The sequence below is a fragment of the Phaethon aethereus genome (assembly GCF_964289735.1).
Source record: "Phaethon aethereus genome assembly, chromosome: 3".
NCBI classification, from domain to species: domain Eukaryota; kingdom Metazoa; phylum Chordata; class Aves; order Phaethontiformes; family Phaethontidae; genus Phaethon; species Phaethon aethereus.
The window spans coordinates 27,915,107-28,037,002 of NC_138576.1; the positions used below are offsets into that span (position 1 = coordinate 27,915,107).

The 121,896-nt window shown below is 39.4% G+C and overlaps 2 protein-coding genes across 2 annotated transcripts; both read left to right on the forward strand.

Annotated features, from left to right (window-relative positions):
* Positions 1-49,681: 49,681 nt before the first annotated feature.
* Positions 49,682-86,327, forward strand: HCRTR2 (hypocretin receptor 2; the record flags this gene model as incomplete). The annotated part of the gene is made up of 8 exons (XM_081997413.1): positions 49,682-50,187; positions 66,941-67,119; positions 68,592-68,835; positions 76,087-76,202; positions 81,422-81,642; positions 83,027-83,148; positions 84,244-84,444; positions 86,134-86,327. The coding sequence occupies exons 1-8, from the start codon at positions 49,959-49,961 to the stop codon at positions 86,325-86,327; spliced, it is 1,506 nt and encodes a 501-aa protein (XP_081853539.1). The 5' UTR covers positions 49,682-49,958.
* Positions 86,328-91,541: 5,214 nt separating this feature from the next.
* Positions 91,542-120,683, forward strand: GFRAL (GDNF family receptor alpha like; the record flags this gene model as incomplete). Its single annotated transcript, XM_081997414.1, has 10 exons — positions 91,542-91,563; positions 94,531-94,665; positions 101,736-101,894; positions 105,140-105,580; positions 106,269-106,325; positions 107,036-107,363; positions 109,640-109,899; positions 112,921-113,019; positions 119,422-119,503; positions 120,478-120,683. 10 exons carry the CDS (start codon positions 91,542-91,544, stop codon positions 120,563-120,565), a joined length of 1,671 nt encoding a protein of 556 aa, XP_081853540.1. The 3' UTR covers positions 120,566-120,683.
* Between the last annotated feature and the right edge of the window lie 1,213 nt (positions 120,684-121,896).

The following is a 121,896-nucleotide window of genomic DNA, read 5'->3' on the forward strand; positions in this document are numbered from 1 at the left end:
GGCTGAATCCTTTACCCTTTCTCTGCTCATTTAGGCATGCAATTACGTGGACATCCCAGATCTCCAGTATCCCAGCAATTATTTTATTTATAAAGCAACTGAACTGAAATCATATTTCACTTCTTGGTTTTGATATGACATCATGGGCTCTATTCTTATGAAATGGCTGCTCAGCCTTCTGCTTCTTTTTCTTGTTTCTGGGCTTCATCTACTATCAAATATTGGTGTATTGGCATATTCTTTTACCAATCAGGCTCTTAAGCTATTTCTCACATATTTTATCATGTTATACAAGTATCCAAGACTAAAGCAAAAGGGACAGCTGGGTTGACACTGTAATACTTCCCTCCTAATAAGCTTGGTGTCCAGAATAACATTTTCAGTTTGTGCTGTCTGCTTTTGACCAGAGAAGGCAAGTCCAGAACCACAAGATTTTTTTTTGCAGAACTGTAATTTAGTAGAGCTGTGTTGATGCTGTTAGTGTTGTGCTGCTGAGATACTCTGCCTACCTCTATATGTGCATTTAGTTCTTTAAACAGGCTAGTGTGCAGACACAAGCACCCAGGCACTATTTTCCTCACCATTAATTTCTTAGCACTGACCCTGGCATGGCTGAGCATAATAGCAGTGTCCCAGGCCCAGCTCAGGAGTTAACATGTGCTGTAGATCAATCCCAGTGTAGTTCAGATGTGTCCACCTCTTGGTTTTGTGGAGATGAGAACTGAACTGTGTATGTCAGCTGGCCTTCAGTTTATGCAATCCCAGTCAAACCATGTTATTTATTATGACAGGCAAAACCTCTGGGTTTGCCAAAAACCCTTCCCTAGGAACCTTGACTAACAGATTGCTAATGGTGTTAATGATGTCCTAGCACAGCCACCATGTACTGGTGGGCTGGTGGGAGGCTTAGGCATGGACAACCAGAAAACATTTATTAGTTCAGAAGAGAGGAGAGAGAACTGGATTTGGGAATTGTATTTTGTAAGAACAGTCTACTCTTTAAATTATTGCTAATTATCTCCTTCTATTTTTGTCAGATCTTCTTAGCAATCATTAAAGTGTTAATTCTAATTCCACAGTAGGGGTATTTTCAGTTGCCTGCCAACAGTCAGTCATGAAAAACTCTGCAAAAGCATTCAGTGGGTGTGGATGAGGAGGGGTTCCCTGTTTTTAACATACAACCTGAGCAGTTATCTTTTGGACATGCATGCAGTGAGAGATAAGTTGAAGCTTCTCAAGCTGAGAAGTCATTTTGTCCAAAGACTAATGCAAATGACAGTGATAGGAGAAATTCAAAACAAGCCTATAATGCCCCAAAACCAAGAGTGTTTGAAACAGCTAGAATTAGCCCTCTCTGGGGCTAGCACTAGCTGTCTCTGTAGCTCCAAGCTGGGACTTGTCTTGCTCTGGTAGCTCCAGAGATACTAGCACATATTGGGCTCCTGGCCAAGATATGGGTATAGCGCATGACAGGACATGCACTGAGGACTCTGACCCGGTCTGATGTGGCACATCATTATACTGGGGCAGCTCAGCACAGAGAAGCTCAAGTGTTGCCATGGGACTACACAGTGATCTGCAAAAGCTCACTCAGAACACTGACTACAGGATTGCTCCCAGGAGATGGATCAATGGCTGGCTTTTAAAATGAAATTCAATATCTCTGCAAGAGCTTAACGTTCCTCCACCTCTTCTGATGAACAGTTCTAATGTTTAATTTTCATCCTCAGGGAAGTGGCCTGGCTTCAACTTCTAGCAGCTGTGCTATCTCATGCTCTTGTCTGTAGGGCTGAAAAACTTCTCTATTTCCCACACTGGGTAAGTACCCACTGCTTGTTATGGACAAGTGACCTCCATAGCTTCTCTCTGACTAGATGGATAGTGTGCTTTTCAAGCTTTACGTCATAAGGCTCCTTTTTTCTCCTGAATCTTCCCTCTTTTAAAGCTGTTCTTTGAACCTCTTGCAAGGGTTGAAGTGTGACTATATAGTCAGTAACTCTATGCTAGTCAGATACGTGCTAAGTCTTTGTTGCTGGCCCTGCATTAGCTATTATGTTGTTTAGAAGTGATGCTGTTTCACCCTTTTTACCATATCTAAATATCAGAAATATGTGAGCAGACATCTTCCGGATTTTTTTGCCATTTTCAAAGATTAATTCCTAATATATCATTCATTACACTATGACGTTCACAGAGCTTTCTGGCTCCTTTCTTTAAGACCATTAGGTGTAATTTTTCTGAGTCACATGATGTCATGGCCTGAAACTGTTTCATCCTGCCAGATAACTTTTACTGCTCATAGAACATAAATAAATAAATAAATATGTCTTTTCTACATGTAAAGGTAAAATCTTTTATACTTCAGATGTAGCACTGGGCTACGGACTTTCTTTTTCCAATTTTTTTTTTTAAATTTCCTTTTGCCATGTTGCTTACTGGGACTTCTTATCTTTACTGGGCCTTCTCAGCCCCTTTTGCTATCTCTATATTAGTAATTTAAGTAGCATGGTAACAGGAGCAGGCATGGCAGCTCAACTGTCTAAACTGTTCAATTTTTATAACCACACCTGGCAGCCTCGAACAACCAATACTGCCCCAAGCTCTTCATGAGCACAGTTTGGGATTTAGTCTAGTCCAGACCTCCTCTTCAGAGGTCTAAGGCTTTTAATAAATAGCGTGCATGTGTTGACCTTTGAATCTCAAAACTGTTTAGTTTGCTAGTTTAGAGGTATGTTTCAATATGTAAATTAAAATAATTTTTAATGTGGATATTAAATGCAAAGCTAGGTGTGGTGACTATTTTGGTAAGAACTTTTTAAAGTTCATAGAAACATTATTGACCAGTCCAATGACATTAAAATTCACAGGAAATGAAAAAAAAATGCAAGATATCAAGTAAGTGTCTTTCACACTGAGATCACCAAAGCCATGATCAGTTCTATTCTAATACTTCATGAAAAGAGATGGAAGACTCATTTTAATCTTAGGGTATATGTAGTATGACTGTAACACCACCCACATCTGCTTGTCCTCCAAGGAGGACATCCTGCAAGTCCTTTTCAGTAGGCTGCTGAACTTCCAGCTACTTCCCAGAAGTACACCTAGGGACTTTTTGTGGCGCTTCTTATACACATTCTTATCTATAGTCACTACCTTAACTCAGCCCCCTCTCACACTGATTGGTCAGTTAATTTACATACGGTTACACAATCATAAATTAGAAATACTCAGGGGTGGGAGTCTTACCTGGGCTGATGTCTTCTTGACCTATGGGTAGGATTTTTAGTATTATAATGAGGCTAGTTCACTTAAGGAAACAGTTTAATCACATTTTTGGCTGACTATTCTAAACATACTGATTAACCACACAAATAGTTCACTCATGCTTTGGGACATTCCTGTCCTGAAGGACAAATCTGAGGCAAAATCGAGATTAGAAATTCCTTCATTATCCAGTCCTGACTGACTCAAGGACATCCAGCTTGTTCCCAGGCAAAGAACATACCTCAGCTGCATCCACATTTACGCATTAACTTATGATTAACTCTTGGTTGCCTTATAACAGTGAGGCTGATCAGCCTATTGTTCCAAGGTTCTTCCTACTTCTCATGAAGATAAGCATAACATTAGACTTTTTCCAGCTGTCAGGGAATTCCTCCAGTTGTCATCTACTTTCTGCAGATGATAGTCAACCTCCTCATGATAGCACGCTATTTCAACACCCTTGAATGAATCTTATATAGCCCTATGGATCTCACTACTACCAGCTACTCTAAGTAGCTCCTAATTGTTGCTGCCCCCCTGCTAGTTGCTTCTCTCTATCTCAGCAAGTTTGCAGATGACACCAAGCAGAGTGGTGCGGTTGACACACCTGAGGGACAGGATGCCATGCAGAGGGACCTGGGCAAGCTCAAGGAATGGGCCTCTGTGAACCTCAGGAGGTTCAACAAGACCAAGTGCAGGGTCCTTCGCCTGGGTTGGGCCACACCCCAGTATCAATCCAGGCTGGAGGATGAAGGGATTGAGAGCAGCCCTGCTGAGAAGGACTTGGAGGTACTGATGGACGAAAAGCTGGACATGAGCCGGCAATGTGCACTGGCAACCCAGAAGGGCAACTGTATCCTGGGCTGCATCCAAAGAAGTGTGGCCAGCAGGTCAAGGGAGGTGATTCTGCCCCTCTACTGCACTCTGGTGAGTCCCCACCTGGAGTCCTGCATCCAGCTCTGGAACCCTCAGCACGGGAAAGACATGGACCTGTTGGAGCGGGTCCAGATGAGGGCCACCGAAATTATGTGAGGGATGGAACACCTCTGCTGTGAGGACAGGCTGAGAGAGCTGGGGCTGTTCAGCCTGGAGATGAGAAGGCTCCAGGGAAACCTTATTGCAGCATTTCAGTACTTCAGGGGGCTTATAAGAAAGATGGGGGCAAATATTTTAGCAAGGCCTGTCGCAATAGGACAAGGGGTAATAGTTTTACACTAGAAGAGGGCAGATCTAGACTAGATATAAGGAAGAAATTATTGACAATGAGGGTAGTGAAACACTGGCACAGGTTTCCCAGAGACATGGCAGATGCCCCATCCCCGGAAAACATTCAAGGTCAAGCTGGACAGGGCTCTGAGCCACCTGATCTAGTTGAAGATGTCCCTGCTCCTTGTAGGGGGGTTGGACTAGATGAGCTTTAAAGTTCCCTTCCAACCCGAACTATTCTATGATTCTATGAATCTATGGTCTCAGACTGTACACGGGAAGGGCTGGAATCAAATTTTGACTGTGAAGACTGAGGGGGGAAAAAAAAAAAAGAGTACTTTAGCCTTTTCTGTGTAGAGACTGGTTCAATAATCTGAGAGGAATGTGATTAAATGCTAATGCATTTTTTTGGCATGGTAAAAGTAATAGAAAAATTACGACTAGATTTCCAATATCCTTCTGCATGTAGCAGTGGTATTTGTGATATGAAATACAACCCTCTCCACCTAATAATCTAATTTTGTCTATGGTTATAACAAGTGCTTTTATCACTCCATCTGTGTGACCTACTTGCCAAATATCAGCAACTCCAGCCATGATGTTTCTTTTCTTTGTCACTGAAGGTCCACATACAGTTAAAACATGTTCTGTTGTCATATATTTTCTGTCTTTGTATTCACTGTAAGATTTTCATGGTTATCTAAGTGTATTTCATAAATGATATTTTTAGTGGCAGCTAATAGAAAATCAGGTTCTCTGTGTTTGTGAGCAAATGCCTTCAGATGGAAAGAGAAAAAGAAGAGCAAGAAGTTCGTAATGTTCTGTTATTAGTATCTCTCTAAATTGGTTTGGTGAAGGAAGAAAGTACAGTAATTTCTGCACTGATTAATTTCTAGTCAATGGAAGTGGAATTGCCATCCGTGCTTCCTCACAAGGCCAACACCATTTTAAGTGCTATGGCAGTCGTATGTTGTAACATTGTTCATAAAAGGAAAATAGCATTTCAGTTGACCACAGAACTCAACAAACCTTGAATGAAAATCATAGGTCTGTGGTTTGTTGGTTTGGGGTTTTTTTTAATTTTTCCATTATCTGTGAATTCAACCCAGTTTATAGAGTAAGAGCCTCAGGTTATAGTTACCTTCACAGCTGACTCTTTGACTCAGCACTCAAGTATATATAAATAAGTTTAAAATATGGTTATCGAACTTGTTTTCATCCTCTTTTTACCAAACAATACCTCCCTCCTTGCCAAGGACAATACAAGTGGTCCAGTCCCTGACCTGCTTTCAAGTGGCCCAGTTCCCCGCAGGCATCTTCCAGAAAACAAACAAGAGGAAAGTTCAATCCACAATGAATGTGATAATATAAGCAGTCTCCCTTTGAACAACCACCTAGTGATCACAGAACATGTCCAATATGTGTGGCATCTGGATTTTACTCCTTCCCTGTGAGGATAAACTAAACTTGCATTCTGAGCTCCCACCAGAATATGCTACCAGGACAAGTATAGAGTTTGTTATCCCCATTCTTCCTTTGTGGCCACTTATTTGTGGAAAAATACCTCTTCAGAAGGGGAAATGAAACTCATTTGTGGAACTCCTTTCTTATGACTATGCTAATGACTGCCTGAGGAAGTCATTTCAATAATGTTTACTGTTCCTGCACAACCTGAAAATGAAAGATTTCCAGCAAAAGAGAGTGTCAATGATACATCCGAGAATCAAGCTTAAGGCAAATTTCACAGGAATTCCTTGAGGAGTAGGTTATCATAGGTTCAAACAGACTTAAGCAGAGGAGGAAACTGAACAGACGTCTTTCACCTCATGGAAGTGTTGCAAACACTGAGCTGCTGCATTAAAGATGACCTTTCTACCTCATCCTCTGATGATTTTGTTTTCTCTGTCTAGAAACAAGAACCATATATAGTACATTCAACTCAAATTTGTAAACACTTTCAGAATGTCTGAAACAGCCTTTTTAATAACTTTAACTGTAGAATCAGAGAATTACAGAATCACTGAGCTGGGATGAAACCTTTGGAGATCATCTAGTCCAGCTCAAAGGAGGGTCACCTACAGCAAGTCATCAGGACTGTGTCCAATCAGGTTTTGAGTTACCTCTCTGGGCAACCTGTTCCAGTGTTTCACCACCCTTACAGTAAAAAGTTTTTTTTCTATGTTTAAGTGGAATTTCTTGTATTTTGATTTGTGCTCATTGCTTCTTGTCCTTTCACTGAATACCACTTAAAAGAGTCTGGCTCTCCCTTCTTTACACCCTCACATCAGTTTTTTATATATCCCATCACACTGATGAGATTCCTCTTCTCCACCAACCTTCTCTTGTCCAGGCTAAACGATCCCAGGTCTCTCATCCTCTCCTTGTATGTCAGATATTCCTGTCCCTTAACTATCCTCATGGTCCTGAACTGGACCTGTTCCAATATGTCCATGTCTCTCATGTACTAGACTGGACACAGTACTTCAGTTGTGGCCTCTCCAGAGCTGAGCAGAGGGGAAGGATACTTCCACAACCTGCTGGCAATGCTTTTCCCGATGCAGTCTGGAATGCCATTGGCCTTCTTTGCCACGAGGGGTCGTTGTCGGCTTGTGGTCAATTTGTTGTCCCGCAGGACCTCCAGGACCTTCTCTACAAAGCTGCTTTACAAACTGTTGGACTCTAGCCCTGGTGTTTCTCCAGCTTGCAGGTCTCTCCTGACTCTGCTCCTGTGTCTTCCTTTGGTGTCTCTCCTGCTCTGGCGTCCCTTCTGCCCTGCATTTCTCTTGTGTCTCCTAGTGGTTAATGCCCTTTCTTAAATATGTTTTTGCCGAGGCGCCATAAACTCATCTGATTGGTTCTAGTTTTGGCATACAGTGGGTCTGCTTTTGCTGTTTCTGAGCTGGCTGGAACCAACTGAGCAGCCCAGGGCAGTCCTTGACCTCCTATGCAGGTCACTCCTGGATCCCCTCCCCCTGTACCAAACCCCTGCCAATTATGTTCACTGTACACAGAGCAGGACTCAGCATTTCCCCTTATTGAACTTCATGAGGTTCCCATCAGCCCATTTCTCCAGCCTGCCCCCAGGGTACACAACTGGTGATTGGCCTTCAGCTGGATGTTATGCTGCTGATCACAACGCTTTGAGCCCAACAGTTTGGGCCTCACTTATGTAGCCCAAACTTCACCAGTTTGCTGAGGAACATGTTATGGGAGGCAGCGTCAAAAATCTTAAAAACAAGATAAATATCCATTGCTCTTCCCTCTGCTACTGAGCTGTAGAAGGCTATCAGGTTTGTAATTTGTGATCTCTTTTGTAAATCCATGCTGACTAGACTTAACCAGCTTCTTGTCCATCATGTGTTTGAAAATGCCTGCTCTGACACCTTCCCAAAGACTCGAGGTGAGTCTGCCCAGCCTGTAGTTCCCCAGATGTTCCTTCTTGTCCTTCTTGAAGATAGGAGTGATGTTTTCTTCCTTCCAGTTCTCAGGATCTTCTCTTGATTGGCCTTTCAAAGGCAGTTGGGAGTGGTCTTATAATAACGTTGGCCAGTTTCCAAGCACTCATGGGTGCATCACATCAGGTTCCATAGACTTGTGTATGTCCAGTTTGTTTAAATGTTCCCTAAGCTGGTCCTCCTCCTCCAAGGGTAAGTCTTCCTTGCTCCAGATTTTCCCACTGGTCTTAAGTGCCTGGGATACTTGAAGGCTGGTCTTACTAGTAGAGATTGATACATTCAGTAGTCCTGCTGAGATTCATCTCCCCAATTTCATAGGCCTCAATCCTGATTTTCTAGAGTGCTAAGAACTGGCAGGTCCAGGAATTTTAAACTGAAGTTTGGCTACTTATCCATTTTCTCACTCTGCAGGTAGGCATCCAAAATTCAGTTATCATTCCCAAAAGTGTTAACATTCCTGCCTACTGTTCTCAATTAAACAATGTCTCATATGCTTCAAGGACCCTGGTGCTTTGCACCCGACCCTGAAGTGCTAAAGAGATGTGCTGTTGAACACCAACCATCAGAGAACATCTTTATAAACACACATCCCTTCTTTACTTTTCATGTAACAGCCATTGCATATCAAAAAGGTGAAAAGGTGTAGCCTGCACCTGTGCATCTGTAATTACTGATAAATTACTGAATTTTATAAAGAAAAACGTAACAAAAAAACATACAAGCTTAATATGTTTATTCCAAGATCAACTCTTGAAGGCTTGGTCCACCAGTTCATCCCACATCAGTAGGCTGCAGTCACAAAAGAATACATATTGGACGTGATTGCTGTATTTCGTACATCTCCTCTCACTTGGATTTTAATTGAGGATTAGATAGCTATAGAGAAAATCTAGTATGTGTTCCTGAATGAGATGCTCAAGGTTTGGTAGAGTGAACATGGGACTTTCTTTTCCATTTTTAAGTGCTATAGCATTATGTGGCCCAGAACACTAAGAAAGGTAGCTATTCCAACACCTGGATTTTTTTTTCTGGTGTGTTGTGTCTGGGCAACTGGAAAATAGTTCTCTGAAATTAAAATAGAAGCAAATAAGAAAGATATAAAAAAGTATATTTCTCTGTGATCATTTAATCTATGTAATAATTCCTTACAGCAAAAGAGCTAGAAACAACAATGAATGAATCTTATAAAATGTAGGAACTTTCCTTTTCCTATCCTGTTCTAGTGATAATTTCTTACTATAACTCCTCAGTATACATTGCACTGAGGGAATATTTATTTTTTATTCAAGAGGCATTTTGGCATTTGAGTCCAACATGATCTTAATTAAAGATTTCCATGTCCATTTTCCATAAAAACCTTTTTTTCATTGGATCTATTGTAGAGATAATTACATTTTCTTTTTACTTACATATATGAAACTGTATAATTATTTCTAAATATAGAAGTTATGTGTACTAATTTTTCTCGGAAAGGTTAAGGGCTTTATTCCAAAAGTAATTTTGAATACACATAATTTATAGAGTACTTTAATATCGATACTTATTTCTCAAACTACTTCCAAAAGGAGCGTAATTACTTCTCATAGAATAACAGAAGACTTAATGATCATAACTTTGTCTAACAATATTAACTGTGGTTATTGTTAAGGGTTGTTAGTAGCAGCCACCACCTCCGGCAGCTCTGGCCCAGGACTTCCTCCTGCCTGACTGCTGGAGCCCAGCCCGGTGCCCCAGAGAGCTGGGGTCTCTGCCCAGGCTGAGGGACGTGGCTGCCCCTTTTCCCTTTTGCAGGACCATCCAGGAGGAAAGGTGCACAGGACACACACAGGACAGGGACATGGCTGGCCGTGCAGAGAGGGCTCTGCCTTCAACAGCACCTACATATAGGACTCACATCAGAGATAAGCAGAGCTCCCCGTCCCCACCTCCCCTTGGGTTGGCAGAGACCGAGGTCACTAGTGTGGGCACACACACATCACCCTCCAGGCTCACAGCGCATGCACAGCTATAGATCCATCAAGTACCAGCATGGTCCCTCTGTCCATTTGACACCCCTGCCAGGACCCCAGACCCTCTTACGCAACCCACAGGTCCCCAATTTGCCATATGGTCTAGCTCAGTGCTTGCTGCAAAACACATACACACTGACATGCTCGTTGCACAGGCATCCCACACCCGCCTGTCCCCACGGACCCTCTACCCACCTGATATTCTTGCTCTGACCCAGGGCCTCCTACATGCTGGTGTGTCCAGCTTGGAGTTTGCTGTTGAATGCACACCCCACGCATACCCCGTCTGGGGGCAACAGAACCACTTGCCTCCCACCCCCAACCAGCACGAGGTGGTCCTACTCCAGCTGCCAGTCCTGAGACCCTCACTCGGCTCACTCACACCAGCCCCCAGTAGCTGGCACTCAGTCCTTGCAGCATTCACCCACATGGGACAGAGGGTGATATCATGTGGAGAGCTAGTTAAAAAAGGATATAATAAGACAGGACAGACTGTGGTGATCAGGTGCAGGGCTCCATCGGACAAATGTGTTGACAAGCCCCATTTCATACGCAATCAGACCCTTTTATACCCCTTTCTGTCAGTTCCCTCCTTTGTTCGTCCCTGCTTCCCCTTCCCCTGCACACTCCCTCATCAGTGTGCATAGCTCCACCGACCACCTTCCATCATCCTCCACCCTCAGGTTTGCAAAGTCCGGGTTTGCTTGCAACTTCTTGATAGCCCACTAACTACTGTGACTGAACAGGTTTGTTTCTGGTCTTTGTCTCCATTGCATTTGTCTCTTAGGCTTGTTTCTCTGTATGTTTTTATTTATGGTGTTTTTCTTTTCTTATTACCCCCTTTTTACATTGCAAAGGTCCTTGACCATACACTCTTAAAGGAGCAGATGCTCTCTCCTTCCACCCACTCTTGGAGTTTATTCAATGGGTTGGCTGGACCAGGTGTCTATTCTTTGCAGGCTTCAAAAAGAGTTTAACTCTGCCACAAGGTATGATATTAGTTATAAAAGTTAAATATGTATTTAATCTACTACTCCTAAGTATTTTTGGTGCTTACGGACATGAAAGGAAACCTGTGACTTGAAGAGCTTACCATATTTAAATAGAAGGTAATTGGAAAAAAGGAGCATTTCATTTAAATGTGGTTAATCTTCCTAGAGACGTTCTATCTTCAGTGAATGAAGAAGTGCCTCCAGAAGGCTATCCAGACTTACTCCTAACTCCCCTAGAGGAAATTCTCTCTCTTTCTGGAGAAGGAGCTTTGTAAGCTTAACCTTGTAAGAGAAATTTTTAACACTACCAGGCCAGTGTCAGCCAACCTTGGCAAAAAAATGCGCTGTGTATTCTTCCTCCACGCTCTCCATTTGTATGCCATCTCACATTTGAGATGTGAGATGGTATGGGTATGGGTCTGGGTATGAAGGGGCAAACAATGCACTACAAAGAAAGTGAGAAAAAGAAAAATTATGGGAAAAGTAATTAAAGGGAAGTGAGACAGACTGTGCCCACTATTAAACGTATCAAAAACCAGAACTAAACAGTACCAGGGACCTAATCTGGGTGCTGAAAGGGCCTGTGTAGACTGATCTTGGAGCGTACATCATCACATAACCCTAGCTAGAGTCTTCAGCAGCAGATACTTGCACATCTGTCAGTCTCCATGGCCTGCTTGCTCTCCTGAGGGAGGCAGGATTAGAGCACACTGGTGCATGCTTCAGTTCTGATCAGCAGTGACACAACTTGAAAGTAATCTCAGGCTTCCCCATTTACACATACCCTGACTTAATCTCAGAAGAAACCTCCCTCTTCACAAGGTGGGAAATTAATGTTTCCTAAACTACAGTCAGAAAGCATGAAAGTTGCCCTTCATTGCCTAATTAAAAATACATTTTCCATTTGCTACTTTTTGAAGCAGATGATGTTGTGATTATGTGTTCATACTCAACATACTGATGATTCTGCAATATTTGCTCTCAGTCAGTCTTGAGGTCTTGAAATAATTCACACCTATTTCTTGTATTAAACCACAGATTAAGGTGAACTGCTGGTTGAGCTACAGAAGTTATGCTTGAGTACATCTGTTGCTATTATGAAATTTTAATGGAAAAGTCAATTGTACCTTCCTGCTATATTTGGCAATAGAAGTTCTAATATCAAGAGAATAAATATGCTTGTTATAAATTAATGCTTCATTTTTCATACTAGTTATTCATTCTCACAAGGGATAACTGTTACACATTTAAACTACACACCTTTTTTACAAGCAGCATTTAAATACATGTGTGCACAGTCAAAATCAGAGTCCAAAGCATTGCTCAGAGTACCTAAACCTGATAGTGCATGAACTTACTGGGAGCCTCTGTCACTTTGGCTATGAAATTTTCAGTTTCTAGTTTGTTTGATTTGGGGCATGTTGTAAATTTTTTCAATCTTACACACTCAGTACCATCTGTCCAGGAGGATCCATCCCAAAAAATGGTGAAGAAAGCTTATATCCAGTGAGGGATCCCATATGGCAGGCAATTAAAGAACACTTCTTAACAGCCACAAGATTTGGCTCTTCAATAATAAATTTCCTGACATTTTCTCTTAAGTTGAGACTGAGGAATTGTTTTTACTCACCAAAGAATGGGGAGATCTTGCCCTTTTTACCATGAAAGTTTTTCACTCCGAGCTTTCTTTGCCAGGATATTGTCTTAGAAAAAGATTTTGCTCTCCCCCAATAAAGCTGGGTCACTGCAGTAAAATAACCCATATCTCAGTGTATCAGAGAGCAGATGAGAGGATGAGATGAGCAGAGGAGCATGATAATGTAGCCTACTGCTTCAGGTCATCTAAGAAGTAGAAACTGTGCCCTTTACTCTGATAACAGGCACCATCACCACCATCCGTGCCTCTCTTTTTAAGAATTAATATAGACAACTTGTCTGAAGAGTCTAGACTCTGTGGCTCCTCAGTAGATGAAGGATGAATCTACATTGGTGGTGTGGTTTAACCCGGCGGGTAGCTAAAACAACCACACAGCCATTTGCTCGCCCCCCTGCCCCCAGCGGCATGGGGGAGAGAATAGGGAAAAAAAGTTAGAACTCATGGGTTGAGATAAAGACAGTTGAATGGTGGTGGGGGGGGAATATTATTATAATAATAATGATAAAACAATATACAGAACAAGTGATGTACTGCTGACCGATGCCCAGTTAGTTCCCAAGCCGTGGCACCTCCCCAGCCAACTGCCCCAGTCCTGGCCGTGCCCCCTCCCAGCTCCCTGTGCACCCCCAGGCAGGCCAGAGCATGGGAAGCTGAACAATCCTTGACTGCTCAGCAACAACTGAAAACATCAGCACACTATCAACATAATTTTCATCACAAAACACAGCACCCTACCAGCTATCAGGAAGAAAATTAACTCTATCCCAGCTGAAACCAGGAGAACTGGTGTTTTCCCTTCTACTGATAATGCACTTTGCAAAAGAATCTCTGAAGCTTCGTCGTTGACTGTGCTTTGGTTCACAACATGCACACACAAACTGCATTTATTTTTGGTGGAACTGAACTGGAAGGTGTGCTTCTGATACGCTCCAGGTACTAGTCAGCATTCAGTCACAGGGACCAAGCCACGCTCCTCCTAGGAAAAGCTCTCTGAAACATTCATAGTGTGGATGTCAGGTCCTCAGCAGCAACTATTTTCCTTAATGAATTTGGGTCTCAGTGGACTTCCCCACTTGCTAATGTAGACATATCCAAAATAATTTCAGGCTTGATAGTCAAAATACCAAAAGGGGTAGGTTTTAAGACTCCTTCATTTCCACGAGTTTCTTCTCGGGTAACTTTAGGCACCTTCTCAGTTTGAGTGTAGTTTTTTATCAGCTGTCCTGCAGTACCTGTACAAGGGTCCAAGAGATGGAGTGTCGAATTTTAGGTTTCATGTGATGGGTTGACAAGGGAGTCTTGGACAAATAATAGGTCTAAGATCTCAATTCATAACTCCTTAAAATGTATTTCTCCATTTTCTAAAGAAATTCGGATCTCTAGTCTTTTCTGATTAAACTCAGTAGCATTGGAGGACTGACTTAAATAATATTTTAAATGATTACTAAATATGATGCATACATACAAAAAACCTTAGTAAATTGTAATCTGTGAATAAATATGCTAATAAGTAACACACTGACCAGAGATATTAACAACTCCCACATAAAATTCAATCTGTTACTTTGGATTTTTTTCTAATTACCACATTTTGAAGAAAAGTTCACACAAACAATAAAAGATTGCGGTTTTGACTGAATGTCAGAGTGAGGTCAGTGTATTTTTATCAGACCCTCTGCAATGATTCATCCATTTGCTGGCTCATTGCTTTCTTGTTCATATAAGCTATCAGACGTGTTGCTTCTCCTTTGTATTTATTTTTATATTAAACCAAAAGCTATCAGATCATTCTTGCTGATCTTGCAAAGTCTACCTGTAAATAGTAAGTGGATCCTCAGCCCTTAGAAACTAACTCTTTCAAGATTTCTTTGGCTAGAAATACCTCAAGTCTGTATTACTTAACTTTTCTAACTTATAGATTACTTAAGTTTTAAAAAATATAAATACTCTTTTAAGTTTTCCTGAAATTTGTGATTTTTTATATTGATTTTTTTCCTTATATATGTTGCAGGAGTGTATCTAATACAATATATTTGAAGAGTACTATATGTTTTTCATTTTTTTTTATATTAAAACAGAGTTATGCAGTTGCTAAGTTTGTTAACATGTAAGGTTGTGGTAATTGTTTTCTACCATGCAAAATTATATCATAATTTTTGTTATATAATCATGACACATATATGTCATTTGTATCTATGCACATCTACATGTATTAAACTGAGATCTGAGCTTCAGTCTCTGAATTCGTTCATCTACCTAGTAATCTGAGCAATCTGAATAATCCAGTATTTTAAATGGCAAATATGTTCTTTGATTACTGAGCATTAAAATCTGAACAGAGACATTTCTCTAATATAGATACAAAACGGGAAAAGCACTTTATGTTGCTGATGGAATTTCCACAAATTAACGCAACTTTCCTAAAGCTTGTACAAAAGCAACAATTATTTTTTGTAGAAAAACTGTGTATCACCTATTCATCAGTATGCAACAGCTTCTCTATACATTATTAGCCTATAGTGGTAACATAAGAAAAGCTCTATGAGGAAAGAAAAAGACACAGAGTATTAGCCCACAGCAATGGAAGAAAACTATTCAAACACCATAATGATAGATGTTCCTAAGAACATAAATTTTAAAAATATTATACTATTAAGCTATTTAAAGTGGTGCGTGAAAAAGTACAATTGTTAAAGAAGGAAAGAAGACAAATATCTTGCAGTTAAACTAAATTTTGAGATGAGAAACTTTTTAAAGGTCTGATAAAATCTGTCTGATAACACTGGTTGAAAGACATGAGCAAAACCTAAACTATACAATCTGATATTGCCTGTAAGCTTCTACAGTTAAGTACGGTTTTGAAGTCTGACAGCAAACCTGTTCCAAATTAATTTACTGAAATTTAGGAACCACATGGATAGAGGCTCAGCAAATCACTAATTCACCTAAGACTCCCTGCCTGCAGGATTTAGAACAAATATCAACAATAATTGTGCCTCCTGTAATTTGCTTTTGGCAAGGACAGACTGCAGAAGTGATTCCACTGGTCCAGAACTAAATCATGTCAGCTCAGCTACTTCATGTTTATCGTACCCGCTGCTCAAGGATAAGAGCTAAAATAAAAGAAAATACTACACAAAGGAAAATGTGCGGGGTCACATTCTCCCAGTTTAATAGCCATCCATACTCAAACAAAACACTTAAAAATCAGAATGTCTTGGGTGGAAGTCACCCATGAATACAGGACAAGATCAGCCGCTGATGCCTTGCAGTCATGAGAACTGAATTATGTCTTTCACAGATTTTAAACTCCATATAAAAACAACCCTTGATTTTCTGTTTTTTCACTGAAGAATCATCAGATTTTAAATTGTGTAGTCAAAGAAATAGAGGAAAATTTGTACTGGCAGCTTGCCACATAGGCATAACTACAAGGAAAATTCTGGACAATGAAGACCTAAGATCACAGAATCACAGAATCACTAGGTTGGAAAGGACCTTCAAGATCATCAAGTCCAACCATTAATCCAGCGCCACCATGTCCCCTAAACCATGTCCTGAATTGCCACATCCACACGTTTTTTGAACACTTCCAGAGATGGCGACTCCACCACCTCCCTGGGCAGACTGTTCCAATGCCTGACCACTCTCTCAGTGAAGAAATTTTTCCTAATATCCAATCTAAACCTCCTCTGGTGCAACTTGAGGCCATTTCCTCTTGTCCAATCGCTAGTTACCTGGGAGAAGAGGCCAAAACCCTCATCGTCAAAAGCCCCTTTCAGGTAGCTATTACCCTTGGGGCAGGGAGTACAATCACAGAAGCACAGAATCACACTATTCCTGAGGTTGGAAGGGACTTCTGGAAATCACCGAGTCCCACCCTCTGCCCAGAGCAGGGTCAGCTACAGCAGGTGACCCAGGACTGTGTCCAGTAAGTTTTGAAAGTCTCCAAGGATAGAGACTCCAAAACCTCTCTGGGTAACCTGTTCCATTGTTTCACAACTCTCACAGTAAGAAAGTATTTTTTCTATTTTTAAGTGGAATTTCCTATATTTGAATTTATGTTCATTGCCTCTTGTTCTTTCCCTTGATACCACTGAGAAGTATCTGGCTCCATCTTCTTTATTACCCTTGACCTACACTTTGAAATATGTGTATAAATCTCCAGGCTTAGAAATCCCAGCTCTCTCAGCCTTTCTTTGGATAACAGGTGCTCCAGTCCCTTAGACATCTCTGTGGCTCTCACTGGACCTGCAGCAGTATACCCATGTCCCTCCTGTGCAGGGGAGACCAGGACTGGACACAGCACTCCGTGAGCTGAGCAGAGGGGAAGGATCATCTCCCTAGACCTAACGGCAGCACTCTTCCTGATTTATCTGAGGATGCCTTTGGCTTTCTTTGCCACAAGAAAGCCTCGTGATCAGCTGCCTCATGGTCACTTTGCAGCCTGCCAGGAACCACAAGGCATTTTTCTGACAAACTGCTTTCCACCTGGTCAGCTACAAGCCTGTCCATAGGATTATTTCTTTTCAAGTGCATTTGACTTTTTGACACCCTTTTCCAACAGCCACCATTTCTACTGGGATCTTCCCTCTTTGGACACTTCTTTCAGAGGAGGAGGTGTCTTGGCCACCCTTAGTTGGGAAAAAGTGGAGCCTCCTTTTCCTAACATCAAGGAAAAATCATGCAGATTTAATAAGCTAAGTGCATATGCAATGTATAAATATGCTAAATTTAAGGTTTTAATTCAAGTAGAATTTGCACTTTCTTCAGCATGAAAGTCATTTTGAAGTCTGTACAGAGGTGGTAGCTTGACACAGCTTATACCTTCTTGTCCACTATTGTACCATTAACTTCAATGCACCATTTCTGTCTTTCTTAGACTTGGTGTAAACTCATTTTACCCTAGATTTCCCTTCTTTGGCTACTGTCAGTGCAGAAGTGAGGATATGCCACTATCGAGCCCCAGTCTAAAAGACCCTGAAGTCCACAAAGTACCTACCCTTCAACCCACAAGGAAACACTTCCTGTAGAGTCCTAAGTCTGATTGCTTTCCCAGTTCCCTGCCACGACATTTATAGTCCTAGTAAAACAATCAATACGAGGGCACCTCAATATTTTTTCAGGAGTTTTTAAAAAACTGCAGTATCTTTTGTGGAGGAAGGAGATCCCTTCCCAGGATACTTTTTAATGGGGATATAGGCAGTATCATTAAAATTCCCTAGACTCATATGGGCAAAGTGGTTTAAATGCTGATGTATGCAACAAGAGAGGCACTTTATACTGCTTGTGAATGTAGTAATCTAATCTAATTTGAAAATATAATTCTAATCCTTAATTAATTTGGAGAAAAGGTTTTGACAAAGTATTTTACCAGTCCTATCTCTGAAAGACAGAGTTGTTCCACAACAACCTAAGAATACAGAGGTATACTAATTGACCAATATTGTGGGATCGCTATTTTGGTCAATAAAACACAGCTATCGTGCGGTTTATAAAACTTCCCTGTGCCAATGATGAGCTTGAGGAGTGGGGGGTGGGAAGTGGAGGACTTTCTGAAAGCTAAGAAGGAATCTAAACGCTTCCCAAATACAGCATCCACAAACACCCTGTCTGTACTATAGAGTATTAGGCAATGTTGCCAATGTTCAGGGTGTCTATCACAAGGATATATATTTACTCTTCCACCCTATCACAAGGATGCATGTTCACTCCTCCACAACATATATTTTCTTCAGTCTATTTTCACATTAGTCTATCAAACTGTCTGCTTACCTACCAACAGACAATATGGTTAGCATGTCAAGCAGTAATATGAGTCTTTATTATTCTAGGCAAGTCCTGAATAAGTACAGTACCTAGAAAATATAAATATGAACATGTCTTTGTTAAAATATCTGATCTAAAGCTGTTCTTAAAAAAAAGATAACCTTGTCACAAGATGAAGGAAAGAGAAAGGTACAGCGAAGAAAGTCATGTACTTTCTTTGCAGTTTTGTCAGTTATGTTACATTGGATTTTTGAACTTAACTTCATGCAATGGAAATTAAGATCTTATGGTTTGTCAGCCAAAAAGTAGTGAAAATACCACATTGCACTTATTTTTATTCCCTTATATTTTTTATTATATCACTGGATGACAGGGAATTGATTTTTGTCCAGTCAAATTAAACAAGGTCTCCCAGAATGGCATTTACATGGACTGTGATCCCAAGTGTGACCTGAATTGCTGTGCATTTAAAATTGCAGTACATAAGTGGGAGCACAAGCAAGTGTCCGTCTATTTAATAAGTGTTGTTAATAGATTAGATGCATTTTATTGTTCGGGTTTTAATTACATACTTCTAATTAATAAATTTTTGTGTGCAGAGAAGAACATAAAATAGGACTTTAAGGGATCTTAAGAGATTGTCTAGTCCAATACCACCCATGATCAGTTATCCCTTGCCTTGCTCAGAAAAGTTTATTAATCTAATCTGTTTTTATAAGCATTCAGAGATGGAGATTTCATACCCTATTGAAAAAAACCCAAACATTCCAATGCTTCTCTAGCTTTACTGTAAGAACATTTCCCTAAAATGAATCTTCCTTGCTATAGCATAAAGCCATTGTTTCTTCTTCTAGCCTGAGTAAGAAAGAGTAGGAAGAGTAGATCATAGAATCATTTAGGTTGGAAAAGACCTTTAAGATCATCAAGTCCAACCATAAACCTAACACTGCCAGCTCCCACTAAACCATGTCCCTAAATGCCACATCTACACGTCTTTTAAATATCTCCAGAGACGGCTCAACCACTTCCTTGAGCAGCCTGTTCCAATGCTTGATAACACTTCCACTGAAGAAATTTTTCTCTTCTTTGCAGTAGCTTTTTGTGTACTTGAATTCCATTATAAAGTCTTCTCTACTCTGCTTTTCTTCAGCCAAACCCACTTATTCAATCCTCCTTCAGATGCCACATTTTCTAGACACTTTATTTACTTTGTGGTTCATCTTTGACTCTTCCCAAATTGATCCATGTTTTCTTAAACTGTGATGCTCAAGGACCGTGTGCGCTTCTCCAACTGGCATCTTGCCAATAATGAGTGGACCAAGTAGACTATTTTGCACATTGCTTGTATTGTAAACCTAGGTTAATTATGTCTTTTCTCACAGTATGTGAGAAAATGTCCCACAGGTGGGACAGCCTTTTATTTGTTTTTCTGTAAATTCTAGGCCCTTTTCTGAAGAACTGAGGCCTAGTCACTGTGCTGTTTATTATTCCTTTTTAAGTCATTTAGTTTCAGTGAATTGCATTCTGTTTATTTTTTATTATTTCTTTATTTTCTTGAGATTATTTTGAATTATCATCCTTATTGCCAAAGCACCTGAATCTATTACAGCTTCACATGACCTACAACACTAACTTCCACAGGTTTGTAGGGACTCACAGTTTACTCCCAAATAATTCACGGGAGCAACATTTATAGGCTAAAATTGTCTATGCTGAACAATCTCCATCTTCCTGGAAAAGTTCTGGAAGCTCACCAATTTATTGAAAACTCTTTGAATAAACATGGCTTGTAGATGCATCACATGAATCAGCCTAATATAGTATTTTCACTAGCCGACATTGAAATCAACAAACAAATAGACCTTATCTATTAAATTATATATTTAGAAAACCTTTCTGTTCCAAGAACTGACAGTGCTAGCTATCCTAGAGAATGGCTATAATATTAAGATTAAATATATAATCAAAAAGGGATGTATATTTGTAGATTTTTCATCTGTGTTCAAATGGAAGATTTTACAATTCACCTACATGACCATGAGCTGTACTGTGCATATAAGCCAGCCACAGATCACAAAAATGTTGTTTTCTAAAGGCAATCTGTAACTATATATGCCAAACTTTCAAATAATATAATAGATGTTGATAGTTTTTTTTAAATCATATCTATCTCACATAGATATTTAAGAGGTTCCATTGTACTTGTTTTCTATATTTGGGCTATTTATGTTGGAAAAGAGGGGGTTTTGAGCAGACATAAATTTGAAGTATTTATCCAGGTCTGATGACAACTGACAATAGTGGCAATGAGGGTCCAACCAGATGTGGTATGAGTAATTTCCTGTACTGCTGGAATGTCAAAGCAGGGCTTGAAGGCAAGATGGTAGCCTGACAGACTCATGGCTAAATATTGTACATGAGAATATCCTGCTACAACAAACACTTGCTCAAACAGACACATAAGCTGTCTGAGGAATACACATGTGAGAATAAATATGAATGTTTTCATGAGATTCGAATTTAATTATTTTCTGCCCATCCTTACAGCTTGTCCAGAGTTTTTAGAACTGGGATTAGTTTAGTTGGTTCAGTAATCTGCAGTTTGAAAAATAGATTGCACCTGCATGTGAAAAGTGAACATTTGGGAGAGTACAGTTATTGTTCAGGCTGTGGAAAATGCTTAAACAAGAAGCAAGTTCTCTACTGGAGGCAAATGTGCCATTTGTATGTATCTATGGACTATAAATGATAGTCAGAAACTGTTAAACTAAGTTTTCCTAATTATTCTTTTACAGCTTTTTTAAAAGGAATGCAAGTCTGTATTCTTGATATTATCAATGAACTATTATTGAGGAAAATCAAGGATGATCAATTGAATTAACAAATAAGTCTTTTAAAAAGACTACATTTTTGTCAGGTGTGATGCAAAACTATTTTTCCAGTGTTTTTCATACAATATTTGATGCTTTATCCCTTTAAATCCATTTTAAAGTATGCAAAATACATTTAATTGTGCTCCTAGAACAACACATTGTAGCTCTTAGAACAACACAGTGCAAAGAAAGGGCTTAGGACCATGTTCACAATATCTTTTTCAGATTCCTCAGCTGGATGATTCAGAGCTGCTAAATTTATCATTTTGGATGCCCATAGAGGCAATGGAAAGAGATAAAAGAGGATCAGAACACTCTCTAGCTGAAGGTGATTGCCCACTGAGCAGTACTCACTTTTTTGTAAGTTAGCAGAAGACCAGAGGTAGATCCCAATGATCCAATTACATTTCATGACTGAAATACCTTTGAAGTGAGAAACTTGTTTCCAGTTTCTGTGTGTCCCAAGAAAGTTCAAATCTACATATTTGAACACAAATCCACTCACAGGGAATTCCTAAATAATCTGCTGGCTACACCTTATTGAAATTGGGTTAACAAGCAGCCAAGAGCATTGGCAGTAGAATGAGTACCAAAAAGAAGGAACCTGAGCATGTAAGCCAGCAGTTAGCTAGCAGGTATGTAGGAATCTGAGGTCTAGTCCTGTTACTGTAATTTTTCTAGAGATTCTTCAATATAAAATGCAGGAGTTATCCTGACAGCAAGGACTGGAATGACAGATTTATCCTTTGTTTTCTCCATCTGAAGGATCTTTCTTTCTCCCTTTAGCCCTATGGGATAGCATCAACAAGGATGGTGTCCTAATCTGTCAAGTTTTTAGCTTCCTGGGAATTGAGAAATACTGATGGAAACCTCTTCAGAGTTTACCATTAAATAATGGTCTCAACCATCAGGTTGAGTAGGTTCACTCTACTCTCACCTCCTTTCCAAAGAATGAGTTTTTCTTTCCTTAAAGGCACCTGGAACCAGAAGAAGCTTGTTCTGTAAATGTCTGTTTCACTTAAAACATGTGTCTCAGAGCTCCAGGTAGGTAATTAACTCCAAAGGGAAAGAAATTTTAGAAGCACATCTCAACGTTTTTTATTGTGTAGCTTATGCTTTACCTGTGCTCAGCTTGTGTTCTCTTGTGAATGTGACTGTCAGACACATAACACTTCATGCCCCTTTTCAAGTAATGTACAGGAGCTGTAGGTCTGTGAACCTGTCCTGGGGATACCACCTCAGGAATTAAGGAAGGACAAAGTGCCTTGTGGATCTGCACATTCATGCATGATAATTCATTGTACATCATCACCAAACAAAATTCAGCTATATATTATACTTTTTCAAATAAAAAGTAATTTAAAAAATTTAAGTTGGTAAAGTGACTCAGCAGAAATAAAGCAGTATTAACCACCAAGATATCTGAATCGGAGCAAGCTTACATAATGATGAAAGTCACAGAGCTTGATGTTAAGTTACCCCTCAAAACCTCAATGTCCAGCCTTAGTCTTGCTTCATTATTTCCTGCAACTATTGCTGGTGCCTTTCCCCTAAATCAAAGATGGAGTAATGGAAGCCAAACTCCTAACCAGCTGGAAACCTCCTTTGCTCTTTGCAGTTTGTCGCAGAGAAATGCTGCAGGGATTAAAATGCTAGCAAGGACTGTAAATACATGTTAAGATTACCCTGGAGCAATCCAACCCTACAGCAGTAGCGATTTGTGTCACCAGATGCACACATCGACGAAAGTGTTCCAAAATACCATTTTGTAAAATGAGAAATAAAAGCAAAGAAGATAGTATAAAACTGTGCATTAGTAATGTGATAAACTGTAAAGGAATAAAAATAATGAAATGTAGAAGGTGTAATCTGTTTAGATCAAAATCAGTCTGGAAAAGAAAAGCACATTTTACAAGGAAATGCTTGGAGTCTATTATATGATCAGCTTCAAGAGAAAATAAAAACCTCCACAATCTTGCTAAAGGATAATTCCTGTAGTATTTGTACTCTTTGTGGGACTTTCTACTTTGAAGTATACGGAGAACATCAGTTATTCATGATATGACAATGTACTCATGAGAACTGATCCTCTTTCACACTTAGTTCTAAAAAATAGCTTCAGTGAAGATTTGATGATAGACAATAAAAATTGAGTAATCACAAGCTGATTCAATTGAATGGAACATAAACAAACAGAATGCTAAAGCTTTTTTTTACACAAAGGAATCCGTAGCTAAGGGTTGAGTCCATGTTATGAAGCTTCAAGAAATGACAGAGTGCTTTAAGTTCCATCCTTCTTTTACCTAGCATCAGTCACAGATTCCTATCCTTTGCCTCTTCACCTCTTCATAGAAGCTGTAGATATCATCAGTTGTGCCTTTTAAGCTGATGATTTACTTTGCTCTAAACTGTATCCGTAAAATTACATGATTAGGAAAAAAATTCATTTTCTTGTTGCTAGAAGACTTACTGAAGTCAGCTGGGGTCAGGTTGCTCAGAGGCTTAGCTGTAACATGGCATATGGAACTTCTTTTAAGCTGAATACTAAAGTTTGTGATGCTTGCAGCTCACATCAAGAGGAAAACACATTGAGGCTCCATGTCTCCACAAATGAAAATCCATTTCATACAGAATATTAGAAATAAATAAGAGCCTAAAAGAACTTAGGAGAGAAAACGGTGTAATGGAGAAAGCTGAGCTGCATCTTGCAAACTGCAATGAACCACTAAACGTTCATTCAAAAACCATAAAAAGCAAATGAAACAGGAAAGAAGTAGAACTGGTCCTACACCAAGAATGAGAAAGATAATCTATGTATGATGCCCAAACGAAGGAATATTATATCTTGGTTTTCAGTAACACTGTTTTTTTAAAGTATTGGACTGTTACTGGGAATAAGGCTACAGAAGTAGCGATACTGAATTTAAGGAACAAACACAAGAGCATTGCATTCCGTAAGCTCTCAATCCTGAAAGAAGTAGCAAGTGAAATTAGTATTCTGATAGTTACGATTTTTAGTTTCCTTCCCACCAAAAAGGACTGTTGTGGTTTAATCCCAGCTGGCAACTAAGCAGCACACAGCCACCCACTCACTCCTCCCCGGTGGGATGGGGGAGAGAATTGGAAGGGTAAAAGTGAGAAAACTTGTGGGTTGAGATAAAAGACAGTTTAACAGGTAAAGCAAAAGCCACACACAAAAGCAAAGCAAAAAATGGAATTTATTTACCACTCCCCACGGGCAGGCAGGTGTTCAGCCATCTCCAGGAAAGAAGGGCTCCATCACATGTAACAGTTACTTGGGAAGACGAACACTGTAACTCCAAACATCACCCCCTTCCTTCTTTTTCCCCCAGCTTTATATGCTGAGCAGGATGTCATATGGAATGGTATGGAATACCCCTTTGGACAGTTTGGGTCAGCTATCCCAGCTGTGTCCCCGCTCAACTTCTTGTGCACCCCCAGCCTGCTCGCTGTGGGGTGGTGTGAGAAGCAGAAAAGGCCTTGACTCTGTGTGAGCACTGCTCAGCAGTAATGAAAACATTTCTGTATTATCAACACTGTTTTCAGCACAAGTCCAAAACATAGCCCCATACTAGCTCCTGTGAAGAAAATTAACTCTATCCCAGCCAAAACTAGCACATTCTCACAACCCAAAAATTGCTCAGCAGAGAAAGGAGGCAGTGTGACTACAGTGAAGATAGAAGCAATCTTAGGAACAGAGAAGTAAAAGAGAATCTTTTCAATGGGCATGGCTAAACAATATTTCAAACCTTAAAAACATATTGGTTATGATTAGTGTCTTCCAGGAAAATGGTTTAGTATCTTGTATTTGCCTGAAGTCATAAAACATTTTCTAAAATGTTCTGAGTTTTTTATTTGTGCCTGCTGGTTAGTTTTTCAATATTTTAGGGTTTATGGAAGCTTCCTAGAGCTATTAAGCTGTTTTCTGAACACTCTTCAACTAGGTCACAGAAGAGGTTAAAGATGAAAATAATAACTAGCTCTCCATACTCAGCACTACTCAGCATGCACAGTAGCTGATTTGGATCCTGTAGGAAACTCTCTGACTGACCTGGAATGTGCCTAGTGAAGCTGGGAAGCTCTGAAGGGCAAGATTTCTAGGTTGCTTTTTTGGATATAAACATCTACGTTCTACACTGAAGTTACACACAAGGATACACAATGTCATTTGTAGTGTTAAACATAGAGTTTGGTTTTAAAATGGCAAGCATCAAATGCTCACTGTGAGGTGATCAGGATATGTAACAAAAAACTCAGAACTAGTAGATATATTGAGATAAGCAAAACAATGAGCAATATCAATGTTTTTAGATATTGAATACATTTCTGTCTCTTTGTTCAAAACTTAAACTCCCCTGGAACTCCTATAGTCCCTTAGACCATTCGTTTCAGCCTAGTTTGGATACTCTTAGATGTCTGAAAGGGACTTTGAGGCAGTTACTATATCAAATTGTTTTTATCTAATCAGAGCTGACCATATTATGTGTTTCCCAGAATAATTCAAAGCAGGTCCCTAGCAATAATGATGGTTTAAGGATGTGCTAAACTCTAATGATTTGTGTCAAATATTGTGCCAGCATTGAGTAGTCAAAGTTCAATGGACCCCTAACTGCTCTTTCTCTCTAGCCATGTTTTCTTGTTAAGGTAGGAAAAAAAGGCTGCTACAAAGCAGTCTAGTTTAAACAAAGTTAAGAGTTGTTCTATGAAATTATCTGCTCATCAAATATCCATTTTTATCTCCTGCATATGCCAGTTATGCTGATCTTCCATTCCTTTACTTTCTAAAATATCAGAGTCTTTTTAAAACTAAAGGCTAGTGTACTCCATACCAGAAGTGGCAGCTTTTCCATTCCTTTAGGAAAAAGCATTATTTACAAACATCCTATTTTTATACATTGCAGATCACTGTTTAGTGTATGGACAATTTCTTTGCTGTTTCTCATTCCTGATTTTATGATGTTAACTCCAGTAATTTATTCCATTAAGGAGATACGAGACAAGTATTAAAGAAATGAGTTTAAAATAATCAGATAATACTTTTCCACATGTTCTGAAGGTTTATCACCCTTTAGTAATAGCTATTACTGACAGAGAGATTATAATATCTTTGGCAACCATACTATATTTCTTCTATAAGGAAGTACTGACAGCCTTTCTGTAAGGAAATACTGACAAGAACTTTTATAGACACAGCTTCTCTGTTCCCACCTACAGCTCTGTACACACATGTGGACATCTGATAGACATAAATGGGGCATAAATAAGGCATTTACACACAATCATTCTCAGAGTAGCTTAAAAATTTTTGTAGTTATGTGGAAGGATATCATTCTACCATTCCCCTCAGAGGTGAAGCAGGATCTGCCCGTCAAAGGTATTGCTCTCTTTTTACACTGTTAAGTTTGTATGGTTTGGGTGTATGTCTCATTAAATCAAGATGGTCTTTTAGCTAGAATACTCATTCTTCCTAGTTCTATAATTCAAGTTCATTTGAACTTTTTAGTGACTAAGGAATGCCACTAAATATAATCTGTTTTGCAGGTCTGGAAGCACTCCTCCGGTTAGAAATGTATTGCCTTTTTTTATACTAAAAACAGCAACTCCTGAAATCAACTTAATTTATTTTTATAAGTATTAATAAGTCACACAAACACAGTCATGCCATGATGTCATTACTCAGTGAGCCACAAAGCATAAATTCTGTCTTTCAGGTTATTATCATGGCCAAGTGGCAATTGCTGAGTTAAAGATAGTGTTTTGTTCATTAACTGTCCTCATGACAAACCTAGAAGAAACAAAAGACAGTATAATTTCACAAAATAGGTAGTCAAATTTTGGAAATCCTTCTCAAAGCAGGCAGTGCATGCTGAAAATATACATAGAATTAAACGATAAAATTATGGAACGAAACCCAGTGTGCTATTGAATACAAATACTCTAGTTCAAGAATCACTAGAAGATGGGAGATTATTTGTGGGATGTATCATGAGATGCTTGTTGTATTCTTATGTTCTTCCTGGGTATCTGGAAGCTGAGCAGCTGAGGAAGAATAGCACACCTGATCGACCTTCAGCTCACCTCAGCATTGTTGTTTTGCTTCTACTGTACTGTATAGACCCTAGGTGTGGCATTTAGCCACACATATGTAATGTAATGATAGGGAATGTAGGCAACTGATTCTTGAAATTGCTGTCCGAAGCCAGAACGCTTACTAATGGTAGCCATACATAAAGCTGTGCTCGTGTGAGAGTGGACACATAACAATGCTTGTGGGCATTGTTAGCAAATTGTGGACAAATGAACATGCTAGCTATGTTCATGTTGTAGAAGAAAGCCTGTAGTATGTTGCACGTAAGTCTAGTCACGTACAGATAGAGCTGAACCTCCTTCCTAGAGACTGGGGTGTGTGCATCTTGCTGTGGTAATGGGCTGTAACTTATACAGTGACATATATTGCCATTCCTGTCTTCCCACTTTATTACAGGCAACAGGAGTATGCTAGCTGCAGGGATCAGCTCTGGGACATCACCAAATACATAAGCTTCTGTTGACCAAGTTAGATGATCCGTCAGTGCTAGCTGTATCTGAGGAGGAATCAGCTGTAATCCAGTGAGGACAGAATGCTACCCTAAAACAATTTGCTACTGATAAAATTTTCTTTCACTCATTTAATTCATTCTGTTGGCTTTCCTGGGATGTCTGGATGTAAAAGAAAACAATTTAATTCTTGATTTCATTTTGTGAGTCAGGTTCCATGTCTGTGCTCTTTAAGACATTATACTATAAAAGATGAGGACAAGGTCCAAGTTCTATCATCAGAGAGATATTACAAGTCACAGAAATAGATTTTACCCTAAGGAGGACTGATGCATTACTAGCATGGACAAGACTTGCCAAGCTGCAGATGAATAAAATACAAGTGTTTGCATAAAAATACATGTTAAATATGGAAAAAAAAAAAAAGCCAGGAAAATGGAAAGAAATAGAATGCTAACTTTTCCTTTTGGTGTAGTTAAACCTACACTTAGCCACTTTGCCAATTTAAAAGACTCAAATAGCATAATACATGTCGGAAAACATTGGTTAGTTCTCCGTAAAGGTCAGGCCATTACTAACTTTACATTATATACCATGTTTCTGAAAACGTCAAAAGAGGCAACTATATATACACATATATAGTTGATATTGGTTGTTTGGTTTTTTTGGTTGGGTTTGTTGGGTTTTTTTTTTTACATAATGAGCATAATTTCCTGCCAGCTACCTCTCGGTGTCACCTTTAACTCACTGTGCTAATGACACACTTTTGGGAAGTGCACTCAAAATAAACACTGCAGTTGGCACAGAACAGGTTACCTTTCTTCCAGTACTTCATCTGACCAGCAGCTGTTTCTTGATATTAAAATTTGCGTGGTTAAGCACAAAGCATTGCCTCTGCTGATAAACCAAGCAGGAATCTAAAGAATAAAAATAATCACAGGTTTGCAGGCATATTGGACATTTTTAAAATATTTTCTCAAATGTTCATTTTCTACATACTTTTTTTTTCTTCCTTGCACTTCATGTTTTTCTTAAGAAAGAATTTTTCATTGTAGGTAGTGTTTTACCTTCAGGGAACTGGCAGATCACAGATCCTTTCAAATGCATTATCAGCCATGGATATGTTTAAATTTGTGGAAAGCACTAAAATTATTGACTATTTTCTCTACCTGTTTATGGCAAAAATTATTTCATGATTCAGGAGTAGTGCAAGTTGACTACAGCCAACAAAAAAAATGACAAAAACCTCTGACGAGGATACACACTTCTGTTCTCTTATGTATTTATTCTGATAATATTCTAATACTGCACTTATTTTTGTTCAGTTCCTATTTCTTTTCTAGCAATTAAACTTGTCAGAAATATTTGCTAAATAAAACCTAGACAAAATATTGAGAAGAACAGATTGCAAATTCTTATTTTTATAATAAAAAATAACAGTAAACCAATCAGGAAGTAAGAACATGCAACATCTTAAAGTCTATCAAAACAGCTTTTAGCCTCTGTGTATTAGCAACATAAAGTTGAGGAACAAGTTACAGGCTAAGAGTATGCCTTATACATTATTTTACATTTTAAAGAATTAATACACATAAAATAATCACAATCTATTAAGTTGGTTTATTAATGATGACATACATTTATCTTGTATTTTGCCCTGTAAATTATAATTGTCTGAAATAGTAGACTTCATCCACATTTAAAAAACAGAATATGCTTTCAATAAACAAATATGTCTAATACAATATTGTCAGCTGTAACTGGCCAATTTCAGAATGTGAGTAGCAGTAGAATTAAAAAGTTAGGCAAAAAAGATATTTGCCGGTAGTAGTTTAGAATCTTGGTTTAAAAACATAAAAGTAATGGGACATTCGGAGTGATGGCATTTGTCTTCCCAAGAAACCATTACACATGATACAGCCCTGCTTCCCTGGAGATGGCTGAACACCTGCCTGCCCATGGGGAGTGGGGAATGGATTCCTTGTTTTGCTTTGCTTGTGTGCACAGCTTTTGCTTTACCTATTAAACTGTCTTTATCTCAAACCATGAATTTCCCCACCTTTACTCTTCCAATTCTCTCCTCCGTCCCACTGTGGGGGAGTGAACGAGCAGCTGCGTGGGGCTTAGTTGTCGGCTGGGGCTAAACCACAACAACGGATTACAGTTCACACAGTTAAATATACCAAACACACAACAACCCTTTATGTTTATTGGGCACCCCTTCAAGCCTCATGCTAGGGTAAAACCTTCTTTATGCCCACCTTGAAGCAATTAACGAAGACACTGAAGTTGAAAAGACAGGTTCTTCAAGTTCCTTCTGTGGTCAGAGAAGGCTTCCAGACAAGCCTGTCAAAGATTTCAGTTCTCTGGAGACTTTTCTGCCTTGTTCTTTCTCTCTACTCTGACCCTAGGAGGATGACCATCCTGGGTTGCATGTCTCAGTTCAGCATGTAAATTATTTGGATAAATGTGACCATTATTCCATAGATAATAAAGCATATACCAAGAGTAGTCCAACTATTAAATAGGTTGTAGCATCTGTGTTCTATCTTTAGAGGCATATAGGTTAAATAAGTCTGCCACACATCCAACATCATTCTGCAGGTATCTGGCATTTGGTGTTGAACCAAAGGACTTGTTGACTTAGCAGCCCAGAGGATCTCTTGCTAATCCTTACAAAGCTGGGACCATGTAAGCAGTGAGCCAGTCTTTGTATTGCATTCAATTTCTGATTACTAGGAATGCTAGTATTATTAACTTTTAATACAGGCACAAATCAAGAGAGTTTCATGATAGTGAACTTTTCCTAGTTCCCATGCTCCAGACATCATTCTTATTCTTGCTCTCCAACTGGCAGATGCCTACACAGCCTTCAGGGTCAGACAGTTTTCGCAGGGCTTGTCTGCTGACAGCTTGTGAGGCTAGTTGGTAGCTAATGTGTCTACCATGTGAATGACACAACTAGACCTACTCCTCATGGCTTAGGCTCCCAGGGAGAAGTCCAATTTAGCAGATGATTTTCTAGTTGACATCACTTGTGGGTTAAACTCTTGTTGAGTTACTGAGGGTACAATTCAAGCTGTCTAGAGTTGGGTCATCATCAGGTCCTTTAAAAGTGCTAATTGCTGATCTACCAGAAAATCATCACTCCTCAGAAGAATTTCTAATAATCAGAAAGTGAAAAACTGATGGAATTTAACTATTGTCAAACTTGCATCATGACTAATCATAGGAAATAATGAGAGGTACATAGATATTTCTTTTACTAGAAGGTGTTATTGGTTGCTGTGAATGGGTCTTTAATCAACAGCAAAACAATGTCTAGTTCATCCTTCTATATTAAATACATGCAACAAGTAAAACTCACAGATTGACAACTACAAAAATTAAGAAGACAACTCCTAAAGAATTTAGCCAAACATCAGAGCCAGTGCAGAGATGAGCTACACTTTGTGAGAGGTTTCCCTTTGACTGTTTTTAACTGAAAAGACATGCAGACTTTTTGGAAGAATGTATATCGATGAGGAGAAAAAGATGGGATGAAAAGCAGTCACGCACCTGGTTCTAAGAAGGGAGCTCTGTGGGTGCAAAACTGGCTGAGAAGATGACTGAAGAAAACGAAAAGCAAGATCCTGTTCCTCTTGTGCTCAGGGAAAACAGGCTTTGTGTGTAAGATGAAGAAAAATCTCATTTTTATCATTCATTTCTTCTCAAAATGGAGACAGTCATGAGAGTTCCTGTCTACTGACTAACAACTCAAAAAAATAATGAATAATGGAAATCACAGAACTCTCACTAGGCTGTCTAGGAAATCAGTTCTGTAAAAATATGTGATTCTTGGTCAGTGGAAACAGAAAGTTATTTAGTGCACAATACTGTGCTACTGCCTGATTCTTCTCTTTGAAATACAATTCTGCTGCAGGTGTGAGAATTACATCATACTTAATTTTTATCATACTTAAATGACATTAGCTTAATGATGAAGTTAGGTCTCCTGAGATCTGTAGATCTTTTTTCGTCCAACATGAGCATCTTAACTATCAGCTACCTTAACTACTATTCTCAGATGCTGTTTATATATTCATAGGGATCTGAAACCTAATTTTTCTGTACGTCAGTACAAATGGAAGATAAGTCCAGTTCCTAGACACAATACTTAAAAATAAACCTACATTGGTGATATATTCAAAATGTTGTCACATTATATCTGTGTTAGCAAAGTAATAATGTCCAGGTTCATTTTCTAGTCCTGAGGAGAACTGGCAAAGTTTGGCTACGTCTGTATTAATAAACTGTCTCCAAGACAGGAGGTTTCATTAATTGGAGACACTGTTGGGAATATTCCTTGTTTATGCCACCTCCTGAACTATTCCCAGGAATTGTTTAGCAGAAGAACTATTTAGTGTGGTTGAAAACCAGGTTAAGAACAATTTTAACAGCTTTGTACTGTGGACACTTAAGTGCCTGGGCTCATGCATTGGCACTGAAGACAGTTTGAATAGTTTTTGCCATGGAGACTTTAGGTGACATCTTTTATTTTTAACCGAGTTTGTTGTTTTGAGTCTGTATCCTAATGTATAGAATAGTTGTGGTGTTTTTTTCCAAATGAAATGAAGTAGTGTTGTGTCTGCCATCAGCATGTTGGAAACCTTTCAAATTCTTCTCAAACAGAAACACTTCGTAAGCTTCCCATGAGTTGATGATACTTTCTTAAATCTTTGTCTGTACTCTACCCAAGCATCTACAATCTGAGGAGAAATGTTATTGCCTAACAGAGAAACACTGTGGGTTGTGAATTTTTCCTGTCAGACTAACGTATAATGACTTTAAGTGTCTTTCCTGTTTTTTTTTAACTCATGTTGTCTCTTTTATAAATAATCATTCATAAAATAGAAAGAAAAATAGAGGGTTTATTTTCTTATTCATTACACATAATACAAGCCTGTCACTTGTACCCATGAAAGTATGCTCATTTTTCAGGTTCTGTAGGGAAGAACAACCTTCTGTTGCTCTAGAGAAGGTGAAGTGAGGGGGAGTAAATCTCAGTGTGCTAAATGTAGCACGTATACCCTTCTAGCAGCTAGAGCTATCTGTTTTTTGTTGAAGATGGGACTGTTAACACAGCTCTGGTCTCTTTCTGGAAATGAAGAATTGGGGGTAAAAAAAATCTTTTTTTAACAGTTTAAATAACTTTAAAATTGAGATTTTTTTTCCTTTGCTGATGCTTTCTTTTTTTTTCTTTTTTTTCTTAAGATATTCCCTAGCAATTTTATCACCTAAAGTTTTATAGCCCAGAAGTAAGCACATGACTGGAATCAGCACCATCTACATCTGTGCCAGTGCTTGATAAGGTGAGACCTCTCACAACTTTGTAAGAGGTAAACTAGAATCCTTCAATTAATTTGACAACAGTCCTTCATTTCCTGGTAGCAATTTAAATGCAAGAAATACGTGGATTATAGCACAGATTATAGTTCTTCCTTATAGTTGAAACTATTGCCAAATGAATTTTTTCAAATGGCTTCCTAGAAACTTCATGCCTTCACTTGTGTCACCTAAGAAAAATTTCTGGAATGCTTGGGTAGAATCCAAATCCAAGTGGTTTTAAGTCAAGACATTTGGAAGATTTCCTGATTTTTTAAGAAGCATTTCATGGGCACTGCTGGGAGAAAAAAGCAATTCCTTGTACTTAACTAGACCCACTGGCACATTTCTGCAATTCTAGCTTCTGGCTTTGAACAGGCCTTGAGGCTGTAAGCAAGTGGAATAATTTAGAATGGCCCTAAGCTATCTCTTGCTCTAAGAACATCACCGGACTACTCTATAACCGAAATCCATGAGTTACAATAGTCGATCTGTCTAGTCATGCACATGCATGCAAGGAAATATTCATGTGATGCTGTGCCACATGCCTTTCTTCAAACACAAATAATTCTTTGGGTTTCATTGAGAATGACATCAAACTTCCAGGGGCCACTAACTGACGGGAGTTGTACACATTCAGACTGTGCCTAGGTTTATACTAGTGAATCGAAATACAGCTTGGACATGGGTGCCCTGGTTTGAAGAGTAAAAGAGTTAAGTAATATCAATGCAATTGCTAGAGAATTGTGTCTGGAATACTAATGCATTAGTATGGTCATAGCCTCACTTCCGTGATAAATACCACTTATTTACTCAGATGGAAGCTCCCACGAGGGACTGTGAGCTGTTGGCAATGGTAGTTGGCTGCCTGCCTTGAAGCACAGTGGGTTTCTGTACCAGCTCTTATGATGTGTTACATTTAAACATCACCCTTTGTGAGCACCTGACTTAGACATAGCTAAATGGCTCTCCCATGTTTCAAGGAGCCAAGCTGAGCTTGGGAGAAGCCTTAATAGGTGCTGATTAAGAGCAGCATCTGTTCAAACCTTTCCAGCACCTCCCTTGTGTGTAACCCTCAATCGGTATCCAGTACAGGGAACGGAAGCTTTGATTAACAGCTGAAATAACAGGACACACAGTCATAGCTCTGCTGTGATCCACTGCTTCAAGGGAATATATTCTTTCAGTTGTAAAGAATATATTAAAATGCTCAAGTTTGTGGGTGCCTCTTTTCTTAATGGGCCACGTTGCCACACTGGTCACAGTCCTGTAGTTCTGAGGTGCAAAGGTCTGGTGTGTAAGATACAAGGTTTGGAATCAGAAGACATGAGTTTGGTTTCCAGCAGCATGAATTATTTTCTTTGGGTCATTGGAAAGGTCTGCACATCTCTATTTTCCTGTTTGCCCTCCCACATTTTTCTTTCTTGTCTGTTCCCACAATAAGCTCTTCAAAGTTGGCTATTTTTTTAACTCTATATTTTCTAGTCTACTGTGGTTGTCTTTTAAATGCCACATTTTGGAATAAGAACAAGCAGTTTGTTCTAACTTTCACAGGCTTTTATTGATTTATAACTGCTATGATTTATTACCTGCATTGCCTGATTTCATTTAACTAAAAACGCAGTCCAAACATAATGTGTATAGCACTTGTCACAGAAAGTATCCAACGCACTTCTCTTCTTCCTAGGAAAATTCATCCTAACTAAGCAAACAAAGTGGGTGCCAACAGGAAATAAATATTGAACACAGCAACCTGTGGTATGGGTGGCAGGACCTGCAGCTGGAATCCACGGGAGGTAACTGACAGCTCCCTGCGTACTTTTCAGCTCCTTCAGCAAGATGTAGACCACAGTTCAACCATCATCAACCCAAGAACTGGGCACTGCTGGGTCATCTGGTAGATCCACCTGCACCCAGATGAAAAATAAGGACATGAACGTAGTTCTGATGATTCAACGAGAACATATAATGGGATATTTATTGAAGTTTTATGCTAGCTGTGAAGAACTGATGCTTCCTGACCTAGCTTAAAAACTTTTCAAAAAATTATGAACACGTTTGTACTAACGGTATTCATACTGGTTAAGCCTTTCACATCAGGTGTCTATGATCATTTTGTCCAGTCCTGAAAGCAGTTTTGCCATCGTGTTAGGCCAAATAAGAAGGAAATACAGGGAAGATAGAAATGTGGATGGGGTAGTTGGGGGAATGTAGAGATATTGTCTAAGCATGTATTCATGGACTTAGGAAAGCCAGAGGTTAGCTGGAGCTGAAACTAGTGAATGAAAACAAATTTCTTAATGTGCAGCAGCAGCAGCAGCAGGAAAACTAAGGAAAATGTGGGTTTACTGCTCAATGTGCCCACCTAGTGGCAAAGGGCACAGAAAAGGCAAAAGTATTCAATAACATTTTTCTCTCAGTCTTTACTGGTAAGGTCTGCTCTCAGGCCTGTTCTAGTAGCAGAGGGTTTGAGAATGAACACTACTCATAGTAGAGGAATATACAATTAAGGAACTGTTAAGCATATTCAGCTCTGTGGGATGGGATGAATCCAGTGGTGCAGAAGGAACTGGCTAATTTCATTGATAGGCCTTTCTCTGTCATCTTTAAAAAGCCATGACAACCAGGGAAGATTTCTGCTTGAATGCAAAAATGAAAATGTTGCATCCATCTTCAAGAAGTGCAACAAGGAGGATCCAGGGACAAACAAACAAGCCAGGAACCTTCCTCTGATGACATCACCTGACATGGCATCGCTCATGTCAGCACAAATAAACTCTTTTCTCAGAAAATGTGTGGTGTCCTGAAAATTGTGTGTTGGAAATGGTCCCTGCACTATTTTAACCTCCAAACCATACTCAGGCATTGGTTAGGTTTTGTTTAGTTTACTGTATAGATATAGCCAGTATCAGTAGAGATGTAGTCAAGGAGACCCAAAGTTGAGTGCAGAGCAGTGTTGATGTAGCTGGCCTGTGACACATTAACTCAACACCAGAGAACCGATACTGGCCCTGTTTAATAAATTCAGATGTATTCATTACTTCACTTATCAGTTAAATACATGCATAGGCACTCCAGGGGCAAGCACGAAGACAAGCAGGTTGCAAATGCTTTACTCCTCTGAAGTCAGCTTCCACTCTAAGCAGCAGAAGTTTTCTGAAACTGGTCAAAGACTATTTAACAGAACACATGGAGCGGAGGTGAACAACTGAAAGGGTGCTACCCATTGCTCTGTGGTACATCCCTATACGTATGATATATTTTCTAGAAGCTTGTTCAGACAGCAATTTCTTCTAAAAATAAAATTATTTTGAATACTTCGGTTTTGAGTACTTTGTTAATCTTTCATAACTCATATTTGATTTGTTTACATATTTATTTTATTTATTACTGCTGAATAAATGTTCATCTTACAATAAAAATACAAACAGAAGTCAGCAGAGCTAGGTGAAACTTCCTCAGCATTCAAGTTCGGTATTGTTGCTTAAATGCGAACAATTTTTTTTTTTTTTAACTGCTTATGAATGAATGTCTAGCAAAACATTCACAGAGCAAATCTAAAATTTAAGTTCAAAAATAGGTCACTAGGAGAGTCATAGAATAATAATTTAATATATAATAAAAGAAAATGCTACAGCTTATAAATAACAGCAAAGAAGCTGCGTTTCTTTGGGTGTGCGGAATGGTAATATTTGAAGCAAAGTGATCAACAAATCGTTTATGTAGGAAACACACATCTTGCACTACAGGCTGAAAGAAGAAGTATTGAAAGTTATAAGGTCACACAGTACAGTATTACAGCAACACAGTACAAAACAATACAGGGCATTGTCAACACTGCAAGGTAATGCTGCTTGCAATGGTATTAATAGCAAAAGGAGGCATTTGGCTGCGAGGTAAACTGTATTACCTGTTAACTGTAATCCTCCTCACAGAGTGGAAAAATGTGATCTGACTAACCTGTCTCTAGTAAAGTGAGGGAATAGTTTTTAGATAATGAATCGAATGCTCGTTTCCTAGGAGATGGAGTGAGGCACAGGAGGCAGTGTCAGTCCTCTTCTCGGGAGCATTGCTTGCTGCCCAGTGTGCTCTCAGCCTGCAATATTAAGCTCTGTTAATGGATCTCGGAATAGGCAACCCGCTTCTGTGCAAGTGTCTTGAATTGCTGAAGAGTAATTTAGGACAGTGTCCGGGTTACTTATGCTAGCCTTTCATATTGTCTGTAGAAGGAGAGTCGAGGAAGACTCAGGTACAGGCTTCAAGACTGTGTGTGTTACTAGAAGTCTGTGAGGTCGCTTTGCCTGCATACACCACACAGGAGCAATTTTGGGGGGCTTAATGTGCATATCTGAATTGGAATTTCTATGTTCTGAGGTGTATGTTTGTGCAGCATTTGCACTAATGTCTCAACACAAGGTGAGACCTGTTTTCTTAATCATCCACAGAGGTTACAATATTATAATCAAGAAAGAATAAGCTTTTCTTAATTTGTTTTCTTTTAAACTTTTTTTGGTTGTAACTGATAATGTAACTTGGAAAACATTCTGTTCAACTGTAATCATCCATCTTTGCCATTAATTTGTGACAACAGTAGATGTATAGTTTATCTGGGGACAACCTGTTTACTTACAGTAAGCTGGATTTGCAAAGAAAAAAAATGTAGCTGTTTTTAAGGTGCAGCTTATCACACTTATTGAACGGATTTCGTAGTGTGTTGACCTACGAGCAATAGGACACCAGGTAGTTTAATTTTCCATGAGAAACTTCAGAAATGTCACCTAATTTCTAATACAGAAAGCTAAGCTAAACCTTTCATTATAATTAACACTGACAGGCCTGGATATTTTTGTTATCTGTAAGAATTATGAGACTTTCTAAAAGGTAAATAAATTTTCTACTTTAGTGAGTTTTACAGTCTATTTTTACCTTGTTGGAAGAAAAGCTGCTGGATCTATTCTGTATTTCCCACTACTAATTTCATTCAATGAGTCCTTCTTATGTCGTGAGTTAGAGAGAACAGAAATATGTAGTTTGCTTTCCTCTTGCTATTAATTTTTTGGCACACTGTTACTAATATTCTTTCTGATTTGTTTCCTGTGGTAAAATATCCCCATTTTCCAACTTCTTTTCAAAGACTTTCTCATTGACTTTATCATTCTCATCACCCTTTTACAAAGATCTTCAAAACCTGCAGTGTGCTCTTTGAACAATGATTGACTAGCACTTCCAACAGTATTACTGAGACGACACCACTGATCTATTGAATGAGACTATATTCTTGTACAATTCTGCAAACTGTCCTTTCTCCCTGCACATACATATTAGAGATCTTCAGTGAACTTTAACAACAACGTAACTAATAATTTGGGGTCCACTTACAACAGCTCCTTATTCAGCATAGATTCTCCATCTCACGGTCCAGCTTGCTCATTCTCTGGCAAGGAGAATGGAAAATGAAGCAGCAAATGTCCTACAACAAAATACAGGTTATAAACCAACTCTATTTAGGTACTTGTAGATCTGAGCAGATATTCTGAAACAGAATAATTTTTGGTTATTTTTACACAAAATTAATGATTAAGCAGATTTGCAGAAAGAAGACAAAACAGCTAAAGGGACGGACAGATTTTTCAAGTTCTGACGTTTAGTTTGGGGTTAGTGAACTTAGTCTGGACTTCAGTCAGTGCGCCAGTGCCAAGATTTATGTAACTCATATAAATTTAGGTGCTCAGCTTGCTGTCCTCCACCTTCTTCACTTATAGCACCCTAAATCTATGTTTTTACAGACGTTCATACCAAGGAAGTTCTGTGAACTCAGTTTGCAGATGGGTAACTAGAAGCTGGGGTTAAGTGATGATGAAGTGGTTGCAAACAACTTACTATGATGTGCATAAATATACAGAATCCTCATGAAGTTCATTAAATATAATCGTGCTTTCAGTGAGAATGCCAAGAGCTCAGCTGTGCTTCACAAGAAACGGCTTTTACACCTAGAGTTTCAAAATCCAGAAGGAAAAAGCCACTGAAGAAACAGTGAGGAACATCTGAGGAGGCTTAAGCATTTAAAGAGGCAGGAAACCTGGAAGGAAAAAAGTGAATAATGCTTTGTCAAATAATAATTTCCCAAGGTCTGCTCATGCTTTACCATGAGAGCTTTAGATCTTTAGTTGAAGATCTTGGCTAATCATGATCCAGCTGAACTTAAACTGAGACAAGGCTGCCTTGTTTGCAAGCTGTTCTATAACAGTAAATGAAAAATGTCCAGCCAATTATAATAAGAGGAAAGAATTAACAGTATTAGAGAGTGAAAGTCTTGTCAGTCTAACATCCTGAAAAAAAAGGATTATTTATCTTTACAAATCACTGGAAGAATTGCACAGACTTAGGCATCCCCCCCAAAAGTGTTACTGAAGGAGTCCTAAGGTTGCAGGTCTGCTATGGTCTCCAGGTTCATACTCATCACTCAATGCATATTAAGCACTGCCTCACACTTTCAACTTCAAAGAAGAGTAAGTGTTTGTCCTTTTCAGTGCTGATGCCCCAAAATGTAGCAGTAATGTGAGAGATTATAATAATTTGTTTACACATACAACTCTCACAGCTTGCAGCTTGCTTACAAACACAGGGAAAGGCAAGGAAGGTTCCTGTGCTGATGAGCATCCTATACATTGGTCCAAAAAATCAGCTGTGTCTGCACTGGCACAGGTCCTGCCAACCCCAGTAGGGTGTTGCACAATAAGTGGGTAAGTTTGCATATGCCTTACCACAAGTCTGATCCTTCCACAATTGCCTTTACGGGTAACAGAGATGGTCCTTCAACGACTTCTTCCTCCTCCCCTCCATAGATAACAGGCTTACCCTGCAAAGTACACATGCATCTTTATTTTAAATCATAGATACAAAAAGATTTTAATAGTAGACAGAAATAGAATTATCCAAGGCTCAAAAGCTGTCAAGTGGCAAAGGTAAGAGAAAAATCTGTCCTTAATCATAAGGACTGGTATTCCCAGGCATGAGAACTGAAGCTAGATTTGACTCATAAAATGCAAGGTGACTTGGCTGAGATATAAAAAATATGGGTTTAATTCACTAAAACACTGATCTGATATTCAGGCTAGGCTAATTTCTGCAGTACAAGGTTTAACTGTGTCTAGGTGTTCTAACATTTCCTTTCCTTTCTGGCATTTTTTATGTTATTTTATTTTATTTTATTGTCTTTTTTTCTTTTTGCAGGTTGTATTATTGGTTTACAGTGTTTAACAGAGTAAATATCTGAGCCAGCTGCTGTCTAATAAGACATTGAATAATGAATATTACTGACAGTATTCTTTAATGTAGAACCAGGTAAGGTAAGATATATTGAAATATGTAACTGGCAGTAAGAGATGAACACAGAACACAATATTCAATACTTGGGGAGCTGGAGAAGCCTACTAAGGGTTCTAGCTTTAGTGATTCTGTAACAGAGACAACTTCTGTTATTTATTTATTTTTGGCCCAGCATCATCTTAGAGCCAGAACAATCAAGCTCTTCATTGATTTGATGTTCAGTTTCAGATTTCTCACTAACAATCTTCTTAGTAAATATATATTTTATAGATACAGTAGCAAACTGCAGAATAAAAACAAATCAGTGCCGTTTATGCTGGCACAGAAGTTTACTTTCACCCCATAGACTGAAAGATTAGAATCCTGGCCAAGAGGGGCACATCAAAATATATAGGAAATTCTTTGTTTTCTTCAGAAATTATATGCCATTACATCTTCAATTTCTGATGCAGAAAGCATATTTTTCTATCACAAGAAACCTTAGAACAATTAGGGAAAATACTGCAAAGTTCTGCATGTTGCCGTACAAACTACTGTATAACCACTTAAAAGCTCTTGTTAACATTTCATTGAATAATTGAGAAAAATATTCATACAGCAGTTCATTATAAACAGGAGGAAAGTAAGATCTTCCCTGTTACCCAACTGAAATATTTTATTAAGCTAGAAAAAATATAAAGTAGGTATGGAATAAACTAACTAGGCAGCAGTAAAGTCTTTAAGTGCCATGTGAAAATACGAGTGCATAATCAGAATATGAAATCGCACCTTAAGAAACAAAATAGCAAAGAGTAGACAAAGACATGGATACAAAATATTTTCATGTTTTGTGAACTATTCTCATGACAAAATACTTTTGTCTTGTTTTCTGATGACTTAACGTTAAAATGGAAATGTCAAGAGGTCATATTATAGAAGAGTAGCAACAGATGATATAAGATCTTTGCATAAAGATATCCTCAGAAATGTTCTCAGTACCATACACAGGGCTATACAGAATGCAGAGTGTCAATATGTGTCTGAGAAGTGACATAACAAAGAGCAGTCAGTAAATTAGGAATGGGGGACCATCAAGAAAAAATGTAACTAACACAACGGAGGTAGTCTATCCAAGGAAAATGAAATCTATTGATCAGTGGACAAGGGAAGAGCTACAGAAGTCTATCTGGACTTCTGTAAGGCCTTTGACATGGTCCACCACAACATCCTTCTCCCTAAATTGGAGAAGTACTGATTTGATGGATGGACTGCATGCAAAGAAGTGTGGCCAGCAGATCAAGAGAGGGGATTCTGCCTCGCTACTCCACTCTGGTGAGACCCCACCTGGAGTCCTGCATCCAGCTCTGGAGCCCTCAGCACAAGAAAGACATGGACCTGTTGGAGCGGGTCCAGAGGAGGCCACAACAATGATGAGAGGGATGGAACACCTCTGCTGTGAGGACAGACTGGGAGAGTTGGGGTTGTTCAGCCTGGAGAAGAGAAGGCTCCAGGGAGAACTTATTGCAGCCTTCCAGTCCTTAAAGGGGGCTTATAAGAAGGATGGGGACAGACTTTTTAGCAGGGCCTGTTGCAACAGGACTAGGGGTAATGGTTTTAAACTAAAAGAAGGTAGATTTAAAGTAGATACGAGGAAGACAGTTTTGACAATGCAGGTGGTGAAACACTGGCACAGGTTGCCCAGAGAGGTGGTAGATGCCCCATCCCTGGAAACATTCCAGGCCAGGTTGGACGGGGCTCTGAGCAACCTGAACTAGTTGAAGATTTCCCTGCTCACTGCGAGGGTGTTGGGCTAGATGACCTTTAAAAGTCCCTTCCAACCCAAAGACTCTATGATTTTAAAATAAAATTAGCTATAGGGAAGTTTTTAAACTAATGATCTGAAAGCCAATGTGCTGAAAAGTACACCATTTGAGATGATTCACCTTGTAGTGAAGTTACAGAATCCTGTAGGGCAAACCAAACAAAATTCAAACAAGTGACAGCAAAAACAAAGACTGAATGAATAGGTTCTCATTTAAACAGGTCACCTAAAACAAGATCATATGTATGAATACTTCTGTTCAAAGTCTTGAAACCTGAAATAGAAGACAGATAACCTGGAATGGTTATTTTAAATGAGGATGTTGGCAGGCAGGCTTTTGAAGGGAAGGAAGTTACTCAGTAGGATGTAGAAGTTATGCCTACATTATACTGGACACTGGCACAGCCTGTAACTCTAACTCTCTTTCGGACAGTTCTCTGGAAGAATTCAGGGGCTTGCAAAAGTTGGAGATCACTTTAGCAACCAGCACATGACCATGATATTCTGGAGAATGGAAGAAAATGGGTTAAAACCAGGGATGTAAACCAGGGCATACGTACCTTATCTCATACCAAGTAATTCCTAAGTACAAATGATACAGGAATATACTCATACCAGTATTTGTCATTTAGAGAAAACAGTCCCAAAAGTTTTCCAAGACCAGGTGATACAACATGTAGTAAAGGAATTCAAATACTAAATTACCCTATTAACTAAAATATATAACCTCCAGATGAAAACAATCCAGGAGGCATGAAAGGTGTCAAATATGTAGCCAGACCTTTATAGGGCCTACAGAGGGTTTTGAAACACTGGACTGGTAAGTCCACTTTCTATACTTTGCAATTTGATGTAATAGAGGTAGTAGACATTTGAATGCACATAATAGAAATGAATCATTATGTTTTTTGAAGGGGGAAGGTACACATCACATATCTATTATATTTCCCTTAAATTTTATGAAGTATAATTATATTTTCAAAACATTTTCTATTTTCAAGGTCCTTGAAATACTCTTTATGAAGCTAAATTATCATCTTGTAGGTCTTCTTGTGGTTAATAAAAAGTTCAAGCAGAGAAGAAAAACAGTAGAAATAAGTAATTATTTATGAAAATGGAAAAAGTTGCCAGTAGAAATCTATTACTAGATTCAGAGACCTACACTGGACCATAGTTAGTCACCATATTCATGGATGACTTAGGAAAGGGCATGAATACAAAAAGTAACAAAGTTTTCTGATGATGTTGAGTAACAAAAATGATTGCTGAAATGGAGATCCTTTCAAGGAGGACTTGACTGAGGAAAAGAACATCACAGGTGATATGGAAAAAGTGTTATGGAAAGCTATGGAAGGGGAAATATTCTAATTTTTACAATCTGTGAGCAACAAACCAAATAAAATTATCCAGCAGCAGTTTTAATGGTAGCAAAGGAGGAACACTGTAACAAACTGGAGAATCATTGCTTCTAGTTACAGGTGAAGCCAGAGGATCAGATGGATTCAGAAAACAATTAAGCAAAATTGTTGGGGAAAAAACATAAAGACCTAATTTATTAACCAGACATAATGGTTTGCCTCAGAAAGCTGCTAACTTGCAGATCGCTCCAATCTAGGAATTTGTAATCCTGGAAAATATCGTTGCAAACTTACCTGACCGTTATGTTCTCTTCTACTACTTCCTGGCCACTGTCAAAGATGTAACACTGGTTAGAGGGGTCTTTGGCCTCATGCAATATGACTTGCCTTTCTGAGGAATTAGAGAGGAAAGTAAGAACCAGTCTGGTGAAAGCCATAGGACAATATAGTACTTTTGGTCTGATCTTACGTCAGTAGGCCAGTGAACCTGAATACAGGAAATACAGGTCATAGGCTGCAATACAGGTGGGTGTCACTTAGCTTTCATAATACCAAAAGTCATATGTTACTTAAAATCATCTTTGTCACTGCTTTGCTTCCCCTTTTTAATCTATCTTGTCTACTTAAAATGTACATTTTGCAGAACAGAGATTGCTCCTTGCTGTATGTTGCAGATGCAGAGCTCTAATGGTCATGAAACTCTTTACTATAAATAATATGATGTTTTGTGCTAAATTAATTTGAAAGGCCTTTATTTCCTTTAAAATAACCAAATTCTTTATAAAATAAACTTTGTGCCTCTTCCTTCTTATTCCTCAAATTACTTAATATAAAAGCATCCATCTTGTTTCAGACCACACCAAAGATCCTGTGGTGTTTCCAAATGGGTCAGGAGCAGATGCTAGGGAAATTAATTTTAAGAAACAGTTTCTATTTGGAGTTGTATTTTCTTCTGCTTCAGAGCTCTTGAGTGCAATGTTGCATCCAAACTGCTTCATTTAACAGCTTTGATGGACTTGTAATAAATTTGCCTTGGCTTCTACAACAATGAGTTCTAATATTCACATGAACATGAAGTTAAGAAGAGCTTTTTCTTTTTTATTTATTTAAACTTGCTGATTGAAATGATCATGGGGTGTGCCTTGTCTTACAAAAAAAGAGTAAACAAACATCCGTCTTTCAGCTTCCGTATACAGTTCAGAGATCTCTTCAGGAAAGTTATATTGTAATTTGTTCTATTGAGGTTGGATCTGTGCCCTGATCATTAAATGTGTTTGCTTTTAAATATTTGTAGACTTGGTGGAGGAGTGAATACTGCAGATGGAACATATTCATCTTCATATATCAAACACAGGTTTTCTTCTGAGCTCCATTTAGTACTTGGTTGTTAACAAGCAAATGGCCCAAGAAAAGCATGGAGGAGCAGTGTACTTTTTTTTTTTTAATATATATTGTACCGCCTTGGAAAATTATACCTGTAACATACAGGAATGACGCTAGGCAATTCTGTTGCAGGTTGCACAATAACATTTTCACCGAGACTCAGATTCTCATATTGCTTTCAGTTCATCTGAATTTGCACAAATATGCAGTGTATTATTTTAATTTGTATTACAGCAGCGTAACTCCACTGACATGAATGAAGCTACTTCTAATTTACAGTAGTGTGAATTAGACTAGAATCAGACTTTTGCACTTCAAATATGTTCTGCATTGGTGGGTATTAATAATGAAGATGGCATGATCTAACCAACTGCACATCGTTCTTATCTGATCACTGCTAGAAACAGAGCAAGTTCTCTTAGCCTAGCCTCATTTTAATGGTGCTAGAGCATGGCTGATATTCCTGCTATGTTTGGGAAAAGGTACCTTAGCAAGCTCTTGCATTGTTTAAAATAGGATCCTGCTTTCTACACCCAAAGAGGAAAATGCCTGAGGTTAGCTAAACAAGGTAAATTGCTGGATGCTTCTTACACCTCCAGTGGTTCCAAAAATTCAGCAGCAGGTTTGAATAATATCTCTCCTGTTAAAACTAGTTTTGCCTTTTTAACCTACAATTCATTACTGAATGAATGCTAAGACAAGTAGGGACCCAAAGGAAATGTGGTGCTGCAAATGCATTGTGTGATGGAGCATCATTATGTTCATTTATAAGATTTGCTGATTAATTCCTTCTTTTCACCCAAAATACAGTATCCATTTTTCTTTTGTGGCTCTTTACACCTTACTGCCTGGCAGTTATTACCCTTACGACCTCACTGAATTTTGTGTCTGTATAGATTTCCGAGCCTGGCTTTCTCTATCAGTCTTCCTCTCTTGCTTTTAGCTTCTCTCCACTTGCTCATTTACCATCTTCCTTTCTTCACTATTTAGTTGATGATAGCCCGTCTACTCCTCAGGAGCTGCTTAGTGCTGCTGCCAGGGAAGCAGCACTTCCACCTTGAAATACCATTATAGGAGGAAAGATACCAGAGGGGCTTCATGGACGAAACCTGGAAGGTGAGTGACCAGGATTGCTCAAGTAAATAAACAGTAAAGCTGGTGGTTTTCCCTTGAACTGTCATGTGACATATTCCATAAAAGAGAGAAAGGGGACAGAGAAAAGCTGTTAAAAGACAACAGTGAGAGGAAGGTGGGAAAGAAGGACATATTCACACAATCCATCTCTACTGCCAGTACAGCAGTCTATTTCTCTTCAGCAGCCGTGCTTCTGTGGTTGGCTTCCCAAGAATGAAAGCACCTGTTAAAAAGTTCAGCAAAAGCTGAGCAGAAACCCTCCTGCTCAGCTGCCTCTTAACCCCAGTTTGCAAAAACTTCAAAATGTAGTCTGCTTTGATAAAAAGCTCCTCGTTTAATATGTTATTAGACTAGTATGCAACTAATCCTCTGAATCAAATAGATTTTAAAATGAAGAGGTTAGTCTCTAAGATATGAAAAAAATGCTGCCTATTTGTGTGATTAATAAAAATGTAAGTCTACAACAGAATTATTATTATGGAGGGGGGGAAATATGTTTGACAAAGCAATAAACTTGGATGCTGAAGTAGGGTTGGTTTGTTCTTTATGAATGTCAGTTCCTGTGAGCTATTAGATGCAATGAAGCATAAAATTGTGTTTGATTTGTATTCACATGGTCTAATATCATATAATAGGTGGCATTGAGAGCCACAAGGCATATCTTGTAGGCCTGGTAATTTCATTTCAGTATTTTTGGATTAGTGATGGAAAGTTATGGATTAGAAGAACTATCAATGTATGCAAACCTTTTAGCTAAATAAAGTACCAGACAGTAGTCTCCTGAGATAAGAGGTTAATAGATATAACCTTGAATTTATGATTCTTTTAAGTGCTGGGTAGCCTGTATATTCTTTGTTTGTAGAAGTTTGTAAAACCATGTTAAACATGTTTTGAACTGAAAAAATAAGAATTACATACTTTTGAGCATTTGCTGTTCACATGCATACAAAAGGAACAGATCTAAACTCTTGCACTAGTCTTGATGCAAATAGTACAATTAAAAGAAAAGATAAATCAGCACTAAAATTCATCAGATGAATCTATTTTGCTAATGCACTTCCACAAATTAGAAAGCCAGAGCAGAATACCATAATCATCTAGTCTGACCTCTTGCATACTACAGGTCATGTGACTTTCATGAATTAATTCCCATTTCAGCTAGCACTTATCTTTTAGAAAGGCATTTGATCTTGATTTTAAAAAGTACAGTGAAAATGACTCAAATTGAAAAGTACTTCCTCAGTAGCAGAGTTTTGTACATGGTGAGCATTTTCGCTTAGTCAAGTTTCACTCATGCTTCTGTATACCTTAATCTGCTTTCACAGGTATACTTATTTATAGCAGCAAGAATCACACGAAGCTTTCTGGCTACACATTCTTGATGAGAGTGTGTGTTTAGCTGATTAGTCCTGACCTTTGGATCACCTGCCATCTTCTTCAAGTTCATTGAACAATGAGGGTAACAGAACCAAGAACTGACAGTAGAAATGCACAGGCTCACTGATGATTCTTCATCTACCATTTCATTCTGAGATCTCTTAGTTAGCCCATTTTTAATCTTTATAACATGTGCCATATTGATTTTTTACTGTCCTGTCTTCCTAATCAGAATGTGCTATATCAATCAAAGCAAATGCCTTCCTGTACTCTAGGAATGCCAAATTTATGCAATTTATCAATCTGCATAATCAATAACTTATGTCCTTATCAGTCAGACTTACAACCTTGTTGAAAAAATAATGAGCCCTAAGATGTATTTTTCATAAAATCATGTTGCTTCTTAATGCTTATACATTTTTAATTCAACTCCTTACCATCGGTGAGGAAGGAACTAAAAAGCAGTCTACGTCCAAAAAAGCATTACCTGTTTCAGACTTCGTGGCAACTTGGAAGCAAATATTGGAATTATGGGCCAACATTTTAACATATAAAACAAGCTGGAGCATGAGTGTTGTTGTCTGTTACTGATCACAAAATGGTCATGCTCTAAGTCTTTTCACCACTAGCGAAGACCACAACAAGCTCCTTAAATACGTCTCTTCTTCTGTGCCAAGAGACCTGCATTCCCACAGTCTCAGGAGAGTTTAAATCATTTCTCAAAACCTGTACCTCAATTAATATAACCTTAGATGTTTTCACTGGCTGCAGAGTGTCTAATCTTTATCTATGATGCCTGCAAAGTCTATCTTTCTAATTTATGTAAGATAGGTGCTCATCCTACCTGTATACCCAATTATATCTCACTCTTTAACACATTTAGCCTAAAAAGTCCACTCAGCTTTGCTGTGGAATAGGACAGGGGTTTTTTTTTTCTTTGTTTTACAAGGAACTAAAGCAAAGAGAGCAGGTCTATAGAAATAGATGCGGGTATACCACAAATAGATGTGCTGTATTGGGCTGTGAAGGCAGTAGAGAAGGCTGCACACCAATAAAGAACAATTCAGGAACCTAAAGTACTGTCCAGAGCTGAGCACTACAGTGTTAATGAATATCTGGCTCCATATTACGCTTATGTGATGGAAGTAGAGTTAACAGTACCTCCATTCCTACGGAGGTGCAGACCCTGCACTGAAATGCTTAACTGAGTGAGGGGTGCCATTTCACAATGGAAGTGGTGCTTACGTCAGACTCATTAAGTTATTCACCTAGGAAGTAAACTTATTACCTGAATAAGAGGTTATGGGTTTTTTTCAGTCGGGGAGGGACAAGTCCAACCTATTCCTTCTCTTTCGGGAACTGTACCCTGGGCAAAGTATGAAAATAATTCAGGAAGCAATGACCAGAAGCCAGGAATCCTATCACACTGTTTAACCAGCGCTTTTGGACTCCCTTGAATCGCTTTCTGCCAGCTCAGCTCAATTCGAAACAGCTAAGGGGCAGCTGCTGTCTTGAGATCCCAAGCTGGACGTTTGAAACAAGCTCAGCACAGGGAGATTGCGTGCTAGACTCAAGCCTACAGTGAGCTCTCACTGATCTTCAAATCCGATGAAACCCTGCGCTTGTCTGACCGGTGCTCTTAAGGATTTTCCTATTGGGGTTAATTACTCTGTTTTAGCCCTATATTCAGCCCAACTTTCAAAGGGACACAGAAAGGAGACAGCCTCATTAAGCCCCGAGTTTTTAATGGCTCCTTTCACCTTGTGCTTCTTTCCACAGCAGCTTTCCACTGCCTTTAATCTACAAGTATTTTGAGTATATATGGTATTTAATGTAGAAATGTCCAAAGAGAAGTGCTTGTGCCAGAGAGGGTGGGAAACCGAGGGGAATTGGAGTTGGAAGAGGGGTGAACGAGCCGGGAGCTGGGTCGGGGGAGAGATGCGGGGATGGGGGTGTGAGGGGGGTGCATGTGCACGGTTGGGGGAAGGAAAATCGGCGTCGTCCATAAAGGACGTGACTTTTTCCAGCGGGGGCAGGTGCAGTTCGGCACCCGAGGCATGTAACCCCCGCTGACCAGTCTTTTCCCCCACCGGGCAGGGGGGCGCAGCCTCCGCGGACGCGGAGGCTGCGCCCCCCTGCCCGGTGGGGGAAAAGGGTGATCAGGTCGGGTTGGGGACCGACGCGGATCCCCAGCCTGTTCCCGCATTGGCTCCCGTAAGTTCCCGCGTCATTTTTTCTCCCCACACCCCGCTTTTCGCACTGGCAACCACAAGCCTCGATGGACGGGCGAGAGAAAGCTCGGATGCTCTGAGAGGGTTTGGTTTTGGGGTTTTTTTTCGTTTTGTTTGGGGTTTTTCTGTGGGGTTTTTTTGGGGGGGTTGTGGTTTGTGGTGTTTTTTTTCCCCCAGCCCCCGGACCAACCACCAGGAATGTCCGGGATTCAACCCGAGGATGGTTCCTCTCCGTGCAGGAATTGGACGAGCGGGTCGGAGCTAAACGAAACGCGGGAGGCTTTTTTAAGCCCTTCCTCCGACTACGACGATGAGGAGTTCCTGCGATACCTCTGGAAGGAGTATTTGCATCCCAAGGAGTACGAATGGGCGCTGATCGCCGGCTACATCGTCGTCTTCATCGTGGCACTCGTCGGGAACGTCCTGGGTGAGTCGTGCTCCCCCAAACTTCCCGCTCCCCCTCACTGAGGTGGGGTTTGCACGGATGGCGGCTGGAAACGCGGGTGTCCCCAGCCGCGGGGGGAAAGTTAAGACTGAGCGGAAGGGGCCTTTGCTGCGGGACCGCCGTGAAAGACGCTTCCCCCTGCTCTTGTGGAGGGGCTGCGGCGGCAGCCGCTCGCTGCTGGGGCTGGGCGGGCGGCGGGGAACCGGCGGAGCTCGCCGGAGGGACCGGGTGAGGGAGAGCCGGGGGCTGCCGGCCGGCTCCAGCCCCTGTCCTCCAGGCCGAGGTGCTGAACCCCCCCATCCCGCCCTGCCCTCCCCGGCCGGCGGCTCCGCCTCTCAGCCCGCCCGGGAGGCTGCTGCTCCCTCTCACAGCCCCGGCCCGCTCGGCGCCGCGCTGGGGATAGGGAACGCGCGGTGCTATCTGAAGGGGGCGGGGGGGGTGCGGGGCGCGGTAGGAGGCGCGGGGTCACGGACGCGGGACCGGCGGTTGCTCCCCTCAGCAGCCGGCGCGCGGGAGGCGGCGTGGCTCGCGCCCCGGCGGCGCAACGGCCGCGCCGGCGAGCCGCGCGGAGCGGAGAGGGGGCGGGGCGGCGCCCCCCCGGGCGCTGGCTGAGGGAAGCGGGGCGAGGCGGCGCACCGCGGCCCGCCGCCTCCCCGCTCCCGTTCACCCGTGGAGCAGGCGGCGGGCGGGGGGGGGCTGCTCCCTCGGGCTGTGAGGGGGAGTGTGGCGGAGGGCCGAGGGAGGGCACGGGTGTGCTGGGGCGACGGCGGCGGGAAGCGGGAGCGTTTACGGGAAGAGGCGGGGGCGGGAGCCCTCCCCGACGGGAGCTGCTCCTCCGCTACCCGGCGCTGGCCGCGGCAGCCAGCGGAGCGCGACTGAGGGCGGGCCGGCCCCACGCCGGCCGCTGGCTGCGGGGGTCGGACATGCGTGTGCGGATGCACACGGCCGGGCGCTGCTCCTTCCCGCAGCCGTGGCGCGGCAGCCGGGCGAGCGGGGAGGCCTCTGGTCTTCACCAGTTCTGGGTTTATGAATGAACATGAACGCGGCGTGGCCGCCGGGGAGCCGGCTACGCCGCCAGAACCCGCTCCAGCTGGAGTCACGGCCATTTGCATTATTTTTACATCAGTGACGTTTTCATGAACGGAGCGGCGCACTAGTGCGCCCAGCCCTGCCATACGGGTCTTTCATTCATGTTTTTCAGAAGGATTTTTGCATGTCAGGGCTGTCATCTGCAGGCTCGCCAGGCTTCCCGGGGCAAGATGCAAATAAGACTGCAGCCAAAGGCAAAATTTTGCAAGGCTTTTTTTTCTTTCAACGGACTGATGAGGCTTTTTTCTAGGTTTTGTTTTTTTGGTTTTTTTTTTTCCCCCGGAATGGTGCGCTAACTGCCCGTAAGCATCCAGAGTGCACGTTGGCGAAACCAGTGAGTTTTCAGCCAAAGAGGTTAGGTTAGAGCTTATTCAGAAGCCTGAGCATGTTTGCTCGGCAACCAGCTTGACAGGCAGTGTAAGGATAATAGTCCTTGCAAAGAGGCTGTACTTTCAACTAGGGAAGAAAGTGTCCTTTATTCCGATCTTCAGCAAAGACGGTTTTAGGAGACCTACCTGTGTTTACCTATTTGCCTCCACCCGTTCTGTAAGCAGGCTGTCCTCTCGCCTTTAAAGATTCAAGGTCAAATCTTCAGCAATAGGAGCTCTCACCCTGTTTACGCTTTTCTCCCCTGAAGCCACGAGGAGAAAAGTTTTCCTCTCTGTGCGCTTGCAAACAGAGCCAATATCGGTGCTGATGTAGAGCCGCTCCTCCCTGACATTTGTGTACGCTATCTTTTTGCTTGGGATGGAAGCTGGCATTTGGCCGTCCTCCTTTCCGTTTTCTGGGCTGCTGCTGCCCGAGCCATTCGCTCTGTGAACTGCTTTTGTGCATTTACACGGACCTCACCCAGCCAAAACTGCTGTTTCTGTCTACAGGCAAGTTGTTTGTGGGATCTGCAGGTGCAGGTGCTCGTTAGCTGAACACCACCTCATCTTTATGCAAGAAAGCTCATACTGCACTGATTGCAGGCTCACATGATTTTGAGGAGAGAAACGGATGTGGTCTAAAGCTCTTTCCAAAGACATTTTTGTGAAACTTTATTTGGCTGCCACTGAAAATCTGATACAGATTTTGAAGTCTCTGAGAATCTAATTTTTCCTGCTTGAAAAATCCATATTCAAGGTTAATCTGGGATTTAGTCATACACCTTCTTGAAGCAGAGCAGAAGTGGTCCTAAAGAGAGTTTTAGTGGCTAATAGTGCTTTTCGGTATCATCCTTAATGATGCAATGTGTTCCTCTGCTTGTGTTTGACCAATGCTGCTGGGCTAGCGTGGCATGTGAAGTCAGTGCTTTGATTCTATTATGTCCATGTCCTATTCGGATAGCACTTAAGTAACCAGGAAAGACTCTTCCCTATGTGTTACTGAAAAATTATATTTCTGCCTCTTCTTCTGATTTGTGCATTCACATGGGATAAAGAGACTCATTGTGTCCCAGCAATAACATCTGTGCAAGAGGAAGGCACAGTACATCCCTCAGATATCAGTAATAAAGTAGATTGAAGCATTCTGACAGTTAATTAACAACCATGGGTAGAATCAGAAACTTGAACTTTGATTGACATCTACTGGGCTCTTGAGTGTGCTGCACTGCAGGAATTCTACTTATAGTAGCATATAACAAGGTCTGCATTGCTGTTTAGCTTTCAATTTAATTAGGAGAGTTGATATACACTGTCCGAGCTGCTGCAGAAACCGGCAAGCCTCTGCATTTGAATGCAAGTTTCATTATTGCATTCAAGTGCTTCATGTCAATGATTCTCATGTGTGCCCACATTGGCTGCTCACCAGAGATTTCAGTGCAAGCTGCTGAGAATGAAACAGAAGAATTTTTAGGACATATTTACATGAACGTTCAAAGAATCTGAAATCTGGATGATAACATCAGTATGCCTTGTTCTATATTCTTCGCTCAGTCACTATTTTTCATGAACTGGCATTGAGGATAAGGACTTTCTGTTTTGCAAACAAGACCAAAAGATTTCTTTACTGCTGCACAGCAATGAAACTCTTGCAGCTTCTTTGCACAGCTAGTGCAAAACAGAGGACTTCTTAATGGACAATGTATGTTGACTGTAGAGTAAATATCCATTTCTTCATTTGAAAACATTTCATTAAAAACAGAAAACTAGATAATTAAAGAAGGAAAGATATTTTTAAGATGTACAGAGGTCTCTGGTTACTGGCATGATCATTCTACACTAACCAGTTGCAGGTTAATAACTGGAATAAGACCACAAGGGGTTAATAAGTAATGTACAACTCCACACATTCAACTCCATTTATACAGGTAAAGAATGGGAATGGTTCTCGTTTAAGTTATTCATTTGCGTGGGTCAGAACTTTTCTAATGAAGTGGTTTCCCTCAGGGAACATGCATTCATCAAAATGTACAGCAGAGATCACTTGGTTTGATCAAAGACTGAACGCAAGACAAGCAGCCTTCTAGTGTCTGGCTTCTGGGCTTCTTGGCAGCCCTCCCCAGAGCTGGCAGGAGCCAAGATCCTGAGCACACACAACCTGCCAGCACCCAGCTTGAAAGTCCTCAGCACTGCTGGCTTCCAAGGCTAAGAGACCATGCAGAACATCAGCGAGAGATTTCAGAAACTTTCTTTACTCACACAATTTGGTGATACTTGCTTTTCTTTCCAACTCAGAATGAAAAAAAATTTAGTTGACAGAGAATTACTCTTCTCTGGATAGCTCTGTTATTTATTATCTGTTTTTACAGTAACTGCTAGTTATGCTGAGATCTGTACAGAACCCAACTGTGGTCCTTTCCCCAAAAAGTTCATAGTCTGACTCATAGAGCTCAACAGTATCCATTTGATTTTTACTCATTGTAGTTTGATTTTATAGGGATGGAGAAGAAAAGGTTTGTGTCTAGTTGGAACACCAGAGTCCTAGTCAATGTCCATCAATAGGCAACTGTCTCAAATGTTGCTCTGTTATAATTTTGAAGGTATATCTGGTGAATACTGAGATCTATGCCTACATGGATGTGTTGGTGGAATTGGATGAGTCATGTATTCTCTTAAAAGGTGCCATGATCATCATGAATTCTATTTGATTGCTGTAGATGAGCCATATTTCATTTAATCACGTTTTAAGTTATTGTGTTTAATTTTGTCTGGATTACTCAGGGAATCTGGCACTGAAAGGGCTTTACTTTCGTAATATCATCATGAGAGTCACCTTTATCTGTTGGATGAATAATAACTAGAGTCACTTTATCATTTTGGAAAAGATACCACATAGGAAATGATACAGTATTTATACTTTTCATCTACATAAGATATAGAATATATGAGCTCAGTTTATGTAAGGGTTTGAGTATCAACTGAAGTACATTGGTGTTTGCATAATACGGGGATTACTGGCAAGAAAGAGTTATGCACATCTTGGTGAGATAGCCAAAAAGTAGAAAAGCATTAAAAGATAAAGCTGATTTGATTGCCCTTTTCTTTCTAGATTCTTATATCCAGATGTGTAAATAGTTCCACTCTGTATGCTTTCTGACCAGAGCTCTACTTTCCTTTACCATTCTTTATGTCGAAAGGCAGCTCTGCCTAGTGTGAATAGTGCAGTCCTATTGAACCCAATTCTGAAAAAGGGCAATGCCCGACACTGAAGAAAGGTGAGCTGCAAGCGATGCTTGATGTCTTGAATGGTTTTGTTTCATTTTACTTTCAAGATGTACTCTTGATAAACAAGTGAAACTTTTCAAGAACTTATCCCATTTAATTTTATACACCCTTAAAGCTGTTGATAGTTCTGAAGACTAGCTTTGCTATTTAGACCCAAAAGAAGTGCAGCCTTGATGGTGGCAGGATACACTGCCTAGTATTAATTTTATATTGTGAGTGATGTTTGGAAAGAATCATCTTTATAGAAGAAGGAAAGTAATTCAGCAGAGCTATTCAGCAACTGCACAACTCCAAGGCCACTAAAAACAGTAAAGCCCTGTCTGCCAGGAGCTGAACAGAGACTAACACATCTTTCGCTTAGGTCAGTGAAGTACTGTTCAGACAGAAGTGTCTTTGGAGCATTACCAAATAAAATGAAAGGTGGTGTCACTCCCTGCTTTAACTCTGCAAAAAAATGGTTTGGAATGCTGCTTTGTTTTTAAAGCACTGTCTACTGTCTGTGTTGCATGTCGAGTGAAACCCCTTTTTTTTTTTTTTTTTTGACATTAGCAGCTGATTTACTTACTGTATGTCAGGCAAGTGGAATTTGTCAGAGAAGAGCTAGAATAGCCTGCTCCCCAGGGAAGGAGAGACAGGAGCCGAGGGCGGCAGCAGGGTTGACACGTCAGTGTACTCACCAACACAGTCCCACAGTGCCTGAGAGCATGGTAGGTCTGGTGATGTTTACCAGGGTTCAGTCACCTCCCAGCAATCCCCAGACAAATACATAGTGATGAAGCAGACCTGAGGTTAAGCCAGAAAGTCAAGTCAATGGGTGAGGATTGCAATCAAAATCAGCAAGGCATATGCATACTTGCAACGTGGTCTTTGCCTGTGCTAAGTGGGAGAACCTGAGTTTAAATGCAGCTCCCAGGCAAAGACGTGGCCCCCAAAAGAGATGTCTCACATCTCCAAAAACTCTGTTCCAAGCAGCCTGATCCCAGCTTACATGCTACCCCGTACCAGAGCTGGCCTCCAGCACAGGCAGAGGTTGCAGAGCCTGGGAGTGCACTCGGCCCAGACAGAGTGCACTGTTTGCTGGTTCTCAGAGCAAGTAAGACTGCAAAGATTTTAGCCCAGTTTGGGGAATATTATATTGGCAATATGTCTTCAAGATACAGATTCAGAAGTTGGATACTATGCAAGATACTTGCTGTAGCATTTCACTAGCATAAGGAATTGTATTTTCTTTGTGTACTCTAAAAAAAAGGAATTCTTACATCTACATTAGAAACATAGACACAGAAAGGTTTTTCTTAGTGCAACTCCATTTTACACTGACTGAGAGATGCACTTTGAAGCATGTGGTTTCAAAGCTGCACAGCATTTCAGCTGTGGGGCATACCATGATTTTAACGAGTCATGCAGGTTTAAATTGAATCATAGTGAAGTGTGAAATCTTTTTACTGTAGTGTCATGGGCAGTGTGACAGTTATATTTATGGTCCTTCCATCTCTAACATGAAGTGTGTGTAAGGATTTTGTAGGCTTTTTATTTTTACTATGAATAGAAAAATAACTATATCAAATGTGATTATGAAATAACTGGTCATTCAGTATAGCCAGCTCTGCAGAGACGACTGGGGTTGCCAATTAATACTTGTAATGATTTGTGTGCGTGTGTTGAGATGATATAAAACCAGTCTGTCTGTGTTAACCACCACAGTTAGCTCAGGAAACTGTGTGATGGTACCTTTCATTTCCACCAGTTGGCATTTTTGGCAGTCTGTTTTTATAGCACAGCTGATCTTCTGCTAATAACTCCCATTTCCATAAGATTGTTGTCTAAGATTATGTAATGTTACTGAGTTAGAAAATTAATCCTGTGCCAGTTAGATGGTTGTGCTGATACTCCCAATTGTAATCTGCAGAGATAAGCTTCCAGCAAGCAGAATTTAGTTCTTGTATTCTTCTCTAGGGCCATAATAATGAGGCAGTACGAAAAATATAGAAGTGGGTTGGAGAACATGAATAACTCACAACCCAAACTCACAAGTACTGATTATAATAGACCACTTCATAGCTAGAAAACATCTCAGAAAATATGTTGCTGCAACCAAACTAGTTGCTGTATGTCTGTTTTATTTATGTAGTCTCTCACTATATTTTGTGGGAGAGAGTTCCCCATTAGCACATTTCAGTGAAGCTGATATTCAACAATATATTTGAAGATTTAATTTGTTTAATGTTATGCAGCTATATTTCTTACAGTTTCAGTATTTTTCCTACATTTTTGCTAGAAAAAAGTGAGGGAACCTACACATATATACTTGTTTATATGTGATGCATAGGGAGCATGACCTAACCACCTACTCCTTTTGTCAAACTTCCATGATTTTGTTCAAATTTGTTGACACATCTAGTGTGTCCTGTTGATGAGGAGCTATAATCTTGCCAGCAGGCTATGTAATTCCTTTGTGTGTGCAGCCCAGAATATTGTCCATCTTTTCAGCGGTCGCATCACGTATTCAAAGACAGTTCTTATCTGCTGGACATTATTACGGGCTCTAGGAATTTTTTCAATATTTCCTTTATAATAAATATTGTATAAAAAGTGTCTCCTTTTTGTGTCATTCTTTCTATTAATTTTTCAACATAAACCTGGTCTTACGTTGGACTCCATTTTTCAGATAAGGTGTTATGTAAAAAATGAAGTAATCTGTCACTCTAGAGCTTCATAGTGGGTAAGAGATAGAATCATAGAAACATAGAATCGTTTAGGTTGGAAAAGACATTTAAGTTCATCAAGCCCAACCGTTAACCTAGCACTGCCTAGTCCACCACTAAACCATGTCCCCAAGCACCACATCTACACATCTTTTAAATACCTCCAGGGATGGTGACTTCACCACTTCCCTGGGCAGCCTGTTCCCATGTTTGACAACCCTTTCAGTGAAGAAATTTTTCCTAATACCCAATTTAAACTTTCCCTGGTGAAACTTGAGGCCATTTCCTCTTGTCCTATTGCTTGTTACTTGGCAGAAGACACCAACACCCACGTTGCCACAACCCCCTTTCAGGTAGTTGTAGAGAGTGAGAAGGTCTCCCCTCAGCCTCCTTTTCTCCAAACTAAACCACCCCAGTTCCCTCAGCCACTCCTCATATGACTTATTCTCCAGATCTCTCACCATCTTTGTTGTCCTTTTCTGGACACGCTCAAACACCTCAACGTCCTTCTTGTAGTGAGGGGCCCAAAACTGAACACAATATTCTAGGTGCAGTGCCACCAGTGCCGAGTACAGGGGCGCAATCATTTCCCTGCTCCTGCTGGCCACACTATTTCTGATACAGGCCAGGATGCTGTTGGCCTTTTTGGCTACCTGGGCACACTGCTGGCTCATGTTCAGCCACCTGTTGACCAATGCCCCGAGGTCCTTTTCTGCTGGGCAGCTTTCCAGCCACTCCTCCCCAAGCCTGTAGTGTTGCATGGGGTTGTTGTGACCCAAGTGCAGGACCCAGCACTTAACCTTGTTGCATCTCATACAGTTGGTCTCAGCCCATCGATCCAGCCTGTCCAGATCCCTCTGCAGAACCTTCCTACCCTCGAGTAGATCAGCAATCCCACCCAACTTGGTGGTGTCTGCAAACTTACTGAGGGCGCACTTGATCCCTTCATCCAGATCATTGACAAAGATATTAAACAGAACTTGCCCCAATACTGAGCCCTGGGAAATACCACTTGTGACTGGCTGCCAGCTGGTTTTGACTCCATTTACCACAATTCTCTGGGCCCAGCCATGCAGCCAATTTTTTACCCAGCGAAGAGTACACCAGTCTAAACCATGAGCAGCCAGTTTCTCCAGGAGAACACTGCGGGAAACAGTATCAAAGGCTTTACTAAAGTCCAGGTAGACAACGTCCACAGCCTTTCCCGCATCCACTAGGTGGGTCACCTTGTCACAGAAGGAAATCAGGTTAGTCAAGCAGGACCTGCTTTTCATAAACCCATGCTGACTGGACCTCATCACCTGGTTGTCCTGTACGTGCTCCATGTTGTCACTCAGGATGATCTGCTCTATAACCTTCTCTGGAACTGAGGTCAGGCTGACAGGCCTGTAGTTCCCCAGGTCCTCCTTCCAGCCTTTCTTGTAGATGGACATCACATTTGCTTACAGTCAACTAGGACCTCCCCGGTTAGCCAGGACTGCTGACAAATGATGGAAAGTGGGTGGGTGAGCACTTCTGCCAGCTCCCTCAGTACCCGTGGGTGGATCCCAGCTGGCCCCATGGACTGGTGTGTGTCTAAGTGGTGTAGCAGGTTGCTAACCATTTTCCCTTAGAGTATGGGGGCTTCATTCTGCTCCCCATCCCTGCCTTCCACCTCAGGGGGCTGAGTACCCGGAGAACAACTGGTTTTACTATTAAAGACTGAGGCAAAGAAGGCGTTAAGTACCTCAGCCTTTTCCTCATCCTTTGTCACCAAGTTTCCCCCGCATCCAGTAAAGGATGGAGATTCTCCTTATCCCTCCTTTTGTTGTTAACATATTTATAGAAACATTTTTTATTGTCTTTTACGACAGTAGCCAGATTAAGTTCTAGTTGGGCTTTGACCCTTCTAATTTTCTCCCTGCATAACCTCATGACATCCTTGTAGTCCTCCTGAGTGTCATAAAGTCTCCTTTTTTCCATGATTTCCAGCCAAATCTCTCTGTTCAGACAGGCTGGTCTTCTTCCCCACTGGCTCATCTTTCAGTACATGGGGACCACCTGCTTCTGAGCCTTTTAGATTTCCTTCTTGAAGGATGTCCAGCCTTCCTGGACTGCATTGTCCTTCAGGACTGCCTCCCAAGGGATTCTGTCAAGATGGACAGCATAGGAAGTAGATATCTTCTTCCTATTCACAGAAGAGATTTCTTTGTTTTAGATCTTTTGTTCTCACTGCTGGTTTCAAAAACCCCTAATTAAATATACTCTGCAATTTAGTTAGAGTGCTTCTCACCCCTTAATCAAGGTCATCAATAAAGTTATTGATGGAAATACCCATGGAAAGCCTTCCTGAAACAAATAAAATAAGCTTATTTTTAGGTACCTAATTTTTAGACTCTTAAGTTAAAGCAGAAGAATCCTCAATCAGGAATTGTTCATAATGAAAGTAGTTTCAATGACAGCGTTTTTCTTTCCAACAGTATGCATTGATTCAGTGTTTCCACAGGGGCTGTAGCTCTCCAGAATACCATTTGGTAGCCTAGTTATTCAGCCTTTCTTTCAATATGATTTTGTTGCTCGACACCCCACCACCCAGACCTTGATTCACAGTAGGTAATGGCATCACCAAAAAAGATCAAGGGGGACAATGCCATATGAAGAACCAATTCATTTCTAGGTGGAAAGGTTTTTTTTAGCGGGGGCAAGAGGAAGAGAATAAATAATCTGTAAATGAAATCTATTTAACACATTTTTTTATTACTGTTTGATTGTAAAATATTATGGAGTAAAGCTCTTTAGAAGCCTTCTGCCTTATGCATTTGGAGATGTTGATGGCCAGTGCTTATAATCATGGCATTACCTCCAAATGATTGCTGGGTGGCCATATTATGATATTTTAGTCAAACAAATGTGATACTGAATTACCAAAGCAAAATAAAATCACTGAAGTTTAGTATAATGGGAAAGAAAAATATAAGTCTTTGTTTACATCCATCTGGGATTTATTATTCACAAAAAATGAGGTAAGAGGTAGTGTCATTCATTTATATAAGGAAATGTCAGGTATTCCTGGTTATGGAAATTATGTTTCCATTTTGGCCAAGAAGTCACACTGGAAGATGACTCATTGAATAAGAAGTTGACAAGACTACTGGAGTGTTAGGGAAATGATTTAGGGTTGATATGTAAAAAGCAAATTGACAGCTGAACCAGCAGTCCACCAGCAGGACTACAGCACAACGTTTAATATGCTCAAAACAGGGAAAATCTTCCAGGAGGCAGGAGCTGCATTTTGTACCAGCCGGAGCCTTTGTCTTGTTTTCATATTCAGCTTGAGATACAATGAGCTATGCTAATTGAATAGAGGGCATTACACCTCTAATCAAAATGCCCCAGGACACTAAACCAACAGGGATTAAATTTGTACATGAAAAATACTAATCTCACTGTACTGTCGTATTTGAGAGTTTTTTTCTTCAGGAATATAATACGGTATATGAAGCTTTCTTGGTGGACTTCTAATAGCATCTGTCTAAATTTTTAACTTGGATTTGAATTTGTTGTGTTTAATCCTTCCTGGGACTTGCCTGTGAGACCTTTTTGAGGGCAGGAGATCGTGGATGGGTTCTGAAACAAGCTTCATTATTGCAGAACTATCCTCACTTGAGGAAAGCTTCCACAAGTTTTTCCAAACACTCTCAGCCTGAGAACTCAAGTTAGTTTCCGAGCCTTCACTGACACTGTGTGGCAGCGATAGGAATAGCAAACGTTTTGCTTAAAACTCTTGATTCTGGCGGAAGAAAACGAAAGCATCAGTGGTGAGACGGAGTTAGGAGAGTTGGATTGCTTAATAACCATTAGAAAAATAACTGCTCTTTGTGAAAGCAGGCCTGCGTGTTCTTATTTGCAGCAAAGTTATTAGCTGTAACTTAGAGACTTTTTATAAAATAAAAAACTAAAGTAGAGAAAATAATAAAATACACTGGACGGGCAGCTAGGTTCCAGTAGAGTTCTATCAGTCAAGAAAATCATGCATAGTAGGAGCACGTTTCTCAGTTTCTCTTCTCTCACATTCTCTCCCACTTTTTTTTGTTTTAAACTCTGATCTCTTCTTCTAATGTCCATGTTAATACCATTTTTCCTACTTTCTTCCTCACTCTCATTTATAGCTGCGAACATCAAAAGTTGCATAAAAATTGGCATATAATGTTAAATTAAGGTTTTATACCAAGCTATTTTTACTATTTCATAGGTTTTCAGCAGAAGTCTGAAGAGCTCATTTGGGCCACCACATTGTGCCCAAACTGAACAGGCACCCTGTTAAATCTGTGGTGTCTCCCAAGTTTTGTAGGAAGGCTGGTGCTGGCCTCATCTCCTGTTGTAAGATTTTGGAGTACTTTTTGGTAAAATGCACTCCCAGTTGAGAATCTTTGCTACCTTTCTCATCCTTGCTTCTTTTCTCCAAGCTGAGTGGAAAGCCACAGCTCTCTGCTATTTCACTCTGGGTGGGCAGACAGCATTTCCCACTCCATGGAGCTTCCTTTCTCTAGCATGTTTCGTTAGGGTTTATGCAGGAACTGAGTGCCTCTACTTCTCTGCAGAACCAACTGAGATGAAAATGCATATTTAAAAGAGTGAGAGTGGAGAATATACAGAATTCTTTTGCTCCGATACCTAACTAGCTATTATGTATTCAGTGGCATAGTCAAACTATTTTGCATGCCTATAAAATCATAGAATCATAGAATCTTTGGGTTGGAAGGTACCTTTAAAGGTCATCTAGCCCAAGACCCCCGCAGTGAGCAGGGACATTTGCAACTAGATCAGGTTGCTCAGAGCCTCGTCCAACCTGACCTGGAATGTTTCCAGGGATGGGGCATCTACCACCTCTCTGGGAAATCTGTGCCAGTGTTTCAACACCCTCATTGCAAAAAATTTCTTCCTTCTATCTAGTCAAATTCTACCCTCTTTTAGTTTAAAACCATTACCCCTTGTCCCGTTGCAACAGGCCCTGCTAAAATGTTTGTCTCCATCTTTCTTGTAAGTCCCCTTTAAGTACTGGAAGGCAGCAATAAGGTCTCCCTGGAGCCTTCTCTCCTCCAGGCTGAACAATCCCAACTCTCTCAGCCTGTCCTCACAGCAGAGGTGTTCCAGCCCTTTGAACATTGTTGTGGCCTCCTCTGGACCCGCTCCAACAGGTCCATGTCTTTCCTGTGCTGAGGGTTCCAGAGCTGGACGCAGGACTCCAGGTGGGGTCTCACCTGAGTGTAGTACAGGGGCAGAATCAGTTTTTGAACACAGGCTAGAGCTTCTTTCTTAATGATCTGCTAGATCACTGGTATTTCAATGAAGCTGTTCAAGACTGCTAAATAACCTTGTACTTGAGCAGACTCAGAAAGACATCGAGTCTGGAAGGAATATTTTGAACTAACTTTTTGTCATTGATACCATTCTGTCCTATTCAAATAACAAGTAGCAAATCCTCACAGCTCAGTTTAGTCTTGCACTGAAAGAAAACATTACCAGTGCTTGTGCAAGTTGAAAACAATACTGCAACCAACAGAGGGCAATAAGAGGGGGAAAAAGCTGATTTTTTTAAAAATACCTTCTCTTCAGAGTTTTTTTTACACAAACTGGGTTTTTTTTATACATTCATGGAATAACTTTCTGGGATACTTAATTATTATGGTAGTATGTAAGCACGCTAATAAAGATGCTTTTGTGCTATGTACCATACAAAGAATGGAAAATGGTCTATGCTGCAAAGAACGGATGAGATCAAAAGGGGAAACACACAAGCATAAACAGAGAAATCAAAAGTAGCAAGTTATCTTGCATTTCTATGCTTGTAAATTACTATTTTTTCCACCTTTCAGGTGCCTTTTGCCCCTGTAGATTAGAATTAAAAGAGACTCAGACGCACTTTCTGTACTTTGACTTTCTGGCATACTGCTACTCCATGAATAGCAAGGGGCATAGTCTTTTATATTTCTTTGAGGAATAGAGAGTACTGGAGTTCATCTAAATTCCATCTGTGTTAAGTCAGTATGACCTAGCTTAGTACAGAGCTGGGAATTAGGAGTCCAAGTTTCTTATTCTGTGTCTGATTTACTGTGTGGCCTTTAGCAACTTCTGTTCTGCACTTCACTTTCCTTGCATCAAAGATGAAAATTTTATAATATTTTCTTAGCTCTCTGGGGTATCGTGAGGTTTCATTTGCTCATACTGATAGAAAGCTTTGAACACAACATGCAAAATGCTATGGATTGATTTCTGACACAACTTGCTGCCGATGAGACTGACCTCACATTTGTTAACTTACTGGATTTGTTTTACCAGAAATAACGTTTATGTTCAGGTGCTTTCACCAAACAGGTCAGCACAGGAATGAGAATAGGCCTTGTCAAAGAGCATACGTGTCTGCTTAAATCTTGCACCTTTAAGCACCGACATCCTTGGCTGAAAACAATGCACTTATCTGCGTCGAGTAGAATGTAGGACTGTTGAAACCATAGTGTAAGAACTAAGTAGCCAAACTCTTTTGAACTTTTAAAACAATATTTTATTTAACCTTTTCCTATTGATAAAATAAATAAAAAGTACTGAAAACATTGCCTCTTAATATCAACTTTTGCCTAAATACAAGACAGGACCGTACTTTCAATATGAATTGCACTCAAAACGAAGAACAAGCCATAACTAAAAGCACAAATCTTCAAATTTATAGTGTTAAGAGTTAAAATTAATGAAAGTGAAATGGTGTTTGCATTTGTTTCCCCCAGCATTGCCTTTCCAACTGCAAACAACATTCCAGAGGGGCAGCAGTGTATTATCTTCCCTGTTAGGTGTTGCCTCTGCATTGTCAGACTGTAAGTTGTAACTGCAGTAATCCCGCACACCGATAACAATGATAAAACTCTGGATAGTTATATTGTAATTATTATGCAATGCTATAGAAATAATTAGTATGTAACGGAAATCACCCAAATGGGAAGAAAATACAATTAATATGATGTTTCCTTTAAGCTTTTGAGTTATAAGCCTTGCCTTTCAGATGTCTGAGACCACAGCTAAGAGAACCTGGAATTCTGTATTCAGGAAGAAAAGAATAGAAGAGATAGATACTGTGGGAGATTTTCTCCAAAAACAGTACAAGAACAGTGAAAACCTTTGCAGTTTTCAGTTACATTTATAAGAGCATATTAGATATATGGCAAAGATTAAATTTACGCAAGCTATAGAATCTGGAACCACGTCTGCATCGTGTTAAAAGGTATGAATAACATCTATTGTGGCACAGCAGGGGTTTTAGATGAAACTTGGAACCCTACACCCTAAAATCATAGTTGATAAAGTCACCTTCTCTTAGAGAAACTGAAGGCCACCTAGCCTCTCCCTCTCTCTTTGTCCTAATTTACACCTAAACGTCTAAACATAGCCCTCACGAAGAAGTGCTCTAATCTCGGCTCCTGCTAAAGCTCTAGTAAGGTCTTGAATGAATATTCCACCAATTTTGATCACTGCACTCTGACCACAAAGACACGATCCAGTCTGAAGAGTGTCTAGAGAACAGCAACAAGGATGGCTGCAGAGGTTCTGAAAATGACTGGGAGTAAAAGATGAAAAGTTCTGAAGTTGTACAGCCTGAAAAGAAAACTGAGGAAAGATGTAACAACAATCTTTACATATGTGAAGCATTGATGCAGGGAAAAACTCTTCTTCGTTCCTGCCTGTGTGCAGGACAAAAGAGTGATATAAATAGCAGCAAAACAAAAGTAGATTACATGTTAGAAATGTTTTGGGTTTTTTTAATAAGGAAGATAGTTGAACACCACAACACAGTTAAGGGAGGCATGTTATCTTCAAATATAACAGATTTTAAAATGTAAACTTGCCAACAATGGTTTAGTGGTAGTCTTTCTGTAGTTGTGTTGGTCTAAAGACTTAAACAAGACAAGATCTGTGGAATGAAGTGATATATTTTATTAGATCAACTGATGCAGCTGGAAGATGGACACAAGCTTTCAGGCACACCATCCCTCTTAGGATCTAAAGAAGCATCTGATCTCAAGAGCTTATGTGCCTTAAAGTCTGTGTATTTTTTTCCAGCTGTTTTAGATAGTTTAAGAAGAGAATGACTTAACTCTATCTGATTCCATTTTAGATTTGGACAACCTCTTGAGGCCCCTTCTAACTACATTCTGTAGCATTCTGTGATCTGTTTAATGTATTTAAATTAAGCATAGTGCTATATCCTGACAGATTAAGGAGACTTTGAATCTTCATCCGGATTTGCATGATGAATGAATTATTGTTTACAGGAGAAAAACCTTTGATGTACAATGACTTGTACTGTTTTCTTACAAGAAGTATTGTGGTGTTTCTGGAAAATTTTGTGCATCTGTTTTTGAAGAGCTTTTGGTGACTGAATCTAAAACATTCAAAAGCTATTGATTGCTACAATCTCTCAGGGTTTTACTTCCAAAGTTATTCAAAACCTTATTTTTAGGATACTTTCTCAGACTCAATTTTGGCATTTTTAATGTATTAGGTTATGAATTTAGTGCAACTATGTTAAAGGACCAATTTGCCTCATTTATAAAAGCCTTTCAAATTGGAAAAAAAGGAGAAGCAAAGATATAAAACAAGCTTTAAAGGCACATCATGTAAAGTGTCTGCTACATGGTGCTTTTGATCACAGTAATCATCATAAAAAATGTATCACATTTAAAATGGGTAGTCCTCAATACTGCAAAAATTACCTTTATTTACTTACCTCAAACCACAGTTACCCAGACAACTGTTACAGATCCTCTGCAGATGCAATAGATATATCATGCCCAGCAAAATATTTCATAAAATTATTTTTGTCTTAGTGCAGTTTACAAGAGTCCATGTGGTAGCCATTTGAATTAAGCATCACACGATTGTAAGAAAAAGATAAACTTTTACAAATGTAGATGTGTATTGCCATAGACGAGAGCCAATGGATTAAGATAGACATGAAGAAAGCTGTGTGAATATTTAGTGAAGATAAACTAGCAGGAAAATAAGATGCTTTATATGTCAGATTATTTCCCATGCTGTGGTCTGTGGAAAACTTATTCTTTGTGTACTATGATTCTTTCTACATGTACACTCTTATTTCCACTCTAAAAGAAAACACATGGTTCTTACACTGAACTACATATTCAATATTCTGTGTTAAACAAAGGACACAAACATTTCCTTAATTCTCCAAAGCCAAGCGTTTTCCTGTTGATGCATTCCCAAAGTCATTTCCATCTCACTAACTTGTCTTTCCAAATTCAGTTTGCATTGCAGTGTGGAAGAATCACCACATGCGGACCGTTACCAACTATTTCATAGTGAATCTTTCTCTGGCTGACATTCTGGTCACAATTACTTGTCTTCCAGCAACTTTAGTAGTGGACATCACAGAAACATGGTTCTTTGGGCAGCCCCTCTGCAAAGTGATTCCCTACTTACAGGTATTATTTTACTGTGTTTGTGTATACATGTTATGAAAAGGACAAAGAACGATAGCATCTTCCTAACACTGATGATCTGACGGAAGTCTATCCCTGCTACTGAAGTAGATATGTCAAGGTATATGCTGAGGATTAATGGACTGTTCCACTTATGAATATGTTTATGCTTAATAAATATTTTTCTCAGCCCATCTGACTGATAGACTTGGGCAATACACTTTCTGGAAAATTTGATGCTCTTCATTTTTCACGATCTTTTTTTAATGATTCAGAAAGGATATAAAGCAATAAAAATGTCTGTACCTAGAATTACAGTCATTTATACTCTGTGTGTGGGGCCCCAAAACAGCTGCACAAGTGTCCAGGACAGAGAATCAAACTTCTGAAGGGAGATTGGGCTTTCATATGTGTTTAGTGACTTACTTTGCATTCTTTAGAGATAGTCAAAGTATCTGGGTTCACCGGGAGCTGATCAGATTGTCTGCCTTAAGCAATAATTGCCACCACTCATTTACCAGTGGACTTAATTAGTTATGAGATCATTTGCATCAAAATGATTGACAAGTACCTTTTCTAGGAGTATTTGGTCAGATGAACTGACGGGGCATAATAGAATGACAAGTGCTTGGCCTTTCCGTTGTTATAAATCAAAAGAGTTAAGCAGATCTCTGTATGTATACAGGTGATCAGCTCTATGCCTCCAGCACAATTTATATATATCATACCTGCATGGCTGGAGAGCCACATTGTCAAGGGCAACAATTCTCCAGCAGGTATGTCCTCTACTCGATACAATCAAAATCACAAAATTTTTTTCAAAGCTTCCATTCTAGTGGAAGAAAATCTGAAGAGAAAGTGAAATGATCACCTAGTGTACAGCGTGAAAGAGTAAAACCAAAGTGATAGGTTAGTTCGTATACTGAATAGAAGGTAGAATGACTTAGTCTGCCTTAGGCTGATTGTTGTTGGTGGTTGTTTTTTTTTCATGACACCCTGAATTTCCATTGTTCCTGTGAAAACTGAAAAGGCAAAATGATGGTACTGGTATCCAAATATAACATAGAAAACAAACAAATAAAATTGTTCTACAAGAAAAAAGATCTAACTAGTCTGTAATGTTTTAAAAGTAGTTTTTCAGATAAAGTTTTTCAAATTCTTAGTTGCATAAATTTGCTCTTTCAGAATCTGACCCTTCTACACCTACTCAATTTACGTAGCACCCTAATCTGTGAATTGTCCTGTTGATTCTTGTGGGACTACAGCAGATGAGGATATCTGTTGTAATTTTGTAAGAAGTAATTTTAAAAGGAGTCTTTTTCTGTGAATAATTTCTATTTAATAATTGCAGATAAAGAGCTAACTATGTTGAAATTAGAAATAATTTTTAAAACTCTGGGAAAAAATACAATAAATAACTTTTAAAGCTCTGAAAAAATTACATTTACATTCACATAGTATTTCCTTTTCTTTAGACAGTTTCAGTCTCTGTGTCTGTGCTAACACTCAGCTGCATTGCTTTGGATCGATGGTATGCAATTTGTCACCCTTTGATGTTTAAAAGCACAGCCAAGCGAGCAAGGAACAGCATTATAATTATCTGGATTGTGTCCTGCATCATAATGATTCCTCAGGCTATTGTTATGGAGTGCAGCAGTGTGTTCCCAGGATTAGCCAATAAAACCACCTTGTTCACAGTGTGTGATGAGCACTGGGGAGGTGAGTGTGTCATTGACCGTAAAGACTGAGCCTGTACTGCTGTCAAGTAATAAAAATATCAGGCCATATTAATATGCATTCAAGTTGTATAAAGATATCACAAAATGTTCTTAATTATATAAGCTTTCCTAGAACTACCTTTTTTCAAATACTGTGAAAATCTATTTTCTTTTGTATTGCTAAGACTTAAAAGTACATTTTAAACCAAGTTTAAATGAATGAGGCTGGCTTATGTTTTGACTGTGTTAATGTTTCCCAGAGGGCAGAAATGTTCCCACCCTCAAATGCTTATATAATTCTGTGATCGATGGACATTGCAGTTTTACAAAGACTTCAGTATTTAGCCTTAAGAAATAACCACACGAGAACAGAATTTCTGTTTACCCGATATATTGCTTTTGCTAATTGCTGATATTTGACTAGTCTTTATAGATATCTCCTGGGACTTCAATGCAAATTGCATGTCATTACAGAATTTACAGAGATGTCATTGATATGGGGTAACGAATTAGTCTACAATTTGAAATTTGTCATGGACAAGATAATTTAAATTACTTTGTAAATGTAATCAGTTACAAATGATTCTATCCAAGAAGTGTAATTCTGCCTTTCCAGTTTAACTTTGAATCTAACTTGTTCTGTATTTGAATTCGGCTGTAAGAAGCCCTAAGGGTTGCCAGGGAGTAACTACTTCTATTTTGTCTCCGATCACAGCAAGTGATGTTAGCCACCCACCTGAATGGTTAAGACTCAACTCTGGTGGGCCTTGGCACAACTCCAATGCTAATAGAGCGTATGAGTTACGTACTGTGACTCTGACACTGGATATAATGACCATCAGTAATACCATTATTCACACACAGGAAAATAAAGCCAACTTTGCCAAAACATATAACTAAAATATGCCTGTTTAATAGCCTCGAGTCAGACTAAAACACAATCAGATTGTCTCCCAGAGCTGTCTCTGCAGAAGATTGCAGTCCTGTGAACAATTAAGATAAAATACAACTGGATCACCTGTACTTAATTATTGTGATAAATTAGTTTAAGCAGACTGAACTGCTAAGGGCTCTTCCATGTGCTGTTTTGGAAGTTTCTCCCCTGCTAACGGCCTCTGCAGGGCCACCAGGGGATTAATGAGAAGACATTGGCTGTCACATTCCCTGTTTTTTATCTCCTTCATCCCAGTTAGTACTCTGGGACAAGGCAAGGCGGCAGAGATGACCATTAGCTAGCTGGCACTCGCTGCAGACAAAGATGTCCTGAAAGCTTGTAGGTTAGAAGAAACCTGTGTTAAGCTATGAGTACTGTACTTGCTGTTTCACTGGAGAGGACACATCTGCTCTTTACTTCTAGTGTTCATCTGTGAACAATTATGTATCCCAGTCTGCTGCTGGATGCTGCTGTATTTATGTGACTATTTTCTTTCACAGTGTTCACTCCAAGTACAACTTGTGTCCACTCATTTTGGCTGCAGAACTGATTTACCATGCCTTCATTAGTTCAAGTGTAGATCTGCAGCAAAGATTCTTTTAATCAACCTAGGAAATGACCATTATGTAGTTAATTCATTATGGATTCAGGAGAGCATTTAATAGGGAACACAGTCTCAAAATTTCCATATCTGCACTGGCCAATTTTGATTCCCAACAAGAAAATGCTGCTGTCAAACTACAGAGTCTGTAGTAGCCTTGGAACTATTTTAAAGAGAGCTCCTCATTCAGTGCTGTGCTGAAGTAGTTGCTGCCCACAGATAAGCCTGAGCTGAAGTGCCCATTATGCAAAAGAAAAAAAGTCCCATGTGTTGGCAAGACTCTACTCCTATGGAGTGTATTTGTCCAAAATGAAATCTACTGATCTTCAGGTTATGCTGTGAGCCTTCACTTGGATGTTTGGAGACGTAGAAAGGGGTATAATAAAGGCAAGTACTTGCACATAGAATTAAGTTCTTTTTCTGTGTGGCTTCTGAAATGAACTGCAAACACTCCAAAATGATTTTTTTTTTACTGATATTGAGCATGAAATGAAAATACTTTTACATTAAAAATAAGTTAAAATTTGCTGAAATGGAAAGCTTTTCATTCCACTGAAAGATAACAATCCTATTTTTATCCGTCTGCCTTTTTAATGAATTTTTCTTCTAATGATAATGCACCATCATTGCTAGTTATTCTGCTGGTGCATTTCAGCTATCCATAAAAAATATCCTCTCCAGTTTCTAATAATACCTTATCGTAGTAACTTGAGAGAAGAACCTTTCTATGCATCAAGTTACAAGTAGGTTGCTCGAACCATGGAATTACTTAGTAAATGTAGAGTTGACCGTATATTATCAATGAGGATAAAATATAATACATATGTACCTTAACATTCCTTTCAGACTATGGACAATAGAGTGTCATTAGCTCCAAATAATTTCCATTCGACTGAAAATGTCTAAGGACACTGAGTTGGGACAAAGCATAGAAGATGCAGTTTTTCTACTGAAAATCAGTGTTTGAATCACAAAGGCCCCCAAACAGAAGAACAAAAGAACAAAAGAATAGGTAACAGGGCAGCAGTTTATAAAGATGGGTGAGACTTCAGGCCAGAAGAAGGAATAGAGAGCCAACATTTTCAAAGAAAGTAGTTGCATTTTTGTTGGACTTTGTTTTGCCTTTTTTGTCTATGGGAATATCGAGGGTCAAAGAAAGCTACATAGGAGGAGGGTGAAGGAGAAAGAAATTTAGGTTCCTACAAATAAGCTATATTTTCTTAGAGAAAGTGGGGATGTAGATATTGCACATACTAAAGACACTCTGAGCAAATCCTATAGGAGAGTCAATTTAGAGGAAAGGGGTCATATTTGGGTGTCTACTGCCTTTTTTTAGAACTGCATATAGTTTGTGCTGTTTAAAATTAGGGTACGTTTGATTAAATCTTTGCAGAGCATCGTGTACACTCTGTGTCCCAAGGATGTTAAACTGTAAATTGTCAAGGTTGGGACTGCAAAAAGGGGGTGTTTAATGACACTTTCCAAAGTGTTTTGGATGTCTATTCTAATTCTGGGAACTCAGGGCCACTGAAACATGAGGTGCTATGGAGGACTAACAGGAAGCCTTCTCCAGGAAAATGTCAGAGATGCCAAAGCAGGAGACAGCACTGTACCCTACCCAGACTTAGGTCCAGCTGCTGAAATCCATACAAGTCTGATGAGTGTCTGGAAGGAAGGTCTGATCAGCACTGTGACACTTGGGGTCCTTAACAGTGAACAAATAGTGGCCACCCTGACTAATAAGATTTCAAGCGTGCTGTTGGAGACCTGCCAGTGACTGCAAATGGAGCAATAGTTCAGCCTAAACCAGGGCTCAATTTCGTTTTAATTGCTTCTGGCATTCCTGAATATAAAATTCATTGCCAATTCTAGGCTGAGGGTTTTTCATTTCGAGTACTGTCTAATAACAATATTTTATTTGGGAATGCAGAAGGATCCAACATGTGACCTATGCAGGCTCACTTAAGGAGCCAGTGTTGGACACAGTTCTATAATAGTGTGTAATTGCTATGTGCTGAATTTGATGATAAAGTGCCAAACTAAAAGAAACATATATTAAAATGAGTTCACCATGTGTCCAAGTCAGCTAAATACATGCTCTTAGAGCTGTTCACGAGAAGCATTAGCCAAAGTGCATTAGCCAACCCCTTTGCAAATGATAAAAAGAATGTGGAGATAATCCTTTCCCAAAATGACATGGTTGAATGGAAACAAAGGGAAGACTTTGTGTTCCATTTCCTCGTAGACTACTCATAAAATAGTACAAAAACATACTGTCTTAATTCTGAAAAACAAATAGCTGGAAATTGCATTATTACATGAAGGTTTATCCATCCTGTTTATTGAAGTGTTCAGAATTTAAGGAAAAACTTCTGGGATATTTTAATGCAGAAAGAAGTTAGAATATTGCTAATACTAAAATTATGCTTGGTGTTGTCATGAATTCATAACTCAAGCATAATATATCAGGTTTGAAAACATAATTTTAGTATTAGCTAACTGTAAGTACTCTGACATAGGAACATAGACCATGTCATGTAGTCGAATTTTCTCTATTCTGGGCACCCACTTCATAACATCCCTATTTATTAAGCTTTAATCTAAAAGTATACTCTTTTAGCTGCATTGCTTCTTCATATTGGTAACTCCAAACCTCAGAGGTGTCTTCCTGAGACTAGGGAACCTGGGAACTCTCTACTGATGCTCAACAAACTTGATAGTCTTGTTGTGTTTCCCTGTTCTTAGGGAAGCTGTCAAGAGTACCAATTTCATTATGCAGCTATGGCTTAAGGAAGTATTTCATTTGCTAGACATATCAGAACTTTTGAGTCTGTGTTGTTTTCAGTTTGTATACATATGTATACGTATACCTGTATGTATAGATGTATTTACACAAATATAATAAAATTCTGGCAAAAATCCAGAATCTGTAGTTTCAATCTTCTACTTCCTTGCTTCATTGAAATCAGTCTGGGACTGGAACACAGTGTCAAGAAGGAAGCTTTAGAAAAGTTTTAAAACTTGTTTAATAACCCCTGCAACAGACAGAAGGCGGCTTGTTTTAGCATACTGATCCTTCATCAGGTGGAGTAATCATACTGTATGGCTGGTGATGAGTAGGAATGCCAATCTCACCCCAGTCCAAACCCCATGACCACCTGTTTGCTTTTTGTCCCCTCCTCTCTTGTCAATAAAACAGCAGCCAGTGATGTGAGAATCATTAATTTCTTCTTAAAGAGATGGTTACTCCAGCTAAGAATGATCTCCCCCTGTCCTGAAGCCCATTAAGTGACCATGGAAGGCAAAGACACTTTTCTCCTTTTCTGCTTGGCAGTAAGAGGTTCAGCAGTCCCAGTCAGGCAGCTTATATATCACCAGGACCATAGACTGATTGATGTTCTCATTCAAGAAGCCTGGAACTCACTTACTTGATAAATGTACGGTATCCCAAACCAGCCCTTCCTCCTTCTTGCTGTTGTGATTGTCAAACAGCTTTAAAGCTTTTCTTTGGCTTGAGAAGCTAAACAGAGTCATGCTTCTTAGGGAAATGTTCTACAAAGGGCTTTGCCCTGGGTGGAGGAGGGACAGGTTTCCTTTGATGTTTAGCAGCTGGCGCTTTCCAGGTGGCTAAACTTCAAAGGCAAGTGTTAGGATCTTCCTCCAACCTGGTCCCTCAGTTCTTTGTAGATAGCTAGGCTCATTTAATGTTTCACTTTACTTGGAATGCTGAATTTGAAGCCATAAACCCCACATGGCCTTTTAAATATGTACTGACCTTCTACCTGAAAGGGGCCTGGCTGCCTGCAGAACATTGATGAGGCAGGTGGCACCTCCTTCTGAGCAGAAAGAATGTACTTTCAGCTCTGACCTCCCGTGATCCCAGTAAGTCACATTACTCCAGTTTCTCCTTAATCTCTCCACCCGTGAAGCATGCATGTCGGTATTTTCCTGTCTGACAGGGCTGCTGTGAGGCTGCATTTTCTGGAACGCAAAAATGAGTTTGAGATCATCAGTCAATATACAAACCCAGGTTATCACCACTTATAAAAAACCTGCCCCAAATGGTCTGCTTCCCCCAGGAACATTGACAAGAGCTAGTAGCTGCAGCTGCTAGTTAAGAGTTGGTAAGTTGGTCTGCTCCAGGATCTTAGAGCAAGTAAGGAGCTAAATGCTGCTCATCTGAATTTTTTGAACCCTGATCCATAAAAGCTGTCAAATGTCAATGGCAACATCTCTGTTACCTTTGCTAGCAATGAGCATGGGCTGGATTTTGCTAAGCAAGTTTCTATTTCTCTGTTACTGAAGTTTTTCTGACTGGTGAACCAGTTGGTGCTTTCAGGCCCAACACTGAGTCGAGTCTGGGTTTGAGGGTGAGCCTGGAGTTAACACGACGGTGTACTCCTCCCTGCTATGAGAATTATGGGCCAAGTCTTCGTACCTCCTTGTCTAATCAAAGTGTAAGGGATTCTCCTGGCATGCAAAGGGACCTCTTGTTTCATAGGGTCCACAATCTCAACTACTTTAAGAAGCAGAAAATAAGTTTGACTCAGCAACATTTTGATCTCATGCAATTCTTTTTTTTTTTTTAATTATTAAAACTACAATCAATACAGAGTTTCAGTTACAGATCTTATCATCCTGAAACATTCAGAAATTCTGGAAATTAACATAAACATTCCTTCTTTACTCTAGTCAAAACGCAATCCTTAGGATTACCATGCAATCTAACTGCTCATGGAGTGCACAGTTTCTCTTCTGCTACATAACGTCTCTCTCCATAATGTTCATTCCTTTTCTGAGACCATCCATAAATGTTAAGTTCTAATTAGTATCAACATTTGGTAATACCAAACTACATTTTATGTTACAAAAGTGAAAGCAAGTTTTCCAGGCACCCACTGCACATTCTGCTATAATCTAATGATGAAGTATATGACACAACACTCTTAAAACACAGTGCACAGACAGATATTTGGCTCTAAGCAAGTAACATTCATAAGTTGTCTTTTGAAAGAGATACACAGGAAACTAGAACACAGTGGTAGCAAACTCATTATTGTTAAAGCTGAGTCAAAAATAATCTTGGTAATTTCCTAAGTTCAGAGCACTTAACTCTAAATTTATTTAATTAAGTCTATTTTTTACAAATGTAATCAGAATAATAAATCATTGAGTCTTAATCACATTTATTCTGCCACCAAAAAGTGATTTAAGACATATCTCTCCCTCCTCCAATCAGCATCCTGTGTGCTCTCGTCTACATTCTCTATAGGTGAGAGACTGTGCAATTTACTCAGGGATACATAGCAACCTTTGCAGAATTAAAAATAAAGACAATTACACAATCTGTTAAATACGTCAAAGATGAGGTAGGTTGGATAATTAGTTAACTATTGTTAGATAATGAAATTTTCTATCTTTCACTGATTTAATAAAGAGCAAATCTTAAGACTTCATACCTAAAGCAATAATGTGATATGAAAGCAATAATGTGATATGTGATGCTTGAGATAAAAGCACGTTTATAATAGCAACAGAATGTACATAGAATTGATTAAAAAAATCAATCCTGATCATAATATTATTGGATGCATCTTTCCTTATAGGCTATTACATTTGAAAAACACGTGCATATCTATATGGATAATTTGGCTTTAAGTGATTTTGAAATGTATGTATATTTAAATGCACTTTTCCTATTTTAATTCTCTTTCCAGCTGAGGTTTACCCCAAAATGTATCACACATGCTTTTTTCTGGTGACATACATGGCACCACTGTGTCTTATGGTGTTGGCCTATTTGCAAATATTTCGAAAGCTGTGGTGTCGCCAGGTAAGTCACTTAACACTAGTTCTATTTGCTTGCTGTTGTGACTATATGCGGATTCCTATGTACAATCTTCTTCTCTATATGCTCCATGTTGTCACATGGATTTTTACATCCAGCACTGTTTCCAGGTTCAGAGGCACTGCTGGCTTACAGCCACCTTGGGTAGGCACTGAGATGCACTAAAGAAAGAAGGCAGTCAGGCTGAATGTAAACCCCTTCTTGCTCATGTCTATGAAGGGCTTAGATGGAGAGAAAGAGAGAAAAAGGCAACAGAAAGATTGATTATAGGCAGGAGAAAGATCCCTCTCATTGTATCTGAAATGTTTACCAAAATACCTTAGATGACCTTATTTATGCTGCTAAAATCTCCTGTAACAGCCAAGAGTTAGGATTGACCTTTTCATTTTGTTAGCAGTCTGTACAATTTTTTATTTTTATTTTTCATTCTTCAAAGTCTCAGGTTCATAGCAGGTCCAATCTGAACAAAAGTTAGATTAGAACATCCAACTATCAGAACTGCGAGACTGGAATTGCCTGATGTGAAGCTGGCTGTTATCAGTAACTTTTGATGTGAATTACTGACAAATAATTGGCATGATTTGTAATGTGAACATCTTTTTTTTCAATTTTAAAATTAAAAATACCAGAAAGGAAACAGAAATACTAAACAAAACACCCCAAGCAAGCAAGCACACAAAGAACATTTGAACTGAAGTGGCAATAATGATGTGAATTTTTTCAGGAACGTTTTTCCCCCTCCAACAATTTGAAGTGGTGTCAGCCTGAGAATCATTTTCTGGGTGTGAACAATAATCTGTCATGCATCAGTTTATGGTTCTCTCTGCTGTCTTCTGCTTTGTCTGGGATTTATCTATAGCTGTAGTCTTCTGCCACCCCCTGCCCTGTCATTCTGTAAAGGACAATAAACTCATCCCATTGAAGACATGATGCAAGATATTCCCTCTCCTGCCCTGTCAAATGTCTGTAATAATGGCTGACATTTCCATCAGGATATGGCCATGAATCATTTCCCTCTCACCATTACATCTGACACCATCCAAATGTGAGGCTGTCCTGGCCAGGGCATAATATCTGCCACAACAGGAACATTTTTTATGCGGTTCAAAATGATCCATCAGAGAAATCACAAGTAGACTTTAGATTTCTAAATATACTTATGTTAAAAGTAAAAATCGAATCTTATACTGACAAAAAACATATCTCTTGCAAATAACTAAAATATAGGAAAAACCAAATACACTTTAAGGCATTTTGTTATCATCCATACATCATAATAGCAATTATTGTCACTTCTAATCAGATTAAATTAAAGCAGAGTTGCTCTTCATCTTGCTGTTTATCTTTAACTTACTTAACTACCTTATCACCATATGCCTTCTTAACCTTCTCTTCTGTACTTTCTTTACAATCTACCTAGTCTCTCAAACTTTTTGTTAATTACGTTAATGCAAAAAAATTGTTCTTAACCTGTATGTAGATTGAAAATGCTGGTACAGATTCAGAGCAGATGTTGAATGACTGGAAACCAACTGGGTTTGTTGGGTTTTTTTCCCCCCAATTGTATTAGCTGGCCGACTTCTTCTTCACAATATTTCTTCTCCCTATACATCTTGCATGCTGACAAGGTTAGGATGATCCTTTTTTTTTTTCCAGTGGCAAAAAGGCAAATAGTGCTATAGGCTTAGTGCTATCAATGACGCGAAATTACAGATGTCTCTTGCTAATATAGATGATATAATGTATGTGCATAGATTATACATAGCACTACGTATAAGAGGCTGCACTAAGTGAAATTAAAAACACTGCACATCTATTATTAACCGTGACTTGGCTGCAGACATGAGGCATCTTTCTAAGTGCAACAGGTGTGCCGTAATCAGTCATGTAGAGCAAATGAATGCACTGCTCTAAATGTATTATTTGATAATACTTTCAATTAAGAAATCATGCTGTTTACCAGAACTTCAGTTAAATACAGTGATCCTATTGCAAGGTACAATAAGGCTTCCTGATGTACGTGATAGATAAAACACAGCAAACAGTAGATGCTTTCTATGCCTCACACTTTTTCTAATGGTTCTTTTTTAAAATGGTGTGTGTTGTGCATGCAAATTTTCAGATGACTAAAGGTCAGATAGGTTTACAAGCTATCCTTACCATACTTTGTGCAATAGCTCTTAAAATTACTAATAGTGTCTTTGAGGCAGATCTTTGAATTAATTATTCATCTTTGTAAAGACAAGAACAGTCATGCCACAAAAGCCAGGGATTTGGGGTAATTTATTTTAATTATTATCAAGGAAGTAGTGACTTAGAAGGCTATGTTCTCTTGGGGATTTTAAGTAGATTAAAAGTAACTTCTGAACAAATAAATAGGACTGGATGGATTTATGATGAAAGCATTGGTACATAATTTGTATTATCAAGTTCCATACCGTAGGCTTCAATTTACCGATGTACAAATGCATTGACACTAAAGCCCACTCATATTAATAACTAGGAACCCTACCCATTTTCATTTTGTCAGCTTTCCAATCTTTGCAATTTGTTATTACATTTGGAGAGATTTACTTTGGTTAGAAACCCCTTGATAATAATATGAGGGGATAGAGGAAAGGTCCGTACAACTGCAACTTTTAGCACCTGTTTGGACACCGCTGGTGGGCTTCTAGCGAATCATTGGAATTACACAAATTCTCCACAATTATCTCTATACGGTTTCATTACTGAAAAGCATATCTATGCATTATGTTGGCATGTGTATACTTGTACATACATAATCATAGAATCACAGAATTGTTTATGTTGGAAAAGACCCTTAAGATCATTGAGTCCAACTGCAATGCTAACGCTGCGAACTCCACCACTAAACTATGTCCTTAAGTGCCACATCTACATGTTTTTTAAATACCTCCAGGTATGGTGACTCCACCAATTCCCTGAACCCTTTCAGTGAAGAAGTTTTTCCTAATATCCAATCCAAACTTCCCCAGCTCAGCTGGAGGCCATTTCCTCTCATCCAATCACTTGTAATTCATGTATGTGTGTTTACATAAATGCGTATTTGTAAATGTCTCTGTATACACACACACTTCTGAAGTGTTATGCTCCTTAGATGGTACTGGTTCAGCTATGCATCTGGGCATGTATAGCTTTTTTTTTCTCCTGATAAAATTCTTGCTGTATTATTGGCTATTGATGTCACAGTAGCAAAGCCCAGGTTTATGCCGGGTAAAGACTGAGGGGTCTTTACAAAGGTTCTCAATGCAAACTCCTGAAGATTTAGCAATTTAATACATAGTACACTGAGACTGTACATTGTATACAGTCCTACCTTTGATCACCTCTTGCTATAAAAGACTGCTTAAATACCAGAAAAGACCCGTCTACCTGCACGCACAGGTACAAACCACGTACACAGTCATCTCTAACATTATTGTAGAAATAGCCATTCACAGTTTTGAGCCAAGATAATGTTTATCTTCATCTAAATTGCATCTAGCTACAGTAGAAGCTGGTCACTGATTTCTTCAAGTGAATCTTTGGCATAATCAGGAGGGAGAGATTTGGCTGAATTTCTCTGCTTCCGTCTCTCGTTCTTGCTACAATATGGCCACGCAGTATGACTGAAAAGGAAGGAAGAGCTTCGGTTTCAAAGTTAGAAGAACAGAATATAAAAGCACTCCTGATAAGCCAGAATCAGAACCTTAGAGAGTGTATTATCTCAGTAGTGCATGCCAAAGGAGTGTCGCAGTACTACACCCCACAGCTAAGTAGGGTAAATCCCTTGCAATAGGACAGACATGTCCAAGTATGAAAATGATACTGCTGATTTCAGCTGAATGAGTGGGAACCCACAGTAGAAGTAAGTGCAAGGGGTTTTGTTATTTTTGCTTTATGTCCATAGAGACATTAGTAAAGAAATAAATGTTATAATGCATCTCCTGTTCTGCTTCATTGATTTCCTGTTCATTAGAACACAGCTTTGCCAAAATGTCCCAATAGTTGTAAATCAGTTTTGATGATGCACATAAACTCTAAATTAAGGGCTTGTCTGTGCAAGGAAGCTATTCACAAAAAAACCCCCCACCAAAACTCAACATTATAGCTTTTCTGGAACAATTATGAATGTTCATGCTTTTATTTTAGACCAAGTATTCCCTTTATAGATTACTTTTTTCTGAAATAAATACCCAGAATTTCATTCTTTTCTTGTCAGTTCATGTGGATAAGCCCTAATTTTTAAAATGTTACAATAGATAATTTGAATTTTGCAATTACTTTTAAATATGAATTATTTTACACTCATGAGACTAGTCACCCTGCAAACAATCACACTATGCATGAATAAAACCATATTTCTACCCAAAAGTTTTTTAAATGTATAACACTGAAAACATTATTAATGTCATTGTAACAGAGCTCTCTGAGAAAGTCTTCCATCTGTAGTCTTTCACCTTTGGATGCAGACCAGCACTTTTGAAGAACTGAAGCAAAATTATTTTATTTTTCTTGGTTTATGTGAGGGCACAGAAAACAAAAACTGAGATTTTTTTTTTAATAGCAAGGTGTTGCATCTACCTTTTGCAAGGTATTTTGGCTAATCTAATTCTTCTGACATCCTGGCACTCTTCCATGATTCCCTTCTATTAATCACTGTACATACATTCAGTTTTGAAGAGGCTTGCAGGGAGATCCACACTTCAGCTGTGATTTTTTTAGCTGCTTCCTGATCATCTAGATTGCATATTTGGAAGTTTTATGGTACTTAAAACTGTGTACACTTTAAATCCTTGTTTTCCAGCTGAAAAGCTGTTTAGTGTCTTAAATTAGCGGCATATTAATGGGATGAACTACTCTGTCATACCAGAAAACTTTTAATGTAGAACTTTACAGCAACGTAATTGCAGTAGTAGGGTTGGTAAATGTGATAGTCTGAAGAGACAAGCAAAGCAAGGTATTTGGGAAGTAAAGATAATTTTAATACATCAGTTGATATACTTGGATAAAACACTGGTCTATGCAGACCTTCAGGTGTGTCTGAAATCTGGTTTGTTCCTTCCAGCTACATCGATTAATTTAATAAAAAAGAATACTTCTCCCTGCAAGATTACGTTATGTACGTCAACACGTCTATTTTCCTTGTTACAGCTACCCACAGTGCTAGTTTTTCAAAGTGCCTCTTATTTTGTCATTTTTAGATCCCAGGAACTTCTTCTGTTGTTCAGAAAAAATGGAAGCCTCTGCAGTCCTCGGCACAGCCCCGAGGGCTGGGACAATCAACGAAGTCAAAGATTAGTGCTGTGGCAGCTGAAATAAAACAGATTCGTGCAAGAAGGAAAACAGCACGTATGCTAATGGTCGTCCTCCTGGTTTTTGCACTTTGCTATCTACCAATTAGCATCCTCAATGTCTTGAAAAGGTAAAGTTTGTCCCAAAATATAAACAATTGGTAAAGCTTTCCATCCAAAACGAATCCTCTGTTACTAAATTCCTCTTATTCTGGCAGATACTTTGGAAGGAGAAGCTAACTTATTTCCTGATAAAGAAATTGAAAATAATCATACACTTGTAAGAAAAAAAAGAATTATCTGTAGTATTTAAACTAAAGGCCATATTGTGGAACCCTTATTAGCAAGCTCTTCCTCATGAAAATGATCTAGCCTATCTCCTCATTAAAACCTATCATTTATATGGGATTACAGCTTGCTTGCTGTAAATGCACCCATGGAAATGCATTTACCTAAAGCAGCAGCTGAAGGTTATCAGGAGAGTGTCGTGTTGTGGCTTGGCCCTAAGGACTGTGAAATGCTGGGTTCAAACCCAAGTCCCATCATTTACAATCTTGAGACCTTAGGCTAACCCTTCAGCTTGCATATGAATCTTTGTTTTACTTATTTACCCTTTTCTCTTCATTGGAGACATAATGGTTTACACTCTAGTTTTTGTACAGTACCTGACAGGTTAAGGCTTTGATATCTCGTGAGACCTCTGGAATACCAATAAATAATGCATACAGCAGAAGACTTGAATATCCTAAAAATTGACAAGCCTTTTATTGATGCTTGAGGAACATTTTACTTTTTAAGGAATAGTTTCAAGTTGGATATGAAAACTTAAATACATCCCACTCAATTCTGGCACTTTCCTGAGGCCTAATTTAAGTACTTTTCAGGTCCCTTGGTAGTCAAAGTGCAGAGAAAGAAGTATTTCCAGAAGACAGTTTCAGGCCACCTATGATCTGAACCACAGAGGAACTACAGAGGCTGCCTCGACTGCAATAGCAGAGTAGGCCCATAGTTAGATTTTCACTTAAATGCAAGTGTTAGCAAAAGTTACGTGTAAGGAATCTGGACAAAGCGTGTTTCTCTGAAGGACAGAAGTTGCTACTGCAGCCTCAGGTTTTGTGCCAATTCAGTGCCTTTTCAATTCCAGAGCCCCTCTTTGTTGGAGACTAGACCTAGAGCTGGGAATCTCAATGACATTAATAGGTCAAAAGCAACTTTTCCCATCTTTTCTTGACTTATCTTACACCAGATGTCTTTGGTTACTTAGCACAAAAGCCACGCATCTGCACCATTGCAAAGTAAAGTACCGATGGTCTCCGTTGTGCTAAACCACTGAGACAGGAGGCTGAGGGATGGGGAGAGGACTCTATTCTCTCAAGAAAGCAAGCACTGTTGAATCAGCTTTTTTGTGATACTGCAAATAGGTCATGAGAGATAAAATTAGGCTAGAAGTTGCCAAATACTTTTATATGATTTCTAATTTTGCCATCTTTCAGGTTTGCATTTCTTTTTCTGTAGGGTTTTTGGGATGTTTAATCATGCCGATGACAGAGAAACTGTATATGCCTGGTTCACATTCTCACACTGGCTTGTATATGCAAACAGTGCAGCCAATCCTATTATTTATAACTTCCTCAGTGGTAAGTTACAGTTACCTAGAATTCAAGTTTAATGTATAGTTTGAATGTAATGAGCCATAGCAAATAAGATTAATGACTCTGTAACATCAGCCCAGTTCCAGGTGGGAGCTAGATCCTCTTCTTGGAACAAGTTGCCTGAGGTATCCCATTACCTTCAGGCTATCTACCTATAATTAAAATAAACAGTGCCAGGGCCTGAGTCCAAGTGTTTGAATTTGACTGTCCATGTCATTAATTTGGTAGAGAAGTCCCTGGCATGACTTTGGTATGAAACAATTACCGTTCCCCTAAACACTCCCCAGATACCGTCTGGGAGGTAGCACAGGCCAGGGGCTGTCCCCAGTTGGCATTTTATATGCAGGTATTGGGTTTTGGAGACTGTGAGTACTTGCATGATCAGACTGTGCCAACTAAGTTCAAGGCCAAAGAACCAGCCAGGATGCTGTTTACTTACTAGTATAGATTTGTCTTAGTTTGTCGTATTTGGCTAGAGACAGCAGAATCAGGACCTAAACTGGTGATATTACAGCTAAATACAGGGAGGCAAAAATATATTGATCCTCACTACATGTTTCCCCACTGTAGTTTTTTTGTGGTGTGTAGCATGAGGATGATTTGAACAATTTGCTCTGAGCCCCAAAAGCAGACTAATGGGCTGTCAAACACTTTGAATCTTCTTTTAAAATGTATTCAAGATGAAATACAAATTAACCATGCCCTCTCATTTCACATGTCAAGTAATGATTCAGTCATTTAAGCCTACCATCGCTCAATTACTTGGTTTTGTTAGATATGTTATTAATCAACAGACTATTCATGACATGTTTTAATAAATCATTCTAGTTTGCCCATTCTGTCTAGCCAAGAATAATTTAGGTTTCATACCATACCTCACATATCTTCTTACAAAGGTTATATTTTTTCTGTCTTTCTCCAAGGTGTTGAAACTGTGATTTCCCACTTCTGCATTAGAAGAACATCTGGGTATTTTGGGTTAATTTTGCTTTAGATAGCTGCTTTTTTCTAATACATAAAGTTTGTTGAAACGCAGTTTATATTACAAGTTTTTTCATGAGTCTCTTTTGTGTTTGACAGGGAAATTTAGAGAAGAATTTAAAGCAGCATTTTCTTGTTGCATCTTTGGCATTCGCAGTCACCATGATGAACGTCTCACCAGAGGTCGTGCCAGTACAGAGAGTCGGAAATCCTTGACCACCCAGATCAGCAATTTTGATAACGTTTCAAAACTTTCAGAACACGTTGTATTGACCAACATAAACACAATTCCAGCAAATGGTACTATACCTATTACCCACTGGTAGTATATTTGTCCTTCAGTCTTTTGATGCTGGGGAAGTAAAACTTAATTGTGCATGCAACAATATTTGAATCTGAGAACAATGCAATGAGAGGAAGGTGTTTACAATTAGGAACTGACTATAAGAAAAGTAGCTTAAAAGAAATATTTTATAGAATATGCTACAACTTTGGTTACATATTGATGAAACAAAATTTCATCTCATTTATTCAAAAGTTGAGCTGCAATTGGGGAGAGGGTTAGGTAATCATATTTTATATAAATGTTTTCTTCGGATCCCTACTTCCTTTAGACTCCTAAGTAAATAAAGAACAGATACCTGAAAGTGTGAAAATAATTTTCCCTGGAGTTGCAATGTGTTTATGAACAGCTATATTCTACTCCAAGCTAATTCTCTGAAGTTGTGGTCTATATTATAACAAATATTATAACCAAAATTGGGTGTACAGATTGAACTGAATGTCCTTGACCCTTTCAAATGATCTGCTTACCATGCATTCTGGTTTGAGTTGGACTGATCAAATAAGAAATTCACATTAATTTCTTTTCTCATGTTTTCTGTTCTTTTTCCTGTTGAGTGGGTTATTTTGTGTATTCAGGAACAGCTGGGAAACTACTTTTGATTTTACTCCAATACAGGTTGATAAACAAATTAACACACTCTGAAATGAAAGGCAGAAGTTGTTGAAGCTTTCCCAATTCTGAGTAAACACTGAAATGATTGTGCAACTCCCTAGCTTTGTGAATAGCTGGAAAATGGCATATAATTTATTACTTGATATTTCTCATTACATTATATGTTATATCCCAGCAGGACTTTGCAAGGGACTGAAAGTATAGGATTCATCCCTCCTTTCCTAGGGATGTGCACATTGGTTGTCTAGAAGTTATCTCAGACACTATAGGCTAGGACTATATAAGCTATATATTGATAACAGAGAAATTGGTATCTCCAAGAACAGCTGATCTGTTCCTAAAATATATATCTAAAAAGAATTTGTTAAATTACCTCTAAAGACATTTGGTATTTTCACTCACTATAGAGGCAATGTTTTTTTTCTGGCATTCAGCTTGTTCTTTTCCAGTAGTGTTGCCATTCCCATATGCAGAGCACAAGCAAGGTTACAGCCATGAAATCCAGATGACAGTGTGGCTGTAAGACGATGTTTTACTCTATATCGATTATTTGTTATTACACTCTTCTCCCTGCCTGTCCTGTGCTCATGGCAGGGGTCTTGCACTAGATGATCTTTAAAGATCTCTTCCAACTCAAACCGTTCTATGATTCTATTATTGACTTGTACACAGGAAGCCGTAGTGTTTTGCTGGTCACGCTCACATCTGGATAAGGTATCACAGGGCAATTTACAAAGTAATGCATATTAAATAAGTAGTAGAACACATTAAAGATGTTCAAGAGCAAGAAAATCAAGGTTTATGCATCAGAAATCCCCTTAGACTTCAGTCAAGAAGTCTTCACTTAAAATTTGCAAGTGTAATTTGGAACATTTTCTGGCAGACCATTTTGTTAATAGTGTTTTTGTTAATAGACCATTTTGTTAATAATTCTCTACACAGCGTTCAGAGAGTGACAATCACAGGGTGAGCCAGTCAGCTACCTGATACAAACAGTAAAATCATCTTAAAATCTTTATTTTATCTTACAGGTATCCCAGCTACACTCAGCCCATTGAAATCAGTGGAACTGCATCTCCGCATACCAGGGATGAACGTGACTTCAAGTTTAGATGAAGCTGTGAGGGTTTCTGCAGAAGACACTGGCAACACAGAGAACGTAGAGTGGGACAAATTCGTCCCTAGCATAACTAAACTTACCTCAATGGAGTTACAGCAAGGATGACTTTGGTTCAATGCATGTAAGACCACCAGAGAATGGCACGTGCTTTTAGCTGTGTTACAGACTACAACAACTGGACAAAGGGATTCCTTCAAAACGACTGCCTCTCCTATTTCTTCTCAGTCTTACAGAAACCTACTTACCTCAGCATGAGCTAAAGAACATGTCTTTAGAAGTCTTTTTAAAGATTGGATTGTATCATACTTTGTAAATATTGTAGATATTTATTTTTATATATTTTAGATGCTGTGGAATGTTCTAAAATGTATCATATAAAGCACTGTAAGTATTTGAAAGACTGTCAAACATAATTTATTTATATCCTGTTTCTATAAGTGAGTGACTTATTTACAAGGTATGCTTACTTATGCACTAGTGATATTCTCAAATTACTTTGCACTTCTTTTTCTGCTAATTCACTTGTAGTAAATTCTGCATTCATTTTGGAACTTTCACTTCAGATTGACTTGGGGAGATTCCAGGCTACTTTTCTAAGCACAGACATGCTTCTAAGATGGGAACACAAACTGCTGCAAGTCACACGTGTTTTCGTAAGATTACACTAAATAGCCAGTAATTTTTTCCTTCAGACTTGAGTGCCTAAAAAATAACTATTTAAATAAAACTTATGTCATGCTCAAAGGTGCTATAGGCTCAAAATTCCTACTCAGGCCAATAGGAATAACAAGTGTCAGCACCCCTGAAGGATAGGACATTTTAACTTTGGTAGCTCAATTTAGTCTATAATATCTGCAAATGTTGCTCCAGAAGATCTCTGAGGATCTTTAAAATAGAAAATATTGGTTATTTTGCTTGCTTTTACAATTTCTCTCTCAGCTGTTATTTAATACTAATGATACAAACAATTAACAGATTTATATGCCAAGAAAATATTGACTTTTCAATAATTAAAATAAAATGTTTCTTTCTGGAAATTATAGAGGTGATATCTCATTGGACCAGTAGATCAAGTGCTCACTTATCCATTTTCCATTTATGGGATAAGCTCCCTGGCCTGGGGCTTCCTACCATGCATTGTAATTTTTCTTCTTAAAGAATAAAGGTGATGCATCACTGGAGACATAGTCTACTAGGGAAACATGGCCTATTGGTTAGAAAGAGGCTAATCTAGAAGAACCTCAGCTACATTCTCCCTGTGACACTCCTCTTGCATTTCAGTCAAGATTTTTCAAAAGGAAGGGTGAGATGGGAGGGAGGACTTGTTTCTCAGTAAAAAGCATTTGACACAAAAAGGAGACGTTCTCACACATTCAAATGTTTCTGAAAAGCAAATTATTCATAGGCAAGGTGTTATTTGATTAACTTATGTAAATATTTTTTCTAGGTTTTACTTTGACTGAATGACATGTGATGTACTGCCTACCATGACAGCTATAGTTTTATGAAGTGCTTAATCACTTTATGCTTTAACCTTCCCCAACAGCTGTTTTACTTGACACTGTTGCAATTACTCCTAGTTTAGACTGGTGTAAAGTGAGAGACAAAATTTTCCATTTGTTTGTATATTAAAGTTTTCTTTTTCTATTAAAAAAGAAGAAGAATAGTCTTTTTCTATTAAAAAATAATGAGAAATACCTACATGAAAAGAATATTTAAACATCAAATAAAATCATAGGAATTCCCATATTCCTGTATGTAAGCTTAATTTTTTAGTATAGCTATTATGTCATTGTTATTTGAAGAAATTATTTTACTTCATCTCTTCTAAGAAAAGAAAACCCAAATAATTATAAGGAGTACAGCAGGATTTGATTTCATAGCTGTCGTAATTTCTTTGCCATTATAAGGTTATTTGCACTCTTCAACCACAGAAAAAAGTAGTATTCTTAAACTGTGTGGAACAAGTTATAATTTTTCTATATAATTTAAAATGATTGGACAAACAGGTGCTGAATTAAAACATTACAGAAATGGGAGAATAGTATTTGAAAAGTCTTTTATTTTTTTCTCTTTTTTTAATATAAGTAAATAAAAAGTCAAAAAGTTAAAAACTAGTATAGTAATCCAGCTGCAAAATAACTATCGGTAATCATTTAATTGTGCCATAAAATGTTGCCTTAACCCACTGCTGAAAAATGTCAATTACATCAAAATTTTGCAAACATATAATTTCATTTCAGAAAATGTATATTTAGCGTTTCTTCGAAGAGAAGGCAAGAATGTAGAAAGTAAATGTTTATTTGAGAAATTCTTGTCAGTATAAAAGGGGAGTATGTATACTTTTCAAACATAAAAGGTGACGAGTGACTGTGGAAGACCAGCAAAATTCTCATGCCTTGTCAGGTGTGGTGCCCAGATCCCTGTGAGATGAGCAGGGAGGGAAAGGGTACAGTATTTCTGACTTGGGAGAGCCAAGAACTAAAATAGCAATGTTAGTGATGCTCATGGAAAAAATATAAGTAGCATCTTTCTAAAGTGGGGCTGAATACCACCTGCTAACACAAATTATCTTCTTTTGCTGCTACCTCTATGCCAGTGGGATAAATTGTGTTAGTTAATCTGAGGTAAGAACACCACTGAGGGTCAGTGGCAGTTTTTGGCTCCTGCAGGTCTCTTATGAAATGTTAGAAGTGGAAGTTCTGGCTTAAATGTTTTCTCTTATAAGAGAAAAATTTATCTTTTGTTCTCTTTTCTTATTTTCACTTAGATCCCCACAATTAAAATATTCCAACATTCCTAGGAACTTCTTTTATCCGTAACTTAAACTTAACAGTACTTTTTGTGTGGAGAATATAAATAAAAGATGAGACATTCATTGACAAATTATTCTGAGTTTTTCTCTGGCCAGATTTTTTTTTGAGTAGATAGCATATCTTTGAGACACAAGTGATATAATCAGAGTTTATCTAAGTTTTGAAGTTCTAAGTATAGGTAGAAACTATTAACTAATTCTTGCCAGAGAATATGTTTATCAAGCTAAAGATTCCTTAAATATGGTTATCAAGCTAAAGTTTTGGTTATTTTGATGAAAAGATTTTTCATTCAAAAATTTCTGGGTTTTTAAAATAAATATTTTTGATGAAAATATTCATATGTATTTATTTCTTTAGTTTTACAAAATTTGAGAAATATCTAGCCATTCTCTTCTTTAGCTCAGGTATGTTTTCAGAGGCACCATTTCATCACAGAAACTCCATAAGCATTTAAAAATCTGTTGTCTACCTGTGTAAATTCGTGAGGGGTTTTTGTCAGTTCTAGGACCTTTTACTCCAGAACGAGCCAAATACTTGGACACATTCAAAATATTATCCAGATGGATTTATTTTTGAATGAAAATAATCACTGGGAGTTTTCAGTAGCGATAAACCCAATAGTGAGCAGTGGCTATTAATGGAGATAGATATGGCTGTTAGAAGACAGGGTAAGATTTTAAGAGCAATATAGAATCTAATGCCTTTTGCATGTGACAAATTGAAACATCTTAAAGAATCTTAATGTGCTTCTTATCTGTCAAAAAAGTCTGGTGAAGAATGGGCATTTCTCATCCAGTCTATAAATATTGAAAATTATCTGAAAGCTGGTAAATTAAAACTGAGCTTTAATCAGGTTTTGTTACCTCTAGCTGCTTTGGTATTCTAATATTTCCACTAGCAACTCAGGAGCATAGAAATGAGGTTCTCATGCCATTGTTTCTGCTTGGTCATAGCATCATTAGACATAGAGTTTAAGTCATAACATATTTGTTGCTGCATACATAAACTGTTGTGCCACCATCATTCTGGTATTTCGCTTCTCAACATATTTCACCATCTTGGAGGTCTGATATCCTGACTGCCCTCTCGTCCTTCTCCTTTCCTGTTGTCACTGCAGCAATAAGCTTGTACCCAGCAGTCACAGTGACTGCAAGATAATTTCACCCCCTCTCCAGCTCAAAAAAGGTTTGGTTTTTTTTTTTTTACTTTTCTTTTGGACTGCATAGAGGGCCCTATCTTATTGTTTGATACTAGAAAAACTGATGCATGTCATTAACTTGGAGAGTGCATTATAGGAAGGAGAGTACATTAAACACTAGCTTAACTCAGCCCTCATTCATTTCTCAGGCTATTCCTTTTACCTGACAAAAAGTTTTTTTCTGGCTGTTGGATATATTGGATAAAATAATAGTTTATTTTATTCAATACACTTCCCCCCAAAAAACCCCCACCAAACTGCCAAGTATTTAGCAATGCTGGCATTAAAATTTTAAATAAAGAATTTAGTAAATAAACTAAGTTAAAATCTGAGTTCAAAAAAAAAAAGAAATTATATACAAGGTTGAATTTTCCTGAGCTAAACAAAACATAAGCAAAATTTGCAGTTGGCTTAGGTTTTGCTTCACCAATAAGGATCTGATTTCACCTACTGTATCGCTATCTCTGCTAGCTATGCTGGAAGTTTTATGATGCCTTTTTGTTTTAAGCATTCAAGGACCAAATCCAATTAAAAATGTTCTGTATGGGATAAGCAACTTGTGAAAACAAGACTCACAACTAGCATGGAGGAATCAATAGGGATCTGTTGTTTCCTCCTGCTTCCAGTGCAAAAGCAAAGGGCATCCAGTGAAGCCAGCAGGTGTATGCTTGTATGATTTATAGTGTATTATTTCTTTTTTATTAAGTACCTAAGTCAGCTGCTGACTTTTGTACAGCAAACTGTTTTTTGATGTATTTTAGGGAAACTCCTGAAGTTAGACCCATAGTCCAGAGCAAAATGTATCGAAATGCTTACGGAGGATGATCAGACATAGCAACAGGCAATTTCCGGGGAGGTTATAGGCAGCAGCCAAAGACTTCTTCTGTTAGTTTCTCTGGAAATCAAGTGAATGCAGACGGAGTGCCGGGTTGCATGAAAAACGCCCAAGAACCGTGTCTCATCTAGATGCAGTCCACCTGAGCGATTAGGGCAAAAAGAGGGTGTAACTGGGCAGCAAAGGATGGCCGCGGGCGTGGGGGGCGAGGGGGGAAGCGTCATCGGCTGCTCCTGGCCGAAAGAGGTGGGCAGGGGAAGGTACACGGTGGACACCGGAGGGCGACAGACCTGCCCCCTCCCGCCCTTCGCCCATACCCACGGGCCGCCGCGGGTGGGGGCCGCCGCGGGTGGGGGCCGGGCGGGCGGGGCGCTGTCCCCGCGGAGGGTGCTGAAGGGGCGGTGCCGCAGCCGCAGCCGCCGCCCGGCGCCACCCGCTCGGCGCGGAGCTGTAGCCGCCAGCGGCCGGCCATGGCCGCGCTCCTCTGCCTCGGTAAGTGCCGCGGGAGGCGGGGAGGGAGGCAGCCCCCAGCCTCGCCAGGACCCTGGCTTCTCCCCGCGCCGCCTGGCCTCTCCTCTCCACGCGTTCCCCTTACAGGTCCCTCCCCTTCCTCCTTCTCCGGGGGAGCCTCACGGCGGGGGCGAGCAGGAACCTGGCGGGGGTTCGCACCAGCCTGCGACGTCCGGGCCCGGCGGCTCGGCGCAGGCTTCTTCAGCCCGGCTCCGGGTAGCGTGTCTGAGGCGGGAGGTAAGGCAGGGTGGCAGCGCCAGGACTGATTAGAAGTTGAACCGGCGAGGAGACCCACAAATGGGATGCCTTGTCTGAATAAAGAGCCACTTGTTTGCCAGGTGGAAAGCGTTGAGTGCTGTCAGTGCTACGCAGGGGGCTATTGACATTTCTCTTCGGGTCTGCATGGAGAAAGAGGGAAAATCAACAAAGCTGGCACAGAACGAATTGGTAGAAGAGAATACATTGAGACAAGTATATTTCCGTTTCTTTTATTCTCCTTTTGCCCTCTCTATGTATTGTATACATGCTGCTTCTCTCTAACATCGCACTACTCTAAACTTATATTCCACTGTTAAAAACATTTTGTAGGCAGTTCTGCCCCAGGTTTTGTTAGAATAAAGTTGTCCTTTATCACTTTTCAACTATATTCAACTATAGTTTGCCTTTCTCCTTTGGAGCTAGCTATCTTGCTGCCCTTGCAGTTGGATAGAAACCACAGCTTGGTTTCCCAGTATGCATTATTATCTGCTAGATAATAATTCTGCAATATTGTGAGAGATGCTATAATTCCTCCATTCCTCAGTTCCCAATTTGCAAAATGAAGGTGCTAAATTGTCCTTTCCCCCCCTCTTTTCACTTTAGACACCAAATTCTTCAGAACATTGAATTTTACACCACCCAGTCAATCAATAGACACATACAAAAATACAGACACCTGTAGAAATCTAAATTTATATCATATCAAAATGGATGCCTCTAAAAGTTTTAGCTACAAACTAACTCTTAGATGCCCTGAACTCTTCTGAGTAGAAAACGGTCGCTGAGTACTCCAAACACCAGAGTAAATAGCTAAAGTGAATGACTAAAGGATTAACTGCCAATTTAAGCAATTGTATAAGCTACAGTGCACTGGATTCTAAAATCATATAGGCCAGGTTTTTTTTCATGTAGGCTTGCCACAGTATGCCCCCTGTGTACTGCTGAAGAAACAAAAGACCCATCCATAATATGTCATTAGATTTGGAGAATCCCTTTCTTAGACCGAATTAGCTTCAATCATAGATTATGTCACTCAGCCCTTTATCTTGCAAAAGAATCTCCTTTTTTGTGGGCACAGTTTCCAGGTGGGTTCAAAATAAACACGCTCTGAAATAATCCTTACAAAGGAGCCGGAGCTGCTAATAGGCTCTTTAACCGGTCCTACTTTGACTATTAATTTTCAGCCACTGGTTCTGAAAAGCTGTCTTAACCGGAGGGAGAGTCTTTGTGCTGCAGATACTAATCAGATGTGTAAATCCTCTGTCATGCTAGTACCTGCAAAATAGGTAAATAGTCATGCAGTAAAATACCCTTTCTTAAAAAGTTCCTGGGTTTGTAATTTTGCATTGTCTTATATATACAGTCATTTTAACCTGTAATGTGTATGGCAACCTTTTTTCCCTCTATCATCTGAATAGATAGTGAGTAATTTCACAATTAGAAAAAACTTTTGGAGATGATCCCAGGACTAAAATGTTGTCATAATGAGACAAAATCGTCCCTTTGGATGGGCCAGCCGCATATTCCTCAATGTCAAGGGTCAGGAGCTGTTTCTATCGCTCTTTAAGATTATTAAGAGAGAGATTTAAGATTTCATTTCTTATTTCTCAAATGTATCATTTGAAATATCTAATTTCTCTGGATAGGGTCTGGACAAGTCCTGAGGGAATATTTCATCCCTCTTGCAGATGATGTTTAAGTACTTGAGTATTGCTGGAAATTCCTCAAATTCCATATGAACTTACCTGAACATAAGGAAAAAAAGGAGACCTGGTCTGGGAGATACTGTGTCCTTCAATACCTAAGGAAAACACTCCCATCAGGTGCTCAGCAGCTAGTTTGATAAGGCCTGAAATCAGTGTCTGAAACTTAATTTTATAGAAAATTAAGACACATGGTTACAAATTAGAGGTTGTGTTACCATGGGAATGTGATGAAAGAGCTAAACCCCAGCTGATTTGTCTTTTCTTAGCAAGGGAATTTAATTTTCTACTGATAAGCCAGAGGTGATGCTGATTTAAAATTCTTTACCTTGAAACCTCAGTATCAGTCTTCAGCTTCAGAATTTTTTAATGCAATTAACATGGCCTTTAGGTTCAGTGCACTCAGGGAAGCAGACAAAGACATACATGTGGGGGTTGCTTTTTAGAACTTATGCATCTGTGAAGTAAAAACAGAGTGAAGTAAAAACAGAGTGAAGAGTACTATATTATGGAAAAAAATCTTATTTATTATCTAACAGTTGTGTAGCTGTCAAATCTCTTTCACATAGTCGATTGATAGTAATTCCTGTGTAATCTCTAGCTTGATCAAACGGCAGTACAAATAGAATGCTATTTCTCTGACATTTATACTGTCTTCCTTTCTATAATTTATCAAGGATCTCAGAACTGCAATCATTTCTATATATCTGTAGACTGATGTCATATATAGCTATGGTTGATGTTCTAATGCTGGGGTAAAAACAATCCAAAATACACCACACTGTAACTTTGAAAATTTAAGATTTAAATTTAATTTTTGAGTTGCAAAACTAAGGAAAAGTTCTATTCTGTTAAAAATTACCTTGGTAGAAAATTTTAATCTATAGATAAACTACAGTAAATTATATTGTTATAATCTAAGTGTAAATGAAAAAAGCTCAGTACAATATCTATTGTAAAAAGTAGTCATTATATTCTGTTTTTACAGTGATTTTCATGTACTTCACAAGTATATCTACTGCCCAGACTACTGACTGTCTGCACTTGAGGGAGCAATGTATAAATGCTGCAAATGGATGTGATAATGTCTGGAATGTTTTTGAAGATGTCTGCAATATTTCAGGTAATTCTTTATGGTGTACACAACTTTATTTTGAATTGCTGAATGGTTGCATACTCATAGTTGATCATAATATTGCTGTGGTAACTGAATGAAGTCAGTGAGATTTCAAAGAGAAAATGATTGCAGGAGTCAGTCAACTTCTGAAATCCTTGACAATGGCCAATATTGTTTTCAGCAACAGTCACGCTGTCTCTTCAATGAGGTAATAAATGAAATTTCTGGACTATTAACAAAGTCAGAGTCTGATCCAACTCAAGAAGTCTGAATCCAGCAGAAACTATGCTCTTGTGGGATCCTATTAAACAAAGCCAGCATGCAGCTGGAAAAAAGTTCAAACCTTGCTTTCCATAATTCTGAGGACTTGATCTGCCCCCTCCCTGGAAGTGTTCAAGGCCAGGATGGATGAAGCTTTGAGCAACCTGATCTAGCAGAAGGTATCCCTGCCCATGGCAGGAGGGTTGGAACTAGATGATCTGTAAGGTCCCTTCCAACCCAAACAATTCTATGATTTTGTGATCTATGATCTCGCACGACACCTCAAACAATGTAGTACTTACTTAAAGTAATTCTCAAATACTGTATTAGAATAAGAAGCAAATGAAATAAAGCATGCCTCAAAGAAAGTTGTGTTGTAGGGAGGCACTCTGTATTTATTCAGTGAATAGTACCTCCATGTCAGAGTGATTCACTTGCGGGGAATAATGGTACAATAAAGTGTAGGTTACGATGTGACTAAGCCTCCTTGAATTGTTAAACAGATACTCACATAAATGAAAGCAGAAAACCAGTCTCTGTCTGTTTATTGCAATTCCAACGCTTGATGCATTATTTCCAAGTAAAGTATGTTTTAAGTGGGGGAAGACCAGGTATTATAAGCCTGACCTGAAACTCATCCTAATCTCTGTTGTCATTCAGATGAAAATGTTCTTTTCTCCAAAGGCCTATTATCTTCTTGAACAAATCATAGAAACACAGAATCTTTATGTTGGAAGGGACCTTTAAAGGTCATCTAGTCCAACACCCCTGCAGTGAGCAGGGACATCTGCAACTAGATCAGGTTGCTCAGAGCCCCGTCCAACCTGACCTTGAATGTTTCCAGGGATGGGGCATCTACCACCTCTCTGGGCAACCCGTGCCAGTACTTTACCACCCTCATTGTCAAAAATTTCTTCCTCATATCTAGTCTAAATTTGCCCTCTTTTAGTTTAAAACCATTACCCCTTGTCCTATTGCAACAGGCCCTGCTAAAAAGTCTGTCCTCATCCTTGTTATAGGCCCCCTTTAAGCACTGAAAGGCTGCAATAAGGTCTCCCTGGAGCCTTCTCTTCTCCAGGCTGAACAACCCCAACTCACTGAGCCTGTCCTCAGAGCAGAGGTGTTCCATCCCATTTTTGTGGCCCTCCTCTGGACCTGCTCCAAGAGGTCCATGTCTTTCCTGTCTTGGCTATCAGTTACCATCTCTCTCTATATCCCTCCAAGACCGTGCTGTTAAATGTTGAGCACCTGCCAGGTGTTGTGGATAAGGAAGAAGAGCGTAGTGTCATTAGATCAAGCTAGTAATGACACCTTTGTTGACTGATAAATGTCAAGGGCCTTGATGTGCCAAAGCTCCCTCAGTCCTTGCAAATAAAATGGGCCAGGGACTATTTTCTGGACCTAACTTCAACTGTCATGGGGCAGCATGTGTCTATACAACTAACCTGTCTTACCTCCGTGCTAGCTGAACAAAACCGCCTTTTGGGAGTGATTCCAGGCCCACGTTATCTTCACAGTCTAGCTGGCTTAGTCCAGACTAGGTGCCATGCAAAAGTGCAGCAGTAGAGACACAGTCACTTGCCATTAGCCTAGCCCATGCCTGTTCATCAACGCAGCCAAGGGTATTTAGGTACATAACTGCTGTTGCTAGCAACTTTATTACATAAGACAGGTTCTCTGTCACTGGGGATCAGAGGTATCTACATCTCCATGGAAACTTCCCTTCTCCTTATATTGACATTATCTGAACAAAACCAACCATAATCTGTTCTGAGCCTCAGCTGCAGTAGAGTTGTTAAAGTGAGCGTCTCTCTTTCTGTCTTGACATTAAGACCCAGCCTCACGTTTGGTCTGTGTGGGAAGCCAGGCAGCAGCAGATGCTGCTTGACTTCACCCTCAATAGCCCGTTGCTAGAACATTCACCTGCAGTGTGAGCTACCTGAATGCCTCTGTCTGATTTGTTGCAGAGATTTGAACCCAAGTGTCAGAAGTCACAAGGCAGTATTCTAAATATTTGGAGCAGAAAATTATCCGAGCTTTGCATAGAATGGCTGAATACTTTTAAGAACAGATAGAGTAAATGAAAAATACATGATAACGTAATGGTTACAACAATCCCCAAAGGAATTGGCTTTCAGCTCATGTTCTATTGAGTTTTTAAATATTTTATGTGAAGTGGGACAGTTTCAAAAGATATGGTTGTTGTTTGAAAAAAAGTATTGGAACATGCAGTGAAGATGAGCTCTGTAGAACCAAACCTCTTCCCCAGATCAGAAGCTGAATTTGCTTCTCTCACATCATTCACAAAAGCACTTCCCAGAGGAAGTGAGCCAGCGTGATGACTTCTGTGGTCTCCCGTTTGGATTCCTTGTATTGTCCCATAATGTGCGATGTCTCTCTTATTGTCCTGTGTGCTTATTCACTGATATTAATGGTATTTGTAACTGGGTCAGAGAAACCTGCTGTGAATAAACTCTTCTTGTGATTGCTTGTTTGGTTTTGCATCTGTATATTTCCTTAGGATAATAACCTTCGGCAAGGACTCTCTAGCATTGCAGGGCACTCAGATATTGCATTGGGTCGAGGACAAATTAGTCACAATGTGGTTATTAGGTGCCAGGACCCCAGAGGGTGTAAACCTGCAGTCAGAGAGCTGATGGTGCCTGTCAGAGAGCCCACAGAAACAGCGGCAGAAAATCTACCAGCAGCATTATTAGTCAGAATAGCATTATACTATGTGTCGAATGTACTCTACATCTGCAGGACTAAAACCTTCATGGATGAGCTGTATGAATGGAAAAGGCTGAGCAGGAGTCTGTCAGTTGGAGGCAACAGGCAGTGGGGTAAATATTTCTTTTGCTAGTTTCTTTATGAAAAACCTAACTACAAATGATAATTATACTCCTACTTCGTGGAATAGCTCAGTCCCTCAGGCTGTAACCTCCAAGTTAAATGTGTGCATTATCAGGACCTCCATTTTTTGTTCTTCAGAGCAGGTTTGGGGGCACTCTCCAAATCATTGCCCAAGTCACTCTTTTCTCTGTCAAATGGTCCATCACTGCTCCCCTACTACTACAGCAGCATTTTCAGTGTCTCAGCTTATAGTCCCCTGAGTCCAATCCTTCTTCTTTTTCTGTTCCAAGATACATGGAAAAAAAAAGGGGTGAAAGTGTCTATGAGTCACTTTCCAGATCAGGATGGAAAAGACTGAAATATTTAATTTTGATGGAATCAAAAACTTTCACTTTGAATATGTCAGAAATATTTCATCACTGCAGAATGAAGATTTTAACGTTGGGGTTTTGCTGTTTCGTTTTGTTTTGGTTTTTTTTCTTTTAGTTAACTGATTAAAAAAATAGAAATTTCTGAGCTTTGATTTAACCATGAGTATACATTTTCTTGATTTTTCAGAACTGGAAACATCTGGGTTCAAAAGAAAAAAAATCTCAGATTGCTCGAATATTAAGGAATCACATTTTGAATTAGATTTGGAAGTAAGAGTTTATTTTTCTTAGAGAAACAGGACCACTGAGGTTGGAAGGGATCTCTGAAGATCTAGTGCAACTCCCCTGCTCAGGCAGGGTCAATTGCAGGCTGTCTTCCAGGACTGTGTCCAGTTGGATTTTTAATATCTCCAACGACGGAGTCACCAAAACCCCTCTGGGCAACATCTTTCACTGTTAGATGACACTCATAGTAAAAAAGTATTTTCTGACCTTTAAATTGAATTTCTTGTACTTCAGTTTGTACCTCTTGTCCTGTCACTGGATACCACTGAGGGGGTATGTCCCTGCTTTATTCAACCCCCTCCTATCAAGTATTTATACACAGTGTATCAGTACGCCCCTGAGACTTCTCTCCTCCAGGCTGAGCGATCCCAGCTCCCAGCCTCTCCTCATAAGACAGATGCTCCAGTTCATAAATCACATTTGTGGCACATTGCAGGACTCGCTCCAGTATGCCCATGTCCTTCTTGTCCTCAAGGAGCCCAGCACTGGACACAGCACTCCAGATGTGGTCGTATCAGTGCTAGAGGGGAAAACCCAATAGTCTTCTCTGCAGTCTTCAGGTGCAATTCCCACTGAGATGACTGAAGAACTGACAGCAAGAACAGAGATTATCACCCTGGAAGTGTCATTTTGTAATCTGTCATGCTTCTACCTGTGGTCCCATGTACATAAATTGTGTACATATCAATAAATCAAATTATGAATAATGGCTGCCAAGCATTAGGTCAGAGAGCATTTTTTGCAAATGCCTTGAAAACATATGTATAACCTAAAATATATTACCTAGAGCTAATCAATGATAAAGCAAAAATAATTGAAAACCAGCAATAAAATATTTTCTTCTGTTCAACACAGCTGAATCAACACAGTGCACAAATAGACCGATATTGATAATAGGTTATTTCTACGCAGCTTTCAAGAGGCCAGGCAGGTGAACCCCATAAATCTGATGTGCTTCCTGATTCTCTCTATGCCCTTTGTGTGTTCATATCCCCACAAGCTATGTCGCACAGCCTGGTTGTCAGCTGCTGTGATTTAGCACAGTGTGTTCACAGCTCAGAGGGCCACTCTGAACACAGCCCCTGTACCCAACTCCTAACCACAGCTTGTGAGTGCCATCAAGATAGATGAGCTAAGTGAGGCTCGGGTGCTGCATAAAATATAGTGTGTTCTGTGTTTCTTATTTTCCTGTATCTACTACCTCCACCCTTGAATGTCTTCAGGGTCTTGAAGAAGGCAATCATAAATTCTCTAAATTAGCTAATTCTTACACAAGCCCCTCCTGATCTTTGTTGCTCTTTTTCTACCCCTGGAATCTGCCCTCCTGAAACTGTCGGCTGAAATACCTTTATTATCCCTTACTGACTTGATAAAATATAGAGTAGATTATCCACTCACCCAACTCCATGGACCTCCATAGTTCTCATGTCACCACGTACTTTCCATCCTATTGTTATGATCAGGGAATGTCCTATGTCTATGACCTTCAGTAGCTCCTATTTAGATCTCCTGAGCTTCTTGTCTACTGAAAAAGGAAAGAAATATGAGGGTTAAGGGTCATGGTCATGAATCTACTTCTAAAAATGCAGAAGGCAAGTCGGAGATGGGGTTGGAGAGATACAGGCAAGCCTGGAAACCATGACTTCCTCCTTTGCTGATACAAGAGGTGAAGTAGGAGCAGAGGCCGGGAGCTGTAGCTCTTGCTGGAATGTGACATCCCCCTGTAGCGGTGCACATTTTAATACATCCCCAAACCCTCCTTAGTCAGCAACAGCAACTGTAGAAAGGGCAATGCAGACGCTGTTTGAAAAAGGGTTTTGGGGTGGCAGGATGGGCCTGTAGGCTCTGGAGCAGCTAATACTCATTCCTCCAGGCCCAGGCAAAGTGCACTGTTTCCTCTTGCAGGCCTTTGCCTAGACTGCCTTCCGCTGCTATTTGTGTCAACAACACATGAATGACATGAAAGCTCTAATCACATTACAGCTTGTCCGTGGCAGCAATGACACGTAGCTGCTACCTTTGCAGTTTTACTAGAGCACCCGGTCTCTATTGCTCCACGCTAGTCACCTGAGGAGCAGCAAGGCAGGAGGCCAGACACCACCGTCAACAGGGCAGAGACAATAGCATATGTGCTCGGTAGATTAAAACCGATCCTCATGCTGCCCCGTGATCAGCCTGGAGCTGGTGAGCTGCATACTCCTTATGCTACATATTGCAAGATACTTAATATCCATGAGGCAAAGAGAGGAAAAGTGCTGGGTTTAGGACCTGCATATCTGTTTTGACAAGGTAGACCATGGCTTTCACAAAATAAACTTTCTTAAATGATATTAAACTGCTGCTTCTGTAACTTTCTTAAGCAATAATAATTAGTGAAATACTTTTAAAACCATTAGTCCATAAAGGTACTAAATAGGTTGATTGATTTATCTTTGTACTACAAACTAGTACACGCTCTTCATTTTTGCTACACATACAAGGAAAATATTGTCTGACAGCCTGGGTGAGCGTCTTCATCATTGAGTCAAAGTGGACACACAAGCAACAGGATTGAAACTGGATTGGTAAACTAAAGTTTCTGCTTTTTTTAATGTTAATGTCTCTTTTTATTATTGAAAAATTAAAAGTCAGGATATTTTTTGGACTACTTTGTATTTGTTGTCATTGCCAAACTTAGGCAGTGAAGTTGCTCTATAGGGTAGCAGTCCAAGGGCATACCCAAAGGGACCGGCTCATGCCATCCTCGCATGGGTGAGGGATCTGAACCAGCGCTGACATCTCTCGGCATGGGGTTGGCAATATCATTATCTCAGGACTGCGCCTGCCCTCCTGCGTCCCCTCTCTTACTCCATTGCGTGGCAGTCCATAGCCTGCACTGTGAATTCCTGTCCCTGTACCAGGCTCCTCATTTCTACACAGGACCAAGTTAAGTGTTTCAGTGCCTCAGTTCAGGATGTGCCCCTTGACTCCTGGGCACCTTTTTAGTCTGGTATCTGTACCTCATCTACCTAGAATAAAAGGTATGAGTTTAAGGTTTTATGTACTTTGGAAATGAGAACAGAAACAGACCTTCTGGCAATGGGTGAGATTGAGTAAAAGAAAGCAATATCATACCCACAACTTTATTATACCACTCTGAATATTATTTAAAATTTGCAAATTGTGACAGGTTTTCAAACAAAACTAAGTTCAAACCATCTTCTCTTGGCTAAATGTATTATTTTTGTGCTTCAGTTGAATTGTTTGGTGTAACTATATCCCTTAAGGGTTCATAAACATTAACAACATCATAATTTTAATGGTAAGTTCTAGGTAATAGATGCAAGGCAGAAGATGCTATTGGATGTAATAGAATCATGCAAGTCCTGGCTGAAGAATACCCAGAATTGAAAAACTGTGTCTGCACTACAGACAATTTCTGTAGCATCACGACTTTGCTTGGGAAACAGTGCAGCATTGATAAAGGTAACTTAACATAAAGATTTAATTATGAAGAACAAAAAGAAATATATAATTTTGTAACCCTTGCTTTAACTGGATTCAAGTTTCTTTGCATATTTCTCAAATCTGATTATTCCCCCCCAAAATTACTTCTTTTTTTCATGTGATATTCACACACCAACATGCATATGAAAGCAATGCCATATCTGCTTTAAAATAACCAAATCAATAAAAGGCATGTGAGAAATTCAAATTTTTTTAAAGCTTTTGCTCAATCCAATGGGAAGCAAGAGTGAAAATGCTATGTGTGTTGAAGGCTACTTGTTGCCCAAGGAGGCTTGAGCGCTACTGTGAATGGGAGCGTGGGTGAACAGGGATGCACAGCTGTGCAGTTGTGTCACATTGTGTTACAGGAGCATCTTCACTGCATCTAGGGGGGGTTACTGGGTGTGGGAAACACAGTTACTGCCTTCATAAACCTGTACTTAATACATAAAGTGCATCCTTTTTAAAATTCCATTGTAATCAATGGGCCCAGCTCCTTTAAATTTATTTTTTATTATCCTGAGAACTCTTTTCCCTTCAGAAAACCTATTTCTATAATTGAGAATTACTTGGTGCGTGAAAGGCTTGCAGTTTCTGATCCAATGTCTCCTAGATTAGTGATTAGCAAAGCTGACACAAAAGAGGTAAAATCAGCCAGTGAATGAGAATCTGGAAGGTGAGCCCTGAGGTTGATTCCCAGCTCTGATCCATCACTCCCCACTGGCATCAATTAACGTACATCGTATAGTAGTAGAATATAGAGCTTTACTGCAGAGGAAATAATTACATCCTGATCCATTAGTCCTTGCCCCAGACAAGAAGAGTGACTATCTAAAACCTGATATTTATGTCATTGGAACAGGTGCTTTTGCTTCTAGCAAAATGAAGTAATTTTATATATTTTGCTGATAGAGATTGCATTTCTCTCCAGTGTAGCAAAATGTTTGGCTGGAGTTACATGAGTATTGGTTTTACCTACAGGTGATAGCTTATGGAGCTGGTAGCTACTTTCAGGAGTAATTGTCCCTCTTTATCTTAAATCACTGTTTTAGGCAATGAATGAACCACCTTCTGGAATTGCCATTCTATCTTTACAAATTATGCACTCAATTAAGATTATAATCCATAATATGTCCAATCTGTAGATGGTCAAGATTATGTGAAGTAAATCCTTTTATGCAGTAATTTTAGTGAGGGTTTCTCGTATTACTGTTAGCAGCTGAATTTTTAAAGTAGACTGTGTTATACAGCTACCAGGACACAGCAAGCATGAGGAAGATTCATTAGTCTGCAAGACTCTGAAATTATTATGCATTTACATACAGCTCAGCATGAAACTAATGCTGCTTCATTCATTTTATTACATTAAGACAATTATTCTTTCCCTGAGTTTGTTTTGAGCTGACCAATCATGATCCATCTTCCATTTGATTTATATCATAGAATCATAAATCATAAAATCTTTATGTTGGAAGGGACCTTTAAAGGTCATCTAGTCCAACACCCCTGCAGTGAGCAGGGACATCTGCAACTAGATCAGATTGCTCAGAGCCCCATCCAACCTGACCTTGAATGTTGCCAGGGATGGGGTATCTAGCACTTCTCTGGGCAACCTGTGCCAGTACTTTACCACCCTCGTTGTCAAGAATTTCTTCCTTCTATCTAGCCTAAAACTGCCCTCTTCTAGTTTAAAACCATTACCCCTTGTCCTATCACAACAGGACCTGATAAAAATCTGTCCCCGTCTTTCTTATAGGCCCCCTTTAAGTACTGGGAGGCTGCAATAAGGTCTCCCTGGAGCCTTCTCTTCTCCAGGCTGAACAACCCCAACCCTCTCAGCCTGTCCTCACAGCAGAGGTGTTCCAGCCCTCGGATCATTTTGGCAGCTCTCCTCTAGACCCACTCCAACAGGTCCATGTCTTTCCTGTCCTGAGGGCTCCAGAGCTGGACACAGGACTCCAGGTGGGGGCTCATGAGAGCAGAGTAGAGGGGCGGAATCACCTCCCTCGGCCTGCTGGCCATGCTGCTTTGGATGCAGCCCAGGAGATGGTTGTCCTTCTGGGCTGTGAGCACACATTGACAGCTCATGTCCAGCTTTTCATCCACCAGTAGCCCCAAGTCCTTCTCGGCCGGGCTACTCTCGATCCCTTCATCCACTAGCCTGAACTGATACCAGGGGTTGCCCCAACCCAGGTGCAGGACCCTGCACTTGGCCTTGTTGAATCTCAAGAGATTCACATGGGCTCGTTCCTTGACCTTGTCCAGGTCCCTCTGGATGGCAACCCGTCGCTCAGGTGTGTCTTCCACACCCCTCAGCCTGGTGTCATCTGCAAACTTGCTGAGGGTGCACTCAATTCCACTGTCTAGGTCATTGATGAAGATATTAACGAGTACTGGTCCCAGTACGGACCCCTGAGGGACATCACTCATCACTGATCTCCATGTGGACATTGAGCCGTTGACTACTACCCTCTGGGTGCAATCATCCAACCAATTCGTCATCTACCAAACAGTCCATGCATCAAATCCGTATCTCCACAATTTAGAGAGAAGGGTGTTTTGGGGGACTGTGTCAAAGGCCTTACGCAAGTCCAGATAGATGATATAGGTAGCCCTTCCTTTGTCCACTGGTGTGGTCACTCTATCACAGTAGGCCATGAGGTTGGTCAGGCAGGACTTGCCCTTGGTGAAGCCATGCTGGCTGTCTCGAATCACCTCCTGGTCCTCCATGTGCCTTAGCATAGCTTCTAGGAGGACCTGTTCCATGATCTTCCCAGGCACAGAGGTGAGGCTGACAGGTCAGTAGTTCCCAGGGTCCTCCTTGTTACCTTTTGAAAAATGGGTGCAATGTTACCCTTTTTCTAGTCTCCAGGGACTTCACTTGACTGCCGTGACTTTTCAAATATCATGGAGAGTGGCTTGGCAGCTACATCAGCCAATTCCCTCAGGACTCTGGGATGCACCTCATCAGGTCCCATAGACTTATGTATGTTCAGGTTCCTCAGGTGGTCTTGAACTTGATCTTCTCTTACAGTGGGAGGGACTTTGCTCCTTCAGTCCCCATCTTGCAGTCCATCTTCTTGAGAGGTGTGGGAAGAGAGACTGCCAGTGAAGACTGAGGAAAGAAGTTGCTGAGCACTTCAGCCTCTCCTCATCCATTGTTACCAGTCTGCCAGTCTGGTAGATGTCCTGATTTATATCTCTGTTTCTACCTATTTTTACAGAATATTTGGAAACTTCCTCAAGATCCAATACTGAACTGAGTTTTAGGCAACACAGAAACCCCAAAGACCAAAGACACCCAGAAGAATTAGAGAACGACTGCAGTATTGCAAAACAACGCTGTCGAGAGGACCCTTACTGTTTTCTAGTGTATAAGAGCTTCCAGCGAGCATGCCAGGCGGATGCAGCAAAATGCCGGCTCCCGATGGTCAACCAGGAGTGTTTGTCAGTGTGGAAAGAACTGAGGAAAACAGTTCTGGGAGAGTGCAAGTGCTCAGAGCCCCTTCAGATGAGATGTGTTAAAATATGGAAGGGAATATTTAAAAACCATTGTTTACAATATTCAGAAGAAAGCCAAGCTTCAGCAGCTAGTGAAAATGATGATGGTGGTGACAATGATGACGATGATGTTGATGATGAGAGAAATCAGGACACTGACACAGGTTAGTGGTATTCCAGCAGTCTGAATGCTTTTATATGTACAGCACTGTGCACGTGTCTCTGCAAAAAGTTTTCTTAATAATTTGTTGTTTAATGTGGGAAACAGGATCATTTTAAGAGGCTTATTTTAGATGCAAATGAATAATCTGGTAGAAAAATGGTAGCCTGAGTGCAAATACTATCATCCTTCAATGTGTAAATTTGATACAATATGATCCAAATCAGTCCCTTTTAGTATTACACTATAACTAGAAACAATATAACACCAATAACAACTATTTTGTAATAGCAGAATTTGTCTGCCTGCCTTGACAAGCAGTTGAGCTTGAAAACTGGGTGCACTGATGAACACATTAATGCCTCTGGCCTTTATTTATTCACAGTAAACCTGACTTTGTATTGCGCTGAGCAGCTCTAAAAACTCTTCTTGAGCTCACAATAATTAGGTAGAGAAAGTTATCATCAGCCATTGATAAACCGTCCTTTCACCCCCAAACTTATGAATATATGTAACACTTTCAGAGTTTGTTAACAAGCTGACAGGTTCTATTTTGTCAAGATAATTTGTTTTATTCTTGTTTATTTTTACCACTGGCGCTATGCCAGCAACACAGCCAATACTTTAAAGTTAAAAACCAAGCTAAGACATGATTTATCACTTATGCCTGTATCCATATCTTTTTGTTCTAGACAATATTAATACAGAAACAAAATTACAATGGAGCTTATCTGCTCTCTCCAAACAAGGTAAGCCTGAATTTACTTATGAATCCTAACAACTGGTTTTAGCTCTGTTTTCAGAGAGCATACAAAGTATCTTGAGATTCAGATGAATAATTTTCATTCAAATTACTGAAGAGCAGGGAGTCAATAGGTCCAACATATTTTCAGTTAAGCTACTGGGTACATAGGAATCCAAAAATGTCAGGTAACAATCCTGATCCTGTTAAATTTACAAAAGCAAATCTTACCCCATAAACATTTTAGGGTCAACATTATCTAGGTCTTTTTGGAAGGTTTATAACATAAGCTAGAAATGCCTGAACTAGTTTTAAAAGCATGGAAATGCCATTTATGTTCTCTTTTCCATTAGTTATTATGTGGCCTAGCATAAGACTAGAGATGGGAGATTCCAGCAGTTCCAGGTAGCCCCTAGCTCCCAGAAACGGTCACATACTATGAAGAAACTTCCATCTTGTCAGTTTTCACCTTCTCTTCCCTCACTTATCTGACAGGGCCAGAAACTTGCAGGAGGGTTTCTTATAAGGGCCAAGCAGTGGAAGGGAGAAATATGAAGATCACACAATAAGCTTAAAAGAGGCAATGCTGGAAGAGCATCAGAGGTTTTGTGACTCAAATTTGTTTTTAATGAGAACGTTGCAGGCAGGATGACTACCAATTATCACTCGAGGAAGGTTTTCTTGTGATTTCATTTTAAAAACTGTTATTCTTTTTAGCATACGCAGCAAACAGAACCTGTTTGGATGTGAACAAGGAGTGTGTTGAAGATGAAGTATGTAACAAACAGTTGTCCCTGTACCTTAAGGTTTGCTCAGTCAATAAGAAGTGCAACATGGAAGAATGTCAAGCAGCCATAAGGTTCTTCTACCGAAACATGCCCTTTGAAGTTGCCCAAATGATGACATTTTGTGATTGTACTGAGCCTGATGAATCCTGCCACAGAGCCAAAGAACTTCTCCATGGCAAACCCTGTGCAGTTACTGCAGTTCCACCCCCATCATGTCTGAAAGTAATCCACATGTGTGAAGAGAATGAATTGTGCAGGTAGAGTAGAAGAAAGATTTTGCTTAGCAATGTGCCTGTAAATAAAGATTTGATCAAATATTTTTTACATATATGCCATATATCTCATCTACAGCATAATTTTGTTCTGCACTGTATCTATTGTATATAGGTTATTTTAGACTAGATATAAGGAAGAAATTTTTCATAGTGAGAGTGGTGAAACACTGGCACAGGTTTCCCAGAGAGGTGGTAGATGCCCCATCTCTGGAAACATTCCAGGTCATCTTGGATGGGGCTCTGAGCAACCTGATCTAGTTGAAGATGTCCCTACTCCTTGCAGGGGGGTTAGGTTAGATGACCTTGGAAGGTCCCTTCCAACCCAAACTACTCTGTAATTCCCTGATTCTATATTATCACTTGTGTTTGACAACTTCACAGATGTCTGCATCAGCTGTGGTAGTTCCACAAGTAATTCCACAAGTAAACTGAAAAGGTTCATTTTCAGAAAGGTCTAGAATCTAATGTGGGCTTTGCTTCTGCCTTTTTCATTACTCTTAACACTATTTCTGCTGGACAAACTAGGCCACTGTGTATTTTCATTACCACTTTCTTCAGATAACTCTTGCCAGTGTGCACCTTTGTCCTCTAGCAGTTTGCACAAATTGTGCAGCAGACCGGACAAAGCTTGTTTGGTTAAAGTAATTACCTCTTCCACTGTAGAGTCTGACCCTTTGTACCCAACGGCCCTACAGCCAACTAGGCCTGTTCAGAAAACTTGTCTTATTCTTTTCATCTCCAGCATACTGGTACTTGAAAAAAGCTTCCCTGAAACATGCACAGACCACCAAACTCATGAAAAATAATGCCCTTTACAGATAGGATTTTATTTTAGAAAACATGCCAACAGGATTAGCCCATATTCATTGTTCTACTTAATTGCCACCATTTGTGGATGGTCAATTGGCCCACTTTGATTTTCAGTGTAGTCACCGGTTCCGTTGTGGATTAAACCTGAATTTTACCTCAAAACTGTGCTCAAATTAACCTTCAGTCAACAAACCAGGAGGCCAAGAGACACTTTCAGTTCTGTGCAGGCTATTCAGACTGATGGCAGTGGGAATTGCCCCTTTTTATGTCAAGAAGAATTGGGCTACAAATGTATGTCTGTGCATGTGCATGTGTACACATGTAATATCATAACGGAGGCTTGCTGAATTACCCATTATTTTGGGAAAAGTAATGTTTCCTGGCACTCACAATAAATGGATATAATTAGCAAAATTAGTCTGTGAGTTATAGCTAGTCATACCAGGAGGTGAATAAAGAATTCCATTAGCACAGAGGTGGCATCTGCTTTGAAACCTTTGCTTGTGTAATGTAAATATTTACAATAATATCCTAGCTGGTATTGTAACAGTCCATGCTTTTCCATGTGACTTGCTTGTAAGAGCTACACAATATCAACACTAAATTAATAACCTAATTTTATGATTAGGGAAAAAAGGTTGTAATATCTTAATGTACAATATACAACATTTACCTTTATTGTCCCCTAACATTTAATGTGATAAATTGATTTCTAATTAATATCTGCGGATTTCTTAGTTAACTTCTAGTAGATGTTTTCTATTGTCACACATAGTGCATTAAAGGCCAATTTTATTCTATCTTAAGAGCAAATAAACTGAAATAATTTGAGATTATTGAGCTGAGAAACAATTTAATTCTTCTCATAATTTATCTCCGCTATCAATTAACCTTTAATTACTGAATTACTTCTAATTTTGCATGAGCCTTAGACATTTTGTATTTTGTTAGCAGTATGTGGGAGGAGGGATTGGCATTGGATGTAGATTATTATATGTAAAATAAATTGAATATTCATTCTGTCTTCACACTGCCCAACAAATTGACCCGCTAGAATGGCACCTGTTTTGGTTTCATTATGATGACTGCTCTTATTCCTCTGTCCACATTTCTTCTCTGAAGATCTGAGATGGTTGGTATTCATACTAATTTTTGCTGGACCCTGGGAAAATCTCGCAGGTGCTGATTAGAAGTGCATTTGTTTTTTCTCAGAAACTTTTTCAGTTAACCCAAGTTTTTCCACAAATTACAATTTTGCAGATTTCATTCAAACCAATTAGGTGCAAATCAGAGCAGAATTTTGGCCAGCAATCATTGAATATTGTGATTTCTAAGATTTAAGTGGTACCTCAGGAATACACTCTCTTTTCATAACGATCCTTAAATGCCTTTTTCTGAAATCAGAGAGTTTTTACACCGTCATTGTATACCTCCTTTTCCTCCACCAGGAAAAAATACACAACTTTTCAGTCGAAGTGTTGGAGACATGTGACCAAAAAATGCTATGATGATGAAGCTTGTCTTGAAACTTTAATGAAAGGTGACATGCCCTGTTCTGCAAATGCTGATTGCAAAGCAGCCTACATTAGCAACTGGGGCACGATGCTGCGCGTGGAGTGTACCTGCCAGAGTTTGCCTCCCACAGAGCAGTCTTTGTGTGAGCTCTTCCATCATATGCTTCACAGCAAGTCCTGCTTCAGTGAGTTACGTGAGTAACACATAAAACCTTTAAGAATAATTAGTTTTAAAGAGTATTAAAATGGTGACTTAGACCACTGATTTCAGCAAGGTTTATATCTGCATTTTTTAAATCCAAATCAAAATACAAATTGCATGTGCAGTTTTTTCCTCTGGTTTTGGGGAAGATTTATTTTAGTTGTAAATCAATAAAATTGACTACATGTCTCATTACATGAATTTTCTGGAATAACAATAAAAGAATAATTTCTGGGGCCTATACTATTACATGGATTAGAAAAGTCCTAAGCCTTCCTGTCATTGGCTTAATGTTGTACTTCAGTACACTGATTTTACAAATAATGTGATATATTATGTTGTTTTTTCTTTCTTTTCTTCTTGGAGTCCAAGTATTAGTATAGCTTACACATTTAGCAACAGACTTCATTCCACAGAAAATAACTTCAATGATTTAAATAGAACCTCTCAAAAAAAAAGTTGCTGTGAATGGAGGCTTCAGGATTTGGCCTTCAAGTAAAAACACGGGTTAACTCAGATGAAAAGTATGTACCTTCTGTCAGAACCACTAAAGCCTTTCATGTGCTAAATCAGCTGCCTATTTTTGTAAAATATAAAAGTCCTTCCCATGTCTCTGTTTAAGGGAGAATTGTTAGTGCAATGAATGGCAATATGGGAGCAAATATTAATGTTTTATTCTGAATCTGGGTTGTGCCTTTGAAGCAAACCCCCTGTTTGCCCCCATTTATTGTGCTGTGGGTCACATCACAGGGTGGTTCCTGGACTTCTGCAGCCTAAAATTGAACCTGCCACCTCTGCAACGCTCCAGCTACATCCAGGCATCTGGTCCATGGACCAGAATAAAGACCAATGTACCCCCTTCTCCACAAATCTCTGATCTATTGCACTCATTATTTTGCTATATAAATCGTCTTAGCATATACTACGTGCTATATCATACCCTATGCCAGTCATCTTCTATATGCAATTATATATATTTTCGACCTAGCTTGGGAGAGATAATTAGATATCTAAGCATTTCAATGAAAAACAATGACTGTTTCATAGTTCTACCTGATGGACTGTCTTTTAAAAACTGCCTTATTAATTCCATACATGCATTTCATTGAATGAATTATCTAATTTTTTCGTTTTAGCAGCCAAAATGTTACCACTGATAAGAGTATAATTTTTTTCTTGTCACTCAAAGTCTACCCAGAAATTAAAACCAAGTTGCCAAAACTCTGCCCTTAAGCTTACTTAATCACTACTAAAATTCAGACTCTGAGAGAAGATTAAAAATCATATAACAACTCCCCTGTAAAGGTGATGCCATAACACACTTAGATTTGAAACTACTGGCGGTGGTTTTGCTGATGAATGTTATTTATTTGTTTGCTTGTTCTATGGCTGCATTAAATAATGGTCCAAATGAATGATCACATCATTGTTTTAGTTATTCTTTACCTACAAAGCAAAAAAATGATTCTCGTGTCATAATCAAATAATTGCTCATGAGCTTTTGCTATTCCCTAAAGCTGTCTAAGGATAATTTGTTTTTGGTTTTGTTTTTGTTTTTTGTTTGTGATGGAAACTTCCCTAACCTAATTGGGATTGAAGAACAGAAGCTTGCTTGCTCCTGTGGTGCAACGAATTCCTGCTAGTTAAACAAAAAGAGTTGGGGGATCCAGGGCCTTTGACTAAGTAAATGATTGGCACCTACTCTGCAGAACGTGTGCAGAGTCTTGTGAATCTTGCTTCTGTTTTTTCTAGATGTCTAGTTGTAATGAAGCTAAACTGAAGAGAGACATGATTATGGGTTTGATTATAAGGCACAGTGTTAAATGCCATTATGAGTTCAGAGACACGGAGTGAGTGTTCTGTTGCAGACCTCATCCAACTCCTGCTAACTCATTCATCTGGCCTGGGTGTGAACTTTGGATACCTTTCACTCGTACAGTGGTGAAGATTTTTAACATTGAAGCCTTTCTGAATAGGCAAACACTCAAGGCTAACAAAAGGGATCTTTGCCTCTAAAACTGGTGTGAAGAAGTGGTGTTTACACCATCACATTTTCCTACTCTTGTATGGCATTGACTTGCTACACGTGTTTGCTCTTGGGGCTGTGCTTATAGGATTAAAGCTTGCTGCAGATTCAGTGAAAGGCAAGCACTGAGAGTAACTGTCTGCTGTATGAGACACAAGCACAGCATGGATCAGTGCCAATGTAGGATCAGTGTCACAAACAGGAATAAGCAAAAATACCAGTGACAGAAAGTAAAAAGTTACATTTCAAAAATATTTTTGCTCTGGATTGTACTTTTGGGTCTCACAGAACAAATACATTACAAGGACATTTAGTCCACTGCTACTTAGACAATGTTCCAGGCTGCAAACCTGAGCCTTTGTCATACTGTTTTCATTCCTCTAGAGAATAAAAATTTCTCACCTTACAATTCATGTCAGTGACCATGCATAGTCTTGTATGGCTTAGACTCTTGCTCTGTAAACTCTTCTACTTAGGTAAACCTTTTATTTTTCATTTCAACAGAAGATACATATTTTCAGATACATTAATGAAATCATGCCCACTAAGAAGCCAGACCTTTGTGAAAGAGTTGATTGAGGTCTAGCAATTCATTTGGAGAATAAACTCTGCCTTTTGGAAATTACTTCAAACTACTACCCATTTCTCAACACTTCTATACTGGTTTGGTGGGCCCAGTTCTTTTGGTGGGCCTATTTCTAAAACAGATTTTGTGAAAAGAGAATTTAAATTGTTTTGAGGCAGAGAATATTTTGAAAGCACACTTGTCCGCTATAAGACAAACTACGGGGGAGGTTTAACAGAGATGTCAAAGGAAGAACAGTCATTCACTCATTCACTTTGTTCACTGAGTGTCATTAAACAATATTTTTAAAGAGCTACTTTTAGAAATTCTGTGACTCTTATGAAAACACTAAATGGCAATATTAGTTCAAAATATTTTTTTAAACTAATATTTTGAATGGATATTTTCTTTCCAATATTCAGGTCAAATTTCCATTAAGAAGAAAGGTTTTCATTGGGTAAATACAGAAATGCCAAGAGAAAAGCTTTCCAGAGCACAGTTCCATTCTTCTTCAATTAATGGTGAGCTTGGGCAAACTACTCCATGATTTTAACAGAAGTACTCTTGAAATCTCTGGCAGGTATGATAGGGAAGACTAAAGGTTGGGTCCTTTGGGTGGGTTCAGGCAAGTGAAGTCTACCTGTTGCTCCCCCATTCAATATAATGTGGAAAAATCTCTCTACCTGTTTGGCTTAGCTTATATAACCACAAAATAAAGATAATGAGACTGAACCAATTTCTCTGATATGTGGTTTTGAAATAGATGTCTCACAACCACTACCTCATAATTGGGGAAAATTAAGCTATTAAACCTGCCAGAGCCTGGCTCTCCATACAGTCATTGAAGAGTAGTAGTCATAATGTGTAATACAAATTACTATCTTTGATGTCACACCTACTCGTCTCCTATCTCTCTTGAGTTTTTGTGCTATAGTAGTTACAACAACAAAATTAGGAAGCCATAGGAAGTGGTCTGAGTAGGGGCTTACATTACACTCCATAAGACTTTACCTTCTCATGCAACAGAAAGGCACCAAATTGCGGATCATGATATCCCATGGGCTGAAGAGCTGCATCTGGTTTTATTTCCATGCATTTACAGTATGCAATTAAGCAACATAAAGTTAAAGGATATTAAATTAATATACAAATTTTCTCATGGCTGAAATAATATTAATTTTATATTCTTTTTGAAGGACACAATTGCAGAGTGAGAACACTAAAGAGCTTAATGCACAAATAGCGACTCTAATGAGAATGACCTGTTCTACCCTGTGTGGGGCAGATTACAATACTCCAGATATTACTGTGAATTAGTTCCCAGAACTGTTCATACTGAACACCTTTAACAGTGAAAAAATAATTCAAGTTCTGCATGCAGTACAAAATGAAGGGACTTCTATCAGCTCCATCCTTCAACTATTGCTGAAGTGGACAACTTGGGAAGTATAAAAATAGATTAATGGGAAAGGGATTCCTGAGACTCTGTATGTGACTAATTAAGCATTCAGCTGTAATTTTAGCATTAAAATTACTTGAGAATCATGCATGTCATCCAAGTGCTCTGTGTACTCAGAGAAGAAAGTCGGGGACCCTCAGATGAAGATTAATCCCACCTTTTCAGATTGTCTTTGCTGGAAGTGTTGGCTTCTCTTGGCCAGGTACAGAGGGAGCCTGAATCTCTGGCTGAAATGAGACTTCATTGGTTAAAAAATGCAAGTTACAATGCAAGAAGTCCTGCTTTAAGTGAAAAAATGTAAAATGTGAGATATTTCACCCCTGTGACTAGTTCTAACTGCAGACCCTTTCAGTGTGTAAAATGTATTATACATTTTCCTCAGCGATTCAGATAAATGTTTGCAGAAAGCAGCCTGCACCCAGTTAATTCTGTTCCCACTGATGTCTGAATACTTTCCAAAAAACTGTCCTTGAACTCTTAACAGAATTTTGTATGGCCTTAGAAAAATAAAAAGAATGCTGACCAGCCTAAACCATACGATAAAATATTCCTTCTATTGGAGCTGTCATGTACATTAGATGGGAACTCTCTAAGCTCTGAATGTCTCATAGGAAGCCAGGTCAAGGAGAAGAATCTGATTCAGGATATCCACCTGATGATAAAAACCATATTGCAAATTGTTTTATAAATCCCACTGCCAAAAATCTAACCCAGTATCGTAGATTTGTATGTTAGTAAATGTGCATTACTCAAGCTGCAAAGGGAGTTATTATCTTTACAAAATATTTATCTTTACTGAAATCAAATCCCAAGAAGAATCCCAGGGTGCAGAGGCAAAATGGTTAAGTTGTCAAATATGGCCTCTTGTGTGTGTGAAGATATTTGAAGGTATTTGCTGCTTGGCTATTTTCTGCTTGGAGATACAATTTGCTGATTTCTTGTTCCTACATGAAAACCTCAGAAGAATCCATTAGTTAGCTTGTCATTGAAAGATACAAGGATGTCTTTCACCAGTTCAAACTAATGACCATCTACAGATGAACATGCTCAGAAGAAACTCAGTATTTCTTCAACTTTTTCTTAATTTTATAATGCAAAAAACCACCTCCTGTTTGAAAAACAGTAAGATTTCTCCATTCTATTCAGTGACATGCATATCATATATTTTAATAAAAGAAGTCTTTAATAATAAATAGTAAATCTAAACATATGTTCATATATATTTGCAAATAAATATAACCCTATTCAACTGGAAGAATATTATTCCAGCTTTTGGTGTAACCATATAATAATGGGATTGTGTAAAAATCTTGACTGGATTTACACTCATTCACATACCCAGGAGGGTACGGGCCAACCCAGTCGTCTGTGGGCTGATACAACCCCGTTAACAAGATGTGATGTGGGCAGAGTCCTAACATACAAAAGTTAATGAGACTTTTGCTGTAAGCTTAGATGGGGCCAGAATTTTATGACATTTTGGAAACAGCGCCAAGTGTTAAACCAAACAAAAATTCTCCAAACTTCAAAAATATTGTTATTGCCTACCTAGTTATGCACTTTCAGTCTCTATGCAAATTATCTCCATGATTTTATAGATCCCCATAATTTAAAAGATTGCTTCCCACACTTTAATTTGAAAAATGATTCATGTATGAAGATAAGCATTTACTTTCATCAGCGTAGAGCTTTGGAGCTAAAGTACTTTTTGACTGGAAAAGAAAGTCAGAAATACAGAACTCTCATCCTGTCCTTGTGAAATACTATAAAATTGGGCTTGACCCAAAACTGTTGAAATTAATCTAATTTCATCTTAAATTGTAGAGTTATCATATATTTCCTACTGAGGTGTTTTACTGTGCTGAGAATCTAGATAAACAAGTAATTGCCAAGGTTTATCTATAATTATGCCAGCTGCCATGGGAACCGAGATTAGTTCAGCTCCAGTGACTTTAATTTGTAAGGTATGAAACATTGTCAATCTGATTGGTTTATAAATGTAGAAAAAAAGCCTGTGACAAGTTGGGAGTAGCCAAGAATGTCTGAGCGCCAGCCGGAATTAATATGTTCGATGAATATTCACAGCCATTTCATTATGTATGCATACATAAGCAGGTAGATTTACACAGGAGTGTAATCCCACTAATTGTTCCAGCTGCTGAGCCCACAGCTATTCTCTACTGAACTTCATCACTGGAAATGTCCATGTGTCTATGTAGACAGCTGAAGCTGGTGCTTCAGTAGCACCTGCAGCCCAAGTTGTGTCCCTGAGTTTTGCAGCCCATCCTAGGAAGGACAAGACACGCATCATGCAGCCGTGGTGGCCCTGCTATAGACCTGCCCTGAGATGAGAAGGCCCACAAGCTTCTCATGACTACAGGTCACCTCCACAGGACAGAGCAGCCCTCCCAGTGCCTCACAGCCCTTCCCCTTGCAATGGAAATGACTGCCTTCCAGTTGTGTCAATTCCCTCTCTGCAGGACCGAGATGGAAACATCCCGTGTTTTAGCCACATCCTATTATAAGTCTTTAGACACCCCATGTGACTTTCTTTCTTCATGGTACATGCAGATATTTGTATCACTTTCTCCATTTAGTCCGAGAAACCAAACCAGGTTTGCTCTTCTATACCTCAGAGTTGAAGAGAAGTACTGAAATAGGGACAGCTGTTTCTTAGAAAATAATGTACACTACTTTTTTTTACCACTTCTGCTAAGAATAGGAAATTTTTCTAACTTTTAATCATATTTTTAATGTTTGTGATGGATCTATCTGCACTCCAGAGCAGGTTGGACAGTTGGATTCGATGATTTCAAAGGTCTTTTCCAACCTAAATGATTCTCCGATTCTATGATTCCAACGAACTGTGAATGGGCTCACAGCATGAGAGCTAAGGTTGTTCACTGATCCCTAACTACTAATGTGCCTAATCCAGTAGGTGTTTTTATTGTTCGTTTAGGGTACTGTTTTTTGAGCCTTAGCTCATTGTTAGTTAGATCACAGTCGTTTAGGGTACTGTTTTTTAAGCCTTAACTCGTTGTTAGTTAGATCACGTTCAGATGATCAATACCATGTATACAGAGATCAAATTGAGATAATACAGCCTGTTATGTCATACAGGAATTGAAATGTGGATTCTGGTAGTTTTCATGGACAAGATTTGGGATGAACAGAGCCAAAATTTCATATCTGTACTTCTTAACTTCCCTGGCACTATTTCACATTTCAAGAACTGATTGGATAGAGAACAATTGTGAAAATTTCTATAAAATATTCTTTGGATATTTAAAGAAGAACAGAGTGCCTATCAAGAAACACACACCCCAAAAACATTTTTAAGGGAAGATGAGTAAGTACATTCAAGCAGTTAAACCACAAAGAATACATAAAATGAAGAACTAGCTCTTCAGCCACAAAACTGTGCCCTCTCCTAGCCTTACAAATTCCCTCACTTCTCAGAAGGTAGGAGAAAATATATGGCTTCCAGCATGATCTCATCATTAACATGTTTCTTGTGTTCCCCCCAGAACTGAAAATGTTATCATCAACATCTTTTTTACCAGCAATTACTTCACCAAAACCATAGCATTTTATAAGATTTTGAGAAAAAATAGAACATTTTTATTTCATTTGATTATTTCCAAGTGTTTTGTTTTATCAAAATGAAACAATTTTTTCCAATTTTTTAACAAAAAGTATTACAGTGTTTTGGTGAAATTATATTAGCCTATTTTTAACTATCCATGACTGTTGCTCCTAATAATTTTCCTAGTCTTGTGGTAAGTTATGTACTTTAAAGACCTTGGTTTGCCTTAAATATGTGTGAATCTCACTTTCCACTTCAAAAAAATAGGAAATTTTTGCTCCTGCATTGTAGGAAGTTTTAAAAGATGACCGAGTGTACAATTAAGATTCAGAAACTGCAAAAAAGATTAAAAATTATTCTTTTCCTAAAGACCATAACCTTAAATAAACATTGTAACTTGAGAGGAGGGCCAACTGCTGATCTATTTTTAAATGTATGATATTAGCAGTCCTGCACTGAGTCTAAGATAGACCTCATCCCTCTTCATTCAAAAATTCACTACATTATATAACTTTCAGTAGCTTGCTGCATTAAGTGGCATGCTCATTCTGTGCAACTTGTGATGGTTCAATCATTGCTTACATTTTTCTTTTATTGGAAAACTTGGCTTTTGGATAGCTTTTTGAGAAAAAGTAAACGTCAACCTGCAATAAAAACCAGGCAGGTCCAACTCCCTGCTCAGCTCTTGCCCGTTATTTGCCTTGTAGAATGTATATCCACTCATACTGGAGCTGCTCCAGTATCCATACTGCCTGTGTTTGTATTACACTATACCCTACCTCTGTTGCATATACATAGTGTATACAGAAATGTCTCATTTAGGATCTGTGTGTGCATATGCACAAACGCACAGGCACACAGAACATGTAATAACTGACAACTGACTCAGAGACCAGAATTTGGCTTTCTCTCAGCCCAGATAAGCAGCCCGGTGATGGGGCTGGGACTCCATCTCTTCCTTGGTGAATATTTCTCTGCTTGTGTAAGGTGGAGCAGCTTGGGAACAGCTGATGCCCTCTGCATTTGAGTTCGTATGTAAACAAAACTTATTTATTTGTGTAAACATGACAGAATCAGTGCAACAGAGAAGTAACAGAAAAAAGTCTCATGTTTTATGCTTGTGGCTCTGGATTGCCTCTTGTCAAGTCATCTAACCTCCACACATCTCCATCCCAAGTTCAGGGCTTACGTTTCATTGTCAACTGAAACTTTTCCTCCAGAATATTTATCAAAACTGATGGATTCATTCCTCCAGGAAAAATAAGTTTCTCCTCATTTGGAAAACAAAGATTGAAGTTTTTCAACAGTTGGAACTTCTAGCACATAAGCCGCCTAAGTGACTTTTTGGTGAGAAGCCTAGAAGAAGGAGGAAACTCCATGGGCACAGCGCCCAGAAACACAGTGTTAGATCCCATTTTACATTAATTTTATTCTAGATCAAATATTACTGCACACTGCAATTATGGTAATATGTGAAAAAGGAAAAGGCATCTAGCAGGTAAGTGGGAGCCAGGTCTCCTCTGAAACACAGAATAAAATTAACACCTTAAAAGCAATTGGGAGAACACTCCAAAACACAAATCAGAGTAACAAGCTGTTCCCCTGGAGTAGAATGAAAGGTAGTACTGCACATATGAAGTGCTAGTGGAGCTGGTATTTACTAAAAGGAGTCTAAAAATTTTGCACCAACTGGTGAAGGAAGAGTTATTCCAACCATTGGCATACCATCTAGGTCTTTTCCCTCCTTTTAATTACTTATGTCAGAATTGATAGCTAACTTAGCTTACATATGCATGCATTCCAAGTCAGATTGCAAATCTGATTCTTATTACTGAAGAAGTAAATGTTTCATGTCTGCTTTCTGTTTTTTACTTCTAGGTGAAACGGTCTACATTATTGCCTATTCCTCCTGCATAGTTCTCATCCTAGGAATAGTCCTGTTGACTCTCCTAAAGATCAGGTAATTTGATAGGGATATTAATCATTGGTTCTAGAAAATTGGAAAAGCAGAAAATAAAATGTTTTGGCTTAGTTAAGAGGTTGGCACTGCAATTGTCTTTAAAAACAGTCCACCATGCCCCAGTGATGGAAAGAACTGACATTGCGGGTGTCAGCAGGGAGGAGTGAAATACGATGCGTATCTACAATGCCCTCCATTCATGCAGAGATCCCAGGCTTCAGAAGGTTTCATTTCCTGTCCCATGGCAGGGGAAGGTGAAATCTGAATTCAAAAATTCTGCAAGGCTACCTTCCTAGCCCTGTAGCAAGCAGAGGTAATGCAGAAAGGAAATGAGAATATTCAGCATTATAACATATTTAGAAACTGAACCGTGAATGCTGCTGTAGTTAATATTCTTGCCAAATGCCATTTTTTCTGATAGGAGTCTGTAAACATTCCCCCCCCCCCAGTATGAGAAAATGCCCATACACCAATGCTTGGTAAGAAAACAAAAATGTGTATTCACTTAGTCAAATGAACATGGCCTTTTCTTAAATGATACATTTTCTTGGACCAAATTAAATGGCCAGATTTCAAGAATTACACTGTCAGACGATAGGTAACAGAACATGATGTAGCAGGAGCTATATATAGCGGGAGGGATATTGAGTCAAATTTCATTATTAAATTCAGAGGCAGATCAAAGAGGGATCATGCAGAAAAATGCAAAAGGCAAGTCAAGGATATATGGGAACAGAGGCTTTCTCTTTAGGTTTGTAGTTACAGGAATATCAGCATATAAATAAAACTCAGATTTAAAGAATACAGGGGATGGAAGAAAGAACAGTACATTAATAATGGGGAAGGGAATTATTTTATACCACAGTGTTCATCATAAAAAGAGGGGAGTTTTGCCACTGATTTCAATTAAGCCAAAGTTCAAACCAAAAGCTGTATAGTTTATTGTTAAATGCATGCACATTCTTTGTTTTCAGAGCCTGCAGAACAAAACATGAGTCAAGAAGCCCCTTGCCAGACCATTCTTCTGAAACATTTATGGTCCACTATAAAAGTCACAGATGAACTACTCTGTTGCTTATGCTTTCTAAGGCTATTCCTGAAAGCCAGCCTGTTGTACATATGCGATAATAAAATATATATTAGAAAAACTACTATAAATTATGGAATTTTGTAGTTGAGCATACAAAAGATTTTTATGTTTATTAATACATACTAAACCTTTCACAAGCTAAAGAAAAGTAGAACTGTGCTCTCTCTCATTTGCGTAGATTCACAGATGTGTTCTGAGCGGCACATTTCCTACATCTTTAGATGCACGTGACTGGTATAAATGCTGCATCAGCATGAATCTGCCTAGCAGCGGCAATCTTTGAAACTCGCCCTTCTGATCTGAACACATCTGGCAGAAAGGAAAAAAACCTACTCAGAGATATTTTAGAGAGCTGTTAAAAAGTACATATGCGGTAGTTTTGTACACTAGGTTCCCAAGTACCTAATGCCATTTTGTAAGCCAGCACTCGGAGGTAGGCTGCCTGTAGTTTGACGGTGGAGCACTTAGTGGGGTAGGAGGAGATCAGACCATTTTCAGTATCAAAAGGAGTTAAACTGACTATCTGAGCTAATGCTTTGACTCCAGTATGTTGTTACTGAAACGGGTTATTCTTTCTCCTCCTTCAAGGAGAAATTAGTGAACCTTTCCAACCCCAACACAGTAATTTTAGAAAGCGTTTTGTGGTCTGAATGCCCTGTGGAGAGAGCCACTTGCCTGGGGCTGAAGTGAAGTGCCTATTTCTCAGAGAGAGAAGTTACAACCCATCTCATCATCTGTGTTTCCTATTCATTGTCTCTAGGCAATACCCGAAGTGCCTAATTCTCCCCGTGCACTGTACTGGGAGTCATGGTCCCTAACACATCAATCTGGATCCCAACTTTCTGGCTATGAGTTCTGGATTTCTCCCAGTAGCTGAGTTGTTTTGCTAGATTTAAGCTTCTATTTACTAGCAATTTGTTGTCTTTGCTATATCTTTGTCACAAACTGGTTCTGGTCAGCACAGGCTAATGGACTGGCATTTCTTATACAGCTGTTACCATAAGAAGCATACGTATTGTCTTGTTATGATAGCATCTGATGAATTAATTTTATTTTCAATTTGATTAATTTGAATTTTGTCTGAATTCCTACTAAACATAACTCACATGATGAACAGCATGAGGAATGAAACACTGCTTCCACTGAATTCAGTTCCAGTTTTGACCATGACTGATTCAGATGTAGGGCTAGAAATTTATGGTGTGACCAGAAGAGCAGGATTATCTGCTTTTCTGTGTGACTTTTGCTTCTGGTTTTGGTGCTTGTTAAATGATACAGTGTGTGACCAAAATCTTACGTGTGC